The sequence below is a fragment of the Mytilus edulis genome, chromosome 1, assembly GCF_963676685.1.
Source record: "Mytilus edulis chromosome 1, xbMytEdul2.2, whole genome shotgun sequence".
NCBI classification, from domain to species: Eukaryota; Metazoa; Mollusca; class Bivalvia; order Mytilida; family Mytilidae; genus Mytilus; species Mytilus edulis.
The window spans coordinates 10,765,692-10,909,870 of NC_092344.1; the positions used below are offsets into that span (position 1 = coordinate 10,765,692).

Genomic DNA, 144,179 nt, shown 5'->3' on the forward strand with positions numbered 1-144,179 from the left:
ATAGTATCTATAAGTGTAAATTGGTTCTATCTTTTCAATCAATAGAAATGTAATATCTTCTTAGAACCAAATTTTAAAATGCATTCAAGTTGCTATACTGAAACTATACCACATTGTATGTGAATTGACCATAAAAATATGGCAACCTTTATGAGTTGGTTGTAAAGGATGCCAGCTTTCAACTGAATATGTTATAATTGCTTACAATTTTTGAATGAATGAACAAACACGAGAGCAACCTTTGAATGAATTGTCCATACTGGAAGCTGACCTTTGAACGAATTATCTTTATACTAAATAGTAACCTGTGAATTGATTGGCCATACTAGATACCACTTTTAAATAAATTGTCCATACTAGATAGCAACCTTTGCATGGTTTGTCCATACTAGATGGCAAACTTTGCATGAATTTTACATACTGGATAGCTACCTTTGAATGAATTGCCAATACTAGTCAGCAACCTTTGAATGCATTGAACATACTAGACAGCAACCTTTGAATGCATTGCCAATACTAGATAGCAACCTTTAAATGAATTGAACATACTAGATAGCAACCTTTGAATGGTTTGTCCATACTAGATGGCAAACTTTGCATGAATTTTACATACTGGATAGCTACCTTTGAATGAATTGCCAATACTAGTCAGCAACCTTTGAATGCATTGAACATACTAGACAGCAACCTTTGAATGGATTGTCCATACTAGATAGCAACATTTGAATAAGTTGTCCATACTAGATAGCAACATTTGAATGAATTGTACATACTAGAAAACAACCTTTGAATGAACTGCTCATGCTAGATAGCAAAATCTGCATGGTTTGTTCATGGTAGAAGGCAACCTTTGAGTGAATTGTCCATATTTGATTGCAACATTGAAATGAATTGTCCATATTGAATAGCAACCTTTGAATGGATTGTCCATACTTGATAGCAACCTTTGAATGAATTGCTCCTGCTAGATAGCAACCTTAGAATGAATTGTTCATGCTAGATAGCAACCTTTGAATGAATTGCTCATGCTAGATAGCAACCTTTGAATGAATTGCTCATGCTAGATAGCAACCTTTCGTGGATTTTCCATACTGGATAGTTACCTATGAATGGATTGTCGATACTAGTCAGCAACCTTTGGATGAATTGCCAATACTAGATAGCAACCTTTAAATAAATTGTCCATACTAGATAGCAACCTTTGCATGGTTTGTCCGTACTAGATGGCAACCTTTGCATGAATTTTACATACTGGATAGCTACCTATGAATGGATTGTGGATACTAGTCAACAACCTTTGAATAAATTGTCAATACTAGACAGCAACCTTTGAATGAATTGCCAATACTAGATGGCAACCTTTGCATGGTTTGCCCATACTAGATGGCAACCTTTGCATGATTTTTCCATACTGGATAGCTACCTATGAATGGATTGTCGATACTAGTCAGCAAACTTTGAATGAATTATCAATACTAGATGGCAACCTTTGCATGAATTTTCCATACTGGATAGCTACCTTTGAATGGATTGTCGATACTAGTCAGCAACCTTTGAATAAATTGAACATACTAGACAGCAACCTTTGAATGAATTGCCAATACTAGATAGCAACTTTTAAATGAATTGAACATACTAGATAGCAACCTTTGAATGGTTTGTCCATACTAGATGGCAAACTTTGCATGAATTTTACATACTGGATAGCTACCTTTGAATGAATTGCCAATACTAGTCAGCAACCTTTGAATGCATTGAACATACTAGACAGCAACCTTTGAATGGATTGTCCATACTAGATAGCAACATTTGAATAAGTTGTCCATACTTGATAGCAACATTTGAATGAATTGTACATACTAGAAAACAACCTTTGAATGAATTGCCAATACTAGTCAGCAACCTTTGAATGCATTGAACATACTAGACAGCAACCTTTGAATGGATTGTCCATACTAGATAGCAACATTTGAATAAGTTGTCCATACTAGATAGCAACATTTGAATGAATTGTACATACTAGAAAACAACCTTTGAATGAACTGCTCATGCTAGATAGCAAAATCTGCATGGATTGTTCATGGTAGAAGGCAACCTTTGAGTGAATTGTCCATATTTGATTGCAACATTGAAATGAATTGTCCATATTGAATAGCAACCTTTGAATGGATTGTCCATACTTGATAGCAACCTTTGAATGAATTGCTCCTGCTAGATAGCAACCTTAGAATGAATTGTTCATGCTAGATAGCAACCTTTGAATGAATTGCTCATGCTAGATAGCAACCTTTGAATGAATTGCTCATGCTAGATAGCAACCTTTCGTGGATTTTCCATACTGGATAGTTACCTATGAATGGATTGTCGATACTAGTCAGCAACCTTTGGATGAATTGCCAATACTAGATAGCAACCTTTAAATAAATTGTCCATACTAGATAGCAACCTTTGCATGGTTTGTCCGTACTAGATGGCAACCTTTGCATGAATTTCACATACTGGATAGCTACCTATGAATGGATTGTGGATACTAGTCAACAACCTTTGAATAAATTGTCCATACTAGACAGCAACCTTTGAATGAATTGCCAATACTAGATGGCAACCTTTGCATGGTTTGCCCATACTAGATGGCAACCTTTGCATGATTTTTCCATACTGGATAGCTACCTATGAATGGATTGTCGATACTAGTCAGCAACCTTTGAATAAATTGTCCATACTAGACAGCAACCTTTGAATGAGTTGTCCATACTGGACAGCAACCTTTGAATGAGTTGTCCATACTGGACAGGAACCTTTAAATGAATAACCATAACATACAGCAATTTTTTAAATGATTGGCCATAACAGATAACCTTTGAATGAATTGACCATAAAAGATGGCAACCTTTAAATAAATTTGCTGTCACTGCTGACAACCCTACAATGTTCCTTTGAAAAAACTGTCTGTAAAAGATACCAGCCTTTACATGGAGTTGTTGTAACAGATAGTTTAAATGATTCGGCTCTAACTGATGGCAACATTTAAAAAATAACAAATCTAATCATTTAATCATATAACAATCAATTAATATACACAATATTTGCCCAGAATATTAACAATAAAAAGCAACAAACAACCCAATAATATAAACAACTACTGGCAGAAATAACAGTAATGTACACAAATAACCTGGTATCTTCATAAACAATCATAATATATAAATCAGAAATAGAAAGAATATTGTTTACATGACTTAAAGTTAAATCACACCTTTGGTATATATAAAGTGAGGACTATAGGCTAGAGGGAAGATAAAATATATTCAAGTGGTTTAACAAAATAAAGCAAGCAATAACACTATTGAGAGTGAATACACAATGAATATGTTTGACAGTCAAATTTGCATACAATTCTGTAATTAAGTATGTGCTTACTAATTAGAACTGTCAAAATTTATCAATTCACAAATAGACAAATATGCATTCAATGTGCAGTAAATTTTAATGTACAAAAAAAAGCCAATTAAAAACCATAATGAAGCTTTTAACCAGCAACCAAAAAAAAAGAGTACATTTTGGGATTTATTTAGCCCTGTATATTTACTGAAATTTAAAAAATAAAAATGTATGACATCATCATAACTTCACAAAAGTCAATCCTGACATGTATACATTACAATGATTCTATATAGCAAATGAAGTTGTCCTTTTACAACAAATCATGTAATATTAAAATGAGGCCAAGGACAAGGTACAACCGACAGTTGGAAACTAAATAACATAAAGCATTTGAAATTAGATATTAAACACTCAGTTCTTACTTTTAAAATATAAAGCTTTATATTTATATAGTTTACATGACCCACTTTGATTAACATTCTTATATCGCTCATCCTCAACAATATATTTATGTTAGAAAGGCGTATGAATTTTCGAGTACAGGTAGCAGGATAATTGTAATAACATTAGAGTAAGAAGTTCCATTAGTATTTAAAGTTGTGCATGCACAACTAAATTTTTCAACAAGGATGGTTACCATCTAACGAGGAATATGTATTTGTGTATGGGAAGAGTTATAATGTCTGACCTGAACCCAGTAAGGAGACCGTTGAACCAGACAGAAATTCCGACGAAGAAGTAACTAATGCAGATTTGTTTTCCTTGTTCAAGACTTACATGAAAGGCAAGTTGGCTGGTATTGAGAGAAACTTTGACGACAAAAATCACAGTTGGGATAAGAAGGTGAAGAAAGTTGAGACACCATTTCTTCTCAAAGGTAACCAGATACAATTTGAATTGAATTCTGACTTAGTAGACAGTATTGAAAGAGCTGTGGAGTATATTGATAGTAAAAAGCCCACTGGAGCTAAGAAACTTCTTGAAGAGTTGATTCAATCACTCAAGAAGCATAATAAGCTGATCCGGATAGCTTATAATTCAGAGGGTGGCTGGAACACAGCTCAACAGTATCTTTCAGATGATGTCACCAGTAATTCAGAGGATGAAACATGTATCAAAGATGGTCACCACACCTTCTTTCCCTATATTGGTGTTAGTCTATTAACACAGAAATGATTTCATTGGAAATATTTGAGATAAACATATTATTTTTCTTGGTTGGTATTAGGATGTCGTCAGAAAATAAGTAGCCTAGAGTATATAAATGAGTTATTTTTGATTGAACAGAGTGAATCGAGAAAATAAAACATCTTATTGCTATTTGGGAAATCTGCACTGCTGGACCGAGATTCTGTGTCGCTCAACTATTGATGTCTTATAATAATCACTTTTCCATTGTCTAGTAATGGCGGACAAACATCCATAAAGTGTATGCATTACAGGTGAGACTAAAAATAACAGTTTTATTCTACATTTACACTCGTAACATTGTATTTTAAAACATCAAAACATAACACAACTAAAAATATATAAGGAACATTAAGATTGTCAAAAGAAATTGCTGTCTAATGACTAGCACCTGTGTCTATTGCAAAAATTCTGACACTTTTAATATAGAAGTCTGAGTGAAAATAAAAACTTTTTCATTTGATGACACCTTGGGTACACATCAATCAAAATACTGGATTTGGTGTTTGAGCACAAATTTTGTACACTGAGTTCTGAGTACAGCTTTTAAACAATTGAAAGCCCAAAATAAAACAATTATACTGGATTTCTATTCCTTTTTCAATTTCTTCGTAAAAACAGAAAAGGTAATTTTTCCATAGGCATCAGCTCCTAATCAGAGCAGGGTACAAGCAGAACAAAAAGTCTTTTGTTAAATTTTTAATTATATACTTAATTTGCAGATTGCACAGTTAAATAACAATCAATAATCTTTTCAATGTAAGCAAGAAAACATATCAAAATTTGAAAGTCATTGGTTAAACAGTAACATAGTTATGACATGGTAAACAGCTGGAGCTGCCTGCTCATACACTGTACAAAAACAACTCAAGAACTGGAATTTCATCAGAAAACACTGAAAATGTAATGATTGAAGCCTATAGATTTATTAGCCAGTCTTTTCACAAATAATTGTGTGAATGAAAAATGATGAGGTATTTAAATTTCAGTAAATCTTGGCCGTCGTCTATAACACAGACATTCCTAAAACAGTTCATATTCAGTACTAAACTTAAACATACCAACAGCATTGATACAATATCAAAAGACAAATAATGAAAGTAAATATATAAAAAGGATGAAACAAAACAAAAAAACATAGAAAAATAATATAAAATTTTATCCAAAGAAAAATAACGCATCTACAGTAACTAAAACAAATAGCATTTTTTTAAATAATGGTAGCACCTCACACTGGTCTCTCGAAAAACGGGAGCTTAAAATTATTTCACGTTCACAGTATAACATATTAAAGTAATTCCAATCAAAATGAAGTTTAAATTCTGAAGTAAGTAGTTTTGTCAGAAAATATTATGATATGAGAATGATACATTTTAAATTTAACTAAACATAAAAGAAACTGGCCATTACTATATTAAATGTGCTATTCTACAGTGATTGTCAACACTTCTCTAAACTGTATACTACATGTAAATGGTATGATTAACAAATCTGAGAAATACAAATTAAGACTGATTGTAGAGCAGTAAAAATCATAAATTGTGCATTAGTAAAATATACTTGATTGTTGTTGATATTTAACATCAGATTTTCCATGCATATTTAGTACATATATGAAGTAAAATAGTATAAAATATATCTGACAGAAAATTGTAGATGCATTTAGCAGCATTTCTAACAATAAATCTATATTTTAAAAAAGCCTTAACCAATCACAATTCTAAGATAGGCCTTAAAGCAGGTGTTAATTGTTTGTACATGTATTCCTTGCCCAGTTTTAATCAAATTGTTACAGACTCTTGTTTAGAAAAGAATATCCCTATATCTTGCTTGACATTAAGTCCACCATAACAATTCCATTTTCAACCAGATGCTCCCCAGGGTGTAGCTTTATACGACCGCAGAGGTTGAACCCTGAACGGTTGGGGAAAGTATGGACACAACATTCAAGCTGGATTCAGCTCTAAATTTGGATTGTGATTAAATAGTTGACACAGCATAGGTTTCTGACACAGAATGAATGTGTTCTAATGAACTTAAAATTTTTGTTTTCTCTTAGAGCAATTCACTATGCTGTTGAATATTAATCCTCTCAAAAAAATGTTTGAAGAAATTTTCTTTTTTATTTATGAAATTTCAAATGAGAAAAATTGAACCCAATTTTTTTAATCACATCCCCCTTTCCCTTATTCCAAAACTAATCTCAATTAAAATTTCTAATGGAGTTTGCAACAAACTACTCATTTAAATACATCATAAAATATTAAGATGTAAAAAAAACTGCTTGTTATCACTGAATGGTAAAGATTATTTTAATTTATCAGTTGGTAGTAAAAAGTGAATATACATTGTATATTGTATATAACAAAGATTTAAGTTGATTCTGGACAAAGAAAGATAACTCCAATTAAAAAAAAATCTTGCTATTGCACAATATTTTGCAATTAGATATTTCTTGCTTACTATTCTGGACAAAGAAAGATAACTCTAATTAAAAAATAATTTGCTATTTCACAATATGGTGCAATTAGATATTTCTTGCCATTGCGCAATACTGTGCAATTGAAAAGACTTGCTATTGCACAATACTTAATATAATAATTTTAGATCCTGATTTGGACCAACTTGAAAACTGGGCCCATAATAAAAAATCTAAGTACATTTTTGGATTCAGCATATCAAAGAACCCCAAGATTTCAATTTTTGTTAAAATCAGACTAAGTTTAATTTTGGACCCTTTGGACTTTAGTGTAGACCAATTTGAAAACAGGACCAAAAATGAAGAATCTACATACACAGTTAGATTTGGTATATCAAAGAACCCCATTTATTCAATTTTTGATGAAATCAAACAAAGTTTAATTTTGGACCCCGATTTGGACCAACTTGAAAACTGGGCCAATAATAAAGAATCTAAGTACATTTTTAGATTCAGCATATCAAAGAACCTAACTGATTCATTTTTGTCAAAATCAAACTAAGTTTAATTTTGGACTCTTTGGACCTTAATGTAGACCAATTTGAAAACGGGACCAAAAGTTAAGAATCTACATACACAGTCATGACAGTTAGATTCGGCATATCAAAGAACCCCAATTATTCAATTTTGATGAAATCAAACAAAGTTTAATTTTGGACCCTTTGGGCCCCTTATTCTGTTGGGACCAAAACTCCCAAAATCAATACCAACCTTCCTTTTATGGTCATAAACCTTGTGTTTAAATTTCATAGATTTCTATTTACTTATACTAACGTTATGGTGCGAAAACCAAGAAAAATGCTTATTTGGGTCCCTTTTTGGCCCCTAATTCCTAAACTGTTGGGACCTAAACTCCCAAAATCAATACCAACTTTCCTTTTGTAGTCATTAACATTGTGTTTAAATTTCATTGATTTCTATTTACTTAAACTAAAGTTATTGTGCGAAAACCAAGAATAATGCTTATTTGGGCCCTTTTTTGGCCCCTAATTCCTAAACTGTTGAAACCAAAACTCCCAAAATCAATCCCAACCGTTCTTTTGTGGTCATAAACCTTGTGTCAAAATTTCATAGATTTCTATTAACTTAAACTAAAGGTATAGTGCGAAAACCAAGAAAATGCTTATTTGGGCCCTTTTTGGCCCCTAATTCCTAAAATGATGGGACCAAAACTCCCAAAATCAATACCAACCTTCCTTTTGTGGTCATAAACCTTGTGTTAAAATTTCATAGATTTCCATTCACTTTTACTAAAGTTAGAGTGCGAAAACTAAAAGTATTCGGACGACGACGACGACGACGACGACGACGACGCCAACGTGATAGCAATATACGACGAACATTTTTTCAAATTTTGCGGTCGTATAAAAACCAAACTTTGGAACTTAAGTAAATTTAATGTGAAGTTAATTATAAAAGGTTTTTTCAATGGATAATGTGCATATTACAGTAATAAGTCAAATGCATACAAATAAATATAGATATGCTTAAAGAAATCCAAAGTCATGTTATAAATTTGCACTTAAACCCCAACCTGTAAGAGATCACAAGAATGTTTATGGCAGGTTGAGATACATTAAATATAACATAATAAAACATTTTGTAATGTACATTTGTACTACTACAATACTAACATACTACATGTAAATCAATTATGGATTTCTAAGTCTTCTGAACACAGGTCAACAAGTTCATCAAATCAATGTGACTGCCGTCATAAAAGGCTAAGTAAAGAGATTGGTTTTTATGCCAAGTGTATTTTATATATTAAGTTACACAACAATTGCTTAATGTACAAACATACTACAAATTTAAAGATTTGGTGGCATTGCAGTGGGTTATAATTATATATAGGCAAGACCATACAAACCATATGAATTAATTAATACTTGTTTGCCATAAAGGTAAACTTAAATTGTACAGTGTCCAGAAGATATTAAAGCTATTGGTCTAGATATTTTGATTTCAAACTAAGAAAGCTTTACTAGTATATAAAAATCAGTCATAAAATAAAGAGCTCATTCAGGAATATTTATGGAAAATAAAAAATAAGGTTTTATAATTTCTCTTGGTTAAAAAATTGAAAAATAGATCATATATGTTTGATGGTCTCATTTAAAAAAAACAACAACAAAAATTCCTTGAACAGTTTTCACTTTTCAATGGATTGTCATTCAAATTAAGAATTGCATTATTTGATAACAAATAATGCATTTGTCCTGTAATAAACTTTATGAAAAGTATTTGCGAAAAATAATGACACTATTTTGTTTATCAGTAAAAATATGCTTGAAATCTAAATAAAGAAAATTCAGAAGCTAGTTGATAGCGTGGATACATAATGAAAGAAAGATCTTAAAATATAAAAAAATCAATCTTCTTTTTTCATCTTCTTCTGTGGTAGTAGATTATCTAGTGGCAGTACTTCTGTGAAGATGAGTGTTCCTATAAATACTAACAAGGTACCACACCAATGTGTTGTTGTAAATGGATTCTGGAAATACCATATAGAAAATATAAGACTAACAAATTTCCTGAGTGTGACGACTAATGTCACAGTTAACGATGAACACTCTGTGGTTAGGATGAATACACTTCGTATACATATATATCTGGTCAATGATTTAAGGACAAATCAAATAATTCAATATGATTCTTGGAATAATATAAACCCTGTGTTAGTTCTTAAACATTAATCTTGAAGACAAGACCTTAGATTGATGTTTGTTGTTTGACATTCAATGGCAAATCTTGCATGCACGAGAACAAATGAACATTAATACAATAGGTAGGTGCTGTTAGAAGCCGTCCAGGATTAAGGTGAGGGAAATTTGGACTGCTACTGGATGATGGTATTATCAATATATAGATAACAATTACATAGTAGGGGTTGCCTAATTTTCTTTTAGGAACACCATTTTAATTGTTGTTTTTCCATTTTAATTTTTTTTTAGGCTTTCCTCAGCTTTAGTTTATGTGATAAAAAAGACCTCTAGAAATGGTATCAATCTATTTTCTATTCATTTCTCATCTGTTCAAACTTTAATAGACTTGTACAATACAACATGCATTCAGAACATTAGACATTCCGAAAGGGTGGCAACTCAAATAGTAAATTGTTTTCTCATTTTAGCAACTGAAGTTTTTTCATGAAGTACTAGTTAACTAACTATTCTTAAAAATACAATTTATAAATTAGTACTTTTCTTTCAAGAGAACTGAAGACCTAATTCTGAATCTAAAAAAAACCCAGGCATATTGAATTTGTTATATAGTGCAGACAACTTGGACAACACAGATTCTTTTTATTTCAAAATGGTCTTCATTTCAGTTAGTACATGGAAATCTTTCAAATCCACAATGACAGTGGATATACATGGTCTTTACACAGTTGTATCCCTTACCTTTTCTATTTCTTCTAAATGTTCAGTAATGATTCAAAATCTTTTAGATGTAATCTTTATTAGCAACTGTTTTTGAATGGTAGATGATTTCACAACCATCTTGTATTCGACTGGTTATTTGACAATTATTTTTTTTACTGAACAACATTTGTTTAATCTTCAACCATTTTAAAAGGATACTGTGTTATAACATTGAAAATCAGGAAAAACCACAATCTTGGTAAACTTATTCCAAAGGCTAAATCTAATGGTGCTAAAAAAGAATAAATCATTAAATTAAAATGATAATCGAAGTGTATGAAATGATCGATGACAATAGGTCAAATGAAGCAAAAATTGTGTAATACATTTTTGGATGATATAATACTTTCTAAATAAAAGTGATAAATGATGCTTATATTTACATGTTACAATTAACCTCAATTGTAAGTTAAGAAATGATTTTTAAATATCAAGTTACACACCATTCAAATTATCAACTTATGCACTCTAAATGAGCAGTTTATTAACATTATAATGTAAGAGATTAAAATAACTTACTTACACAACTTATCTATGACATAATGTCTTATAATAAAGCTGTCCTCCTAGTATTTCATGCATATCTAACCCATGACATAACATTTTTCAGACTAACATTAGAATAAGTTGTATATATGATCATACCTGAATTATTAAATTTCTGTATATGACTGTATATGTCTGTTGCTAATAGGAGAAAACCTGGCAGAGGTAGAGCATGCTGTAAAAAAAGTAAAATTATCATCCTTTATTTTATTGACAAACATGAATCAATTCTTAACTTTCAATCAAAACTTCTGAAATATGTTAATATAAAAATCAACCATCAAATGTTTTTGAAAGTCCCATGAGAAATCTTGTAACAATTATTACTTGAAAAAGTACAGTTTTATTTGGAATATATAGTACCATAATGTCTTTTTCAAATACTTTGGTCCTATGAGTTACTCATAGCTATGAAACCCTTATAAAACTCATAATTCCTACTCCAAGGCAAGAACTCCTCTGACATACTTCTAAATGCTGTGTGTATTGCAGAGAAGCATCAAACACAAATTTTGAGATCTTGATATGATTGAGTCAGGGAACACATCTACTGCACTGGATTCAAGCATGTCTCTAAATAAAAACTTTAAACCAATGGATAGACAGCTGTTAAATTTTACTGTATTCTGCTCTGCTCTCATATTTTTTAAGTATTTGAAAATGAGTATGAATAATAAACTGTTGACACAGAAATATGTCTCTCCTCTGTGTAATTTTATGCAGTGGTTGAAATTATCAAGTAATACATGCAAAATATTAAAATTCAATGACTGAAGGGCCAAATAAATTCTATGGACACAATACATGACAATGCTAATACAACTTTTAATACTAAACATAGTTGACTTATTAGTGGTTCCCCTTTAACTGATCTAATGACAAACTTTCTCAAACTATTGATGCCACCGACACCCTTAACACCATGGCTTAGTCTTTCTTTTGACTCAATCAAGGCGACACAATATATCCTTTCAGGCTTCAATAAATGAAAATGCCATATGAAGCCACTAAACATACAAAACGCATAAGAGTGTTTATTTATGCAATAGAAATTGTACCTGGGATTATGCAATATTTGCATAATTATATTGAATAAAAAAAGTAATAAACATGTATTGAAAAGACAAATCAGGTTTTTTTTACATCAAAAGCTTATCTTCCATATCTAACTGTTATGATGTAACTATTCCTATTGAAAAATGCTATAAAAGATTTGATCTGCTTACATTGAAGAAGAGACTTTCTTTTGGATGTTTACCATACTGTTTGTAGATACCTTCTTGGTAGATACCCATTCCAGCTGTCATAAACAAAGCAGCTGTCAATATGAATATACCTGAAATATACCATCACATGTTTACATAGATATATATAGATTCTACCACTGCATAAAATGTGATACAATATTTATCCACTCGAGACAGTTAAATTTTCAAATTTAAAACGTGAGGCTTGCCGAGCATTTTTTAAAAATATTCAAAATTTGACTGTTGAGAGTAGATACATATCGTAGTACATGAGATTTGGTGGTGGAATCTAATTCTCTGATGTTTTTCAAACAATACACAGGCAAACACTATTGTTTATACGCATCGCTCTCGGCGCCGCCATAGTGTCGTAACTGTATTATGACGTCGCCGTTTTCGATTCCGCCGTAAAGGTTGCTAATTTATGAAAAAGCGAAAGCTCGAAGGGATGTTCCACTAAAGCAGGAGAAATGATAATGGACATATCATATTTTTTACAACTGATATGTTGTACTAGCGAGTTTCTAGATTGTATTGGGGTTTACCTGCGGAATACAAAATAATGAGCAAATACTGCAGAATAAAAGGCAAAAAAAAAGATTGAATGATGAGGTGCTAAAATATAAAGAATAAAAAAATATTGGAAACACAAAATAAACATTAACAAATGAATGATCCACTATCCAGACCATTATGATAAAAAGGATCTACCAATACAAAACACATAATCATCTAAGAACATTGGAATTTCATCCTCTCCGACCATTTCCTCGATAACGAAGTCGTTGACATAAAAAAAATTTTAATTTTCTGATGTATATGTTCAATATCTAATTGAATTCTAAATTTCCAAAAATAGTATGGACTCATCTTGACCTTAAGTGCAAAAATGAAAATGCTACTCGAAATGGACAAAATGTATGGCAAAAAAATAGCCGAAAGTGGTCATGAAATGGCACAACTTTGGCAGCGTATCTCCGCGATGCGGTATGTAGGGTTCAGCGTATATTTTCGGGGGTGGGGGGGGGGGGGTACATATAGACCAAGAGTACCAGCATGTTAGCGTATAGCTATCGGAATCTGTAGTTTTCTGTTCAAAAGAGGGTTGTAAATAAGAACAATGAGTTTCAACTTTCAGTTTTCTCATATCACATGCATGCAATGTCTTAACTATTATAGTCTTCTATACTACATGTATAAATAATTCATCAAACATCTCATTTCATTAAGTATTTATCCGGCTCAGCCTGTCGGGTTTTTACAAAGTCATTATGAACAGATATATCATGTTAAGGAGGGGTATTTGCGAAAAATACCAGTCGAGAGAATGTTAAATTTCACGAGCCGTAAGGCGAGGGAAATTCATTCTCAAGACTGGTATTTTTCTCAAATACCCCTCAATAACATGATATATCTGTTTAATTACACCGAATGTTAATGTACTAAAACGCATTGATGAGGGCCCTCATGGGGTTTTTGATTATGTGATTACTTGGCCGTTTTTTTAATGATTATTTGATTATTAAGCCAAATATTTCATGATTATTTGATTACCTAGGACTGTATTTTTAGTTTATGATTATTTGATTACTAAAGATAAGCAAATATTTAATGATTATGTGATTATATTGGCAAAAAAATGGTGATTATGTGATTACTAGGACCCCCCATGAGGGGCCTCATTGATGATCGTGACGTTACAAGCGTCCAGTCGGATAGAGTATTTTTTGGCAAATACCACGGCAGAGAGGATAAAAAAGGCATATCCTTTTAGCAAATACCCCGGCGACGATAAAAATGAACGATATTCATTTGATAACAGTAAATTGGTGAAAAATACACTGGCTATTAACCAATCAAAACCCCGGATTCTTGCATAAGGTGTAATTATGAGTCAAATTCATATGTTCTAGTTCTGAATATACTGGACGTAAATGTGTGAAGTCCTATTTGAAATCGTTATATATTTCACGTGTCACGACAGAAATCATTTAAGTGTCGTCTATCTTTCCCAAATGTTCCTTTGATATCTAACGCCTCTGAACCCTGAACAGTTGGGGCAAGTTTGGCTACAATATTAAAGCTTGATACGGTCTAAATTTGGATTGTGATAAAAATTTTGACATAATATAGGTTTCTGACACAAAATAAATGTGGTCAAAGGTATTAAAAATCTATTGTGCAACCCCCCCCCCCCACCTTTTGGAGTAAGTACCACCAAACTCAATCCCAGCCTTCCCTGTGTGGTATGGAACCTTGTAGTACAATTTTAGATAGATCAACACAAGTTATTGTAAAATAGTAATTTTAGTAAAATGCTTGTTTGTGGCCCCTAATTCCTAAACGTTTTGAGCAATTACATGTACCCCTTAAATCAATTTCAGCCTTTCATTTGTGATATGGAACCTTGTGGTACAATTTCAGAAAGATTCAGTACTTCTCAATGTCATATTAGAAATTTATGAAAATCAAAAGGGTATTTACATCAACAGATATACACAATTTATCAAAGTTGTATGGAAATTGATGAAAGCGATATTGAGTTATAATTGTCCGAAAACTGGAAAATCCCCCTTTTTTAATGGATAACTCGGAAACGTAAAATCAAAATTTATTAAAAAAAAAAGAAAATGAAAGGGAGCTCACGTCAATAGATATAAACAATTTCTTTAAAGTTTTATGCCAATTGGTTAAAGCGTTTTTGAGTTAATGTCCGCCGTAACCGGGCGTATAATAATTCAATACGTACTATACATTTGGCTTTACCAGTCTCCAACAAGAGAAATATTTAACACACAAACACACACACACACACATGTATTTATGTAGAGATATACACATGTCTCACAGAGTACTGCTAAACTGTAACAAACACATTAATGGTCAGTCTAGTGAAAGAATATTCCACTCATATAGACAAATGTTTAGTGCTGATGTTCATGTAATATTTGCCACTGAAAGTTTTGCAAAACTCAAGAAAACAATGGTAAAAAAATTAATAAATAGTAATAAAAGTTCAGATGTAGGTTCGAGTTTAGATCACTCAATGTGATCACTGTCGACAGTGATAAAGGAATATTGTCGGAGACTATGACTGAAAAGGACATCCAGGTTTTTTACTTTTTATTCCTTGGTTCTTTAAACAAAAATAGCCAACATGATATATCAGAGAGTGCTTAAATATTGGTACACAAATTCAATAATAATTTTCAAATTAACTATCATTAATGAGGGGTGGGGAAGGGGGGGGGGGGGTCAGAGGGGTCCTGATCCCGAAATCCCGGGCTTCAAAACATGAAATCCCGAGGTCCAGATTCTAAATCTGCAAGCCGTAAATTAATTCTTTAATACGGCATGAGGCACACATTAGTTTTTCCTATACAACAAATGCAATTAAAAAATTTAGATGACTATAAGGGAGCTACCATTTGATTTTTATGGGGGGGCTAGGATGAAAAATTTTGCCCTGCTGTAATCTCTGTCCTGCCTTTTTATTTTTCACTCTGTTCGGTCCTGCCTTTTTCTTTTTAGTTTATCCTGACTTTTTTTTACCTAAATTGTCGTCCTGACTTTTTTTTTTGCAAGTGTCTTATCCTGCCTTTTTTTTTTACTCAAAACTCCTGTCCTGCCTATTTTTTTCAAATTTCATCCTAGCCCCCCCCATAAAAATCAAATGGTAGCTCCCTAACTTTGACAATTACTTTTTACTAAACTGTTACTGTATGTCTAAGAATGAATAATCAAAATACCTTAACAAAAAAAAAATTATCATATAAAAAAAATATATATATATAATTTTAACCCAATAGTTCCAAGCATTGCAAGAAATGCTGATATGCTAACAACGTCGTTCTATAACGTTAAGAGAAAAAGATATAATTCCCGCCAAAATTGATAATAAGATTATTTCCACTGTAGCGGATTTAAAACATCGGCGACCCCCCTTTTTTATTTATTCTTTTAAAATCTCCACTGAAGCTGCAATTAATGCAGAAGTTTGAAGGAAAAAACATTAGTAGATTTTTTTTATTTCAAGAAAAATCTATAATAAACGGCAATTAAAAATGGCGGGAAATGTAAAAAGGCCTTAAAAAATAAGGAAACTGAGAAAAATAAATGTGTATAAGATAAAAGTTACAATTGACTGTTTTAGTTAAACCAGTTAAACATCGTTTTTCAATAATTTTGCCTTCTTTTAGCATTTTTGAGCGCTATTTCTACATTACGGTATAACTCAATTCTTTACTTTTTGATGACGTCATATCTCGAAAACAACATCGGTGACCCCAATTTTTTTTTCGCCTAAAATATTGAAATAAGTATGATCTGTCTAAATGCAAAATTTTAATGAATTATTATTAGTAGTTTAAATAGTGTGATTTCCCTTTATTCCTTCTTTGCAACTGATCTGCAAAAAGATGTGTTTTTTCTGTGACGTCATCAGGCATGGTCGCCTTTTTTCATGATGTCACAATAGGGAATTCAAAGGAAAACAAGAAAATTCGACGTCATAATCAGATTTTAACGAATGATGAACTGAGATCCAACTAACCACACGTTGATTAATTTTTTTTATACAATGGGTGCAGAAAGGGATAAAATGACGAAGAATTAGAGAAAATATTGTACTAGATTACCTTGGAGAAAGAAAGGTGTTAGAAGGAATCAAGGTGTTCCATGTTTAGGAGTTCATGTGGAAGAAGATTATCTGATTGATATCTAAGACTGGGTAATAATTCAGGTTTTTTTCTGTAATTCTTATCAAACACATTTGTTGTCTATTCTCATCATATGCATTGTGATGTTCTTTTAATCAGCATACATAACATCAGGTCATGCATAAAAACATTACCACAATACAGCTGCAGGTTCAATCTGGGAGGATTTTACAACTGTGAAAAGTGTCCTTTATTTCTAAAACTGATTCTTAAAGTGTATAAAAAATCTCTCATAAAGGTTGTAGAATACATAATATATATGACATTAAGGGAAACAGTACTTCCACTTACCTGTAAACCATATTGCCAAATCATATAATAGGTCTCCTGTTGATGTTGCTTTGTTGTCTTCCTGGAAAAAAGTAAAATGTAACATCTACTAACATGTACAATCAATAGTTTATCAGTTAAAACATGAAAACAATGAAAATTAGAGACATAGTGGCTATGTTTACAACTACAAGACACACAAACAGATAATAAAGTAAGTAAATTACAATTCTCTCCCCTTTAACATATTGGACTGAGATTAAATTTCTTTATGCATCTCAATTGGTATGTGTGCAATTGAACTGTGTGAATGTTCTTTAATAACTGTAAAGCTGTTAATGAAGAGTTTAGTTGACAAGGCAATGAACAGACATGGTAATTTGTGATATATATACAAAACAATAATAATATACAATACTGTACCAAAGAAAGATCCATATATCTAAAAGTACTTAACATGATGATATTGAAATCATGCATTCTACATTCCAAAGCTAGTAAACTGTTATAGTAGTACATTTTACATTGAGACACATAAGAAAAAGATTGATCATAGGATGAACAGACATATAAATATTTCTTTTTGCCAAAAATTAACTGATCTTTTTACGGTGTTCATAAAATGCATTCCAAAGATTGTTGAAACATATACTTACTACTTGTTGAGCTGATGCTATAGTACATAGAATTATCCCAGCTGTAATCAACACTACAGATATATACTTCCCAGTAGTATATCTAGGTAATAGAAATACATATATAAATTATAATCAACTTTATTAGATTTTGACCAGGTTCATACATTAAAATTCAATAGACCATCTACTGTAGATAAGTTAAGCTTCAATGGAAAATTTATAATAAAGTTCATTTCAAAAACTTTCAACATGTGAACCTCATCTTTCTTTCTAAACTGACCAGTCTTTGCTCTAAAGCCCAGAAAACAATATTTGTTTTAAAAATCTTTGTTTTGACCCAGCCTGCAATCCAAAAACCATTACTTCCTGCACTCAAGGGAGTAGGCTACAATAGAACATCTATAGGAAGTCAAATATAATAAAAGATTTTTATTTAAAAAATGTAATGAAAAAAAAAAAAAAAGATTCACATGTATAAATTTTATGCTACCTGCAGTGTCATTTCCTGAAATTTATAATTTGTTGTTTTTCCAGATGTAAGTAAACCGATTGTGCAAGGGCTGTTTAGGCAGTCAAGGTCGTTAAAACTCCCATTTGTTGATGTAAGTAAGTAAGCAACCAACATTTAAACATTTTTTAAAACATAAGCTTGTGCAATACTAAAAGTGGCAGATTTCTAACCAATAAGTTCTACTTAAATAACAAAATCAAATCAATAAAGGTATGTTAACATACACAGAAAGAATCTTTTAATGTTATGTTTGCAATATTTTCTATCGCTAGTGTAAAACTGTTCTATAATTATTAAAATGTTACAATATTGAAATTGAGATTACACATTCAAAAGAAATAGATATTGTTTATCACTCATCCATATTAAGAACTTATCCATGAGTCATAATAGTGCCATGACCAGGAGCGGTAAGATCAAAATCAATTAAAGAACATCAACACTATATTATCATTAACTTATATAAATGAATCTATGTATATCAACACAAACCAAAGAAATCAACACAAACAGACTAAACAGATGTAGTGTGAGTTACTATTCACTATTATAAACCCTGTTTTGGGGTGAAATCAAATACATATATACTTAACAATATGGAAGCAAACATTATAGAGGATGTTAGCACACCGTTTAGCTTTCAAATATCAAACTGTGTACAAAATATCAATAAGTTATGATTTGTATTTTCTTAAATATCCATCCCTGTCTAGAACATCCAGATCAAAAGCGACAGATCTGTAAATGTGTATCCAAATATCAAGAAGAACTGATTTACAGTGGTTGAGAAAAATCTTATTCAAACCTGTAACAGACAAATAAACAGAGGTAAACCAGTAAATCTTTTGGAGCAGGCGTCAATAATGAATTAAAAATTGTATATTCACATGTAAATCTAGGTACATTAAGTCAATCGATGAATTTATATTCACCTTAAAGAAAGCATTCCTTCAAAGCATGTTAACATTAAAAGAAGCAAGGAATTCAGATCCACATTAACTGACACAAACTAATACATTGTTGACTACCCTGCTGCCAAAAACAGACTAAAGGCAGTCTAGCTTTTTAACTTCCATGAACAAATGATGAGAAAAAGCAACAGTCAACCAGGCTTCATCAACCAAAGCAGCAGAAATTAACCAATGTTATCGACATACACAGTAATAATCTATCAACCAGGTATATATAGGGTGTATTAACACAAACAAAAACAAATTCATTATTAGAAGCTAGTCCTAATCACTAGTATTTATGTAAAGCATTCTAGTTGTCCCAAAATATTAATCACAACTCTTACCTTTTCTTCATGATAATCATTCCTAATGTCAAATTAGCTATCAAGGATCCCTGTAAAATTTAACATTAAATATTCAAAACACAGGATGATTTATTTTTTAATTAAACTAAAACTTATAAAACAAAACAAAAAAAAAACCAAATTCTCTCAAATCACTTATTTTATTTTCACTGATATTGACAATTGCCAATGAGAAGGCAAGATGGATTTATCTGTAAAAGAATACCAACAAACAAAACTGGCACTTGCAGTGAAAATAGGATGATAAAAAATCATGTATACACTTTTGTTTCATTTTTTTTATGCATGGCTGTTTGATCCATTTAGTCTTAAACTAAAATGGATCAAGTCATAGTTTCTGTTACTGCAGGACATTACCCTAAATTAAGACACCTACAACTGTTAAGTGGAATATGCTTATCTGCAAGAACTTATCAACTTTAGACAGAAATAAAACATCTAAATGTGTATTAATTATTCTTCAGAAAATAATCTATTTTCCACAAAGATAACCTTTGCACTCATACCACATTTTCTTATATCTGTTAACATGCTGTTACAATGCTATATGGATGTCTTGAGTAATATAATATTATATATTGTAAATTTCTTTATTCCTTTCAATGAAATTGAGAGATCTATAAGCTTAAGCGAATACAATAGACAACTTTCGAGTTCGATGCATTTCCGTCAAAAACTCTGGTTTTAGTGAACGTCATTTGTGCATTTAGGGGCGTCGTCACTTCCGTTCCAACGTTGAGCGAGTGGTTGGAAAACTATAATTCTATATTGTACGAATTATTCGGCAAATTGAATTCTCAAAATTGACAATCAGCATTACTGTCATAAGGGAATTGTCATTAAGTACCTACAGAACAACCATTATTTCTTGTTTATCCTGCACAATGACGATCACTAAGACGCTTGATGAACGTAAATAGTGCAGGGATACAGGCGACCCCCTTTATCTGGTAAATGACGTCATAAAGGCGCGTATAATTGACCAGTTTTTTCCGGTGACGGATGAACTCGAAAGTGGTCTATTCTGTTTTACTGGCTTGATTACAAGAGAGAACTGGTAGAGCCACACATGATGCAATATAGCCATCTTAAGTTCTTAAAATCTATAAAAAATATCCTTTATCACATATAGATTTCATGTTTAGTTAGAATCTTATCTTTAATTTTAATCTATGTATCTGGTACTAGCAGATTTTTGATGATCTCTAAAAATCCATTACATTTCATTTTCAAACTATTTTTTTTTTAAATTATAGAACTAAACAGAGAAGCTTTTACAGTACTGACTAGCTGTACACTGAAATGACATAAATAAAGATATTTCTAACTAGCCACTCTGTGGATTCATTTGTTTTTATGAGTGCAGGAAAATTGTATTTTGTGGATTTTTCTTTTCATACTTTTCAAGTATATTGGAAATTCATATTTCTTAAAGCATTCAAAATTCTGGTTCACAATTATCAACAAAATCCACAAAAAACAAGTACTCCACAAATAAAAATAAATCCACTGTTAAATGTATACTTAGAGAAAAGACTGCTACATGCCATTCAAATGTCTCAATGATGCAGTCAATAAAGTATCCCAATATGTGTTCAAGGAGAGGTCTGTGCAAATATTATTTTCACATAAAATCTTTCATACATGATGCTCCCTACCTAAATGTAGCAGTATATTGCAGAAAGCCACATTTTTACCGATAAAATTTTTATCAGAGTGGATGTCACTAATACACATCTTTTTGTAAAAACTTTTCTTAGACAATAGTACCATATTTCTTACTTATGTTTGTACATTTTTTAAACATTGAATTCAAGATCATAAAAAGATCAATCCTATTGTGCTGAAAGATTGATATACAATTATTTTCAGTAGGTCTATATTCAATACCATAGTTAAATATTTATTTTTGTTATAATCATGAAGTTTATTTTCCTTGCAATTGCAATTTAATAAAAAAAAAAAAAATCCCTTGACTTTTGACTAAAAATATATATACTGTAAATATGTTTAGAAAAAAACACCAACCTATATTCTCATATTGAATGTTACCCCAAAGGAAATCCACTCAATAAAAGTTATTTGCCTCTTTAAACAATTTTCAGACCCAAACTTATACCATTGTTAACTGAAATTCTTGCAACTGGCCATGGTTAGTACAATTAAAATTTTACATATTGCTATTCAAATAAAAATGTTAGGTATTGAAATCAATGTTGCTCTGGTCAAACAGCTTTCATCTCTGACAAACAGCAGTTCCACCAGTGATTTTGTTTTCAACATCTGATATATTCTTTAAACAGCTTTTAATAAAATTAATAATGAATTGATCTCTTCTGAGAAATAAGTATAAGTTTGGGTTTGATTGATAAAGATGATTAAGATTTAAAAATTGATGTACCAATAGATAAAACATTTGACCACTAAATTGAATACTTACTGCTCTAAATAGATAAAACATTTGACCACTTAATTGAATACTTACTGCTCTAAATATCATCTGTAAAGGCAGAGAGACATTGAATGACAAGGAATAATTATTGGCAACTTGTACAACAAAGAAGAATGCCACCATTACTGTGTAGATGCTGAAAAATAGGAATGTTAGCATGACATTCTATACTTACTGCCCTGAATACCATCTGGAGTGGCATAGATATATTGAATGAATATGCCGCATTATTGGCCACTTGCACAAGAAAGAAAAGTGACACCATCAATCCATATATACTGAAAAATATAAATACTGAATTTTCTAATTTTCCATTAAATAAAGTTAAATCCTCTTTGTATATATGCATGCACACATTTATTCTGCTATTCTTCAATAATCTATGAAAATGGTTTAATTTTACAATAATCATACATAAATTTACATTGTAAGTGCATCAAATTTAAAGGAAAAGGTACGATAAGGCTCTTTCTACCATATATATTTTTGAAAGTATGAATCTGTTCTCTTTATATATAGTGTATGGTGTTATAAGGTCAGCACAACCAAGTAATATGTTGAATTTTGTGGTAAAGGCATACATTAAAAACATTGGGTGGAAGCTTAAGTGATGGATTGTGATATCATTATTTTAAGTCATAACATTACACATGTACATTATTTTTTCTTTTCTTCTAAAGTTGTGTAATCTAATAAAAGATTCATGGTATTCAATTAATCCAGATTTTGTAAAATTTGAAAAATCTCATCTAAAGAAATCTTAGTTTTCTTATCATACCTTTTCCTTTCTAAAGTGCATTTTACTCTACAAACTATGCTATTTTTTTTAGACACACCAGCATGATAGATAGAACATACTTAAATTCTATAAATGAGTTGTTACTTTCATGATATTAAAAAGCACCACACTATAATTTTAAGCAACCTCAGTAAAGTCTACATACAGGAGGAACTAATACCAGATTTAATAAAGCAACATGTATTTTTTTTTATTGTATTGTTCTGTGCTAGTACAGCTGCAGTCTCATTGACTCTCATCCATATTATTATAACATGCAATTTTTTGCAAAGTATGGTAAAAACTAGGATTTGTGAGTACATTTGTTTTTACCATACAAAGCCTAGGAAAAAGCAGGAAGTATAAAGAAACTATAAATTAAAAGTTGAAACTTAGAAGTAGACATCCTTAATACATGTACATGTAATTAAAACATTTTTTTATAGTATCAAATACATGTAAAATGATGTAAGTACTTTAATATCATATTATCATTTGATTAACCTCACTAATGGAGTTATCATGTTTACTTTAAACAGTTTTTCTAGTCTTTCATTGTTAGGAAAAAAAGGAATATTCAAATATATCCTAATTCTAGTAACTTATATGTGTATTTGCTGAAGATGAGTTAACAATGATAAGTTTACAATAAAACTCTGTAGTATATATTATAGCTGAAGTGTTAGCCTTAAGCATCGAAGTCAACCAATTGCTTAAATCTATAGCTACATAGTGTCAAATAAAATTATTATTGAATTTTAACTTGTGATTCATACCGAATAGGAATTTTTGGTTTTATCATTCCAAATTTTGCTGTAAATATTAAACCTTCTACTGCAATGAAGGCAAACTGCATAAATGTTATCAGGTTTCCACAGGTAGGAAGATCACTGAAAATATAAAAGTAATTTTTATACAAAACTAATATATTTTTCATACAGTGTCAATATATGTTAAAATATCTGGACCGATAGTATGTATGTTCTTTGCCAACATGGTTTGGTAGTGGGATTTTCATTTACATTTATTTCTATTTTTTGTGCTTTGAGTCTATCTGATGAGTCAAGCCTTTTTCAACTGTTTTATACAGTTTGTTATTATGTTGTTCTGCCACTCCTCTGTCCAGGTTAGGTTAAGCAGTTGCAAACAGGTTTCGATATACATGTACAGTATTCCTTTCAAGGAGCATGTTATTCATTAGTTGCAGTTTACCATATTTATTTTTTGTTTATTGTTCAGTTCATAAATAAGGCTGTTGGTTTTCTCTTTGAATTGTTTGATATTTTTTGTTTCACTTCTAATAGTATAATATAAAAGTTTGCTCATTGTTAAAAGTCATACAGTGACTTGTACATCCCTGTGCTGGATTTTCTCGCTGTGTGCCCTTCGGCTGTTTTCTGCTCTTTGAATGGGTTGTTGTCTCTTTGACACATTCCCAAATTCCATTTTCAATTTTATCATTTGGTGGATACACTGGATATTTCTCTCATTAGCAATCATTCTACATTGACTTTTATTGACATTTAGTCAAGTTTATAAATGAAAACTGTATGTTAACCTTTACATACTTTTTGTTTTGCAACATTTTTCATCTGAACTTATTTTACTTTAGACAAAAATTATATGTTAATGTAGGACATTATGTTGCTTTTAGCTTAGTGCTTATGCATGTGTATAATATAAATTTATTAAATTAGTGCAGCCTAAGTGTGCATGAAATGTATGTTCTATGTCTTTTATGTTTTAATATTAGTATTGTGTACATGTATGATTAATATGGTAATGTATGTATTTGTCGGTTATAAAAGCTTAGAGATCTTATATTTATTTGTTATGATACATGTCGACTGTAAATAAAGCTTTGAATGAATTGAATTGAATAAAGGACATTCGTCCTGAGCATGCATGAAATATTTGCCACTGGATGTTAAGCAACCAACATTGGCAACAATCAATCACTATACAGGATTTAGTCTTGGTATAAAACTGGCATTCAAGGTAGCACCTTCCTCATATAACAATAAGTGTGATCAAGGTAAATAGACCGTATTGGTGAATGAACCCAGGGCGAACCTAGCTCATGCCTCACAATTTTTACATACAAATTTTTTATTATGCACTGTATTCTGTATTTAAAATAACATAAGGACCTAAGAGCTACGGTTCCGCAGCTATTCTGTATTATGCACCCCCCTCCCTTTTCTATTTTCTAATCGTTTTTCGAATACAGAATACAGAATTTCGAAGTGATGTACCTTATTAAATATTCTAGGAATACAACATTACTGCAACAACCAAGGAATACAAGTGAGATTGGGATTGCAGGATGCATAGTTGTTTTTCTAGAATAAAATGAAGTTGGGAAATTATTGGAAAATTTCAGACGTCAACGCCGGCACCGGAAGTAATTGTAGAGCCGCTTATAACAACAAAAAGGAAAACATTATTATTTAACTTTTTTCTCTTATACCTCAAGAGACATTTTATATAAATTAAAGAAATTCGAAAAAAATGATGTTGAACGATTTTCATATCTAATAAGGGTATTTAAGAAAAAACCTTTAAGCTATAATTACATTTTCATTGATGTAAGGGACTCCAGATTTACATCTTTCCATGACTGTCTGTCACCTAAAAATGTAAAATTTGACGAAGGTAAACATATAGAATATTTTCAAAATGCTACTTCGTACATCTAATTTTATCTTTAAACGATAAAAAATTATCTCCGAATAATATCTGATGTCAGAAAACGACATTCCTTTCTGTTTTAGTATCAATATTGCCCACACAAAAACCTTTGTCTGTGTAATGTCTTTTAATGTAACTTTATACTGATAATTTGGGCTCTGAAAAAAACCTAACCAGAAAAATTCTGTTGACCCTACTCACCCTGCGTTACATGTACATTTATTTCCACCACTTGTATTTTGACTTTCTGTAATTTATTCATCTCAAGACTCTTTAGCCTCTTACTTTAATTTTATATTGTCTTATTAGTGTATTTGACCCTTCCATGTAAAAGATAAATGATTGTAAACCAGTAGCGGGCCAAGCTAACATATATGACACACCACATTCAGATGGTGCCTTATATTTTTGGTTTAATTTTAATTTCAACCACATTTTTTTTACATCCTGTCTCTGCAAGTTTATCTGTAATCCGTTGATATGACCACAGTGCTGTAAGCAGTGTAAGGTTGTTCAAAACTAGGATAACTGTTGATCCATCTGCATGTACACATGTAAATCATAAAACTTTAGTTCTGAGATAACTAGTTTTTTTGTATCAAATTTATTTTTACACTAAAAGTCGAGTTTTTATACAAATTAGTCTAGTTTTTTTAACATGCCTCACAAGTTTTGGTTAAAAGTTTAGATATGCCTTTGTGAAAAACTAGGCCAATTGCATGTGAAAATGTCACATGATATGAATTGTTCATCCACCACACCAAAACAACAATTCTATTACGTCATACGTCATGTACATGTAAAATTGACAGTTATGACTTGGAGTTTGGAAAGGAAAGTACATTTGGCCACTAATCTGATGGAAATACAGATCCCATGTCCACTTTTTGCTTACTAGGATCTGAAAACTCTGTCTTCTACTTATATTTCACATTTCTATTGAGGTAAGTTGGCCCTGCACCTTTCGTTATGGTTGATTGACTTTGAATCGTTTACACTTAGTTTACATGTTTAACATTGAAACCTCTAGGTTTGTTAAATTGATACACACCTTCAAAACTTTGAAGGTTGAAATTTTATTGGCCAAGGTTTAATACCAGTTCAGATAATTAATAGAAAGTGGTGTGGTTTTTCCTTGCACACAGCAATAATGCCTACTCGCACTTGGATATTGGCTATATTAATTTGTAACTGTTACATTTCTAAAAGTAACACAATAAAAAAAAAAGTAAAATCACAATAATACTGAACTACATGTAAGAGGAAAATCGCATCGAAAAGTCCCTATTAATCACATGGCAAAATCAAATGACAAAACACATCAAAAATGAATGGACAAGAACTGTCATATTCCTGACTTGATGGACAGTTGTCTCATTGGCAATCATATCACATCTTCTTTTTTTTTATATTGGTACATGTGCAAGCATTTTCAAATGTAGAAAATGGTGGATTAAACCTGGTTTTATAGCGCTAAACCTCGCACTTTGTAAGACAGTCTCATCAAATTTCGTTATATTTACAATGATGCATGAACTAAACAGACATAATACATGTAATAAATATATAATAGTCAAAATATGGGTACAGCAGTCATCATCGTGTTACAATTTTAAAAGGAAATAAATACATTGCTTCGCGTGTCTGACGTCAGAAAATTTTATACCTCACATATTTTTGTCGTTCAGTGTTTATACAAACAGTTTTAAAATTTCACATGGGCAATGTTAGCATACAGGGTTGACAAATCAAAAGTATGTAAGAATTAATTACAGAGATAGAACAGTGTGCAAAAATGCATTACCCTCATACAAATGCACAAATGGTAAAGAAAACTTGTACACAGATATCTAATAGAGGAGACAAAAACTAAACAAATTATGCCCAATGAATGAACTCTGGTCTATGGACGTATGTGAGCATAGAACCAAGCAAAACAACAACAACACTGCTTGCAAAATTGCAGTTTTCTGAGCAAAACATCACTGTTAAGATTTAACAACAATGTATCTGATTTAGAAATCCATAGGAACGATAATAAGTGGATTGATTCTACATGTACATCATGTTTACATTAACTGTTTTAAAACGAATAAGATGGGTATGATTTTGACTTCACTTAAACTTTAGAAGGAATTGACAGGCCCAAATTTTGTGGCAGGGTTAATATAAGAATAAAGAGGATGTGGTTTGATAGCCAATAAGATAATGATCCACCAAAGTTCAAATAAAGTGGATTTAATCAATTATAGGCAATTATGCAAACTTTAACCATGAGATAAACAAATACAGAATAGTCTGCTATAAAACTAAAAGGATCCCACATGAAAAAAATAAAATATGTTATGTGAGATCTTAACCCTCCCTTTAAAGCCTTAGCCAATGTGAAACATTTTTTTAAACTAAATTTTATAACTGTTATAAGTTATAACCCACAGCAATACACACAGTAAAACTCAGTTTAAATGATGGTCAAGTCCAATGTTAGATCAAGTACAAGAACAATGTAACAAATGAAACTTAGCAAAATGACAATGACTAACATACATTAACAAAAGACTACTAGTAGCAGGTACTAGCAGCTCTACATCTAGGCCCCTATTAAACTGAACGAAAGATTAAGTCTTCATCATATGAAAATCAACCAGAATTCAGGTTTACAGATCTTGTCAATGACTGGTTTTAAAATAAATGTGTTTATTTCTAATGCAGAAATCTAATTAGTGAATAAAAAAAAAAACATTCCTTCTTTTATGACTTGCAATTGCATTGACAATGTTCAGTATAATTACTGCATCCCTTGTAAATCAGTATGTTTAAAGGTTTGGTTAGTCTTTGAGGTGAATGATGACTTTTTTGTGCTTTGTATAGAATATTACCATCAATGATCATGATGGGATGTTAAATACCTGAACATTTAATATGTCTGCACTTTGATTAAAATCATTGATATTTACAAATTATATTTGTGTACAGATGATAAAACTGAGTAAAAGTTTTGACAAGTTTCTGTTATCGAAAAACCTGTTTTAATAATTTTTGTGGAACACAGAGATTTCTTTCCTTATAATTTAATGCATATGTACACAGGCCGATCTAACAAGTTGGGATATAAACACAATAATTGTTGATCAACATGTATTGTCCATGACAATCAAAACAACTCCCTTTTATTATTGTATAACAGGGTAAATATATACTAAATTTATTTTTGTACCCCCACAAAAAAAAAAGGACTCTTACAATTCATTAAAGTTTATAAAGTTCAAGAACATAAAATGCCTTTAAAATATAATTTTCTAGTTCCTGCTAAATATGGCTTTAAACTTTTCCTGGAATACAGGTTTGTCTTTACTCAGAGTTATTTATGTTGTGTAAACACAGCCATATTTGTCAATTCTTTTTGATAAACCTTAAAAGTGATATACATTGTACTTTTATAACAGTGGTCTCGCTAGCCCAAAATAGAAGGGCGCCACGCCCTGGGTGCCCAGGGGCGGATGCAGGAATTTTCGAAAGGGGGGGTGCTAACCCAGGGCACTCAGGGCAAAGGGGGGGTGCAAAACATGTCCCGATACAAATGCATTGATCGGCAAAAATAAAGGGGGGTGCGCACCCCCGGAACCCCCAAGCCCCCCCCCCCCCGCCACTGGTGCCCTCAGCCGCGCCCTGGGTGCCTTCATCCATGCCCTTCTGCCCTGACGTCTTTTTCCAAAATCATCTTGTGCCGTTTTGGTAAAATTTTGTTTCATCGATTTCTGATCTCCAAGTTAATTACATATATATGACACCTGTGTGATTGCCCCCAGGTTGATCATGTCATTACAATCAATTACAATGATAAAGACTTCAAAGGTGTTAATAACTAGGTAATTTAATTAGGACAATGTATCTTTTTGTCATACTTTTGATGAATGTGTCAGCGAGTGTGTTTAGCTTGGGTGGGCATTTTTATTCTCCAAGACGAAGTCACAATGGAAGAGCGTATATAAATGAAGACTTTCATGACTTTAGAATTGAATTTAAGTCATCAAAATAAAACTATGCCTTTACAGAAATGCCTTCCATCTCAACTTGTTAGCGACAATGCAAGCACAGTTTTTAATTAACCCAAACGTAGTGGAAATTGATTTTGGAGTTACTTCCCCTGTTTTAGCTTATTACAAATTTGTGCTCTAAAAATATTATCTAGTATCAAAAAAAGGAATAAATGACCAATTGAATATATAATAACATAATAATATTACCTTAAAGATATTAACTGTTTTTGAGCATATTAAAAAATATATATTGCAATTTCTACTTGATAATTATACTTTTAGCAATCCATGTTCTAAACATTGATAAATTTGTAATGCTCTCAAGTTCAGTATGATGTATTGAATTAAAAGAGCACTGTATAAGCTTACTAATCCCTCTTAGGTCATGGGTTCAAATGAATATGCAAATTTAAATGGGTCTTTTCAATATTGATGATATGCTATTGGAAATTTGACATTAGGCCCACCAAAGATTGAACTCTCAGTCTTGAAAGAAACAAATTGGTAAAACAGTCAGACTTTTGTTTGAAATTACCAGCAATATCATGATGAGTTTTATGAACATGATGAACAATATGAGATTTTACATGAAGGTAGACATCAACACGATCAATGAGACAGCAGCCCAACCATAGAAAAAAGATATATGTCTAGAAATATTGTGGAACAAATATATTGATATGGTACGATGACATGTCTGATGGACATTACATTGTACTACACAATGATATGGCAATTTCTCTTTATAAACATTGTACCTGCCAGTGGCGGATCCAGAATTTTTAATAAGTGGGGGCCCACGTTAAGTACATCAACCTAAGGTATAACGTACAATGTATATATGGCAATATACATTCAGTTTGCTAGTCCTCACGAACTAAATGTATATTGCCATATAATTACGTTATACCTTAAGTTGATGTACATCAACTTAAGGTATAACGTATATATGGCAATATACATTCAGTTTGTACACTTTAACTTGAGGTGACTTATTATTGTAATGTATCATTATGATATCTGATGACGGTAAACTATAAACATTGATAAATGGACTTTCAGGTAAAGAGTTGGTGTGAGTAAATATATAAATATCTGTATATGCATTTGTAATTAATTAATATTTCCAATTGCAAATAATATACATTGAAAGGAAAAGTCAATAATGTAGGAAACTATAGCCTTTTGGTAATTAATCTGTCAAAAATAATTTAGCTTTGTCAGCATTCACATTTTACAGGAATATCAGTTCAGTAATACTTTGCTATATAAAGTCATATCATGCATCAGCAGGCAGAGTTCTTGAAAAGTGGTGGTCCACATGAATGTTTTGACATTTTAAACTTTTAAAGAACAGACACACATTGGTATTTTCAATAGAGGTAAAAAGTGAGGACTAGCAAATATTCTTCAGAGGACCATGCACCAGGAAAAAATTATGTCAAGGACCATGTAAGCAGGCATCATAATTTATGTGCATGATGTAATAATTAACTATTTCTTTTCAGATAGTTCTCTATGAAGTCAATGAATTTTATAAGAAATCACCAAACACTGAATTGGTGTAAACCAACCCACCGGTGACAACACAATGATCAAAAGAATCAAGCGACGTTTATCACATAGCTTCAGTAAAGACCAGAATGTGGATGACAGTTTGTCAGATTTGACTATTGAGGACCATGGAGCAAAGGAAAATGGATCAAGTAAGAATGGTCAAATTTCACATTTCTCAATAGGGCTCTTCATGGTTAGTTTGGCAGATTTTCATAATGTAGGTAAAAATGGTATGAAAAATACGGGAAAATATCATTAAAACAGAGCAGTTGCTTAGAAACATGCATACTTTCATACAATTTCCACCTCTTTCAAAAAAATCTGCACCTTATCAAATATGGCAGAACTAACCGTGAAGAGCCTATTGTGTAATACATTTTGTACATGTACATTTTTAGCTTCACATGTTCATTTGTATATATGCAAACATAACCATTTTTTGCATGTTTGAATGAAATGAAAATATAGATAATGGTGATTATAAGTGTCAATGCAGAGACAGCAACCCAATGAAATGTGTATGTTCTTACATAGGAAATCGGATTGTAGAAAGTGTCACAAATTTCTTTTGACCACTGTCATTTCATGTTATGTACATGTGAAGATCCTCCTAGAGCTGAGGTTTTGTTTGTCAGACTTTGTTGTTCTATCTATATACATGATATACATGCAGCTTCTCTTGTTAAAAGAAATGAACTGTATGTTCATTGATCAATTGTCATTGATTTATATATATTTATAAGAAATCAAAATAAGAACTATTTGAATCCTCAAATATATGTTTTACAATGTACACAAGATCTTTTCAAATATAACATTAATTTTTGTATTTAAAGATCATTGGTTATACATTTTTTTTGTACATCTAAACATAAAACTTGCAGTCCTTCCAATCATATACTTATATTTTGTCCTGGAATTATACATTTAATTGTGTTAAATTATGCTTCTGTCAGAGAATTTTAATTATGTATGACAATGTGCATGAACATTCTCCCAGTGCAGGATTTTCTCTGTGCTGTTCACCCATTGGTGGTCTTGTGCTGTTGTCTGCTCTTTGGTCAGGTTGTTGTCTCTTTGACACATTCCCCTTTCCATTCTCAGCTTTTCAGTTGTAGAAATATTTTCCAAAAGCTTTCTTATTCTTTCATGACATGGTTAAGGCTTTTTTAATTGTTTAAATATTGTCATGATATACATTGGTCAGGTTTAGTTTTGTGGATGTGATATAAAAAGATGTCATGAATTTGATCCATCTGGATGGCTGGATGCTCATTTTGTCATAATTAAGTATGTTTATTTTTTTCAGTAGCTGAATTTATATGTAAGAAGTATTTTTTTTTATCTGACTGTCACATAATCTTGATGTTCAATACATAGACATAGATTACAAACATGGTGGTTGTTACATCTTTTCAAAAACTTTGTTTGGTTATCAAAATTTCATAGTATTAAATTTGAAAGAAAAGGTTTTGACATGGATTAAAGTTTGGTAACATATTAAGGAAATAGTATACAGCAATGTTTAATGTATGTACTTTTAAGAATAATAGCGTGTTCAGGTTGTTGATAGGAATATTGAAAGAACTGTTATGTACCCCACACCCAACATTCTTGATCTTTGTAAGATTATAGAAAGGATCCCATTTACTATGTATAGCAGTGACATAACTATTTTCTAATCATTCAGATAAATATATGTTCAAATACAGTACAGATGTATTTACAAAAATATTTTGATGACAACATTAATTTGTCTCACTCCTCTCACCTCATATGACCTCAGGTTATAAGAGAATGTAGGTAAAAAACATATCAGAAGAAGAATTATGTCACAATGCAGGTGACATAATATTTTCGCGTAACACACCTGGTACAGTAGGTTTGTACTTATCTGAACCTAATTCTTAAGATCATAACAAAATTCTTGAGGGAAACAGTTGACCTTTATGCTACCATATTGAATACCTACCATGAATACTTATGACTGCTGCTGCTGACTGAATTAGCTGTTATATTTCACAGTGAATTCTTGTAAAAGGCTCCATGTTGAAGGCCTATTATGGTTTACTTTTATAAATTGTTATTTGGCTGGAGAGTTGTCTCATTGGCACTCATACCGCATCTTCCTACATCTATTGATTGAGGGTGATTCACTTGAAATATATGTTATGTACAGTATGTTCAGAAGGTATTATTTGAAAGGAACATAAAGAGAGTGATCTCCCCCTAAATCAACAGTAATCACCTTGTTTCAGAAGTTTGCTGGTCACCAGCAACATGCAGTTAAAACATTAAAGATAAGCAATGTCAGTTTCTTGGTCAAAGGACAGAGTGTGATGAGGAGCTTACTTGGTCTAACTTTTCCTTTATTTGAACTTTTTATTTAAAGTTTTAATTAATGTATTTGTTTTTAAAAGTTGTTTTGACTTTCCCTAAAATGCAGTTTTGACATCACAAAAAAAGGTCCTCCTAAATATCCTTTGTGTTTTTTCATAAAAAATACAAAGATTTTGATATTTTTTGTAGTTTTTCATTTGGACTTATAAATAAAGAGAGCATACATGCTCCAATTGAATATTTACTACAATGTTTGCCTACATGGACAATAACTTTCATGACTGTAACTACTTTTGTAAATTTTTGATCCACAAAAGGCATAAACTCAGTCCACATTAAGGTTTGGCATATGATGTGCACACTTCTAGAATTCTATAATTAGTATCATTGTGTTGTTTGGTTGGTTGCTGTCTCATTGACATGAACTCAGATTTCTGTTAATTTGTATTGTGTTAAATTAAAAATCTCTCAATATATATTCTAATCCTGGAAGCTTTGTTGAAAGGTATTTCGAGTTCTTTCAGGACAGCTATACTGTTGTGTGATACAGGTTATCTATTCTCCTTAGAAACTATTTCAGACATGAGGAGGTTAGGATAAAACACTTGTTGTTTTGACATATCATAATGACTTTGTAGTAAAGATGATGTTTAGAGCCATAGAATGATAGATAAACAAGTTATTCCAATACAATTTGGCTGTAATTGTAGAAGGATATTTTGGTTTGTAGAATGTAGGTCTATAGGTTTTAGGTTATCTTGAAAGTTTCTATCTATCAATAGGTGATAAGTTTTGATCAACTTTACAATTTTTTATCAGATTGTATTTGCCCTCTTGGGATACCATTTAAAAAGGTTTTCATCTGCTTTGATAGAGAATAGTTAATTGAAGTGTCCAGAAATTGGTCTTTTAAAATTCTCTGTTGTATTTCTATGAGATCAAGTATTGTCAGCAATTTCTCAGAAAATAATTCTGTTTCAGCCTTAACAAAAATTTTGAAGAGCCTTTGATTACAGTTTTTAATTGAATTATTTATTTGATTGAATGCCTACCCATTTATTTCTAAATGATCCTAGCCTCGAATTATTTGTATAGGTTGGATCTTTGCAGAGTATTGTTATGCCCTGTATAAAGATAGTAGCAACCATTATGTATTTCCATCTGTGGTCCCTCGTGATCGTGTTTCTGGTTTAAGTTTTTGTTTATTTAGTAACCATTATGTTGTAGTCACCATATTTCAACTTGAAGCTAATTAAACATTATCATGATTATGTGAACCTTTTAAAATATATACCAAATAAGGCTTTTTTTACCCAAATTTTGTTCTTCATTGAACATGGAAACGTTAAAATGAGTGTCAGTGGTGCATTGTGACCTATCTACACTTTCAATGTTTTTACTTTAATCTGTGGATAATCTGTACTTTAACAAAATAAAAATAAAATGTTAAGAATCAAACAGTAAGTATTAATTTATATGACTATCCCTTTGTTATAGTACTGTACCTTCAAGGTAAAATTATATAGGAAGTTGGAACCGTCACATGTGTTAAATATAATACCAGATTACTTGATTGATCGTTGCTCCCTTAATCATGCCTTAATGCCCCATTGTATATAACATTAAAATGTGTATTCTATTTCCATATTTTAACCACTGTTATCTCATTATGATATTATATATTGTTGATTAACTTTATGTCTTTTAATTAGAAGGGGAGGTTTGATCAAATCTATTCTAGTCATGGGTTACGATTCAGTCCCCTTCTCTCCACCCTTGGCAGATCTTTAATTTACTCTGAACCTCCTTATTATAGAATTTCAGGTTTATGGTCTTTATACAAGATTTGCTTGTGCCAGATAAATTGGCTATAAATGACAATGCCCTAGATCAAACCCAAGCAAAGATTTTGCCTGCTTACCATCCTGATAAAGGAGTAGGTCCGGTAAGGGCCGATTTTGGCCCCAAATTTCAGTTTCATCTAACGAGATATTACGAACACTTTTTAAACACTTAAGTGTCTATTTCAATTGATTCGATTAGTTTATGTAAAAGATTTTAACTAATTCAGTCATTAAAAACGCTCCGATTGAAGCTTGAATATGAAAAATCTATCAAATATGCCAAAAAACGTCACTTTTCAGATGGTTTTCGTCAAAAATGAAAGTGGCCGCATCTGTGTTCATCCTCAACCTTTATATATGTTATGTATTATCATCAAATACAACTTACATTTCAATATTATGAATGAACACGAATGCGGCCACTGTCATTTAAGACGGAAACCGTCTAAAATTTAACTAAAATGCTAAAATTGTGAAGATTTCAGTAATTTAGCATGACTTTATGATGCTAGTACACGATATATGTGCATTGTATTGTCAAAAGCAGTATATATTTATGTAGCAGAAGCATTCTACTTTCCAAAAAATAGCTAAAAGATTACGTTTTCACAATTTTGCAAAACTGCTTAATTTTGGGGCCAAAAAGGGGTCTTACTGAACCTACTCCTTTTGTTCATGGCAAACACTAAATTTCCTACCGAAGGTCAGTGGTTCTCTTAGGGCACTGATGGACCAACTTCCTCCACCAATAAAAGCTGACCACCATGAAATAGCACAATAGTGTTGAAAATGGCGTTAAACATCATTTAATCAATCAAACACTAAATCACTGGTTATCAGTAATAATTTGTAATATAAACTAATCTAATTTTTGTGTTTGTTTTGTGTTTGTGCTTGTGTTTTATTCAAACTTCCTGTTGATTTATCTTGTTTATGCTTACTGCTTAGATACATGTTTTGTTTACATTCGGGTAAACAACAAATATATTTACACATACTAAACTAATACTTATGTTTATATTTTATAAAGCATTATTTCTTTGACCCACAGCTTGCCTCAGATTTTGTATTTAATCATGTTAAATTGTTGTTTATGTTGTATTTCCTGCCATTGTCAGTCTGATTGGAATCTGTGCTGTTTTTATGCCAACACCAATAATTATAGAGAAACTGACAGGAAACACTAAGCTTAATGTTGGAAATCATCCATTTATTGAACTTATCATTGGTTTAAAGTAAGGATGGACACGGGTTTTCACAGAATATTTTATGTTTTAATTATGGGGTATTTTCTCATAATGTTGTCAGCAATAGAACTCTTTCAACCATTAAAAAATCTTTCATTCAACCATAAGAAATTGAAATTTAATATTGAAAATTTCCATTCAACCATTGGAACCTTTCATTCAGTCAGGTAATTCTTCCATGCCGCTATTGAGCATATTTATTTAACCATTCAAGTAATTTTATTCATCCATTGAAAATACTGGAGAAGTCATCCATTCAACCATTGAAGCAATTCATTTACCTATTGAGGAAGCTATTAGTTGTACCATTGAAGATGCCTTTCATTCAACCATTGAAGGCTTCATCTGGCCAATGAAGATTCCTTTAACCAATGGAGCTTTTAATTCAACTAATGGAACCCTTCAATTGTGTATAGATTTAGATATTTAATGCTATTTTTAGCTCACCTGGCCCAAAGGTGATCCATCTTGTAACAACACTTGGTCCATCATCCGATCCATCATCCAAGATGGCCGCCAGCGGGGGACTTAGTTTAACATAGGACCCTATGGGAAATACATACAAATGTCTTCTTTTAGAGAACCACTGAATGGAATGAAACCAAACATAGCATGAATGTTCCTTATGAGATGCTGACCAAATGTTGTTACTTTGTAGCCCATCCATCATCCAAGATGGCCGCCAGCTGGGGACTTAGTTTAACATAGGACTCTATTGGAAATACATACAAATGTCTTCTTTTAGAGAACCACTGAATGGAATGAAACCAAAAATAGCATGAATGTTCCTTATGAAGTGCTGACCAAGTGTTGTTACTTTGTAACCTATCCATCATCCAAGATTGCCGCCAGCGGGGGACTTAGTTTAACATAGGGAAATACATACAAATGTCTTCTTTTAGAGAACCACAGAATGGAATGCAATATTAAACCAAATTTGGCCTCAATCATTATTTAAGTACCTGTTATGATTTTTATCTTTTTTCAAAAACCCAAGTAGAGTCAGGTGAGCGACACAGGCTCTTGAGAGCCTCTAGTTCTACAATTTACTCCTTTTCAAAACTATGGTTTTATGATATAAATGCCTGAAAGAACATGATGGAAAATTGGTTTAATGAAGCTAAATTGCACTTGCAGATATAAATATTTTTTTTATCAGTTGCATCAAATCAGAAAGTTTTCCTCATGCCATGATCATGCTTGTTTTCTACTGTAGCTATCTTAAGAGTTTGGGGTTGATCAGCATGCATCAGATTGTCTTAATTGATTAGTATGTAATCCATTTGTGATGTAACACATAAATGATGTATGACCTATATATATATAACATCTATTTTGAGAGGTATTTTATTTCCTTGCATTTGAGGCAGGATTATTTATGTTCAACTTTAGAGGAAGATATATATTTTTAGGTTTGTTGCTGCTGTTAAAAGGTTTCAGAGTCCTCCAAGGTGTGTGTATCTGCCTCATGCACAGCTATGAGTCCTAATGTCCAATTTTCACTTTACTTTTGATAAAACTTGCCTTCATATCCTAAATATTCTTGAAATCTTGTGTAAATCTTTTCAACATGTTAAAATGTCTCTTTATCAAGCCATGTTACTTCCCCTGTTTCCTATTGTAGAAATTTAGAAAACAATTTTAGCTGCTGTTGCTTTAAAAGCATTGAACTTGAATTTAATAAACATTACACAATGAAATAAAAGATTCAAAATATTGAATTCATTTATTCTATAGAAATGTTCTTATCCAATGTACTATATGATATAACAGCAAAGGCTGGATTTGAAATTATGAGAATCTGTCATTTAAAGATCAGAAGTCATTTTGAATAAAGACAAATAGATAAGAGTCTTATACAACTTTATTATATTGCTCACTTCAAAGTCTTAATTGAAAAGCTAAGAAAATGTTCAGATTGTATTTCAAAGATGCTCTGGGGTGGAAATTGACAAGTCTATAGACTAAGGCAGCCTGGCTATGATAACTGTAATTGAATCGAAAATTAATAATTGCTGTTCCATTAGGGATTATTTCTATAGCTGTAGAAGTCATACTTAACATCGTTTTATTTGGACTTAAATTGGTATGAATGGCATTAGAAAAGTTATAGATCTTTAAAATATTGACAAATTGTGACTCATTCAAACACTGAGTAACTAGTCTGTTTCATGCAATTGTCTAATCCAAGATCCACAATTATTTCTTCTTTTTTAATGTTATTTCCAATTTTTTTTAAAGAAAGATGAGAATTTTTCCAGCAATTCGTAAATGTTATTTTGTCACCTAAGAAAGTGAGAGGAGTAAATTCTGTTAAGGGATTGTGATTATGTTTTGTCACATGTTGATGATGACACTATATCTTTACAGAAACCATAATCATGATAATCGTGTAACAAAATGACGTGTTTTGAAGTAATATTTCAAGATAAGTATTGGATAACAAAACAATGTAATTATGAGAATAAATAAGTTTTCTTACAAAACATGTTTAGTCAATAGTTCCTACTTAAGTTATTGTCAGGAAGTTTTCGTCTAGACTGAACAGTTGGTCAGCATTAGTACCATATGTTTATATTATTGTTTACTGAATGCATAATTTCTGTTTGCACTCATGCATTTGGATGTGTGTTTCTTATGATATAAGTTTAACACAACAGCAGCTGGTTGGTTGTAAAAGACATGTAATAACAGAAGTAGCACAGTGAACTTTGTAAACATTGCTGTTGTTAGGATTGTCTACTATCCCTTCATATTGTCTATTTTGACAGATGAACTCCTGTTCTAGAAGTAACTTAGTATGAGTATCTTATTATCTTAGTCTACAGAATTGAACGTGTTATAAAGCTTGTTTTAAAGAAAATTGATTAGGCTTCTGGTCAATGGCCATATACTGACAAGTTTGCAGGTACTATTTTGCCCTGTTGTCTGTAACAATATATTATATAATTTATTGAAGTGGTTTTTTTTACATACAGGTATTTTTGTCCAAAAAAATATTTCTTGTTCTAATCTGGCCTTCAACTTTGTAAATATTTCATCAAGAATATAGTCTCAGCAATGATTTCATTATAAATACAATGAACAAAATGAATGATGAGGAATTCTGGAGAAAATGGTTTTATTGATTTAAGAGAGTAAATCCTAATTTAATTATCAAAATCTTGAAAGTTTCATTTCTCACTGAGCCTTCATAAAATACTTGTGTTGAACTTACTTTTGACTTTATTAAATTCTTATGTAATATTATCCAATATAAATACATTCAACTTTAAAAATGATATTAAAATTGATTTTAATCTAATAGTATATCTAGTGGAATTGACTAATAGTTTTAGATTTTCTGGTTGTATTGATTTGAAGGACATCAGCTGTTTATCTGATATTGTAAGGATTCTATTGGATTATACTTGTCACAAAACTTCAAGTCCTTTATAATTGTTCAATGTTTTGAAAAGACAATTAGGGAGTAGGAAGAATACATAAAGTTTATATTATATTGTATGTAGGACAAGTCAAAAATGGCTAATTTCATTTACACAAATTGGGAAGTCTAATACACCCGTAATTGAAAAACCAAATAATGGGGATTTATAGATTATCAATGGTTTTACAATCAACTTAACAAGAGAGTGTTTCTCAGATACAATCACATCGCAGGGTAACAACCCTGAAATGAGATGTGGCAGAGAAACATTCTTGTATTTGAAACACTGTTTTATAACTATTTTGCCAATGATGTCATTATTGTTTACATTGACAATGTCACATGTGCTCTTAGATTTTGATGATAATTTTCTATCTTAAACATTAGTACATAATAATGAATTATCACCAAAAAAAGATAAAATAAAATATTCTCCAAATAGTGATAATCATTGAAATTCATGGAATACCAACTTTCACAAAAATAAGGTGGCTAATTTGACCTTAACTCACCTTCATTTAATGAATTGATATTGAAAAGTTACCATTAAGATTTTTGCTAAAGGTAGATCATAAACAGATCTGAATGAATAACAGAAAAGGGAGGAGGGTATAAGCTTTCCATTTTTTTTTTATCTGAGTATTACAGTATTAAATCATGTTACTTATAATTCGTTTTTACTGAAATTTCAGTATATTTGCACAGCCTTTTGGTATCACCAGAAATCATGTTTAATAGCAGATGAATAAAGCTTTTATTCAAATAAACATTCTGTTTGAAAATGAGCATTATAATGCAACAGTTGATGCCGTTGGTTGTGGATCAGAAGCCTACTAGACTTATATGTCAAACTCAAGTATCATAACAATACATCAGCTGGTATTATACAGATTGAGGGATTACTATTTGCCTTGGCCTTAATAAAGGGGTTATATTTCCTTTAATAACACAGAAGTAGGATGATTAGATGAATAACGAACTCAATAATTATTAATAGAAGGCTCAATCAAATATGTATGGGTATTAAGACTGCAGGATGTTCAAGTTATATACAGTAATAATGCAAATTACTCTGTATTGTGTAAGAGACATTAAAACAGAAAATTAAGTTATGATTTGGAAAGGATGGCATTGTCGTCTAGACTTTGTAAGTAATGAAGTCAGAAATGTTCCCTCATAACCAGTAATTGGTCATTTTGTTCAAAAGGTCAACCCACCATAGATTGTTATACATTTCTATTATCAGATGTTAATGGCAGAAAGTATGTCATAATAATAGTGTAGTTGACAGCAACTATGTCTTTATTCTTTTATAATATGGTAGACTGTTCAATAACATCTTTAAAAGCCATTTTGGCCTTCAGATTGAACAGTTTAAACTGTTAGTTATAAGTACCTAGTATAAAACTGGTATAGTTTTGGCATTTGTACTTTTTGAGCTACTGGAATTGAATTTATATAAGATAAGTATTCATCATACCATATGCATTGTTTTTGTAGAATACACTAGTGTTAAATATAGTATTATTAAGATATATTTATCATTATAAAACTTCTATGTATTAAAGATGAGAGTCATCTGGATTACTCTGCCAGTGATACTTAATAAGTCAATAGGCCTGTGTTACCAAATCAAAGGCAAGAATTGTCACATGCAATTTAGCAGCAAAATTGCTTTTTGGGCAATGGTCCTAGTTTATTTTACAGACTCTTGTATAGGACCACAATAATGTAAGGCTCTAATAATGCCTTCACTTTGAAGGAATCTGATTAAATCTAAATGAGATATCTCTATATTTTATAAATTTCCAATATTATGCCCTTCAGTATTTTTACAGGTTTGAAATAAGAAAATGGCTTAAGTAACTTGATTGTCAAGAATAATTATGCATGCTTAGCTCTCCTGGTCCAATTGTCCAAGTAAATTGTAAATTGACCACTCTTTAAAAAGTTTCTTTTATCATTTAGAAGACATGGTTGTACAGTATAAGTATATTGTATAAGATTTGCATTGATCTAAGTCAAGAAGCCAATTCACAGTGAAGTTGGACATATGCAAACATTTCACTGCCCACTTCTAAAAATGTGTTGTGCCTATCATTGAAACCCAATAGTGAACACAATGAATATTTAACTGGCCTTTCAGAGGCCAAACCCTAATTACAATATTTGGGGTTTTGGTTGATGTAAACAAAAAGCAATTAAGTTGCCATTCAATGTCTCATTAAAAACCTAATGATGCAGGATGGAGGATCTTTAGCTTATTGATTTAATGAGTTTTAACTAGCTTTACATTAATTGATTCTTGTCAGCATATCATAAGGACATTATAGATTAACCTATATGACATCATGTCACATACTTAACTTAGTGCATAAAGATGACTTTGTAAGAGAGCGAGTGTAATATTGCTTTTGATGTGGTCAGAAAAAACAATTTTTCTGAAATTGTCCTCCTTTTGTATTGATTACAGTTATTAGATTAAAGGCTCTTACAGTCAATAAGTTGAGTACAAAAATCATGATGAACATGCAGTTATTAGTTATAATCTGGCTATAGGTCAGTCAGTGTAGTAAGAATTAGGCCAAGTCAATGTAATAAGTTGTTTTAATCCACACTTACAAAACAATATTAGATAAATTCAGGTCCTTAAAGGGTAGACAGATTTAACCTTCGAAAATTCGTTGCTGCTCTATTTTGGCTCTTATTGTATTTAAGCTCTCCAATGTTGTTTTGCAAGCTGTTGATCATGAGCGTATCTGATGAAGATTTGAAATATAGAAATTAGGAAATGTGGTATGATTGGCAATGCCGGCAATGAGACATTTACTTATCCATCAGAGACCTTGCATGTTTGGCAATGGGAATAAATGTATCCTCAAAAGTCCTTGAAAATAAGACAACTATCCTCTATAGTCCAAATGATGTGAGACAACTATCCTCTATAGTCCAAATGATGTGCATGTAAGCAACAAAGGCCATACCATATAGTCAGCTATAAATGATGAGACAACTATCCTCTATAGTCCAAATGAGACAACTATCCTCTATAGTCCAAATGATGTAGACAACTATCCTCTATAGTCCAAATGATGTAGACAACTATCCTCTATAGTCCAAATGAGACAACTAGCCTCTATAGTCCAAATGATGTAGACAACTATCCTCTATAGTCCAAATGAGACAACTATCCTCTACAGTCCAAATGATGTGCATGTAAGCAACAAAGGCCATACCATATAGTCAGCTATAAATGATGAGACAACTATCCTCTATAGTCCAAATGAGACAACTAGCCTCTATAGTCCAAATGATGTAGACAACTATCCTCTATAGTCCAAATGATGTAGACAACTATCCTCTATAGTCCAAATGATGTGCATGTAAGCAACAAAGGCCATACCATATAGTCAGCTATAAATGATGAGACAACTATCCTCTATAGTCCAAATGAGACAACTATCCTCTATAGTCCAAATGATGTAGACAACTATCCTCTATAGTCCAAATGATGTAGACAACTATCCTCTATAGTCCAAATGAGACAACTAGCCTCTATAGTCCAAATGATGTAGACAACTATCCTCTATAGTCCAAATGAGACAACTATCCTCTACAGTCCAAATGATGTGCATGTAAGCAACAAAGGCCATACCATATAGTCAGCTATAAATGATGAGACAACTATCCTCTATAGTCCAAATGAGACAACTATCCTCTATAGTCCAAATGATGTAGACAACTATCCTCTATAGTCCAAATGATGTAGACAACTATCCTCTATAGTCCAAATGATGTGAGACAACTATCCTCTATAGCCCAAATGATGTAAGTAACAAAGGCCATATCATATAGTTAGCTATAAATGAAAACCAACAGTCTAATTTGTGACAAAACAGATATTAAATTGAAGCAGCCTGGTTCACTTACAGTCTTTTTGTAAGGTTGGTTTGTAACCATCAATTAGCCTAAGAAAACGTCATAGCATATTATTTTATGTTGAGTGGCATGCAATTCCATGAAGCAAAAAGAATCAAGAAAAATATGCTCTGCTGAAAAAATTAAAGAAGGCCATAGTTTATATGTAATACAAGTATTAAATATCAATATAGGAATTAAATGAACTTTTTCTATAAGCATGTACATACAATGTATAAGAATCTATTGGGTTTTTTTTTGGTGTTCAACTTAGATGTGGCCACAGTAACAAGCTCAAAGCATATTTTCAAAAAAAGAGATGAAAAAAATACCAAATAGTAATTTTTCTGCTTTTATACCTGCCTATAGGCCTAGGATATTCCAAGCAAAAATTATGAAAATTGTGTTATACTGATAAAAATACTGTCTACACATGTTTATATATACATCCTATAATAATACTGCCTACACATGCATATATATACATCCTATAAGCTTACGTCTTTAAGTTAAGTAGAAATGACAATGACATATTTCCATTGATAAATAAAGGGGCGTAAAAAATGGCATTATGTAATCTTATGCTAAGCATGCTTAAAAAGATTATTTTTTTTATTTTTACTACAGTTATTATTAGCAGTCAGAGTTTGATGAACTCCAGAAATCCACAAAATACTAATTTTGATTGAATAAACCTAAATAAAAGACAAAAATTTGATTTGCTGGTGCATATGTAAACACTCTGTTATCTGTTATGTTTACATGGTGAATTCTATCAATAAGGTATTTGTGAATGGCTGTGGTACAATCAGGAATCAATGCTATGGGATTGGCTGTGAAGTATCTGTTATTCTCATGAGGCAGGTTTTTATGAATGAAAATGTATTTTCCAAGACAAACAATATAAGTGAGGTGGTAAATTTGATCAAAACAATTCTTCCTGAAGACAAACTAAATGGTACCTAGTGCATAATTGATTGCTTTCTGTGGCTGACTTTCATCTAATCCATAGTTCAATATTCAAAGGCTTTAAGGTAACACATTCTGTTTGTTATATAACAGTAATGTTTGCCCTTATATTCTGTAACCTTGTACATATAAGGAGATTGGTTGTAAACTTTAAGAACATATAAAATGGTTATTTTATAATATTAAAAAATCATATATCATATTTAAAGATCAGGTTGTAAACTTTAAGGCCACATAAAATGGTTATTTTATAATATTAAAAAATCCTATATCATATTTGGAGATCATATGTGTTATTGTATTGAACAGGCTATTTTAGATATTACAAAAGAATTATTGCAATATAAAATGCAAAAATGGAAATTAGAGTATAAATATATCAATTACACTTCATTTGCCAGGAAGAAAAGATCATTTGTACATGTGTTTCAAACAAATTAAAGATGAAACAATGGAAGTGAAAAATGATAGCAGATAATGCCAAAGTTCATTTAAAATCTCCAGAAACAAGAATTTTATACTTGTTCTTTGTGAGTAGAGAGAATGTTGACTTAAATTTGGTGTATCGAATGATTGGAAGGTGAAAATGTCTGCCAGGCATGGTTCATCTTACCTTGACATCATTTTCATGGTTCATTAGTCAATGTTAAGTTTTCATGGTTCTTTAGTCAATGTGAAGTTTTTCATGGTCGACATTAGTCAATGTTAAGTTTTTCATGGTCAACATTAGTCAATGTGAAGTTTTCATGGTCGACATTAGTCAATGTTAAGTTTTTCATGGTCGACATTAGTCAATGTGAAGTTTTTCATGGTCGACATTAGTCAATGTTAAGTTTTTCATGGTCGACATTAGTCAATGTTAAGTTTTTCATGGTTATATCTGTTTCTCAGATACTATAAGTAATAGATCAACTATATTTGGAGTGAAATGATTGCATGGTAAACATGTTGTCTGTCATGGTTCATCTGACCTTGACCACATTTTCATGGTTCATTGGTCAATTTCTAATCTTTGTAATTTTGTATGTTTCTAAAATACAAGTAGCAAAAGGCCTACTTTATTCAGAGTACTGATTGCATGGTGTATATGTAAGTCTGGCAGTGTCCATCTGAATTTGACCTTATTTACATGTCATCATTGATAATAAAATGGTTATATTCAGCATGTGTACCTTAAATGTTTGTTGTTGATGTTTTGAATTCTGTTTCAGTTTGTTTGATTTGATTTGTTCATTTCATATTTCTCACTTTATTTCTATGAATTTCTTTTGTTATGTCAAACTATATGCTTGGTAATAATGACCAAAGATATGTTTCACATTCCCTGTAGTTTGTGTAACATGAAGTTGAGTGAAACTTAGTAAAACTTCCAAGTTCCAACATCCATAGGTTAGTTCTTTCAATCTTAAAATATATACATCAGTATAACATTTTATTGTTCGCCTGGTTGAAATTTACCTTAAATATTATTATTTAATGGTTTAATCATGGCAAAGAAAAGTAGTAACCAGGTGTCCTAATTATAAGCAAAGTTAAAACACCAGTTTCTAACAATATACTCTAAAACACAAGTTCTGAAATAATTATTTTTGCCACAAAATTGGTTTTCATTTTCTAACTTTAGTTTACCTTAACTAAATGTTATGAACCTTATTCACAATGCTTATTACTACAAAACACAGATTACTTTTGACTTTTGATGGCGTCACTGTTAGTGTTACAGTTCTAGAGTTTATAATACTCCTTTAAAAATGGAAAAATTGCTGAATTTTTCGTTTCTATTCTCCAACTGAGAACTCAACCAAATATTATGAAACTTATACACAATGCTTAATTTTACCACAAAATTCAGATCAAGCACGAATTTGGCTTGGGTCACGTTTAATGTTTGAGTTATGTCCCTTTATAATGTTTAATACAAGTTATGACGTCATCTGTGTTCCATGGACACATTCATTATTTATTTGAATGAACCTTTAGTTCCCTGTTTTAAGTGCAACTTACACATTCTATACATGTGGTTAACCTTTGTGATGGTTTTAAGATATAGTAAACTTGTCTTAAATCTTGCAAAACATTTTCTACATTTCTGTTAACTCCTGTAGGAGTTATTTATCTCATGACTTCTAAATTCATGTCTGTTTTTAATGTGGTAAATACAAATTATCATAATATGATAATCAGGCATTCAGAAATCTCATTTACCTTCAAAAGATCAAATTTAAAGAGCAGTGCAGGAAAGTCATATTGCACATGGATGAAAAAGAGTTAAAACAGCGGATTTATTTTAAATGAAGTTAATGTTAAAACAGATTTTCATGGCAGAATGTTCTGTACAAGATAAGACAAGATTAAACATATAAAACAACCTGATACTCTATCTGCTTCCTATCTTTACAATTATCATCTGAAGCATCTAGGCCATGGCAGAAGTTACCACAGGTCTTTGAAGAAAGGCTTGGATTACATTCTATCTAAAATCAAAATGCAATACTTGATTACTGGTTCGTTTTACATTTATTTGTGTACGAACTTCAATATAAATGGAGGCAGATTTTCTGGGAAGGCCACTTATATTCCTCAAGCCGTGTGATGGATAAATTGTAAAAATGTTTTAGATTTTCTGAACATGCTTTTGATCAAATTATTTTTGAATCGTGAAGCTGTAATACTGGATAATTGTGAATGAAAATACCAGGATTTACAGGGAAAAACAGGATGATTTTACTAAACAGTAGATGAATATCCTGTCTTCAGTATTCAATTAAAATATAACAATTATTATATAAACGTAAATGAAAGTGAAGAGAATTTTATACAAAAGACAAAGTTAAGTGATAAAAAAGTGAAAACTTAATTTGAAAAAACTAGTGTTTGGAGATATGTTTTAGAATTTCATTTCCCAATATAATTATTGGAAGGTAGTTGCAGGAAAACTGTTCAGCAATATTTGGTATACATCACCATTTGATGACAATTTTTATTGAAACAGAAGCGTAATAATTGTGTGATAATTATTAGATACAAACCTTAAGGGAGTTATAATCAATATAAAGTATTGTCATTAGGATATTGTAAATAATAGGAGGTAATTTAAACTATTGACATGTTATATGGTCCTTAATATGCATCCTACTGTGATTAGAATGGAGAGTGACCAATCCTTGGAAATTACTGGTCATTTATTCTAACATCTGCTATTTACATCTATATGTTTGCTTCATGAATGGTGATACAATATTGTTTCCTTGCAAATTGGTCACTTCCTCCCAGGAAATTGACAAGACTAATTTTACACATTAAGTCCTGGTGTTTAGATGAAATTGTTTTTTACATGAGTCAAAAGAGTTTGTTGATTGGAAAATAGTTTTGAAAGATAAACTAGATAAAGTGATTATGAACCTTCAGCTTATGTTATGATATTACTAGAAATGGACGTTACATAAGTGAAAAACAAATATTATTGTGAAAGGATATACATATAAAGAATCAGGAAGTGTTTGTGTAAAATGAATGTGTGTTTTATTTAATTGAATAATAAAAATAAAGGACTCAAAATTCACATGGATAAAATGCATCAATTTGAAAGTCGTAGTTTTCGCCAAAGGAAAGTGCTCACGTTACAAAAGTTAGAGAAAAAGAAACCGTTTAGTCGGTCTTTATCTTTGATAAGTCGGATTAGAAATCTTTGGTCCCGGTCAGATAGTTCTTCACAGAGATCACCTGTTCCCACAACAAACATTGCTGTTACTCCGCCAAAGTTAAAGGAAGAACACGACAAAAATCATACATTGCCTAGAAATGCCAGATTAGGTAATTTTGTTTATAAATTATAATTGTTTTCTTTTTGAAATTTATCAACAATATCATAGTATTTAAAGAATTACTTAATTTTATGGATAGGCCATCATCCGTCAGCTTTTACAGCAATTCTGTAATTTATCATTTGAACATTATAAAGATGTTCAGAAAGAACACCTTGGAGGTACAGAAAGTTTTATTTTAAACTAAGTGTAAACAATGGTAAAGGGAAATATACTTTATATATTTCGCAAATATATTGTCATCTTTAGATATTACCGTATAGCAGGTTATTTTCGGGGTTGTAAAATTTCGCGATTTTCACTGAATAAGGTATACAATTTTTTTTTTCAATACCTTTGCATGTACACTTTTAAATTGGCTGTATTTATTTTGGCGATTGTGTTCTAGCTGTGAAAATAAGTGAAAATTAAATGAAACCCTGCTATTTTTTATAGAACACTTTAACAAAAGTTATAAGGTGTAAATTTCAATTACATTCACTCAGAGTCATAATACCACTGGTGGTGGACTTATTAAGGATTATGTACCCTTCTGTTGATTCAATGCTAAACATATGGAAATTTTATAGAAAATTGATGACTGATAGATATAGGATTATTGCATGCTGAGTGCTAGCATTGATTTCCTTAAAACAAGTTTATTAATGTAGTTATTGGTTAAAACAAATAAAAATATGGACCAAATCAAGTACACCATTTAGGGTGCGCTCGACTTTAGTGACTCTGCACGAGGTATTTGGGAATTTACAGGTTGGTAAGAACTTCTTGTAAAAAATAAACACTAGCACATCATAGAAAAGCAAGTGAGTAATCTATGTTTCAAATTTTATGACAAAAATCTCTATTAAAGGCTGTGGATTTTCTATAAAAATCTTGGTTTATTTGCCACAAAGTACTCTTTTTCTATTAAATGCAATGAAACAGTAAATATTAATGCTTTGCATCAAGTTTCCCCCTAGTATATGTACAAAATGGCCTGTCTCAATTATTCATTATATCTGTAGTTTTGATACAATTGATGTTTGAAAAATTCGTACAAAAATGGCTACAGAAGGGTTCATAAACCTTAAGTCTCTTGAGGGTATCAGCTGCTTATAAGCCAGTGCATTAGAACTAAAATGATTTATAACATAATTTTCTGAAATACTTAAAATGTTTGGGTTCATGTGTTCTTGATGAAGGTAAATCATTTCATGGTATGACTATTGTATCATCTTAATAAGACTGCAGTTACCTCAGCTTGGGGTGAGTTGTCTTCAAGCATGTCAAGAAAATATTAATTTACAAGGAAATGTTTATTTTAATGAATAATACAGATAAATAATATCCCAATTCTTGAATATTAAATTGGGCTCTATATTTTTAATTTTGAGTGATTACCTGAGTTCTCACGGCCGACACTCGGCTAACCGAGAGATTGGTCGGTTAATCTATATTGAGTATGCGGCTATATCGGCAGTGGGTCTGTTAATCGGGTTGGCTATACGTCTGTTAAGAGTAAAACGCACAATTTAATGTTAAACTCGATCAAATATACAGATTTTTGGTATATTATAAGAATTAAATCAAAAAAAGAAAAGTGTCTAACAAAATGATATCTATCAAAGAACATTTTCCACCTTTAAAAACATTTCATAGTCTGCGCAGTTTTCAGTAAAAGTAAAAGGCGTCGCGCAAGTATGTAGAATTTATGATTACACGCATAGCAATTTTTTAATAAAAGGCGAAACAAACAATTTTAGATATCATTTAAAAGACACAAAATACTACTTTGGTTCTTAAATATAAATTGACATTAGTAAATATTTCATAATTGTAATATAACGTGAGTAATACCACGTTTTAGTGAAAATTATGTGAATAAAGTCTGTTAATGGGTTGGACAATTGAAATTGTGTCAGTTACGAGTTATTTAGCCACGAAAATAGTTGTGCTACCTTTATATTTTCCCATTGAAAATATTAAAAATGAGATGTTCTTGAGTAAAAAAAAATATTGTAAGGGTTCCGCGGAACCCAGTGTCTCGCCTACTTTTGCTGTAAATCGCAGGCTCAACAAAAATGAGGAAAAAAATCAATAAAAATATTCCTCTTGATACTATTTTATGATTGTAAGAAGCTTCTGTCCAAGTTTAGTAAAAAAATTAGGATAGTGAATGAATCTAATAAATGTTTTGAAAACTTTAACTGCAGACTGTATGTAATGTTAACTGGAAGAAAATCTAAGTCCATTTAAAAGTAAAATACAGAATAAATGGAGTTATCTTTTTACAATATTTACTTCTGGATACTATCTTATGATCATAAATAAGCTTCTGTCCAAGTTTGGTACAAACCCAGGATAGTTTAAGAAAGTTATTAAATTTTTAAAAACTTTAACCACAGAGTGAATGTTATGTTTCCCCGCAGAAAAACTAAGTCCATTCAAAAGTAAAATACGGAAAAAAATGGATTTACTTAATCTCGATACTATCTTATGATCATAAACAAACTTCTGTCCATGTTTGGTACAAACTAAGGATAGTTTAAGAAAGTTATTAAAACTTTAACCACAGAGTGAATGTAATGTTTCCCCGCAGAACAAACTAAGTCCATGATTTATAAGTAAAATACGGAAAAAATTGAATTTTATTTTTACAAAATTTACTTCTGGATACTATCTTAATATGATCATAAACAAGCTTCTGTCCAAGGTTGTTAGAAATTCAGTATAGTTCAAGAAAATTATTAAAATTTCAAAAACTTTAACCACAGAGTGAATATTTGTGGACGCCGCCGACGACGACGACACCGACGACGACGGAATGTAGGATCGCTTAAAGTCTCGCTTTTTCAACTAAAGTTTTTATTATTAACGATTTCAATCAGCCTTAATTTTTGTGTCTGCTCAAAGTAACATGTTCTCAAATCCGATTGAACGTGTCTTTCTAATACAACACAGGGTACATATATAACGTGTTGTCATTTTCATATGCACATGACATTTGTCACTGGACGTTTAGGTGGTACCCAACACTACAGGGAGATAACTCTGTAAAGTCAGTGATACGTTTTAATTACGTTGTGTTGTAAAGGGAATAATAAGCTTCTCGAAGATCAAAATTGGTGTTTGTCAAACTGCTATATAACCAGTTAATTTTTCTGACAAAACGGTTGGTTCAAATTTTTTGAAATTTTTATATTTCTGTTAAAGGTTCAAATTAAATACTTTGTCAAAATTTTATCCAAATTAAACGAACCACATTGATTTTAGTGAAAGTGTTCGGTACCACCTTAATCCTAATTCCTCAGCATCATCCAATTGTTTTTTTCTTGTATTACTTAATCATCTGTTGTTTACAAATCATTCTAAAGAAGTAAATGGAAAGGAGCGAATGCAGCTATATTTGGTTGTATTAAAATTTAATTCATTTTATTCCGTTTAGTTCCTTTTCTACATATGTGCAGAGGAGAACTGCAGGTGTCCACATGTAAACGTCAAGCATTTGTCACCAATATGAGTACATCGCAATCCGTTACTGTTTCAACACCCAGGGGTGTTTCATGTCTTTATTCTTAAACAATTTGTTTTCTTGTCTTTTTTAGCAATGCATCACTCTCTACTGTCCTTATCTTTTATTTTGTATTCTGTATCTCCATCCAGATTCTCGTGTATACCATGAGGGTACGGATTGGGGGGGTGTTGTTTATTTCTGTATTCTTTAAATGGTTATGTTACTTTTCTCTACATTTTATTTATCTTACCCATTATTCTTTCTCTATTCTTTATATTTAGGCATCCCAATATACTGATGTTTAGTTACATTACGACGTTAATCTCTGATCCCAATATACTGATGTTTAGTTACATTACGACGTTAATCTCTGATTTATATACTGGTTACCAATGTAGATGACAAATTGGTGTCATTCATGACAATTAAACAGAATCCACATGATATATGCGACCATTCTCGGATAAAATCAATTTTACTTTAATTTAACACTTTTTGAAACCATTTTTATCAATTTTCAATATCCATTGCCTACATTGTTATTGTTCATGTGTTTTGTTCCGTATATTTTATATTCCATTGCTCATGTTTTGTTTCCGTATATATTTTATGTTCCATTGCTCAAGTGTTGTTTCCGTATATTTTAGCCGCTCGTCTTGAGCCTACCAAATGAACACACCATAAAGTAATAAAATTATACTTTTATTGTCATTCGTAACTCTTAACAGACTAATTAACAGACCAGGTTTTATACATCCGACCCATTAACAGACCAGGTTTTTAATAAAGATTGATTTATGTCACCAAAATACAGATTTTCGTGTAGATTTTTCACAAAATGATATCAATTTGGTTAACACTCATAATGCCTGTCTTTTTTCGATGTTCAAAATAGTGCATGCAAGTAAATTCAACCCAAGTGTCATTTTGTGTACATTTTGTGTGTGTAAAATGTGTATAAATTTCCTGATGAGTAATTTGCCTTTTCATTTTATAGATCGTACATAGAAGCTAGAAAAATAATAATTACACCACTGGATTCAGTACATTGAATAGTTTTGTCAGACATAAATATTTTTTATGATAAACATATATTTAAAAGGTTATACAATGAAACATTCTGAGTTTTCAATGATATTCTCGATAACACCTGATTAACAGACTTTAGCCAACCCGATTAACAGACCCACTGCCGATATAGCCGCATACTCAATATAGATTAACCGACCAATCTCTCGGTTAGCCGAGTGTCGGCCGTGGTTCTATAAGAGAGTGAATTTTGACTGAATTTATATAATAAAGATATCTATTTTTCATTGATTGTAAACAATGCATGGATAAAAAGAAAATTATAAGGAAGTAAAATAGAAACTAGCAGTCTCTGTGCTCTTATGAGCAGGATGAATCACTTATGAGCATGATGAATTGAGTGGTTTTTGTTATTCTAGCTCTTATGAGCATGATGAATTGAGTGGTTTTTGTTATTCAAGCTCTTATGAGCATGATGAATCAAGTGGTTTTTGTTATTCAAGCTCTTATGAGCATGATGAATTGAGTGGTTTTTGTTATTCAAGCTCTTATGAGCATGATGAATCAAGTGTTTGTTGTTATTCAAGCTCTTATGAGCATGATGAATTGAGTGGTTTTTGTTATTCAAGCTCTTATGAGCATGATGAATTGAGTGGTTTTTGTTATTCTAGCTCTTATGAGCATGATGAATCAAGTGTTTTTTGTTATTCAAGCTCTTATGAGCATGATGAATTGAGTGATTTTTGTTATTCAAGCTCTTATGAGCATGATGAATTGAGTGGTTTTTGTTATTCTAGCTCTTATGAGCATGATGAATTGAGTGGTTTTTGTTATTCAAGCTCTTATGAGCATGATGAATTGAGTGGTTTTTGTTATTCAAGCTCTTATGAGCATGATGAATTGAGTGGTTTTTGTTATTCAAGTAATTCAATAGACAAAGCACTGGGAAAGGGTTATTGGGCAGCTGTTCATGCAGCAACATTCGACTGTCCTAGGTAAAGGGAGGGTTCAGCCCTCAGAAACATGTTTCACCCTGTCACATTCCTTATGTGTTGTTGCTGATTGCTATCTGCCGTATTTATTTTGTTTGTTAGTTTTAAGCATTATGTAGGTTGTTGGTTTTCTCTTTTGAATTGTTTCACATTTTGTTGAGCTAGCCTACTCTGGCCTTTATAGCTTTCTATATAGTATGGGTTTGCTCATTGATGAAGATGTGAAATGGCATATTTTGAAATTGCCCATATATCAAAGGAAAACTGTGTGTAATGTACTCCTTCTAGAAAGTGTTCATAATAATATCAGACAAAGAAAGAAATGAGATTACTATAACTGATGAATAAAGAATGTTTCGATCATATTTTAAAAAAAAACGCTTTCTTAAACTTAGTTATCAATAAAATAGATTAAATTTGTTGACTTGATGAAAACTGTAGATGATTAAAAGTTTTATAAAGATTCAAATCTTTCTCCTGAAAATCAATTTGAAATATGATTTAAACAGTAACTTTTTATGTACAACATAGTAACTTAGTTACTGCAGGTTTTATACCTTTTGATAATGCTGGATTCAGCAATGTTAAGTGCAATATTTATTTCACCTTGACCCTAAAATATGTTTTATATCAGTTTTAGTTGATTAATTGATATTGAATGTAAACTAAGTGCTGTGTATCATATAAAGATAAGACACCAACTTAGAATCATGCTGAATATGATCTAGACATTTCCTATAGAGATAATTCATGTGGGGCCTTATCATGTTGACCTATTCCTATGGAATCTTCTAAGGTTTCATCTTTGACCTATTTGTTGAACATCTCAACTTAACTGTCAAGAAAAAATTCTGAGGAGCAGTGCTAATCTTTCAAGATCAATGCAAGTTTGCTGTCAGCTAGTGTTATTTTTAGATAATAATCAGAACTAAAAAATAAATTAGGCAGCAGTTATGACAAAATTCTTTTCTATGTATTTATCTGTTTAAAGTTCAATATCCTTTAACATTATTCCTTGAAGTTTCTTTAAAATCAGGAGAAAATCCTTCTTTATAATATATATAATGATAGAACTCTTACCCTTCACATGCTTAATGATTTCATTTGCCCCCTTTTTGTGGCACAATAATTAAAATTGATATTTGTTTCTAGGCAATCATACCTATAATATCTCCATATTTTGTATTGTCCAACAATTGCTGAATATATGTTATATTGTATGACCTCTGATTCTTATGTTTGTTTGTAATATGGGCATGAAATTCTTAGATGCCTCGTGAAGGGGAGATGCTATACTCTCTGCCCAACAAGAACCCTTTCATTAACATGAACAATGAAGGGCTCAAATGAATGAAAAATGCATCACATAATAATCTCGCCCCGTTTTAGTTGTTAGCATATTGGCTGACATTTAAAGAACGTTTTTGAATAACATCCTGATTTATCATTCAAATAAAGTGCAACACAAATGCTTGTTTGCACATGGTTGCATGATAGTTTGAAAGATTATATCTTCTATAAAAAATAACTACACACTGCACCTGGCTTTGATTGCATTATTCAGTTCACATAGGTAGTTTATTTATAGGCTTGAAAATTTAATGTTGAAGAGTTATTTCCTTTCGATTAATACTTATGTTTTATATCCAGTGGCAAATATTACATGGATATCAGAATGAGGACATGTTTAATGGCTGGTATGAATATGAACCCTGCTATGAACTTATTTTTAGAATGCTAGTTCACAAACTAACAGTCAGTTAAGGAAAACGATGTCATCCTACTTTGACACTGCCATAATCTAGTGGCAGATCCAGGAGGGTGGGAGGGTTTTGGGATTGAAAACCCTCTCTTTTAAAAATGCCACATATAGGCCACTAGCAATGTATATATCTTTACCATTGACTTATCTTTAAATGACACATTTTTGTTGTCTATAAACCATTTGAACAGTTTTCAAAAACAAAATGTGTGTGGTTTTTGAAGCGTAGATAATCCCATTTCATCTTGACATTAAAAAACTAATGAAAGAGCAATATAATTATGTCATCTTTTTAAAGTAAATAAACCTTGAAACAGCTGATTTCCTGTTTGTAATAGAAATATTAGCCATAACATCAGATACTTGAGGTACTTTCTGTGTCAAGGTTAATTTTTATGGATTTTTACCTGCTACAACTAAGTAGCACATGCATGGCTCAAAATATAAGGAAATATTGAACTTTACTACAATTTTTTAATTTACCACATCAATTTAATATCACTGATAACAGTGAAACAGTCTTTGAAAAAATATGATTAGAAAGATCATAAACAGTTGAAAAATAATGTGGTTGATTTTAGCACTTTATACACACATTGGCAATTTTTATTTTTAAAAAGAATCAGAACAAAAAAATGATTTGAAAAATTGAAGACTAAGGCTGTCAAGCATTTATGTATGAAAGAGATGCAAAATGTTGCTCTAATCATTTATACCCCACATTCACATTAACCAGGAATTACTAAAGAGATACAAATTTGAGTTTGATCTGCATTGTTTTTGTTTGATTTTATCTTTGTCATTCCTCCCTTGGGGACCTTAAATGGAATAATACAATTGATTGATCTATTTTTGTGGAGGGTTTTTTACAGTTTTATAAGAAATTTGTTGCATGATACTATTTAGTTCACAGACCCATTGGGGACATTGCAAATGTTTGTCATTGTCTAGATGGCTTTCAGCATGTTAGATAGCAGAATTAGCAATAAACAATTAAAGTGTAAAAACGTTCCCTTGCTGATTGAAATATGCTTCCCTCAAATGCTTCCAATAGTCTCTATTGTTGATTATGTGCATTTCAAGGTTCAGTTTTATATCAATATAAAAGGAACTAAGTAGCAGGACATTGTTTTTGAGATGTTTACAACCTGGTTTATAGTCAATGTTAGTGCAGACTGTCTGTCTAAAAAAAAAAACCGACTCAAGGTCAATGGTTCTTTCTGGGTAGGCAGGCTACCTCCACCAATAAATAGACTGTCCCCTGATATAATAACCTGATATAAAGAGCACTGAATGTGGCAGTAAACAACAAAAATATTTCAACCATTTAATCAGTCTTATTACTGTCAGAGCAATCTTAGGTTAATTTTCCTAAAAATGCCCTAAACCATTGTGAAAACTATTAACATGCTGATGCACTATTATGCCTTTGGAAGATTTTGATGATGATAAATCTGACTTCAGAATTAATGAAATGGGTTACTCTACTTGATGTATTACAGTTTAGCTAGAATTTGTGATTTGAATATAAATATTCCATCAAGGATGCTGATGTTTGTAAACATGAAACCCCACATAACTACTGATATGGGTCATTGTTTTATGTTCAGGTATCCTGTAGAGTCCATTGATAGGTTCTATGTTGCTACTGAGATAAAACCTTTGATTTCTTGTAAGTTTCTACAAACTTTATGACAGGAGTTATAAAAGTGGAACATTAAGATAATGTTTAACCTCTAGGTCAAGGATTATATTAGAATGTTAATTTCAGCTCTTTGATGTCCAGCATGTGTCAGAATGTATACAGATATCAAACTAAATATGGATATCTCTGCAACTGTTTTGAAATAAAATTCCTTTTTTCTCATAAAATAGCATTGATTTGGTAATTACATTATCATCAGGGTTCATCAGTTGAGCAAATGATTATTAATGGTATCGAAAAAAATAAATGAATATAAAACAGAAGTTAAGCAGTGATTTTGAATAAAAAGAGATATGGGGAATACATTACATCAATTAGACAGCTATCATTGGACACAAACAAACCAAAAGGACCACATATAAGTCATTAACAAGAGATTAATGTCAAAACAATTTGTCAAGGTTTCTTCTGTTCAGAGTCTTAGAAAAGTAAGCAACTATCAATCTTCTGACATTGCAACTTAACATACTGGGTATGCATTATTATTTGTTGAAGACCCAACTTTTGAAGATTTCATAAGCAAAGGAAAACCACAAATTTTAAATGGTCTGTGAAGTTCAAGTGTTCTTTAGTTGGCTTGTGCAGGCTTTTGCAAACACAATGCAATCACCTATCCATAAACATATAATTTGTCCTCATTTCACCAAAATTAATTTCAATGTTTACAGTATCTTTTAAAATCTTTTGCTGATGGCCATTTTATAAATGGCTAAATGTTATTTTTTTTATCATAAACTTTTGTCTTAAAACAACATTTCTGTTTTGGAGGGAGTTTCAATGATGTAAACCTTCCTCAATTATCAGCTATATATCGAATCTAAGATTGAGAAAAAAAAAAACTGATAAATACATTGAATAGTTACGTGCATGTCAACATGCTAAAATCTATATGTATACGATTTGTCTTTTAACTGGAACAATTTTGCATGATTGTCTTGCACTTTTTAGAATCTTGTAGAACTGGGAGTGAAGCCATTACATAACATATAGTATCAATATCAGGATAAACATATCATCAATTTTATCATCCTGATTATTTCTGTAAAATTATTACTCTCCTTTTTGATAAGCTTGTCATCTATATTATGAAATTGTGAAGCACAAAATTTGAAGTCTGTCAGGAACTGGTACCACAATGATAAAATATGTGTGGAAGGTCTCCAGTGTTAAACTATAAATGATTGGGTAGAAATTGTCAGAGGGTGTTTAATCATCTTTCTTGGCAGGAAGGAAATTATATCTGATGCCTCTCTATTATTGCTGCATCTATTTTAACAGCTGTCAAGTGTGGTTTACTTAGTTTTTGTTTCAGTGTTAATGTCCTACCCCATACATGCCATATTACAATAAAGTCAGTAGATTTAAAACAGTCAGAAATTGAACTGAAATATGAGAAGAGGCTGAAATAGCACTTTCATTATAAACTCTAAAAGTCATTATCATAAGCTCAACTATGTACATGTATGATAAACTTACAAAAAATGTGCTTATATATGTGTTGAAAGTGAAGAGCTAAATGTTTAGGGTCAAATATGAATGGCTTAATGTCTTAGAGTAGAATATGAATGGCTGAATGTGTAGGGTCAAAGTTGAATGGCTGAATATTTTGGGTCAGATTGGAATGGCTGAATGTTGGGTCAAATATGAATGTCCAAATATTTAGATATGAAATATAAAAGAAAGTCAATGTGTTATAAGCAGTCAGTGAGACAACTCTCTGCAAGAGACCTAATGACATAGAGGTTACAACTATGGGTCACTCACTCACTCACTGTACAGACTCGTCAATGAGCTTAAAAGTCAACCAATGAATAACAGGCTTTTTGACTTTTTTTTATAAGGACAGACACTGTGAGTTTTGTATGTTAATTGGAAAGAAAATAAAACTGTTTCAGAAGCACAAAATGTTTATATACAGTGCTTCTAATATTATTTCTATTCTAATTTAATACTATAATAAAATGATTAGAAATGAAATATACATCCTCAAAATGTGAATCTGATTGCACAATCTTTGATAACAATCACTCTTGTATTGAACCTTGGAATTGAGGGCAGATGTCACACGATTGAAAGTCATGTGCTACAGGACATAATACATTAGAATCATGGTAAAAGACAGTGTGCTTTTCTTTCTAGGTATATAGGTTAAAAAATTCTACGAATACTTGAAGAACATTTTGATTTGCCTTGTAGGAATTGACTAATCACTCCGTTTTATGTCTGTCTCAAATAAATCTAATAATTTTAGAATTTACATTGGATAATGTAATGGAATTTGTGATTTGATATTTCCCTGAAATGTTACATCTGACATTTCACTTTCCTGATGAATGTACTTTTACAAAAATCAAAGGATATGATTTGCCTTATGTAAAAGGACATGCAATCATGACATTAACCTCTCAAACGGACTTTCTGCTTCAAAATTGATTTTACTAACTTTTCTTTTAACTTTATATGTGTAAATGTCCTCATTAAATATGAAGCAATACAAAGGCCTTGTTTAAGCTGAAGCGCAGGTTAAATTGCAGCATAATTAAGGGTTGTCATGCTACATTGCATGAGTTTGGTAGAAGAGTTACATCATTGTCTGTAGGCTGGTATTGTTTGTTCACTTTATTATAGGCGATCAGGTTTTTCTGGTCATAAATTGTTTGAATGGTAATTAACCAATTTCCATTCTATAGTTTTGTGACCATAAATGTCTCCTATGATCATGATGATTATTCAGTTATTCCATGGTGAGATATTATTAAGTCCATTGTGAGGTATTATAAAGACAAACACAGCAGCTGTAAATGTATCAAATAGCATTATTGGTATATAACTGAATATGAAACATAATATTATGGTTAAACATTTAAAACTATTTACTGTTCTTCATTGACACCTGGGACTAAATAAATGGTCTTAGTCTTGCAATATTTGGTATTTAACTAACTCATTGTGTCCTTCCTGTACTATTTAAAGAAAAGTACAGCCACCGATACAATAGCAAAGTATGGTAGGATTTCATATCAATAGGTTTATTATTATAAAAAAAAAGTGTTATGATTGCCATTGTGACAACTATCCATCATAAACCATCTAATGAATTTGTTGGCAAATTAAGCTTGCTTAAAGTATCTTAGAGCTTGCGTTCAGTAACTGTGAGCATAGGCTTAAAGTATCTTAGAGCTTGCGTTCAGTAACTGTGAGCATAGGCTTAAAGTATCTTAGAGCTTGCGTTCAGTAACTGTGAGCATAGGCTTAAAGTATCTTAGAGCTTGCGTTCAGTAACTGTGAGCATAGGCTTAAAGTATCTTAGAGCTTGCGTTCAGTAACTGTGAGCATAGGCTTAAAGTATCTTAGAGCTTGCGTTCAGTAACTGTGAGCATAGGCTTAAAGTATCTTAGAGCTTGCGTTCAGTAACTGTGAGCATAGGCTTAAAGTATCTTAGAGCTTGCATTCAGTAACTGTGAGCATAGGCTTAAAGTATCTTAGAGCTTGCGTTCAGTAACTGTGAGCATAGGCTTAAAGTATCTTAGAGCTTGCGTTCAGTAACTGTGAGCATAGGCTTAAAGTATCTTAGAGCTTGCATTCAGTAACTGTGAGCATAGGTTTAAAGTATCTTAGAGCTTGCATTCAGTAACTGTGAGCATAGGCATAAAGTGTTTAGTAAGTCTTATGGTTCATCGGTCTGTACATATGTGTCAAAATTGGAATCCATTCTTTTACATTGCTTTAATGAAATGTTATGAAACTAATACACAATGCCTATTGTAATATAAGACAGATCAGTTTTGATGAATTACAAGCTGTTTAAACAATGCATTTTCATTATGCACAAGGGATTCGATCAAATTTATAGTCAGTGATAGATATTATGTTGAAAGTTTCTTTAAGGTAAACAGTCAATAGGGAAGTACTTATGCTTTTAAACTCTTTTTTTTTCAGCACAAATTAAAATATTCAATACCAGAAATTACATCAGTCATATGCTGTTTTTCATTAAATGATTTTTTTTTCTATTTTTGGAGCAATGTTATATAGTTAAAATAAATTTTATAAAATATAACTGGTGTGGTATGTCTTTATATTCTATCATTTATTGTGCATTAAAAGACCTATTTATAACAGTTACATACAAACAGACAATTTGAGGGCATCATGCATTCTATCAACCTTCCATAATCCTTTCAATATTGTTTTCTGTTGTATTCTCAGGGACAGATCATTATTGGAGGTGGTATCCTTGGTTAAGATGACTGTTATTATTTGTCCATATTAAAATGTTTATCCATGAGTGTACAATATTCGTTCGTTATTGGTTCACGATATTGAAAAAACTATTATTTATGTTGTAGGTATAGTACATGAAAATCCCAGAATATTATCTGATGGAGAAAGTGAAGAAATCTCAATCACATCCACTCCTGGCAGCAGGGAGGACGTTGTCTCAGCAGTTAGAATGAGGAACCGACAAAGAAGATATAGCCAGGTAGGAGCACCTATGGGTACAGTACACACTGCGGCCCTTTATTGTATGTCCTAAATACACATATAAGCCAGGTAGGAGGACCTATGGGTACACACAGCAGCCCTTTATTGTACAAATTTATGTCCTAAATACACACATTAGCCAGGAAGAGGACCTATGGGTACACACTGCAGCCCTTTATTGTATGTCTTAAATACACCATTAGCCAGGTAGAAGGACCTATGAGTACACACTGCAGCCCTTTATTGTATGTCCTATATACACACATTAGCCAGGAGGAGGACCTATGGGTACACACTGCAGCCCTTTATTGTATGTCCTAAATACACCATTAGCCAGGTAAAAGGACCTATGGGTACACACTGCAGCCCTTTATTGTATGTCCTAAATACACCATTAGCCAGGTAGAAGGACCTATGGGTACACACTGTAGCCCTTTATTGTATGTCCTAAATACACCATTAGCCAGGTAGAAGGACCTATGGGTACACACTACAGCCCTCTATTGGATTTCCTTAATATACACAATAAGTGGATTTTTTTTCGAAAATTTTAAACTTACAACATGCACAAAGCAAATATTTTCAAGTCATAATGTCCATTGACTCAATTTTTCTCAAATGACCCCTGGTCAACTAGGGCAGTTCATTCATAAAATGGAAATTTGAAACTCAATTGAAAACACATTAACTACAAATACAAGTGTAGAGTAATAATAAACAAAATCAAGTGTATAAGTGAACACTGCATCAGTTGTGTACAAACATACTTTAATACATGATATGGTTGAACTTTAATTTCAATTCTAGTCTTGGATGATTAGAATTGATTACTGATCCCCAGTATGAACCAACAAGTTGTATTTTCCTTAATTTATTGTGAATTTTGATGTGGTTTGTGTTGAAAACACATGGCTAGATATTCAGTAGACCATTTCCATTGTTTATGGAGTAAAACTAATTGTTTATAATGATATTGTAATTAGTTCTGTCAGGGTTAGGGTCATTTCCTTGGTTAGATCTCTATCAGCATGATCAGTACTAGGAAAACCTCATAATGGGTTATGATGATACACGTATAATATGTTAGGCATATTGTAAAACACAGGCCAATCTTGATTGGATAGACTTATGACAGGCTTATAAAATGGAATAGAATGAAAATCCCACTCTAGAATAATCTGATGAATGGCCCAGTTAGGCACCCATATTGCACATACTGCTGTAATATTATAATGGAGTAAACCTGGTGTTACAAAACACCTACCCATATTTTACAGTATGCCATTGAATCAATAGTTAACAAGAGTAGAACGCAGGAGATTAATGAGGAGTTAACCTTACTTTACCCTCCTACACATTAATTAACAATTCTTTGCATTTTTGTCAATACACAAAATGCCTCGTTTTGTTTTTTCTTGTCAGCTGATTACTGATAATGATAAATTGTTTGTAGTACGATGATATAGATGGTCAGGAAGTACAATGATATAGGTGGTCAAGGATTGATGGTCAATGAATTAGAACTGGTTTGATATTCAGTGTGTAATAATGAAGCAATTCAATTCTTTCCTCTCCGGAAATAGCTTTAGAATCCATCAATGTCCATTAAGACCTTGAAATAATATGTAGATATAAAAAAGAAGATGTGGTATTATTGCCAATGAGACAACTCTCCACAAGAGACAAATGACACAGAAATTATAGCTATAGGTCACCTTACGGTACAGATGTCTTCTAAAGAAAGTAAAAAAAAATAAGTAAAGGATGAAATGAAGTTGTGTTAAGAGATGTGGCGTGATAGCAAATAAAATAACTATTCATAAAGAGCAATTGGCTGGATTGTAAAAAAATACAGGTCACTGGTTAGCCTTCAACATTGAGCAAAGTCAATACCATATAGAAAGCTGTAAAAGGCTCTTGCAACACAAAATATAATAAAGAAACAATTCAACAGAGAAAACCCTGACTAACATTAATATGTTAGTACCATGCAGGTTTATAGTTTTAAATTTTTTCATACTTTTTTGTTTAAGGTCTTAAAAATTATTTTAGAAATGTGAAAACTACTAAAATGGACTCATTTTGTGGACCTTTCCTTGGCATTTTACATTATTTGCTACAAAGACAATAAGACATGTTTATTTTGACAGTTTTCTTTGCACTTTCAAGTTTAATATTTTCTGTTTCAATGCATATAAAATGGTACTACCTGATGTACCCCGGTATGTATAAATTTGTGCTTTTTTTTACTTTTGCCTTGATGAAAGCACATACTGTTCCTGAATTAAAAGTTCAGGAATTTTCATAAAAATTAAAACAGAGGTAAAACAATCTGATCTAATATCATATTGCAGATTGAAACAACACATTGTCTATAGAGTTAGGAGTATTACCCGCTGTATTTTGAAGCAATAGGACATTTTTTCAATATAAATCAGTAATGTGACTGCCCTGTTGTTGTGACGTTTGCACTGCAGCTTTTGTTTAAAACAAACAGAAAGTGCAGCATACGATTTATTTGAGATTCAATGAAAAACAATGTTATTTTTTGCCATATTTGGAAACTGTTGATTGGATGTTTCCTTTTGCTTCCTTGTTCAGATGGAATTCCCGTTTCCAGCTGACTTCACTAATTCCTGGAGAAATATTTCAAAAGTAATTTCCTCAACGAACTCTTCTTCTATCTAATAAATTAGGTTAATAAGAATAGTTTTCTGCAGCAAGATTCCACAGTGCTTTCCTAGAATAAAAGTTAAGTTCATATTCCAATTAACTGAAAAACAAACAACTGTCTTATCCTTCAACTTGCAAATTACTTAAGGATTATGTCCAATTCATGATGAGAATTATATAATGTACACAATAAAATGCAATGTTTTGAAATTTCTCCAAATTTAACTGTAATAAAAGAGGGACGAAAGATACCAAAGGGACAGTCAAACTCATAAATCTAAAACAAACTGACAACGCCATGGCTAAAAATCAAAAAGACAAACAAACAACAGCACACACGACAAAACATAGAAAACTAAAGAATAAACAACACGAACCCCACCAAAAAACTAGGGGTGATCTCAGGTGCTCCGGAAGGGTAAGCAGATTCTGCTCCACATGCGGCACCCGTCGTGTTGCTTATGTGATAACAAATCCGGTAAATAGTCTAATTCGGTAGGTCACATTCAGGAAAGGAAAGGGGATTGTAGTTACGACGTAAGAAACATATCCGATATCATTTGTGATACGGTTATTCCATAACGGTCAACCAACTCGTGATGGCGTCCGTAAAATTTACGAAGGGATGATTTCAACTTCACCATTTGGAACTCTTGGTTTAATAGCTTCCTTGTGAGCAGCAACCCTCTATCAAGAAAATCATGATAGGAAATGCAAGCACGGGAATATCGTATCAATTGGGAGATATATACCCTGTATGCAGGTACTGCTGGAATATTGCTACTTAGAAATGGAAAGTTCACAATTGGAAAGCTGAAATCATCTCTTTTGTCGTAAAGTTTTGTTTTCAACCGACCCTCATTGTCAATTTCTAGATGTATTAAGTCAAGATATGAGGCTGACTTAACTGTATCTGTAGTATCCTTTAATAAATTATTGCCAAATAAATTGTTGTTGGTTTGATTTTTTTTTAGGGGACTGCTTCTTGAAGGATCAGTTGTTTATAGTCATTTAAATTTTATAATAAATTTTCTGACAATAAAAAAAAAAACTTAGTACTTTGCTGTATAAGAGCAACCCTGTATTGACGAAAACATAAGGTTTTTTGAATCAATTAAAATTTTCATTTATCCATGGTCAAATATTGGCCGTATGAACATGATGAAAGGCAATATGAAAAGTATGAATTTCACAATCTGCAGTACAGTCTATTACCAGCAAGTCAATTTTCTTTCTTGATCAGGTATTGGAGGAATTATTCTCCACTTCATGATATACACCAATAAGTAAAATATCAAATTTATAAATGCTTAGCTATTTTTAAGGTGAATCACTATTTTCATAAATTGTACAATTGGTTTACGGAAGGCTACTTAATTACTGTGAACATTTTGTAAAATACATGAGAGGTGCCAGGATTTAAAATATTTTCATCTATATGAAAAGTATGGATGTTTTCATGCCAAAGAACTAGTTAATCATTCATTATTTTTAGATGCAAGATTGCAGAATCTCTGCTCTATATTGATGTTATATCTTTATAAATCCTCCATACAAACATTGTATAACACAAATCAGCCGAATCCCTTTTCTTGCATAAATAATTAGATCAACATATCTGACTATCTTTTTATCTAAAGTTATTAAATGAAGAACAATTTTCAAAGTTGTGTTACATCACAGTTGTCATAGAAACCTCGATGGGGATTGATTGGACTTTGTTTCAAAGTTGTAAAATTAGTGAAAATGTGAGAAGTTAAGCGATAGTTAATGTAAGGGACTTGTCCATTATAGATTCTATCCATCTAACTTGATTGATAACAAGAGGTAGAGGTGATTAATTTATACATGAAAAATAGAAACTGTTGGGTTTTTTTTAGAGTAATTTCTATCATGTGGGCTAAAAAATATTTCTTTATGTAAGTCTTGTTGGGTTATTATAACCTTAGCTAGTTATTGTCATTGTCCAAAGTACACATTTGAGGGGGCAGGACCTTTTTCAGGACGTGAGGATCAGGTGTTTTTAAGCGTGGGATTCCAGGATTTCTGTTTCGAATTTCGGGAAGTCAGGATTTAATTTTTTCTAAATGCAACCCTCTGGATTTTATGTTTTTAAGCCCAGGGATCAGGACCCTGACTTTTACACAGCCCAGATTTTTGTGTACATTTTTATTACAATGTATTGTGCAATTATAAAATTATAAAGTTCAGTTTGATTTTTATAATTTTTTTACTGAATTCATATGAAAAACTGTTCATAAAAAGTCATTTCCTTAGATTATTCATATTTAATTGTGACAAATTTTGAAGACTGTAAGAATATGAAGAATGACCTTCACAAATTATAATGATTTATTTTACATACGCGGTGACGGTCCAACTACTAATTTTTTCAATAGAAAACCTTTTTTGTGTTGATAAAGATCTCAAAAGCCTGGGTAAAGAAATATGAAACCAATTCTGTCATAATAACTCATTTTTTCTATGAAATGATTGTTAATATAATTCCAATTTCCTGGATATTGACACACTTAGGGGTTAGATTGAAATTCAATTCATAGAAGTCTTTGACAAAATAACTGTCAATAACTTAATGGTGGTTGTGCTTGTCGTGGTAAATTGTTACTGTGACTGATTTAGAGCCTTTCTTGTTGATGTCTTGTTTACAGTTTACTTTTGGTACATGTAATACTTTTCAAAATAACACACAGTGTTCTCCCCAAGGCCTTTACATCCATTATACATGTAGTATATATATTTGCATTTAGACATTCAATAAAGAACAATCAATCAATCCATTGGTGGTGGGGAACACATGGGTCTTTAATTTTGTCCCAACTTTGTCCCAATTATTGATACCTTGATTTTTATGCCCCACCTACGATAGTAGAGAGGCATTATGTTTTCTGGTCTGTGCCTCCATTCGTCCGTCCGTCCGTCCGTCTGTGCCTCCGTTCGTCCGTACGCTTCAGGTTAAAGTTTTTGGTCATGATAGTTTTTGAAGAAGTTGAAGTCCAATCAACTTGAAACTTAGTACACTTGTTCCCCATGATATGATCTTTCTAATTTTAATGCCAAATTATAGTTTTGACCCAAATTTCATGGTCCACTGAACATAGAAAATGATAGTGCGAAATTCAGGTTAAAGTTTTTGGTCAAGGTAGTTTTTGATGAAGTTAAATTTACATCAACTTGAAACTTAGTACACATGTTCCCTATGATCATGATGATATGATCTTTCTAATTTTAATTCCAAATTAAAGTTTTGACCCCAATTTCATGGTCCACTGAACATAGAAAATGATAGTGCGGGCATTCATGTACTATGGACACATTCTTGTTACCTTATTAATGATTATAAGGGTCATTAAGTACGCTGAATACATATTTGTTGGAAGTGAATATTGCTGTAAACTCAATAAACCTATCTTCCTATGCTGTTTAACTATTCTCAAAATAAAGGAAGAGATTTTATTGAATTTTAAGTAGATTGTTTACAAATTTGACTTTAGTTATTTGGTATATCATCTGCAGTAACTGTTTATAGTTTGAACCTTGGCAAAATATTCTTGCAAATAATTGTAAATTGGTTTGGCATCAGAATAAAAGTTAATTTGTATCTCTGGCCTTCTTCAAATGTTGCTTTTAAATTGAAAGTATTTACAGCTGTAACTTTACTGTAAAAATGTAACGTAGATAAATTTAACACAGATGCTTTAATTGTTATTGTTACATAAAGAAGAGATTCATATTTATTAATACCACAAAATATAAAATTTGTCTAGGATTAAAGTTCGTTAGTTAGATTGTGAGTTACCAAAATTTGGAACATTTTAAAGTGATACAATGGGAGTTTCCAATGTTAGACAAATTAAAATGAGTTCTCCTAGGGACCTTAGTATTCCAGAAGACAAAAGATATTTACTTGTTTACAAGGTATGAGCTTTTTAAATTAAACTTTTTCATCGTTTCTCTGTTTGAACTGAAGTCATAACATGATGTAGTTATAAATGTGGAAATGTACTTTTAACGCTGTTTGTCTCAACTTCAGATTGCGGATATTGCTTCTTGGAAAATCATATAAAATTCTACTTGATGATGAATTCAAACAGAGGAGAGAACTTTTGTTAGAATTTACAATTAAGGGTCAACTGGTAGGGATTCAATCAATTATTGGGCCATAGTTTCTAGGACAGTTAAACGTTGAACAACAAGCAAATGGAAATAAAAAAACCAGCATTTCTAAAATGAGAAATTCATTTAGTAACAGGGAAATATTTTTTCCTCCAGCTTAACACCATGAACATTGAAAAAAAAAAATCATATTTCACATAATTTTTTTCTCAGAAGTGGATGTAATTGGTTAATTATCTTCAAATTCGTAAAAAAAAAGTTGTTTTGATTGTGTCTTTTAAATTTCTATAACACTTATTTTTGCCTTTGTGCCTAAGGAAGAATCCATATTGAACAGAAAATATCGATAAAATAAAAACATGTCTATATCAGAGAGCAATCTAATCCTATTGAAAGGCAATTAATGGACATGTTATGGACTGTTGTATATTGAAAGGCAATTAATGGACATGTTATGGACTGTTGTATATTGAAAGGCAATTAATGGACATGTTATGGACTGTTGTATATTGAAAGGCAATTAACGGACATGTTATGGACTGTTGTATATTGAAAGGCAATTAACGGACATGTTATGGACTGTTGTATATTGAAAGGCAATTAATGGACATGTTATGGACTGTTGTATATTGAAAGGCAATTAACGGACATGTTATGGACTGTTGTATATTGAAAGGCAATTAATGGACATGTTATGGACTGTTGTATATTGAAAGGCAATTAACGGACATGTTATGGACTGTTGTATATTGAAAGGCAATTAATGGACATGTTATGGACTGTTGTATATTGAAAGGCAATTAACGGACATGTTATGGACTGTTGTATATTGAAAGGCAATTAACGGACATGTTATGGACTGTTGTATATTGAAAGGCAATTAACGGACATGTTATGGACTGTTGTATATTGAAAGGCAATTAACGGACATGTTATGGACTGTTGTATATTGAAAGGCAATTAACGGACATGTTATGGACTGTTGTATATTGAAAGGCAATTAACGGACATGTTATGGACTGTTGTATATTGAAAGGCAATTAACGGACATGTTATGGACTGTTGTATATTGAAAGGCAATTAACGGACATGTTATGGACTGTTGTATATTGAAAGGCAATTAACGGACATGTTATGGACTGTTGTATATTGAAAGGCAATTAACGGACATGTTATGGACTGTTGTATATTGAAAGGCAATTAACGGACATGTTATGGACTGTTGTATATTGAAAGGCAATTAACGGACATGTTATGGACTGTTGTATATTGAAAGGCAATTAACGGACATGTTATGGACTGTTGTATATTGAAAGGCAATTAACGGACATGTTATGGACTGTTGTATATTGAAAGGCAATTAACGGACATGTTATGGACTGTTGTATATTGAAAGGCAATTAACGGACATGTTATGGACTGTTGTATATTGAAAGGCAATTAACGGACATGTTATGGACTGTTGTATATTGAAAGGCAATTAACGGACATGTTATGGACTGTTGTATATTGAAAGGCAATTAACGGACATGTTATGGACTGTTGTATATTGAAAGGCAATTAACGGACATGTTATGGACTGTTGTATATTGAAAGGCAATTAACGGACATGTTATGGACTGTTGTATATTGAAAGGCAATTAACGGACATGTTATGGACTGTTGTATATTGAAAGGCAATTAACGGACATGTTATGGACTGTTGTATATTGAAAGGCAATTAACGGACATGTTATGGACTGTTCTATATTGAAGAAGGTCTGTGGTATATACAAAAGTGCAACACTTTGGTCAAGTACAAATTCAGACTTTTGAACGACATATTCACTCACTTCAGTTGTAAGTTTGATATTATAAGCAGGTGTGCCCAGGTAATTGATATTTTGTACATGTTGTATATGCAAATTTGATTTAATTTAAATCTATAAATCCAGAATTTATTGATGGTACAGTGGTTTTTGTGAGGAGATGATAAAGCAGTTTTACTGTTATTTAAAGATGATAGTATTCAGAACTTTTTTGTGTAGGTTTTCATATCTTTAAATGTCAAAATATCTAATATACTGTGCCATATTAAGGCCTTGGTTTTAAAACCATCCAATCTCATAAATATCACAGTTACTTTTGCTATATAGCCCATCAACTGAAGTCTGTCAGAAATCTGTCTACTTAAGAATGAAAGGGGATCATATTAAAAAGCTGTATTCTTACATATAAAATGCATACTAAAAGCATACAAGTGATTTTATGTTGCTGTTTCTTTGGTGGTTAAGAGCTGCCATGACAGAGTGGTCGTTCCTCTACCTCTAAGGTAGTGGTTCTCTTGATACCCCCATTTTCTCAACCAAAAAAAGAGGAAAACTATGATATAGCCAAGGTTGCTAAAGCAATGTTTAGCACTAACAGACAAACAATAGTTTAGAAATGTTTAATTTTTTTTCGTTTGATATAATTTATTAATAATTTAAGATTGTAAAATATATTTCTACTTCAGTAACTAGCTCATTACTTTGACATATGCTGTACAGTAGGGCAAATATTTGGCCAGCCCTTCCTGAACAAATGGGTACTGAAGGTGTTGAGATATATTTTTTCTTAGATAGTTAATTAGATATAGCTCTAAAGTGGTTTAGTTATGATATATGGTATCAGTATTATTTTTTTTTGGAGATAAATGCAAATATAATTTTAAGAACTGCAGAAAAGGTAGTTAAAATATAATAGGATTGGAAAATATAACCAGATTTAGCAGTAATGTGGGGCCTTGGTGGCCAAGTGGTCTAAGTAGTTCTACTACTGTAAACACTAGTCAGTCAACACTGTGATTGCGAGTTCAAAACCTGATCCTGCGGATACCCAGTTTTCCTATTGGAGGTCAGAGGTTTTTCTTTAGGCACTCCAGCCTCTTCCACCTATGAAAAAATGACTGCCATGAAAAAGCTCAAAAGTGGCGTTCAAACACATACAATCAATCAATCAACAGTATGCAGGGATTAATTCAAAACTTGAGGTTATGGTCTTGAGGAAACAATGATAGTCTGTCGGAAGGGGACAATAAATGGCTGACCCGTGTTAAGAGAGAGCCATATCTCTTGCACGTTAAAGACACCCTTGTAAATTTCGTAAAAGAGTAGGCTAATGCCGCTACAAGGCAGCACTTGCACAAAGTGGAAAGGGATTAATATAAGTTGCAAAACTTGTTTCCCTATCCATTATAAATAAATATGTTTAAACTAATTCAAAACTTTTTTTATTTTGTTTCAGGAGGCAAACAAACGCCTGTCTCTTCCAGCTGATATGCGACTACCAAGCCATAGGTCTAGAACAAACCTAAGTAGTCCTGAAGGTCAGCTGAGTCGACGGTCAAGGAGGAAGTCTCTTGTAAGCATTACTATTTAGTCTTTTAACTAGTTTGAAAACCTAAAACTATTAGTTGTAGGCCCAATAAATTGGTGTTGTCCTTTTTGACATTTTGATTTGTAAGTGCAATGAAACTTATCTGTTGTTTGGCTATTTATAAGTTCAGTATTTTATTATCATTTTAACACATTCTCCATATATTTTGATTGTCCTTGAAGAAGAATGTCCTTCATTCTGTCTGTCTGTTTCTCATTTCTGTAGCATTTCTCCCAGAAACTATAAATGATAGTTACTTGATATTTGGTACCAAATTTCATATGTGCGACTGAAAGGTCTGTCACATAACAACTTCCTGTTGGCCACATACATATAAAGTTACTAAGCTTTAAGGTTCTTCATGTTGATTTACTTGTGAGAAATTTTTGTTATATTCTTTTTAACAGCTACATGAAAGGTTGATTTTTTTTGGTAACAGGCTTGGTATTGGCAAACTGTAAAGTGTGGCACATACGTATCACTTTAATCTTCTGAATACACACATTTTAATTCCAATGGCAGTTTTTCCTTAAAGCTAACCATATTTTATTTTTTTTATATTTTGTCAAGATGATTTTAGTGTAATTGCACTCATGAAGGTCTCTGAATCATAAGAATAAAATTATGAAGACCATGATCCTACTTTTTTCAAGGCCATCCCATCAAGGCATGACTTAAAGATGCTTTATTTACATTCAGAAAGGTAAAGGATGCTTATGAGTGCATGCAGGAAGATGCTGCACATGTTATCATTTATATAAACAATTTATTTAAATTTAGATTATGTAATTCTTGAATTGTTATTTATTTTTAAACTGTTGGGAAGTAATCAGGTAATCAAAAATGTTAAAATTACAATTATATAAAATATTTCCAAAGAGGATGTTTACATGCAACAACAATTTCATGGACCACTAGTTTATAAGCGATATGTACTTTTACTTCCTCATTATTTCATTTACTAAGCATCCATTCATTCAATAACATTAGTATTGACTTCTTCTCCGCAAAGCAACCATTCATTCAATAACATTAGTATTGGCTTCTTCTCCACAAAGCAACCATTCATTCAATAACATTAGTATTGACTTCTTCTCTGCAAAGCAACCATTCATTCAATAACATTAGTATTGACTTCTTCTCCACAAAGCAACCATTCATTCAATAACATTAGTATTGACTTCTTCTCCACAAAGCAACCATTCATTCAATAACATTAGTATTGACTTCTTCTCCGCAAAGCAACCATTCATTCAATAACATTAGTATTGACTTCTTCTCCACAAAGCAACCATTCATTCAATAACATTAGTATTGACTTCTTCTCCACAAAGCAACCATTCATTCAATAACATTAGCATTGACTTCTTCTCCACAAAGCAACAATTCATTCAATAACATTAGTATTGACTTCTTCTCCGCAAAGCAACCATTCATTTAATAACATTAGTATTGACTTCCTCTCTGCAAAGCAACCATTCATTCAATAACATTAGTATTGACTTCTTCTCTGCAAAGCAACCATTCATTCAATAACATTAGTATTGACTTCTTCTCCACAAAGCAACCATTCATTCAATAACATTAGTATTGACTTCTTCTCTGCAAAGCAACCATTCATTCAATAACATTAGTATTGACTTCTTCTCCACAAAGCAACCATTCATTCAATAACATTAGTATTGACTTCTTCTCCACAAAGCAACCATTCATTCAATAACATTAGTATTGACTTCTTCTCCACAAAGCAACCATTCATTCAATAACATTAGTATTGACTTCTTCTCTGCAAAGCAACCATTCATTCAATAACATTAGTATTGACTTCTTCTCTACTAAGCAACCATTCATTCAATAACATTAGTATTGACTTCTTCTCTGCAAAGCAACCATTCATTCAATAACATTAGTATTGACTTCTTCTCTGCAAAGCAACCATTCATTCAATAACATTGGTATTGACTTCTTCTCTACTAAGCAACCATTCATTCAATAACATTGGTATTGACTTCTTCTCTGCAAAGCAACCATTCATTCAATAACATTGGTATTGACTTCTTCTCCACAAAGCAACCATTCATTCAATAACATTAGTATTGACTTCTTCTCCACAAAGCAACCATTCATTCAATAACATTAGTATTGACTTCTTCTCCACAAAGCAACCATTCATTCAATAACATTAGTATTGACTTCTTCTCCACAAAGCAACCATTCATTCAATAACATTAGTATTGACTTCTTCTCTGCAAAGCAACCATTCATTCAATAACATTAGAATTGACTTCTTCTCCACAAAGCAACCATTCATTCAATAACATTAGTATTGACTTCTTCTCCACAAAGCAACCATTCATTCAATAACATTAGTATTGACTTCTTCTCCACAAAGCAACCATTCATTCAATAACATTAGTATTGACTTCTTCTCCACAAAGCAACCATTCATTCAATAACATTAGTATTGACTTCTTCTCCACAAAGCAGCCATTCATTCAATAACATTAGTATTGACTTCTTCTCCACAAAGCAACCATTCATTCAATAACATTAGTATTGACTTCTTCTCCACAAAGCAACCATTCATTCAATAACATTAGTATTGACTTCTTCTCCACAAAGCAACCATTCATTCAATAACATTAGTATTGACTTCTTCTCCACAAAGCAACCATCTTTCAATAACATTAGTATTGACTTCTTCTCCACAAAGCAACCATTCATTCAATAACATTAGTATTGACTTCTTCTCTGCAAAGCAACCATCTTTCAATAACATTAGTATTGGCTTCTTCTCCACAAAGCAACCATTCATTCAATAACATTAGTATTGACTTCTTCTCCACAAAGCAACCATTCATTCAATAACATTAGTATTGACTTCTTCTCCACAAAGCAACCATTCATTCAATAACATTAGTATTGACTTCTTCTCCACAAAGCAACCATTCATTCAATAACATTAGCATTGACTTCTTCTCCACAAAGCAACCATTCATTCAATAACATTAGTATTGACTTCTTCTCCACAAAGCAACCATTCATTCAATAACATTAGTATTGACTTCTTCTCTGCAAAGCAACCATTCATTCAATAACATTAGTATTGACTTCTTCTCCACAAAGCAACCATTCATTCAATAACATTAGTATTGACTTCTTCTCCACAAAGCAACCATTCATTCAATAACATTAGTATTGACTTCTTCTCCACAAAGCAACCATTCATTCAATAACATTAGTATTGACTTCTTCTCCACAAAGCAACAATTCATTCAATAACATTAGTATTGACTTCTTCTCTGCAAAGCAACCATTCATTCAATAACATTAGTATTGACTTCTTCTCCACAAAGCAACCATTCATTCAATAACATTAGTATTGACTTCTTCTCCACAAAGCAACCATTCATTCAATAACATTAGTATTGACTTCCTCTCTGCAAAGCAACCTCTCATTCAATAACATTAGTAATATTGGCTTCTTCTCCACTAAACAACCAGCACTTATAGGATTAAGAGTAAAAACTGGTTGGCTCAGACTCAGATGAATGTGTCCAGTTGGTTACATACAAAAAAGAAGATGTGGTATGATTACCAATGAGACAACTCTCCACAAGAGACCAAAATGACACAGAAATTAGGTTACTGTATGGCCTTCAACAATGAGCAAGCCCATACTGCATGACCATCATGACACAGAAATTAGGTCACTGTATGGCCTTCAACAATGAGCAAGCCCATACTGCATGACCAAAATGACACAGAAATTAGGTCACTGTATGGCCTTCAACAATGAGCAAGCCCATACTGCATGACCAAAATGACACAGAAATTAGGTCACTGTATGGCCTTCAACAATGAGCAAGCCCATACTGCATGACCAAAATGACACAGAAATTAGGTCACTGTATGGCCTTCAACAATGAGCAAGCCCATACTGCATGACCAAAATGACACAGAAATTAGGTCACTGTATGGCCTTCAACAATGAGCAAGCCCATATTGCATGACCAACATGACACAGAAATTAGGCACTGTATGGCCTTCAACAATGAGCAAGCCCATACTGCATGACCAAAATGACACAGAAATTAGGTCACTGTATGGCCTTCAACAATGAGCAAGCCCATACTGCATGACCAACATGACACAGAAATTAGGTCACTGTATGGCCTTCAACAATGAGCAAGCCCATACTGCATGACCAAAATGACACAGAAATTAGGTCACTTTATGGCTTTCAACAATGAGCAAGCCCATACTGCATGACCAAAATGACACAGAAATTAGGTCACTGTATGGCCTTCAACAATAAGCAAGCCCATACTGCATAGTAAGCTATAAAAGGCCCTGAAATGTCTTCTTGCTGACCTCGTGAATTAGCACTGTAAAAATATGTCTAAAAATGTTGATCTAGTATAAAACAGGTTGTATATTCATAGTACATTAGCATTTCATCATCCTGAATATACATTTAATTTACTGCTTGACATCTAATAGCCAATAAAATAGTCCTATTAAATCAAACATGATTTCTCGCTGTGTTGAAGAGCTATTGGTACCTTCTGCTGTTTTCTGCTCTTTAGTCGGTTATTGACTCAGATACATTCCCCATTTCTATTCTCAATGGTAGGGACTACTGGTAATACCCATAATATATTGAAGGTAAACTTTAAGGTTTACCTATTTGGTAAAATGAAAATAAGTAATTTTTTATTTTATTTTCTTCTTGAAGTACAAAGTGAAATATATTCAAATTGTATAAGTATGTTGTTTGGTTGGCATGCATTAGAATCAAATAACTTTTTCATCTCTGAAATTCTTGGCCAATATTGATTGAACTTGGCAGAGGCAACTGTAAAAAGTTTTATATCAGGCACTCATTTAGTTAAGTTCAATCAAAAATGTGACCACCTAAGAATGCAAAATTTCCCCAAAGATTTATTTTTATATTCATTTCCAATGTCATGAATGTTATGTCTTTTCATTAAAGCTGTGGTTAAATAAACTCTCCCAGTCAATCCTGTGTTCAGTTCATTGATAGGTGTCTATAAATGATTACCATCATCAAAATTGATTGAAATAACCGCATTTTATGTAGAAGATGGGAGAAAATTGGGACAGGCTAAATTAAAATCTATAGGAAAGATTGCCAAATAATAAAATGTGTGGTGTTGTTATATAATTGAGAACAGACTTGTAGAAAGGCAGAACCAAAGCAAACAGGAAGTCAAGTAATTTAACTCCATTCAGAGGTTATCTTTTAAAGTGGTTAGTTTGAGAGATAAACTCTGTTGATGGCTTGATGGTGTTTTTAAAATAAGACAAGATTAACAAATTTATTATGTTTTGATGCTAAACGAAAAACAGATTGAAGTTTTTATCTGTATAGCTTAAGGGTTTCAGATATTAAAATGATTCAAGTTAAAGACAGGCGGTAGAAAATGCTTTTAGTGAATGTATCAAATATTTATCATGGCAATAGTTGTATAAAATGTGCAAGTCAGTCGTAATAGTCTTATAGAAAAGCACTAAATATTTAACAGTGCACTGTTGTCAGTATCAGATGTGGATTTAGGTGGTGGCTTAGGGTGACTCCCCTCCCCTTTTGTGGGGAAAATTTGATTGATTATATAGGGAATCATAGGAGCATGACTGGAGTGGGCCACCTCTTAAGCAGTCAGTGGGCCCCCCTTATGAAAATTTCTGGATCCACCACTGATTTCAGTCTCTTAGAAAAAGTAGTTTCCTTTTCCAATTGTCATTTATTTTGGTCACATGATTTTAGATATTTATTTTCTTGACTTTACTGTGAAATTTTTGTCATGAACACTGATGATTGTGGACTTAAATATATCCTTTTTATACAAACCTGTTTACACAATGTAAACGTGGTGGATCCAAAAAAATAATTGAGAATTCAAGATCAACCTTGCTTGTACTAATGTTAACAACAACTGATTTTTTTTTTAAATCAGTTCACTTTTGTACAAGTACAAACAGTGTTTAACATTACTGACTTGCAAAAGTATTACAAGAAACAGAAAATATTGGCCTTAGGTGTCAAATATCCTGCTCTTGCACTCTTTCCTGTGTTATATACTAAATGCAATCCTTAGCGATAATTGATAACACTTCTATGTTTTTTTTTTTAATTTTCATTTTTTTATTGAAATCTGTACATTTGTTAGTAATGAAAACATCGAATACCGGTACCTTATCCCGGCCTCGTTAATGTTAGCAATAGATCATATAAACATATATGTGTTAGTATTTGTTAGTTCATTTTACAAAAAAATATATCAGCTGTAGTTACAATATAATACAACATTTTTCATTTGCAATAAAAAATAACATAATAAAAGTTCAAAAATAAGGACCACAAATACATGAATTCATCATATTAGAATAATCATTTTAACAAACATACAGATATTCAAGATTTTTTCGTTTTTTTAAGAATGGAAAATTTGAGGTTAAATTAATCAATTTAAATTAATCAAAATTTAAAATAAAGAAAAAAAAAAGAAAAAATTAATACAGAAAAAAAAATAAAATAAAAATAAATATAATTTTCTGATGAATATTTGATGTAGCTTTTTTGATAGTTCAAAAATTAACATTCTATCATTTTTTTCACATATGAATTATAATAGGACTTTAATTACAATTGAAACAAATGAGTAAATAGAATCCACAATTTATTAAAACTCTCAAGTTTATTGTTTCTTACTGCTATACACTTCTCTAGATTATATAGATCTTTTAGTACTTTCTTCACAGCATGAATTGATAAAACTTTCTGGAAATATCTTGTATTATAAATATATTGTTTAAGACACAGAAAAATCAGGTTTGAAATTTCACCCTTGTATACATGTGAGACATCACCAAATAAAAAATTCTTTTTGGTGAATGAAATACTTATACCATTAGATAAAAACCATATATCTATTTCTTCTAATAAATTCTGGACATTTTCACAATTCCATAGTACATGTTCTATAGTTTCTATTTCTTCCTTACAAAAATTACATAGCTGGCTATTTATGACATTAATTTTACACAAAAATTTGTTTGTAGCTAATATTCTATGATTTATTCTAAACTGTAACCATTGTAATTTTGTGTTATTAGTAACTGCAAAAGGAAGTTTGAAAATTTCTCTCCATTCCAATTCATTAAGTTCCAAAATTTGATTCCACTTTTTCTCCCCATTAGGAACCACTTTAGGTATTAACATCCAATATATATCTTTAGTTCCCTTTTTCCTTTTTAAAATGGTTTGAACAAAAGAGGGAATAAAAGGTTCTGTGAGCTTATTATCTCCCCTTGAATACAGCTTCTTTGTCTTATTTAATGCTGAAATGATACTATTATACATCATTATATTCCCAGAAATATCAAATTTGTCTTTTATTTCCCCATATGAGAGAAACTTTCCACTATTACTAATCACATCATTTACAATAACACTTCTATGTTAGGAAGATAACAGAAACAACTTATGACATTTAGGATAACACAACCTAAAAAAAGACAAATAATGGTATAAAATTAGACCTATACACATGTGCAAATATAGAACCAAAAACAATTGTAAAACTTCATCGTAAACAATCCAAACTCTCATACAAACCAGAAGTGATGATATTAATTAGAAAAACAAATAAACAAAATACAGTGTTAATGATTAAAGATACAAAACAAAAATCTAATTACAAAGAAATATCTCAAAATTATTTTCATGCATTAGAGAAATGAAGGTAATTTTTTGCTTCATTAGTTTAGTAAATCACCAATTAACATTGATCATTGCTCCCATGCATAATTGCCTTTTATCAAACACTATCTGCATTACATAACAAACCTATTGTATAATTTATTTTATTTATTTGAAATAGAGCATAATTATTAACTTCCTTTAATTTCTCATTTTCCACAATTTATTTTTTGGTGCATCTTTTTCACTAAAAAAGCAATTATAGGAATCACATGTAAAAAACGGTTGTTATTTCTTGTGAAGAAAATGAACATGACCATATAACTGTTTTCTATTTGCAGTCTGAAATTGGATTTGGAAAGATAGAATCCTACACGAAATTAGACAAATTAGGAGAGGTATGGTTACTGTAAATTAATACATGTTTATGATACAGAAATCTCATTTGTTATCACCAAGTTCTTGGTAATCACTTGCTGACTGGTAACAATAGTAATCCTGTAGATTTAACTGAGAAAATACAGAGGTTACAGAAGATTCTTAATTGTTTTCAGTTAGAGACATGATTGAAATACATTCAAATAAAATAAAATTTTGATTACATTTCCCTACATTTAAAAAAGAAGATGTGGTAAGATTTCCAATGAGACAACTTTTCACGAGAGCCCAAAATGACACATAAATTAACAACTACAGGTCACTGTATGGCCTTCAGCAATGAGCAAAGCACATACTGTACAGTCAGCTATAACATGCCCTGAAATGACAAATGTAAAATAATTCAAACTAAAAACAAATGGCCTTATTTGTGTACAAAACAATGTACAAAAAAACAAATTATTCAAAACAGAAACAAACAACAACCACTGAATTACAGGCTGCTAGACTATTTGTACCTATAAGAAAAATACCTTGTCCCATATGGACCATAATTTGCTATTGGGCTCGTTTCCTATAACGATAGAAAAGTGATAAAAATGTGTATTACTGTAAGAAAAGTTGTAACTACATCTAAAGATGCCTTTATTTTTATCAACATACAAGTGTATGCTACTCTTCCCTAGAAAAAAATTGAAATTAACAAATTTCAAAGATTATACGACAGTATTTTTGTGTCATTTCTCGCGTTACTTTTCGCTTCCAAAGTGCATAACGCTGACTGATTTATAGATAATTGTCACCAGCAAATTCGTAACTTTTGCTTTCAAATAATAAAGAACATCGACCAATAAGAATAGTCAGAAGAAAATGCCGAGAACTATAAGTATTTCTGTAGCAGGTGTAAGAACACTAGCGTTACTTTGGTTTCCAATTTCGTAACGCAAATTTTAGATGATGTAATCTGCTTTGTTATAATAGAATTCTTTATAACAATATGCAAATATGAACTGTCGCGAGATGTTCAAACAGGTAAATCAGAGATGATTTACATTCTAGTTTTGTTCTTCGTAATAATTAAGTTAGAAAATGACGTTATCGTTATGCGTTACATTTCAAACGAAACAGAAGTCCAGTTATTTCCTTTTTTTATTAAAATTGTTTTTGTCGTTAAGTTCTAATCATTTCCGGTCATACGTGAAACATGTGACTAACGTGATCACGCCCTTACGGCCGGATGTATGAAATACTAGGTCTAAACATTGTTTTTGTTTCCAACGGGATGTTAGCAAACATAATCTGTAGACTTGTTTCGTCTTGTTTAAAAAAGGAAAATACAATTTTCAAAGAGATTGCACCGGGGGTCTATTGTGATCCTATGTGCATAATGTTACATAAGATCTTGTGTGAAAATAAATGCCCAATGACTTGACAAAATCGATTTCAGATTTGACAGACGTTATGACACACTTTGTTTCCTGATAACTATGTAAAGGGTCCTTGGAAAATTCAATCGACATTACGTCTCTTATCATTGTGCCGATGCTCGTTGGATTGATTTTGCTTCAGCAGTAAATATTACTGGATATTTTAGGTGAATAAAGATAACTTAATAAAAAATACATGTTAATATACCATTACACTTGGAGTGTAGAAAGTTGGTATCTTTGTCACAATTTTTAATTATTTTTTTTTATTCATGTTCTGCAAACACTTTTCAGAAACGCAATAAACTTGTCAAAGGAGAAGTAAACTTTTCCATGCATGACTTGAAAGGAAGTACTTTATTGATTTTAGCCCACTAAAGTAGGTTAAAATGTGGAAACCATGTAGATGGTGTACAGGTCACAAATATCACATGGTGCCTATTTTAAAGATTTTAATTCCAAGTTAAAAGTTTTTTTCTTTACTGGATTTAAAGAATTTTACATTGCCAATGATTTGGAATAAATTGTATATAACTGGAATTTCAAAACCAAATATAAATACATTTTTTTGGCTAAAACATCAAGATACAATGATTATGGTATCCTGTATCAATGAAGAAAATATGGAAATTTCTGAATAAATTGTACTAATTGTTTTCAAAACAAGCACATATTTAGGAGTTTTATAATACTGTTACATTTAAGATGGATTTTAAGAAAAAGTATACTGTTCAGACTATTTTAAGCAGATTTTGCAATAAAATAAAACTAAAAAAATGCTTTCGGTTTCTTATGGTTTCCTGTCGCGTTTAAAAAAAACTTTAATTAAACATTGAAAATTAATTTTAAATATTAACATGAAGCAAGTAACACTAGTAATGGTGTTCATTTATGTCTTTTGAAATATATTGTACAAAATAAAGAAAATAAAGATTGGTTTCCTGTTTGGTTTCCTGTCATGTAAACGGTGAATCAAAATGTATTATTTTTTTCTTGAAAAACTCAATTGTTTCATTAATACTATTCTAACACCAACACAACCCACAGAATAAAAGTTAAAGTTTTAGAACTTATAAAAAAGGATACAAAAAGAAACCAAAGGCTGAATACCAAATTATGGTCCATATATAAAAAAAAAACGCTGTTACAAATTTGTTTGCTGTTGGGTACTGTAGAGTTTCGGTGATAATTATTCAACACTAATGTGAAGCTAGGAATTGTTTAAGATTATGTTCTAAATATTCTAAATATAAATAAGAAAATGTGGTATAAGTGCCTTTGAGACAACCCTACATCCAAGTCACTATGTATAAAATTTTTACAATTTATAGAGGTAAATGTATGGCCTTCAATGTGGAACCCTAGCTTTTGTTGATGTCCCTTTAAAAATAATGGCCATTGGATAAGGAAAATTTCTGCTCAGTTTCAACAGGGAAATATAGGGTCTATTGAGGAGCCTTGAGTTTTGGTTTACAGGAAATAAACAAGAAATGACAAGATCAAAATCTATTTTTGAATCAGCATGTTTAACTATTAAGCTGTTATATAGATATTTCATGTTCAGAAAAATAATTGTTTTTAAAATTTTGTGTAAATTAAATTGTTTGTTTCTTGTATGTGATAAATCTCTCGCTGTTGGACAGATGTTATAACTGGGGAAATAAATAAGAACTAAAGCTAGTCAGAGTTGTAAAGATTAGTTAAGGATTGATGATGATTATACAATGATAATAACTATGGCTGTAACTGATACAGGAGAACACTATAATCATGGCCTTCTAAGTATAAACTGTTTTAGAGGCTTGCTTTTAATAATTAATTGTTTTGTAAACTGGTAAACAAATAAATCATTTATGTCACTCCTTTGTAGTGGTTAACCTTTATGCATATAATTATAAACAAAAATAGTTAGCCTTTTTATAATCTATAGGACTATGGGTAATTTAATTGTTTGTACTTCAAAGGGACAATAATGTCAAGCCATTGGTTGAATTTCCATTGTTGAGGACTTTGTTAGCCAATCAGACTATTTTGGTGTATGCTTTTGAAAACATTACCCAGAATGCTTAAAGCCTAAATTAGAGTCGAGACCTTAGGGTTAGATCAGTTGAAATGATACATCATGGAATGAAACTGGTACCTTTGCTAACTCTCTAAGTCAATGTATGAGATAATAAAAAAGAATAAAGAATAGAAATCAAAATCTATAAATTGTGAATTTAATACAGGTTAATTTGTTTTCACTTATTTCTGTTACAAACTGAATTAAGCAGTTATATATATTACATGGTAACACCCGTACATCAATAGATGTAAAATATGAAAGTGCAGAAAGTTAAAACAATTGTTAATGTCTTTATATTAGAGTAGATAACATATCCTCTCTATAGAACTGTTCAAATCAAGTTCCTTTGATAAAAGAAAACGGTTATAAAAATCAAATGATAAAACTAAGAAATTTTATTTCCAGGGAACATATGCTACAGTGTTCAAGGGTAAAAGTCGACTAACAGACAATCTTGTAGCTCTGAAAGAAATACGACTAGAACATGAAGAAGGAGCACCATGTACAGCCATTAGAGAAGGTAAAATATTGATCTCAGTTTAAAAGTAATATCTTGGTACGGCAAGGTATCTTGGCATTAAAAAACCAATAGTAAAATGCAGATATAAGGGAGATGAAACTCAAGTTTCCTAGATTTCGTGGGTACGAATACCAAATTTCCTATAGACTTGTATGCAGACTTTGGCAAAACCATGCAATTAAATATCCATGAATATGCAAGTTATCCTTAATCCCTGAAAATTGGTACCCATGAAAATAAATGAATCCACTGTAGACAGTTTTCATTGACTAATTTGTAACCAAATCTTTCTTTTTATGGGGAGCTGTTTTTGTATTAATTTGTAATACATAAAGGGTCCAACGTTTATTCAGGTAACCAGTAACCAAGAGCAATTGTTTAAGATGATAAAAGGTTAATGTTGATTGGTTGTTATTCAATAGATACTACTTTTCATGGATTTCAGGGTTACAGGTGAACCACAAAATTTTGTTTTCAAGAATTTTAAAAAGGTAGTATGCAGATTTTGGCAAAACCACAAAATCTAATATCCACGAACATGTAAATTTTCATCAATCCACATAATTTGATTTTGATCTTATAAAAGGGATTTGCTTATTGTAGCCATTCTTGTTATTTTGTCCTCCTAGAATAGCATTCTGTATAATAAGTTACTATGAAGTAATTGGGTACCTGATGGGTTTTTTTTCCAATCAGTTTATCAGTGACATCTTGGTGTCTCTATAATTAGTCAAACACTTTATATATCAGATTGCAACCTTACTAGGAAATTTGGTCACATATATTATATAGAATGAGGAAGATCTCAATTGAACTTGAGATTACTACATCCAAGGTAAAGGTCATGCACTTCTTTTTTTGCTACGGCCCGTTGAAAATGTCCAATTTTGATGATTTTCCCATTTTTCATCGATTTTTAACTATTTTTGGGCTATTATCATAAAAAAAAATCACAGTTCCACAATTAAACTTTTTCTCATACTTTCAATAAAGATGCAGTGGACCAATTTGAATAAATTTTACTTACAAAAACTATAGGTAGGTGTTAAAATAAGAAAGTTTTATCATATTTTGACGCTTTTTTGTGTAAAATTTACCATGTTGTCAATTTTGTATTTTTGTGATTTTTCTCAGTTTTAAGAACAAAATGCATATTATTTCAACTTTTTTGTTATAAATGAATGAAAAAAAGACATATCTAAGAAATTTGAAAAGACCAAAAATGATATGGGATGTACATGATTCTTGTAAAATCATTTTTTGTATCCCTCACCCATTTTCTCAAAATTTGGCTAAAAATACTGACTTGATTGGTTGTAAAATTTGAAAACTGGATTACGCAAAAACCATTCATTGTAAAAACACAATTTTTTCACAGACTCATGTTTGCTTATAATATTTTTAAAATTCATTGATATTTTCCACTTCTATCACATGTTTTGGAAATAATTCAAGAACGAGATTTCAACGAGACTGAAGAGACTGAAAAGTCAGAAGAATACATCCTTAAGTGGGTCATTAAAAAGAGAGTTTTGTTAATTTATTACAAATTTTGTGTATCATTTATTTGTTGTCTTTTTCAGTCTCATTACTCAGGGATCTGAAGCATGCAAATATAGTCACCCTCCATGACATCATTCATACAGAAAAGTCTCTCACTCTAGTCTTTGAATATTTGGTAAGTTCAATTGATGTTGAAGTTCGCATTTCTTTTTTTGTGAACATACCAAAAAAGAAGTTCATACGAACTTCAGCTAAATTGATTTATTCATGGTGATTTTTTACATCAGATGTCAACCTAAACCAACACGAAATGTGACTTTCTATTCAAAGTGGTCTTATGATATCAGCTGTGTTATGAAACAATACTTAAGAATTTTTTGTGATCACTACTTTCAAACTCTTTTTGTCAAATATTCTGAATATATTTCAAATTCAAATAGTATTTTCAAAGAACTGAATTTATATGTTTTAGGTAAGAATCCTAACAGGGTACTAAATAAATATGGAAAGTATGTAATGGTGTTACCTATTATTTCTTAACATTTTGACCTCTATTCCATATCTATTGTATTTGTAGGATCGTGATCTCAAACAGTATATGGATGACTGCGGTAATATAATGAGTATGAATAATGTTAAGGTAAGAAAGTAGAAAGAACACATTAAGTAAATAAATGCTACAAAACAAAACAAAACAAAATAGCATCATCTTTACTATGAAAAATATAACATTTTAAACATAATTTTTGTTGTTGGTTCCTCTGGTATCTTTTAGATACATGTTTTGATAAGATCAGAAGGAACCAGACAGTATGACATATGAAACATGCAAACACTTTTATTAATGAAGAGCCTTGGTCAAAACAAAACTATATCTACTCTATTTACCATATGCAGTAAAACAGAATGCAGTTATATGTATTGAAAAATTCATGGAAAAGATACTCTGGTTTTGAAAAATGTATAGAAAAGATGCTTTTTTTTCCTTCAATGTTACATGTAGTATATATACTAAAAATGTTTGTTTTATATTGATTATTTATTCCTCTTTATTTCAGTTGTTTTTATTCCAATTACTACGAGGCCTTGCCTATTGCCATAAAAAACAAGTGCTACATAGAGATCTTAAACCACAAAATCTTCTAATTAATGAAAGAGGAGAACTTAAATTAGCAGATTTTGGTAAGTATTATTGTAACACCAAATATTTTGTTACGTTTCCAGTGTGTGAAGGTTAACGTTAAAATGTTGTTATCTATTGCAGTAGACACTGCAGTTGACATGTGGGTTCCTTTACACTGCAGGTTGTTATAGTCCTTGTGGTAGCTTTATATCAATAAGACACATACATTTATTTGACTTCAGTCATTCTGAAATATAGCGTGCATTCATTTATGTGACTTCAGTCATTCTGAAATATAGCGTGCATTCATTTATTTGACTTCAGTCATTCTGAAATATAGCGTGCATTCATTTATTTGACTTCAGTCATTCTGAAATATAGCGTGCATTCATTTATTTGACTTCAGTCATTCTGAAATATAGCGTGCATTCATTTATTTGACTTCAGTCATTCTGAAATATAGCGTGCATTCATTTATTTGACTTCAGTCATTCTGAAATATAGCGTGCATTCATTTATTTGACTTCAGTCATTCTGAAATATAGCGTGCATTCATTTATTTTTATGGATTGAGGAAAACATGTTTCTTTTTGTTGTAATTAAATTAACAAGCTTAAAGAAAATTGGTACTTTACTTTACATGTAGTTTTTATGGTTTGTGTTTACCCACAAAATCCATAAAAAAAATACCTAAAAAATATAAAGGAATCCACAGTAAATTTGAATGTAAGCACAGGTTATATTTAGAATTGTGCAATCAACATACCTTAATAGAGGAATATGGTAAACATACCTTAATAGAGGAATAGGGTAAATCAGAGTAAAGTCATCGCAACACACACAACCCTTCAGCAGAAATAAAATGTAAATGTCTTAGGGGGTAATAGTATAAAAAGAAAATTATTTGTAGCATACATTCATAATAATTTATCAAACATTTGGAACTACTGATGACCATTTTGGATTGGAATACAAAAGTCTTTACCGAAGAGTACTCAGTACATGAATTAAGGTCTTATAGAAGTCAAAATGATAAATATGTTTTACTCCACAATAACTTATTATTTGCCTCTAATGAATGACAACCAGTTACACTATTGGAATATTTGTAAGAAAACAATATACAAATGTATATACCGGTATATTCATAATTTCATATTTTGTAAACAATGTAAAAACTTGTGTTGGACTAAAAAATTATAACACATTCAAGATTTGTTTAAATAGAAATAGGAAGTTTTGACATAAGTAAATCAGATCCAATTTTAGTATATATTAAGTATGTATTGAGCAGTATATGTTGTTAAATTGATTTTGAATATTTTATCTATTTATATTTCAGGATTAGCCCGTGCCAAGTCAATACCTACTAAAACATATTCCAATGAAGTGGTCACATTATGGTGAGTTGTAACGATTATTTAAACATATCTATGAAATTAAGAGATGTGGTGTTATTGCCAATTAGACAATCATATCTGCCTTGTAACCATCATAGTAAAAAAACACCATACAGTTATCACCAACATGAAAAACTTACTGAAAAAAAAAGGAAGAAGTAAAGAATTCTCTTCAACTATAGCTAGATTTTTCAATCAACTTTCAATTAGGTGTGAGCTTTTTGTATGTTTAAGGCCTTTTAAAATGTGCTTTGAAATGAAGAACAGCAATTAAAGCATTATTCCTTTTTCTGTGAGATTTGTCAAATGCATATATAGATTTTGCATTATAAATCTCTTCTTTTGATCTATATTAAGTTATCAACATTATTTTTTGCTAAAATCTCATTCAATTCACACTAAAAAGGCACAACTATTTCTGCTACTTCATGTTTCAAAGTTATTCTTATAACAAAGACATGTATATCAATGATAAGAGATACAGATATAAATGTGGTTAAATTATAAATTCTACAAAAACAACCAGAAATGATTTTGTCTGTAAAAAGCAGAAAGTCTATAAATAGGAGGGAAAAAATATAAGTTTGAGGCATTTCAAACAAATTGTATTACTAAATTATACATATGGCATATCTTCATACTAAAAATCAATACCTTTCGTCAGAGTACCAAATTAGCTTCCCTGGAAAAAAACAGGAAAAAACATATTCAACATGAATAAAGGGAGATAATTTACTGCCAGGGTATGAACAATGTTTATAATGAAGTTGTTATTTTAGGTACCGACCACCAGATGTATTACTAGGTTCCACAGAGTATTCTACTCCTATAGATATGTGGTAAGTTTTATATATCTAGCCTAATTAAGTTGAAATTTTTTTCAGATAAAAACTCCTTCAAAAATAAAGACTTAGTTTAGATAAGGAAGGTGCTGAGAGTGTACAGATTGAATTACTGTAGAATATATACTATATCTATACAAAGGATTATTTCAGGCAATGTCAATACCATGTCACATCACTTTTCTTCACAATTTGGTGATACACCTTATGGCTATTTGTCTGCCATTACTGGACATCACAAAAGTTCCCCTAAAATGTCATTATAGAAAATATCTGATGCCATAATGGAAAAGTGATTGCTGTATGATGTCAAAAGTTCAAGGGGGACAGATTCTCGGATCAAGCAGGACAGATTTCCAAATAGGGATAAAGTGTATTCTTTTAAGGATGGGGAAAAGTTTTTAATTTTGTGTCAACATTTTAATATCTATAACTGATTTTGTTTTTAGTTGCAGTATAAAAACAATAGAAGGTCAATGTCAGAAAAAATTCTGACTTTTTTTTGTATTTGGCAGGAAACTGTTGAATAGCTCAATAAACTTTGCCTTTCCTGAGATTGAAAAAAAGTTGATATTTTTCGACATTGACCTTTAATTGTATTTATTATGTATATTTATGAAAGTATGTCATTAGCCAGCTGTTATAAAAAAGTCAAACTTTATCTATATACTTTTACAGGGGAGTTGGTTGTATATTTTATGAGATGGCATGTGGTCGTCCATTGTTCCCAGGGTCAACAGTAGAAGATGAACTTCATTACATATTTAAAATTCTAGGAACACCAAATGAAACTCAGTTCCCAGGACTTAGTAAAAATGAGGACTATTTGTCTTATAACTTTCCTTTCTATAAGCCAGAACCACTTATTAACGTAGCACCAAGGTAAGTTTAGATCTTCTCACTATAGAATCAGGCTTAATTCATTTTCATAGCAAGTTTTAGTAACTTAGCTTTAAAAAGTCTAGCATGTCATTTTAGTCTACATAATTATGACATATAAAACAGGTACATTTCATAATAACATTGAATCTAATACATCATTTCATATTGTATTTCATAACTTTATAACTATAAAAAAAAAATACTCATGTTGATGATATTTTAAAAATGTTATTTCAAAGAATTAGCGATGATATTCATATTTTTAAAATATAAATGAAGAACTACTGATGGTATTCAAATTTCAGAAACAATGATATAAAGATATAAAGAGTAATACATGTAATGACAGACCTCAAAAGTTTATTGATTTTATTGCATGAAATTATATATTTACCATTTTATGTTACATTAAATTAGTTCAGTTTAACTTATATGCTGCCTGCCTCTCAGAAGCAGGGATACATAGTGTCTTTTTTGTTCATGACTTAATGAAATATTTAATTGATACTTAAAACCTATGATATGTTATATTATAAGTATTTGCTGTTTTATATTACAGATTAGATGGAGATGGTTTAGATTTGTTATCCAAACATTTACTGGTAAGTTGTTTACATAGAAGAGGAGGCAAGGAAGCTTTAACTATTTTATTTAAATGCAAAGTTCTAAGGAATCAACCTGGATATCATATTTATGTGTAAACGTATATTGCATTTCTGAAGAATTCACTGTTGTACCAGTAACTATTTCCATTATGACCATATAATTAACATTATTCATATATGTTTTTATGCCCCACCTACGATAGTAGAGGGGCATTATGTTTTCTGGTCTGTGTGTCTGTTCGTCCGTTCGTTCGTCCATCTGTTCGTTTGTCCGTCTGTCCCGCTTCAGGTTAAAGTTTTTGGTCAAGGTAGTTTTTGATGAAGTTAAAGTCCAATCAACTTCAAACTTAGTATACATGTTCCCCATGATATGATCTTTCTAATTTTAATGCCAAAATTAGAGATTTTACCCCAATTTCACGGTCCACTGAACATAGAAAATGATAGTGCGAGGGGCATTCGTGTACTGAGGACACATTCTTGTTATTCATAAGTAGTGTTGTCATTGCCCTTCTTTCATTTAAACATTAAGCTAAAATCCCAAGCTTAATAGAGCTTTCAGTCTCTATAGAGAAAAAAAACTGGAACACTCAAAATGTTGTCAACCAAACAATACACTCAAGATTTAGCAACTCTAAAGCTACCCAAAACTGGAGTTGAACTCAGGTACTCTGAAAGTATATGCAGTTCCTAGTTTGCTAGTAGTACCCTTTATGTTGTGTATGGTACAGTAAAAATAATTGATAGGTCATACTCATTATTGTCCCACTTTTGGTTAGGTAGATTGGATTGAGGCTTTGACAAGTAGAACATATCCATGGTCATCTGTGACAAAAATCTTCAACAGCCATCAACCAAATAATTATGCCATCTTTGAAATAAAGTTAATATTCCAAGATTATAAAATGATAATAAAGGAATGACAGAATCTCTGATATACAATGAAGATGAAGGGTATACATTAATATGACTGCAATCAGATGTAAAAATAAAAAAAACTGATTTCAGTTCTGAAATAATGGTTCACCAAGTTGTGTCCATATAACAAGTCTAGCTCTGAATGGTGTCTTATTTAGAGATGTTGTTAATAGATTTAACAGAAACTATAAAAGACCTTCCACAAACACCAAAGTCTCAAAGTAAAAAATTATCATTGAAAAATAAAGAAAACTAGTAACGAGGTTCCTAACTTGGAATATACACATGAATGCGTTTATCTTTTAAAAGTTATTTTTGTGACAACTTAAAACTTTTCTATTTTACAGTATACAGCTAACAAAAGGTGCTCAGCTGCAGAGGCTATGAAATATCCTTTCTTCAACAGTTTGGGACCAAGTGTACATAGGTTACCAGACAGTAAGTTCATGTTAACACTTATAAATATCTCATGATAGGTTTACTGAGAAATTTTCTGTTTGAGAATGGTATTGAGTCTTGCTGGCAAATATCCAAATACATGTAGGTAATATACATTTAACAATGAATTGATCTATGTGTATATTGTGAAAAAAATCTGTTTTAGTTATAAGTAATATAGAAACCTTTTGTCATTACTCGTACAAATATAGCAAATCAAATATGTACTTCAGATGTGTCCCAAAAAGGGCAGATGACCTTGGAGTGGTTTAACTTTTGGGTGGGAAAAAAATATTGTAAAAAAGAGAAAAAGCATTCAAATTTGAAAATAACTTAAATATAACTGATTTTATAGTATCAAAGTGATTGTTGCACTCATTTCTCAGTAGAAATATGTGTAAATTATGTAAAAAGAGTGAAAAAGGTCATTTGTAAAATTGTTGTTGAAAATTGAAGGGATATATAATGATACTCTTGAAAACATTTAAAAAGATATTTGAATTACTTTAAATATACAGCTAAGGGAGGATTTCCTCAATCTGATGAAAAAGGAAGTTTTAAACTTATTCAATTGAGTGAAGTAGGCCATTTATAAAAAAATAGTTGAAATCTTGGAGGATGCATGACCATACACTTGAAACATTTAAAAAGATAAATGAATTACTTTGAATAAACAATTGAGGGAGGATGTTCTCATTTTGACAAAAAAGGGAAGTATTCAACTTATTCAATATGTAAACACCAAATATTATAATATTTTATTTTAAAGGAAACTCAGTAACCATATTTTGAAATTTCAATTTCTCTGCTAGAAAAATGCTTGAAATGGGATAATATTCTATAAGATACAAAGTAAATGATGTAATGATATGGGGTATTTACTATAATGATATTTATTTCAGCTGTATCTATATTTACACTACCTGGTATAATATTACACAAAGATCCTGGAATGAGATCCTCATCATTATCATCTACAGGTAGGGTTAATGTAAAGTCATGGTTTTCATATCAAGATTTACCAAAAGTACATATGGATAATTGAAATGGCTACTGAAACTGGTACCATGAATTGGGTAACTTGATAAAAAAAACTGTTTATTAGCTGTGCTACATGTTTTAAGTAAAATAACAAAAACACTGAACTCTAAGGAAAATTCAAAAGAGAAAGTACCTTATCAAATGGCAAAAGTACAGCTGGATAATTGGAATGGCTACTTAACTGGTACAATCAACTAGGTTACATTATATTGTTGAAGGCTGTATGGTGACTTAGAGTTGTTGATGGGATTGTTATTTGGTATCTTGTGGAGAATTGTGTCATTGGCAGTCAAACCACATCTTATTTTTTTTAAATTCAAAGCAGAAGTCCCTTTCCAAATAGAAAATCAGGAGCTCAAACACATCAAACAAATGGAAAACAACTGTCATATTTCTGACTTGATACAAGCATTTCCTTCTGTTGAGAAACGAAGATTAAACCTGGTTTTAAAGCTAGCTAAACCTCTCACTTATATAACAGTCACATAAAACACATAATCACTTTCTTATCTGAAAAATTATATTTGACTCGGAAAATGATGGTGCTGTTGTCAACAACCAATCACAATCAATAAATTGTTTGTACTGATGTTACTAAGGCAGTCATTGATGACAAACAATACTTCAACATTTCATTTGAATTATTCTCTGGCAAATCAAATGTGATTTCATGCCACACCTACATTTATAGGAGGTCATTAAAAAAGTATATTCTTTGACAATGCAGATATATATTGATGAAGTTTGCTACAGCTGGTATTGGTCAAAGTTTTCAAAGTTTGTGTAAATGACTTTGGTATTGATAAGTGCAGTTGTACACAGCTAATTTGTGGTAGAAAATGAATAAGGATTTGATAAACTATGAGTTCAAGATGAAAGTGATATATGAAGCTTTTGCATAGAGTGATAGATATCATAGATATAAGAAGATGTGGTATGAGTGCCAATTCAAGTCACAATTTCTGAAATTTAACCATTATAGGTTAAAATGGGGTCTTCAGTACAGAGCTTTGGTTCACACCGAACAGCAAACTATAAAGGGCCCCAAATTGATGAGTGTGAAACCATTCAAAAATGAAATCCAATGGTTTAATCTATATGACATTCATATAGAACCACTAAGGTAAAATGATTATTTTGCAATACAGTCAGGGGCAGATCCCGCTCAGTTATGGAAAATCCTGGATCTTCCACTGGCTTTTACAGGTTTACAGCTTTTCAAGAAAACTTATTTAGAATAAATTAATTCTATTATTAATTTCTTATCTTTTTAGGTAAAATAAGAAGACAGAGTATGCTGTTTTGATCTATGTGACATGATTAGATTATGTAGCTTGGTGTTTTAATCCATGTCATGTGATTAAATCATGTGACTGACATGTGATACATTTCATGTGATAATCAAAGCAAAAATTTCTTATGTGCAAAACAGTGCTTTTGAATGACAAACTATACATGATAATTGCTGTTAATTGATTTTGTAGTATAAAACTAGTGTGTGCATGCTATAATTACAATTTTAACCTTATTATCACAGGAAAAATCGGTTATTTACTAGTTACCTCTCATTTTTTAGTTAACCATATTTTCAAAGGAAATATCTGTTATTTACAAGTTACCTCCCATTTTTAAGTTGACTTAAAAATGAAAATTTAAATAACACAAGGTCTTGTATTTATATTTTAAATTTTTACTTGTCAAACCAAATGTGAAACTATATGAATGTCATAGATATTCAGAATAGAAATGTTAGTAGAGTAGCCAAGTTGACATTAGTTTAATAAAAATACCATTTTGACAGTTTTCAGTACCATGTATAAGAAAGTAATTATATGTTGATTGCTATGCTGGTTTTCAAAGATAAAATATTTTAAAGTTTAACAGTAGATATATTTTGTATATTATGAAATAACATATCATGCTTGGTGCTTTTCATATCATTGCAATTTTTTTTATGACAGAACTTTTTTTTGCTTTAAGTGCTTAAGGATAATACTACTTTTTTTAAATAATGCACAAAATCAGTCGTTTTATAGATAAGATTGTGGACAAGCTCTAACATCATAAATTTGGAGTTCTTAAATTTTATTTGCTCACTACATTAGTGAAAAGATTTATTAATATTCTAGAAAAAATTATATCATATAAAGTCATAGTATACATAATATTTTGAAAGTGCTAAAAAAGAGAAAAGTGTCCCATGAAGATAAATTTTGTAATGAAATTTGTCATGAGTGCTTATCTTCTTAAAAAGTTTACATAATTAATGAAAATTTACAGAAATAATTTGTTTAAAAGCAAGTATTGAATTAGAAAGGCTTTATTTATTAGGATAGTTAAGTCTCCAACTTCTAATTTGACAGGCTTATCATTTTCAATAGAAAAAATTCTGATACATGTAGCTGCCATCTTGAACCTCATCTTCATTCAACTATTTAACAAGTTTGTTTAACTCAGGCAAACATTTTAAAGGGTGTTATTAATTATTATAATTCTTCTTGATGTGTATATTGAAAAGAAACCACCGATTTTTCATCATTGGTCATATTAACTGTTCCATGTGATGTATTTGTTCATTGTATTGTTATGTAAGATTGTAACATAAATTGTAACAGTTGATGACATAGAACACTACAAATTATGACATAGTACACTACAAATTATGACATAGTACACATATTATGACATTGAAGACACTGAACGTGGCCTGGTGTTGCATGGAATAGTTAACAAAACAAGACAATGTTTGTATAGTCTTTTTTGAAATATGTTATATTAAACTTTTGATTACACCAATGATCATAATTGTTTACAATGGAGAACAATGGGAACAATTTATACATTGCTTTCAGGACTTATTCTAATTTTTGAATTTTCCTCAGAAATCAGTTTTTTTGTGCTTTTACTTTTTTACAGAAGTTTCATAGCATTGTTCAGTAGTATTTGAGATGTTCAAGGAAACTTTCAATTTAAATTTACAGAAAAATACCCTTTTTTGGTTGATTTTGTAATGATAAAAAAAAAAAATTTTGGTAAACTGAAAAACATTGGGCAATGGATATTGCTTTCACTTTTTGTTTGTGTAATTCCATCTGAGAGTGGACGATTTTAATGGGTGATTAAAATACACAGCTTACAGAAGAGAATATTGTAATAACAATAAACTTTACTCCTGAAAAACACTTAAAATTTCAATAGCTGTATTCAGGACAATTCTGACATAAATGAAAAGTTTAGCATCATATAGGTAACATCAAGTCACAGATATTACAGGAAAATTATAATTAATAATGAAATTCTGTATAAACACAACTTTGTAGTAATAAATAACATTCACAATTTAATGTAGATCTCACTTAATACAAATAGAGTTATATTATAGTAAGAATTAAATGGCTGTTTCTAAACAAGAAAACTTGTGTACATATATTTAACCAGCTAGCTATAAGAAATATTTAAGATATCTATACAATATAACAGCTACTAGATATCTGTCTAATATGGTCAGTGTTGTACATATGTGGTCATCTCACTGTTACTTATAGAATGAACATATTGCTATAAAAAGCCAATATAAAGCGGCAGTTTGTACTTTTTTTCTTTTCCTTTTACCTTGTTTTGGAAATAAAAATTTGTTACACCATTTCAGTTGGTTGACACTACCGCAGTACAACCTTCCTCTTTTTTTAAAGTTTACCTCATTTTGTGTATAAACTATATGGGAAATTAAAATTTGTTAAACCGTCTCAGAGGATTGACGCTTACCCATTCAAGATAGCTTAGGTATACTCACATCAAGTGATCTTGGTTTAGTTTATTGATAACTGTCTTCCAGAAAAAATGAAAACATAATGTTTATGGCATTTTTAGTGCCAAAGGGACACTTGAAAGTTTTTAGAAATAATTGTTCTACAAATTTCAGATTCACCAATAGCATTTCATTATGATTAAATTACTGATGTTAGAAAATGCCAAGTCTCTTTCACATGATTTGAGGTTGCAATTAACTTTTTTTCTATATATTTTATGCTTGCATAAATGGTATATTAATAATTCAATAGTTCAATGGTTACACAATATTTCAAGAAAACAAGTGAAGAAATATATAATGTTGCATTTTGAAAAAATTTAAAACGTCTACAAAATATATGCTATCTAGTAATGTGCCAGTTATATCTTTTGGATTTGCTTAATATATAATGAAAAGGATTTTTTTGTACATTTTCTGATGAGTATTTGATTTACTTAATAATTGAAAAGAGTTTCTAACATTTTTAAGAAAGAACTATTTTAGACAGAAATAAGAATTTAATATTGTAGCCCAGAAATTTTGTACCACAACTTTGTATAATTTTGTAAAGAATATGTATAAACGTACTACTAATTTATTTTTTCAGTATTTTGTAAATGTGACCTTTTATAGGCAATTTGAAATAAGTTGATGTTATTTTCAATTTTATATTGTCTAAAAAAATATATACATATTCAGGTTTAAGTTAAATTTTTCAATCAGGACTTGATTCTGCTTGTAATAAAAAAAATGCATGTTTTTGAGAGATATATTTGAATTTTTATCTGAATTGCTACATATTTATAAATTTTTACCAGATTTTATCTATCTTCTTATACCTATCAAGTTGAATTTTTGCAGATTTTATAATAATTTTCAAAATATAAAATCAAAAATTGGTATGTCTAAAAAAAGACATTTCTCTTAGAATTAAACATGTCTGTTCAGTGAACTTTGTGTTGAAATTTTAATCACATTTATGAACAAAATTATTTTTCATTATAAAACTGGTACAGAGTTTTATTAAATATCTGATTCAGTATTAATTGTGTCATTATTAATAGTTATTTTTTAAGCTAATAATGATTTTGTTTTTCTAATTATATATTTCAAGAGATTGAATGTTGTGATTACCGATTTATTTATAGTGCACACTCTCTGGTAGAGTCTGAAACACGTAACCTTGTTTTTATTTATTTAATTGTATACAAAAGGAGAAAGGATATACAGTATCATCCTAGAGCAACTAAGTTGCAAATTAATTTTTGTATAAAGATAATGATGTAGATTTGAGGCACATCAATTGTATAATATGACCGTCAAAGTTTACAGTTTGTTATAATTAACACCATCATACAATATTAATGCAAATATTTGATGTAATTGATTGACTAATTTCAATAATTAGTTATTGTACTTATTGAGATGTGTTTTATATTTACACCTCAGACAATATAGAAGATTTCTAAATTATTTATTGATTTTAGTTTATATTAAAAATATGGTGGCTACACACAATTTAAAAAATCATTTATTTCACATCTACTATATTTTATTTTGAAACAAAACAAGGAGTATGCACAAAAATGCACTTTAAACTTCAAAAGTTTATTATTACAATTGATTATCCCCCTTCACCCCATTTGTGTTAATTATAACATTTTGTAGATTCTGACATGCATGCAAGCCATATCATCGTCACATTTGTATTCACATAACATATAAATCACATCATAATCTGTTGATACCAAATAGTTCAGCTTTTTATGATAATTCTAGCATGTAGGATAAAAAAAAAGAATTTGTCAAATTTTTACAACTATTAGTATATTTATATAGTAAGACATCTTGTAAAATAAATCTGGCTGAATAAAGTGTGCATGCATGAGTCCATTACACTTAAAACAAGGCAAACCAATTTTCAGAGTTGTTTTAATTTAAAAATAGGAATATTTTTTATTGGGCAATGCTTTTATTTCAGAAACCAATATCAATGATATTTCAAAATTAGAAAAAGTGTTTTGGAAATAAAATTACTGGTATGCATAACAAAAGTTTCTTAATATATTTCATTATATTCTTATCCTGTTATGTGGTAAAATGCCAGATCAATTTTCTTTCTAATATCAGTTTAGTATCCCTAAGATGTTCTGTGACAAGAAAGCTGTCCTTATCTGTTTATTTTAATGATACAACTTTGATATTCTATCTGTCTATCTGTTGTATGTATATGTGTATTTGTCCTTTGATGTGATGCACATATAGCAGTAACATGTATAAATACCATAACATGCCTACATTTTGTAACAAAGTAACACGTTTTCATTAATGATACCATCATGTCATTTTTACAATAAATGCTAAACTGCATATTTGTTACATTTATTTATTATTCTCGTATATTTCAAGGTCTAAATGATATGTCTTAAATACCATAAACCCAATGCATAGAAACTTCAAAGTTGTCCTGTGCCAAAATTTCATACATACTTGTTGGTGACCTTCTGCTGTTGTTTTTTCTATGGTTGGGTTGTTATCTTATTGACTCATTCCCAATTTCTATTATACAAAACATTATGGATCCAGCTTTCATGACATTATCCATGATGAGTCAGAGAAACACTTTTGTTTCTTAAAATGTCCTGTTCCAAGTCAGGAATATGGCTGTTATTATTAAGAAGTCCTGTTACAAGTCAGGAATATGGCTGTTATTATCAAAAAGGCCTGTTCCAAGTCAGGAATATGGCTATTATTATCAAAAATTCCTGTTCCAAGTCAGGAATATGGCTGTTATTATCAAAAAGTCTTGTTCCAAGTCAGAAATATGACTGTTATTATCAATAAGTCCTGGTCAGGAATATGTCTGTTATTATCAAAAAGTCCTGTTCCAAGTCTGGAATATAGCTGTTATTATCAAAAAGTCCTGTTCCAAGTCAGGAATATGGCTGTTATTATCAAAAAGTCCTGTTCCAAGTTAGGAATATGGCTGTTATTATCAAAAATTCCTGTTCCAAGTCTGGAATATGGCTGTTATTATCAAAAAGTCCTGTTCCAAGTCAGGAATATGACTGTTATTATCAAAAAGTCCTGGTCAGGAATATATCTGTTATTATCAAAAAGTCCTATTCCAAGTCAGGAATATGGCTGTTATTATCAAAAAGTCCTGTTCCAAGTCAGGAATATGACTGTTATCAAAAACTCCTGCTCAGGAATATGTCTGTTATTATCAAAAAGTCCTTTTCCAAGTCAGAAATATGGCTGTTATTATCAAAAAGTCCTGTTCCAAGTCAGGAATATGGCTGTTATTATCAAAAAGTCCTGTTCCAAGTTAGGAATATGGCTGTTATTATCAAACATTCCTGTTCCAAGTCAGGAATATGGCTGTTATTATCAAAAAATCCTGTTCCAAGTCAGGAATATGACTGTTATTATCAAAAAGTCCTGTTCCAAGTCAGGAATATGACTGTTATTATCAAAAGTCCTATTCCAAGTCAGGAATATGACTTTTATTATCAAAAAGTCCTGTTCCAAGTCAGGAATATGACTGCTATTATCAAAAAGTCCTGGTCAGGAATATGTCAGTTATTATCAAACATTCCTGTTCCAAGTCAGGAATATGGCTGTTTTTATCAAAAAGTCCTGTTCCAAGTCAGGAATATGGCTGTTATTATTAAAAAGGCCTGTTCCAAGTCAGGAATATAGCTGTTATTATCAAAAAGGCCTGTTCCAAGTCAGGAATATGGCTGTTATTATAAAAAAGTCCTGTTCCAAGTCAGGAATATGACTGTTATCAAAAAGTCCTGGTCAGGAATATGTCTTTTATTATCAAAAAGTCCTGTTCCAAGTCAGGAATATGGCTCTTATTATCTAAAAGTCCTGTTCCAAGTCAGGAATATGGCTGTTATTATCAAAAAGTCCTGTTCAAAATCAGGAATATGGCTGTTATTATCAAAAAGTCTTGTTCCAAGTCAGGAATATTGCTGTTATTATCAAAAAAGTCCTGTTCTTAGTCAGGAATATGGCTGTTATTATCAAAAATTCCTGTTCCAAGTCAGGAATATGACTGTTATTATCAAAAAGTCCTGGTCAGGAATATGTCAGTTATTATCAAACATTCCTGTTCCAAGTCAGGAATATGGCTGTTTTTATCAAAAAGTCCTGTTCCAAGTCAGGAATATGGCTGTTATTATTAAAAAGGCCTGTTCCAAGTCAGGAATATGACTGTTATTATCAAAAAGGCCTGTTCCAAGTCAGGAATATGGCTGTTATTATAAAAAAAGTCCTGTTCCAAGTCAGGAATATGACTGTTATCAAAAAGTCCTGGTCAGGAATATGTCTTTTATTATCAAAAAGTCCTGTTCCAAGTCAGGAATATGGCTCTTATTATCAAAAAGTCCTGTTCCAAGTCAGGAATATGGCTGTTATTATCAAAAAGTCTTGTTCCAAGTCAGGAATATTGCTGTTATTATCAAAAAAGTCCTGTTCTTAGTCAGGAATATGGCTGTTATTATCAAAAAGTCCTGTTCAAAATCAGGAATATGGCTGTTATTATCATAAAGTCTTGTTCCAAGTCAGGAATATTGCTGTTATTATCAAAAAAGTCCTGTTCTTAGTCAGGAATATGGCTGTTATTATCAAAAAGTCCTGTGTCTACGTTTGTTGTTCCATTGTTTTCGTCTTAATGTTAATGTGTTTCATCAGTTTTAGTAAGCATTGTATTCCGGATTTGTTTTTTACTCGATCGATTTTTGTCGAGCATTCAACTTTAGTCGAAAAAGTGAGACATAGCCATGGTACATTCTGTCGTCAGCATCGTCCACAAATATTCACTCTGTGGTTAAAGTTTTTGAAATTTTAATAATTTAATTAAACTATCCTGGATTTCTACCAAACTTGGACAGAAGCTTATTTATGATCATATGATAGTATTTATAAGTGAATTTTGTAAAAAAAAAAATATTTTTCTGTAATTTATTGATAAAATAGACTTAGTTTTTCTGCCAGGAAACATTACATTCACTCTGTGGTTAAAGTTTATTCCAAAATATCCTGGATTTGTACCAAACATGGACAGAAGCTTTTCTGTGATCATAAGATAGTATCTAGAAGTATTTTTTTAAAGCAATTGGTTTTATTATCGTTGATGGCCATCTTTGTGAACCAGATTAGAGACCCCCCCCCCCCCCCCCCCCCCCCCCAGATTAAGCCGCAATATTTTGTTAAACAGGCTCCTGGGATGTCATTCTTAAACACCTATGTATGTTTTCTATTGCAATATATACCTTGAAACTTTTAAAAAATGTTAGTGGATATAAGAATTTTCAGCATATGTTCTTGTAGATGTATTTTTGTATTTAGGGGGACAACCGTTTGACTATCAAAAAACATAGAAGTTCGAGTGAATTTTTATACCTGTGATTCCGTTCTCCACCGTTCGTTCGATGTTTCAACAAAATATGGAATCATTTCAGTTGTTGATTTAGTTCCTGATTTAGTATTGAAAATTTGACTGAATTATCTCTTATTAAATACGGTTTTATATGTTTAATTGGTGTTTGTTTAAGAGGTCAGGTGCTCTTGTTCATTCATAAAATTATCGTTCATTCATAAATTTATCGTAAAATCAAAATCACTACACAGGTTATACGCAGTGACAAGTGATTACATGTAATCTAAAAGGCACTGGCTAGAGACTAATTGCCGGAATGCAAAGTTGGGTAAGGATCGATTAATTACCAATGTAACAATAATTATTGAGGCTACGGTTACATTGCGTTATTTTTACACGAAAAACAATAAACTTAAATCTTCTATAGTTGTGTTGCTTTATTTTTCATATGTACTAAATAATACTTGTAATAATGATAAATAATAAATATTGTTATTCAACACATGTTGTTTAAATACTTTTACGTATTAATGGTTTGATGTTCTTAAAGATACTACTTCATATTAGTAAGGCAAAAGGCGAACAATATAGTTCAATGGTTTGTTGTTGAGAATTCGTGCTGAGAAAAGTGTTCACTTTTAAGTATTTAATTGTACACCTACTCTTATTCCTGTCATTATATTTTGGACAAGGGGTGAAGAGATTCCTATTACCAATTTTGTTTTGGGTGAAAATTTAAAACTTTGGATGCGTTTGAAACGAAACTGAAACAATATCAAGACACAAATTCCAGACAACTATACAAACGCAGTTCTAAAAAAAACAATGATACATCAAAAGCAAAGTTTGCTAACAGTGAACTTCTGTATACATGTATCCATAAAAGACATACTTTCGTTTTAAAATCAGATGGAGCTCGCCCAAACCAAAGGTAAGTTTATTTTAACCTATATACGAATATCAATGGGTAATCATCTTCTATGCTATCATACTTCTGTCAAAAAGTATCAAACAAAACAGAAAGAAAGAACCACCAGAAAAATGTCACAGGCGCTTCAGGAATTGACCTCCTTTTTGCGCTTTCAATTTTTTGTCTGTTAACATTTTGTAATATTTTAACTTATTTTCATTCTTTTAATGTGTTCCAGCACTGTTTCCATACGATATTACAATACCATTAGTTTATCATTTGTGGTCCTCTATTATTTATTTTCCCCCTTTAATAAAATATTTACTAAATGAGGAAACATAAAAATAGAAAAAGGGGGATCCGTTCGTCAAATGATATGCCTTATTACAGAATGGTTAATGTAGTATTTAAAGTTGACTAAAATTAATTTGTATGAAGTCAGGTTTCTTTTTAAATACATTTTGATATCGATCCTTAACTTCTAAATATCTTTTATTTACCACCACCATATAAAATACACAATGCACTGCATCCTTGTAATATATTAGTTAAAATTCCATTTATAAAAAATAGAAAGGTAAATGCATTTTAAAGCGTATTCCATTATAAAAAGCAAACAAAATTAATAGAAATCACCCAAATACATAACGTTAGGATCTTACAAATAATAGCATAGTGTCAACAGTCAAATATGCCAAAGATTCAAATTGTTTGTTTTGATCTAATATAACTATCGAAAACAACCTGATAGAAAAAACGACGTTTATATCAAACTCTTACGACTACACTTAGCCTTGTTTCGTAGTAAGTTTATTTTACTTATGGTCAGATTCGCAATACCAAGTTATCGAAAAGTAAAATCACAAAAATACGGAACTCCGAGGAAAATTCAAAACGAAAAGTCCCTATTCCAATGGCAAAATCAAATGATAAAACACATGAAACGAATGGACAACACTTGTCATATTCCTGACTTGGTACAGGCATTTTCAAATGTAGATATTTATGATACCAAATCAGTATATATTGAAAACATTATGAAAGGATAAATTGTTGTATTGCAGTTATCTATTTGACTGTGTTTCATCCAGTTTGTATGTGTATTAGCCAGCATTCCGATGGCACAAATAATTCAAGGTGATGTTAACATACTGTTTTCAACAATTATCTAATGTTTGTCTATATATAGAATTTTTTGTCAAATACAATATAGTCTAGATCTAATAGTGATACAATTTAGACGAGACTTTTCAAAGATATTCAAGAAAACCAAATTCCCCATCGAACACAATTGCATTGAAATAAATACAACCTTTGGCTACGTCCCTGACTTGGGACAGTCGCGTGTAAATGAGCACTCAACCACACTGACAAGGTTCTTGGCTTTTAGGACAGACGCAGAACATGAGCATTTAACCAACCTGGTGATGTTCTTGATTTGGGACAATCGCACTGACTCATTTATTTTTTTTTTAATATTGATTTGTATTATAAACAAAAATACACAGAAACAAGTATAAAAATCAGCATATCACACTCAAACAGTGGAATTATTGATAACACTTATTTGTTACCTTCTTTTCTATTGTTGCTTTATTTCATATTCAGTGTTTTTAGAATATATCAGACAGTTGGTATTCTCTTTTAAATTAATTTACATGTTTTTGCCAGTGCCTTATATCACATGTATGCGTTATTGTTTTTGTTCATTGTTTGTGGCTGTACGTGGCGGCATTAAACATGTTAGCGGGATCCAAACCCTCCCCTAACATGGGACAGTGGTGTAACAGTACAACATAAGAACGAACTATAAAAATCAGTTGAAAAAGGCTCATCAGATGAATACAAACAGAAATTGACAGAAAACATGTGACAAAACACAGAGTGGACGTGGCAAGAATATGTACTTGGACATTAGACCTTATATCATTTTCTAATAAACTGAATCAATTGCGGTTAAAACAAGTCCTCGGTTTTTCAGTAATGAGGAAAACGATAGTGGTGTGGTTTAATGGCTGTTTGATGTCCAGTGGCAAGATAAAATAATATATACACCTAGCTTTGTACTAGATTAACACTTGGATTTATAAGTAAAATAACAGAAATACAAAAAAAAACCAAGGTAAATTCAAAACAAGAAGTGCCTTACAAAATGGCAAAAGCTCAAACACAACACATGAATGGAAAAAAACTGTCATATTCATGACTTGGTACAGACGTTTACTTATGTAGAAAATAGGGGGCCGAAAATAGTGGATTAATACTGGTTTATATAAAATATCTAGCTAAACCTCTCATAAAACTATAAGATAGATCTAATATATGACAACAATATGTGAGCAAAACAAACAGACATGGGTAAAATGTCAATCGTCAATAGATATAGTATCTGACCTTTTTTAACATTCAGTAATGGAATTGCTCTGAGCACGCAACAAGAGTAAATATGTGTGATGTGGACAAATTAGATCAAAACCTAGAATTTATGACTTAGATGCCAAACTGAAAAATTTTAAGTTCAATGTTTTTTTACTTTTATATCTTTATTGTAATTTACTGATATGTATCGGGTGTTGAAATTCGGTGTTTCTAAGTTTCTGAGTCACCAAGGACAAATATTTGAATTGTTGTTGGACGGGATAATAAATCGGAGACATTTCAGCAAAGAGAATTGAAGGACACGTTTGGGGAAATGAAATTGGAAATGATTAAAAAAGAGGGACGAAAGATACCAAAGGGACAGTCAAACTCATAAATCTAAAACAAACTGACAACGCCATGGCTAAAAATGAAAAAGACAAACAAACAACAGCACACACGACACAACATAGAAAACTAAAGAATAAACAACACGAACCCCACCAAAAAACTAGGGATGATCTCAGGTGCTCCGGAAGGATAAGCAGATCCTGCTCCACATGCGGCACCCGTCGTGTTGCTTATGTGATAACAAATCCGGTAAATAGTCTAATTCGGTAGGTCACATTCAGGAAAGGGAAGGGGATTGTAGTTACGACGTAAGAAACATATCCGATATCATTTGTGATACGGTTATTCCATAACGGTCAACCAACTCGTGATGGCGTCCGTAAAATTTACGAAGGGATGATTTTAACTTCACCATTTGGAACTCTTGGTTTGATAGCTTCCTTGTGAGTAGCAACCCTCTATCAAGAAAATCATGATAGGAAATGCAAGCACGGGAATATCGAATCAATTGGGAGATATATACCCCGTATGCAGGTGCTGCTGGAATGTTGCTACTTAGAAATGGAAAGTTCACAATTGGAAAGCTGAAATCATCTCTTTTGTCGTAAAGTTTTGTTTTCAACCGACCCTCATTGTCAATTTCTAGATGTAAGTCAAGATATGAGGCCGACTTAACTGTATCTGTAGTATCCTTTATCTCTAGCTCGATTGGATAGATGCGTTCCACATAGTCATCAAATTTTGAATTATTTAGTGAAAGAACATCATCTATATAGCGAAATGTAGAGTTAAAGGATAGTGCTAACTTCTTATCTTTCTTCCTAAGAAGTTCCTGCATGAAGTCAGCCTCATAATAATAAAGAAACAAGTCGGCAAGTAGAGGGGCACAGTTTGTTCCCATTGGAATGCCGACAGTCTGTTGAAAAACACGTCCTCCGAACGTAACAAATATGTTGTCAATCAAGAAATCAAGCATCTTGATAATAAATATTAAACTCGATGTTATTTTTGGACACGCATAGATCGATATATTGTCACCCTGTGTGTGAAACATGTGAAAGAGGTCTATGTCTTGCTTTTGAGTGATGTATGTGATAACCTCGCGTAAAGAATTAAAAAAAAACCTATCAAAAATAACTAGTTGACCACTAAAGAACAATATCCGTTATATATATATTTATTAAACTTGACATAAATACTTTTTAATTTTTAAAAACTGTCTCAAATGTCTACCTTCATCACAGAAAAAAATATTTGTTGATGTTACTTCCCATTTCTGGTTGTTAAATGTCATTCCAATGCTGCACAGTTTCAAAAGATGGATAAAAAGGAATTTGTTTAAAAACCAGGATAAACAAAAAATCACATTTGTTTCTAATTAGAAGTACTGCATTACCTAGCCTGGCATCTTGATCCAATCTATTGCTTCGTCTAGCAGTTAGCCAGGATCTCATGCTATGTACAACGTTGTTCCTAATTAGCCAAAGTCAACTACTCCCTCATACGATTGATTCTGATTCCATTTTCCCCCCTGTTTGTTACGACCTACCCAATGTACGTTATTTAATCGTCATTAGGTCATTTCAGTACGTCTGAACTTCAGTGATTGTGTAAGCGACATTCTTTCATCATGTGGCCAGCTTCCAGGCAACTTAAAAATTTGAGCATTAAAATTGAATTCAAGGTTTCTTATAACTGTTCAAAACGGAGGTCATCAGATAAGGACTCTGCGCATTACGAAAGAAATTAAATTATATATAATAAATAAGACTTTGTTTGTAGGCTAGTATTAACTTAGCAGCTTGGTGGTATGAGAATGCGGAAAAAGTAAGACAATCTTTAAACAAACGTTTGTGTATACAGTATTTCATTAACGTTAGCTGCATTTTATAGTACAATTTCACGAGTATCGGCAATTGATTGGTATTTTTTGTCGTTATTTTTTTACTTACAAAAGTCTCCTTTGAATGGAGAATGATCATTTATTTCATTTAAACAGAAACATGTGAATGAAAAGCTTTGTGATATTTTTATTAAGTTGATGTCCTAAACCAGGCGGACACCCAGTTAACATTAAAAAAAAAGAAACGCAACTCTTTGTTACAGAAGGTAAGTCAATTAAGTTGTTTACATCTGTTTTTATTTCTTTGAAAGTTTCATGGATGTGCTTAAGTTAGGATTGTATGCATCTTATGTATGTGTTTTACTTAAATTATTGAATTGAGCTTCGATTGTAAACTTTTAAATTAAAAGACAAATTTTCAACAAACAGTCGATTGTGGTAAGTACTTAAACAGAAATTCTGCCGAAAAAATCCAAAGAAAGATAATAGAATTATCTTCTTAAAGCATTAATTTGAAGCTCTGTCCCCAGTGACAGTTTTTGTGGGATTTTTTTTTTTGAGGGTGAGGGATACCCACAATATGCAATAATTTCATCGAAAAGAGAAAGTAGAGTTCACCTTTTTAGGTTCAGGCGTGTTTCAGTTGACTATTCTGTCTTGAAAACCTATAAAAGAAAAAAATCTTTGATTCATCATCTGGCATCAGATTCTATTATTTTTATATATTTAGGCTGTAGGTTGATACTAAAACATAATAAAATGTACATTCCTTAGGATGAAATAAATGGGACAGGGTCGAGTGAACGTCATAACTGCAGAGTAGTCGTTTTTCCGAATAACAATTTATTTACTTTTATTTGTCTTTATTGATATTCCTTTTACTGTTTAGTCTGTTTTTGATGATATTCATTTGGCATGGCTCTATGATATTTTGTTTTCTTGTCTTTTATATTTGCTTATGTGCTTTGTCTATATGCCTATTTGTGTTTCATTGATACATATGACGTGGCTCTGTACTTTTACATCCCGTCATTGCGTTATTGTGCTATTGTAAATTTTGTTTTCTTGTCTTTTATATTGCTAATGTGCTTTGTCTATCAGCCTTTTTGTGCTTCTTTGTTACATATTTGTTTGTTTTACTATTGATTAAGATTGTAACACAATGTTAACTGCTGCACACCTATTTGTGACATTTTAACCCATTATATCTGGGGTTTTTTTGTTCACACATCGTTGTCAATATAATGGAATTTGATGCGACTGTCATACAAGAGAGAGATTTAGCTAGCTATAAAACCAGGTTTAATCCATCATTTTCTACATAAGAAAATGCCTGTACCAAGTCAGGAATATGGCAGTTGTTACCCATTCGTTTGATGTGTTTGAGCTTTTTATTTTGACACTTGATTAGGGACTTTCCGTTTTGAATTTTCCTCGAAGTTCAGTATTTTAGTGATTTTCAATTTTACTAAAAATACTTGACAACAAACTTTTGGTGGATTTTATAAATAAAGTCACTGTTAGTAATGATATAAGTTATGTGGATTACCCTATTTTTCAAGTAAGAGCTAGTGACTTCATTCCTTGCCTTTATTGGAGTATCTTTATAAACTTACGATGGTTGGACATCATAAATTTAATAAAAACAAACTGTGCACAAAACATTATGTATAACGCAAGTTTTTTTTTCCTAATTAAGTACAGTCTTATTAGGAATATTAATTAGAAAATGATAGAACCCCTGTCATTTCCTAAAATTTTAACTCCATTCCTAATTCAAATATTTTTATACTCTCAATCTATAAGTAATATATGTATAATAAATTCAAGAATAGATTATTCAGTATCATTTAGATTATTGGCAGAAAAACAGAGGGCACATATAACAGAACATCAATAAATATAAAGATCGTCCATCTATGATTTCCCATTCATAATTTCTATCCTTCGTAATTTTGATTTTTCAGATTCGACATTATGAAGCTATTGTTATTTCTCCTCTTTGTTACATCAACTACTGCATTTGAATGTGATCCTCATGCGAAGATATGTGAAACATCCCTCGACATACATTACGAACTAGCAATGATGTCAGAAGACGGTCCAGTCTATGCGCACAACGGCAAACTATTCCTCTATAACGTCACCGACACAGCAAACGCCTCTCCTTACAATATGGATGAAATAATGACAGCAGATGGATGGGAGGGATCCTCTGGTAGACTGATAGTTTCTGCCAACAAAAGCCTCCCTGGTCCCCCAATCATAGTCTATGAAGGACAAACAGTCATTATCAATGTACATAACAACCAGTTGACTGAAGCAACATCGATTCATTGGCACGGCGTAGACATGAAAGATACTCCTTGGATGGATGGTCCACCTTATATTACACAATGCCCGATAGGACCAGGACAAACCTTTAAATACAAATTCACAGCTAATCCACCAGGAACATTCTGGTACCATTCACACATGGGCCATCAAAGATTGAATGGTTTATTTGGTGCATTTATAATAAGGCCAAAAATATCAAATAAAATTCAGCTTGAAGAACATATAATGCAAGTTTTTGAATGGAACCATGAATATGGTTCAGATGCTGATGATTTGTTTGAAGAGGCAGGAGGTACGTACATCAACCGAACGAAATTACTTCCATCAATGCAACTTGGCATGTCTAGATATACACCCTATAGAACTCATGCTGGACTTATCAATGGGCGTGGACGATTCTGGAGTGGTACGTCTAATAACGGTGCGCCACTTGAAACATTTAAAGTTACAAAAGGTAAACAATACTTATTTCGGGTTATCGGACCTGGTGCTCTCTATCCATGGAGAGTATCAGTTGATCAACATAACTTAACAATTGTCGGGGCTGATGGTTACGATACTGTACCTGTAGTAGCAGAGTCATTTGTCATAGCTCCTGGTGAACGATTCAATTTTATCTTGAACGCGGACCAGCCAATAGGAACTTATATGGTACGCGCTGAAACTTTAGATAGGCGATATACAACCAAGGCTGAGGCTATATTACAGTATGAGGGAGCCATGTTATCAGAACCTACGTCCTCAAAGTCCAAATGTACGTCTTCAAACAAATGTATTGTTGTAAACTGTCCGTTTCCTTTTTACCCTGAAAATGAAAATGTAAACTGTACTCGATTGACCGAGCTTCGTACTGTGCTTAATATTCCAACTCCCCTCCCGGTTCAAGGAAAATTTAAAGAGTATTTTCTCAATTTTGCCTTTCCTGGCTATAACGGAGAAGAAGGACCAGCTTCCGTAAATGGACGACAGTTCAAGCTACCAGATGTTTCTGCACTCACACAACCCGACGAACTACCACATCAATGTACAGACCAGGAATGTGGGGAAGAAAAACTATGCCAATGCATGAACTCTTTGACAATAAATTCGCGCGACACAATTCAGATGACATTCCTAAATATGGGTCAAGGACGAGTTGATGACCATCCGGTACATATGCACGGACATGCTTTTATGGTAATTAAGGTTGGATATGGAGTATTTAATAAAAGTACAGGCGCATTAATTGAAGATAATAATGATGTTGACTGTAGGGGAAATACCAAACCAGGCATGAGTATGTGTAACAGCGCCACATGGAGCAATTCGTCATGGTTGAATGGAAATGTCCCAGGTATTGTACAACAAGGAGCAGTACTAAAAGACACAGTAATTGTACCAAGTGGAGGATACGTTGTTGTAAGATTTCCGGCTACAATTCCTGGAATCTGGTTTCTACATTGCCACATTGATATGCATTCTAACGATGGAATGGCGATTGTCTTGAACGAGTCCTTCGCAAGTATCCCTAAACCACCACCTGGTTTACCAAAGTGTGGAAGTTACCTCGGTAACGACGTTGTATCGGACGTGAGTGATACAAACGAGCCTATAGAAGACTTCAATGATCATGTTGTCAAAGATGAACACAGTGAATCGGATAAAGGTGAATATGAACAAAGTCTAACATTGTTTATAGTTCAATTATTTGAAACGATGTGAAATATTAGCCACTGGAACTTGTTTGGGATGTCGATAATCTATACCTCACAATGAACCTGTGATAATGTTAAGCCTGTACTAATTTGTACTGATTCGTTTACATGGGAATATATCAATAAATTGTCATTACTTTCTGAATTCACACTACAAATCTATTTATGATTTTATTTCATAAATTTAATAAACGCTACATTGCAATGTACTTTATTGGGGTTTGAATCAAAATATTACACATTACACGGACTTTTTCTAACGGTCACTGGGATAACCTTATTTAATTATGGGAACATTTCAGTTATATGTAACAATTTATAAAGATCATCTATTATATTATATATCATCCATTTTTCTGGTTTTCTTGCCTCAGCGCTACCGACGACCCACTCGTCCTAACCCAACGTAAAAACAACACGAAGACAAACAAATTTTTGACATAGGTATTGTAATCTTTTACAAATATAAAATAAACATTGTTTTGGCTGATAGTCATTAAATTATACGAATTAAGCCCTGTTTGTTTATAATTGTTGCAGATGACATGATTCAATTGTCTTGTTTCTCGCTATGTTTTTACTTTATTCATCATATACAAACATGTATAGCTGGTAAAGAAAAACTTTCCAATTTGAGTTTTTATAAAATAATTGTTCTTTTCTTTTTTAGATGAAAATACAACGTTGCTGTTTGGTGGTATGTTTTCTGTTCTATTCGTCCTGAATATTGTCCAGTTCATCGTATTACTGGTTACCTGTCGACGCCAAAACCAGAACAGACAACACGATAAAGCGTTTGCATCTTAAGTTGGTGTATATAAATACTTCACCAAAGACAGTTCCATAACAGGCATAATGAGATGTGATATTGTACATAACAAATTTACAAAAAATAACGATTGAATCCGTGATAATTAATTTTAAAAATGTGTGAAAGCGTTTTCTCAAATTCACACGAACTTAATCCGTGATCACAAATAAGAAAACTCTGTATGAATAACGTATTTTATTGAGAACTTATTCCGTGATAACGATTTTCATTCCAATTCAAAAATTAAAAATTATACGGGCATTCATAGATTTTGATGCGAAATTGCATATTTTTCATTATAAAGCATATTTTTTTTTACAAATAGTCGTCGCTTAACAAAATTAAAAGAAATATGTATCCTTCTGTTGATATGAAATCGATAAAATATTATTGACAAATGACAAATTCAGTGTATTTGTATATAATTTGCGTTATTCTATGAAAAAACTCATATCCTATTTCAGCATTCGAAAAAAAACCAGATACTTATGATTAGGGTTATATCTTTTGTTTAAAAAACATTTATAATGCTTATATTTTTTTAGTGAGGGTTATGCAAGTGATTTTTTTTATATTGATTTTTAAAGAATTTTGATGTTGATGTATATATGTTTCTATTGTTTTCTATAAATACTGACAAAAGTAAAACACATCTAAACTTAGATTTATTGAGAATACTAGTAAACACCCTATGGATAGTACATAATCACGGTATTTTAAGGTGTTCTTGGGATTGTATTGACACTAAGAATGTGGGAATGAACTGTTATACAACACATATTAGATCAGTTAGGCTGGAGCGATCGACCATACTATTCTATGCAAGAGTTTTTGCATGGAACTGTAATCAGAAAACCATACGGACATACAGTAAAACCAGTTGAAAATGCTTGACATCGACAAACAGCATCCTCCAAAAAACTTACAAAGTACCGATCTTACAGTAATCTGAAGGCTAGTCCAAAGCTAATTGAAAATGTTTTCTCAGGCTAAAATATCAATCAGTACACATCCCATGGCTTTTAAATCTTTATCAACGGATTTAGAAAAAACATGAAGTTGTGCATTGCCAAAACAACTTTTTCAAATGAAATTTTGGTATCCATTTCTGTAGATGCAATATTAAAGTCCTCCCTTTTGATATTTATTTCGAAGGAGAAAAAAGATGTTAGAATTTTTTTCGAAGTGAGTGATATATGTGTATATTTTCTATTTCAGTTGGGCATTACTAGTGCTTCTTGCATTTCCTTTAATAGCTGTCTATGCGGTATAGGCTTTGCTCATTGTTGAAGGTCTTACGGTTAACCTATAGTTGTTAATTTCTGTGTCATTTGGTCTCTTGTTGAGATTCGTCTCATTGGCAATCATACTCAATCTTCTTTTTTAAAACTGTTTTTGGATAATCAACATCTCAGATTTTTTCTGTCAACATATATTGTGTTCCTGATGCTCAAATAACAGCACCTAATTCAATAGTACAGGTTATTCTTTTTTTACGTTTTCATGTATGTTGTGTTTCTACACTATCTGGGTAACTTTAGTTTTCTTCTTGGTCATGTATACCGCTAACCTTTTATTGTCGCAGCATTTGTACGTACGATTACTTTCATCGATTTTCGATATTTAAAATTACAAACTTATTAGGTTTTTTTTCAATTAGTTTTGTTCATAAAAATAATGATGGTTTGTCCAAGTCCTGTGATGATTGGTAGTCCAACATTGTATAGTATATATCCTAATAACTTTTAGGCTTATACGGAAAACTCCACACTAAAATTTACGACAAAAGGGACGTTTTCGTTCCCTATTGTTAATTTGCAATTTTTAGATGGTGATGTTACTTTGGCACTATCTTATGGTGTTTATATCTCACAGCTCGTTGGCTATGCCCGTGTCTGTTGTGATGTTTTTGATTTTAACGAACGTAATCTATATGTATTACTGGTACTGAAATTATGAAACCAGGGATTTCGTTACCATAAATTATTTAAAACCTTTACTAAATTTTTCCATAGATATATAGATTTGGTTTTGAAGTTTACTTGTACCTGAAGAAAATTTATTTCTAACGGGATAGCTTAATATCCTCATTTTAACGGAAATGTTGTTAACCTTGCCCGAAAATTTAGAAACGATCCTGGTAAACTTGTCGATCCGTTAAATAAACTTTTTCTAAAAGTTACCAATTCAACACTGTAATAAGATCATTGAATATTATTTTTATTTGTATAAGTATTGACTTTGTTATCAGTAAATTAAAAGCAAACTAAATATTTCTTGTATGCTATATAGAGATTAATACATGGCCTTTTCCATATCAGCCTGGGTATCATCCCGAGACCCCCATATCAGCCCGAGACGGAGTCGAGGTGCTGATATGGGTCGAGGGATGATACCCAGGCTGATATGGAAAAGGCCATGTATTAATCGCTTTATCATATACTTCCGACAATAGTTTTATGTAAGGCAAATGAATAAATGCAATAACTAAAACAGTCAAAAACTTTATAAAGAAGTTAAATTATGAATGAAATATACTATAATTGTTCAACAACAGCAGCACTACCTCCTTATATAATAATAGTAACATTTCCTATAGAGGCATTTTGAAACATTGAAATTTTGGAAGAGTTTTATGATCATTACTACTCGGAGTCTCCATGTTTGTTGTACTATAAAATGATTCATAATTGTCATTGGCATTTTTTAGCAAGTACTAAACTACCCACAAAAGTTCCCGTAAATTTTGACGTCGTCATAAAAAATATCTGACGTCACAATGGAAAAGTAAACAACCGATACCGGAAACACCGGAAGTAACTTGCACGAGAGGCACTGATATGGGTTTTGTGCACGAGATGCACCTGATATGGGTTATCAGCCTGGGTGGGAAGATATGGCTTGTGCACTTCCGCTCATTACACATATGCAAAAGCTATCATATCAATGCTAAGTATATGATAAAAACATATACACATGCATGGATCTACAATCTGTCGATACCTGTATCATGGCATTGCACAAGGCATGGTTTTCTCTGACTGTTTATAACGTCTTTACACGAAAACATTGGATGTTGGATGTGTACGGGTTGATAATTAAGTCTTAGATGCATGATTTTTGTATTTGATGTTAGAGGCTTTGAAGCTGTCAGTTAACTGCGAGATTCTCCGATCTGTACCTAGTGTCTTTTTGTTGTTGGGATGCACAAGTACCCGTTCTTTTGATGTGTGTTTTAAAACTGATTTTTATAGTTAGTTCTTATGTTGTACTGTTATACCACTGTTTCAGGCTAGGGGCAGGGTTGGGATCCCGCTAACACGTTTAACCCCGCAACATTCTGTTTGTATGTGCCCGTCCCATGTCAGGGGCCTGATAATGGTTGTCGTCTGTTTTTGTGTAACATATTTGTTTTTCGTTCAATTTTTAAACATAAATTAGGCCGTTAGTTTTCTCATTTAAATTGTTTTGCATTGTCATTTCGGAGCCTTTTAAAGCTGACTATGTGATATGGGTTTTGATCATTGTTGAATGCCGTACGGTGTAATAGTTGTTAATTCATAAAAGAATTGTAACAAGAAAAATATTTCAAGTGTATTGTGCAATCTTGAAATTTTAATACCTTATGTTTCACAGTTTTAATACCATTTATTATAGATATAAGAAGATGTGGTTTGAATACCAATGATACAACTCTCCATCCAAGTAACATTTAGTAAAAGTAAACCATAATTGGTCAAAGTACGGTCTTCAACACGAATCTTGGCCCACTGTACAGCAAGCTATAAAGGGCCCACAATAATGACCAGTTTTAAACCATTCAAACAAGAAAATCAACGGTCTAATCTATATAAAACCGAGAAACGAGAAACAGATGATACTGTTTAAACTATCGCTGTTGGATAACGACAAAAACTAACCAAATGTAACCAACCATCCTCCCATTGTTTACCAGTGTATTTGTTATAATATACTTAGGGGACATTTATTCTTTTTTACATTTGTGGTAAAATGTGAACCAGAATATATGTTACCCAAGTTAATGTTATTTTATGGTATTGTCTTCTACGACAATTTGGATCTCTGGTGGAGAATTGTCTTATTGGCAATCATATCACATTTTTTCTACGGTAACTTCCTAATAAATACAATGTTTTCTGCACGTTGTTAGGGTTGCTGTCTCTGGCAAATCCCCCCGTTTCCATTCTCAATTTTATTGATACGGTATGGAGTGAGAAAAGTTTCAGACAAGAAAATGTAAAGGAATACAAAAAATATAAAGAAAATACGTCGAATAATTTAATAAATATCTACCTCTATCTCTACACATATATATATAACACACATTTATAAAAATCGCGGGAAATAAATTATTTTTGATTTGAAAATATACATACAACTATAGGTTTCATGAGAATATTTACATTTCTTTTACCATTTCTTTATTTTAAAACATAGTTCAGAGATGAAAGGTCATAATTTACCTCACACCAAAGAGAAAATCAACTACTAGTATATTTTTAAAATCTGTTAATATCCATTTTAAAAATAATTATCCATTAGATACTTTGAATAGTTAACAATTGCTAAGTTGCACCAAATGGTATTCTATAAACTAATTCTTTAATTAAAGCTACCAATAAAGTATTTCACAGCATGCAAGAAATACATAATTGTTCTAACAAGTTAAAAAGACATACAACATAATTTTTCCACTCAAGAAAAAACAGCTTATGGTTTACAAGTTTTTCTGTAGCTAAATGACATCGTCATGACAAAAATACTAAGCAATTGATACAAGGTTATAATAAGACTATTTGAATTAGACGTTCAAATGTTCTTCCGAATGTATTTCAGCAAAATACTAAATTATTGGTACAAAGTTAAGATTTCAAAAAAGTTTAATTTGGACGTTCCAACGCACTTCCGAATTGGTAAACCTTTCAGCAGCTGTTGTCGAGACTAAATTAGGCGTCAGGAAGATTCCCGCGTAAAAACATCTGAAAGACTTTAGAACGGAGTTTGTTCTTGAAGAAGTAGTTGTTTGAATTGTTAATGAAATCAATGCAAGATGTATCCCAGAAATCGTCGCTTATATTGTACTTATCAATTGTAGCTCTCTTAACAGCTGACATTATTTCTCTGAAACTATATTTACCATGGTGAAGCTGGTAAACATCTTTTAAAGTAAGAACACGCCAAACTAAATCACGTGCGAAAAATGTAGCTGAGCTGTTATTTTGTGAAACTTCTGACAAAACTTCTTGCCAAACCCTGTTTGAAGTAACGTCGTAGGCTGGTTTCTCTGTGCCGCAGTAGAGGGAATACATGTGTAACGTGTAGAGGTTCAGTCTTCTCTTTAGATAAAATGGTTTGATATTCCACAGGTTTACCATATTCTGACGGCTTTTGTAACTTGGCCAATCGTCTGTCACCTTGAACGAGCTATGTCCTACTATCATACCAGCTAGTAATGATGGGTAATCGGTAAGACTTTGAACTGGTTCCACGGTTGATGAATGTGTACGCTTTTCAACCTTGATTTTCTCTACATCGTCACTATCGACTTCTATAAATAGACGTTTTCTACTGATTACTGGTGATATTGGTGCTGCGTTAAGTTGAAATTGTGTAGAATCTTGTAGGATGCTGTAGGCGTTGGAAATTTCACTTTTGGGGAAGCGGTTCATGTGCTCTTTAAGAGTTGACTTTAGTAGCTTAGAGTAGTTACAAGTTGATGGTGTGGCATCTCGAAGATCAAAAGTAGACTCTGTACAAACTTGTGGAGTGAGAACTGGAGGTGATACTGAGATAGATACTGGAGTATCTGGAGTTAACTGAACAGGTAGCTGTGGAGATAGAATTGGAGGTGACAGTGAGATAGACGCTGGGGTATCTATAGTAATCTGAACAGGAAGTTGTAGTGTTAGTTTTGGCGGCTTATTTAGTGTGTCCCTTTTTGATGGAGTTACGGTGGTTTTTTCTCTACTGGTTGACGGTTGAGTGTTCGTAAAATTCAGTTGTTCTGGAAATTTGTTGTACAAATCCCTTGTTTTTGTCAAGTCATGATGTGGGTTAATGGATGAAGTGAATAAAGGCAAATTGAATGCAGGTATCAATGGTGTCGACGTCCTATTGGTTAATGACGGTTGGGTATGTTGTTGAGTGAAAACGGATGAGCAAGCATAAATACCATCTAACCCGGATGTCATCAGTTGAGAAACCTGTCTTTCGATACTGATCTGGTTGTCACATTGGTAACCTAGATGTTGAATCAGTTTGCTTTTCTGTACAATAGATGTATTCAGCATGTCTAGTATAGTATTACAAGTCTCATTCAGTTTAGCAAGTTTGTTGTTAATTAACATATTGGTTAATTTAAGAGCATCTATACAGTCTTGACAGCAGGAACAACTCGTGGTAACGTCTGATGAATACGGACAATTGATTGGCCCTGACATCACAGGTGTTCTGGAAGTAGCATCAATTCCGGTCACGTCAGTGGTGCTAGAGGGCGTAGCAGATTGTGGAATGTTTGTTGGTACGGTAAATGATGACCTGCTAGTTGATATACAGTGAGATAAAGATGTTGCTATTGTCAGTTGGCTCTGGATAGTTGAAACTGACCAGTTCTGCATGCGAACCTTCCACCCAATGTTCTGGAGTGAAGTTACAAGGGAGGGAATACATGTTTTATGATGATGACGACCAAGTTTAAGTAGAGAAGCAGCTACTTGTTGTTGTAATGGTTCCTTTAGATCAAATCCAAATGGATTAGACATGATGGTTTCAGCTGATGGCTTTGCTGAAGGGAAAAAGGCTTTCACTTGGTTTTGTAGGTGTAGGACTTGCTCGGATGTGTTGTTGACAGTTCGTTGTAAGGTATTGAGTAAGTTGCCATGGAGATGACAATTTTCTTGGTGTGGTGGGTCCATCTTTAATCTGCAAGAAAACATAAATTGAATATTAAAACAGTTTACATCATAAAATTGAGAAAGGAAATGGTGAATATGTCAAAGCGACAACCACCCGACCATAGAGCAAACAACAGCCGAAGGCAACCAATGGGTCTTCAATGTAGCGAGAATTCCCGCACCCGTAGGTGTCCTTCAGCTGGCCCCTAAAATATGCATAATAGTACAGTGATAATGGACGTCATACTAAACTCCGAATTATACACAAGAAACTAAAATTTAAAATCATACAAGACTAACAAAGGCCAGAGGCTCCTGACTTGGGACAGGCGCAAAATTGCGGCGGGGTTAAACATGTTTATGAGATCTCAACCCTCCCCCTATACCTCTAGCCAATGTAGAAAAGTAAAAGAATAACAATACGCACATTAAAATTCAGTTCAAGAGAAGTCCGAGTCTGATGTCAAAAGATGTAACAAAAGAAAATAAATAAAATGACAATAATACATAAATAACAACAGACTACTAGCAGTTAACTGACATGCCAGCTCCAGACCTCAATTAAACTGATTGAAAGATTATGTCTTCATCATATGAATATCAGGTACAATCCCTCCCGTTAGGGGTTTAGTATCATACTATCATAAAATATATGAGAAGAACATAACCCGTGTCATGCCAACAACTGTTTTTTTAGAAATAAATGTGTTTAGTTCCGATGCAAAGACCCTATCAGTGAATTAATGTTAAAGCCAAAATATGCAATCTTTAATGACCTGACCACAGTATCGTAACTATATCCCCTTTTAATAAGTCTATTTAAAGGTTTTGTTAGTTTCTGAGGAGAATACTGACATTTTTGTGCTTTATAAAGAATACATCATAATTTGTTTTAAGTTGCGTTAATTTGTAGAGGCGCAAATTTGTCACAGACAATTAATTACAATATACTTAATTTAAAGAGTTTAACGTTCAACTTACAAGTTTAATATTTATCAATGAATATATAGCAACAACCAATCATGATCTATTAACTTTTTTATGTAACATTTACACAAAGTGCACAATACTACCATGATGATAAAAGTAAAAGTATGTACTGTACAAAGTCGTCCTGGCATTCACATGAAATACTTTTCACTGAACGTTGCACAAAAATCTCAATCAATCAATTATATTGAAATATTTTGAAACCCTACGACTTAATTTTTCAGTCTTACTTCCAGGATTATAACAATTTTACACCTTTATGAATTACTCAAGAGTTATATTATAAAACCTTTTTTCTAATTCTTATATTATCAAAGTGTGAATTTAAATAGTATTTTTTCAATCTTTTTTTAATTTTAATTATAAAACGTGGTGCAAATTTTATGGTAAAAGTTGAATTGGCTTAGATGGATGGTACACGTTCTTTTGACGGTTAGAAGATATGTTGTTTCCTACTCTGTACATAACACTACTTCATAATAATTTGTTTTTATATACATCAGATCAAATGGTTTTATTCCATAATTAGATATAAGAAGTTGTTGTTTGTGTGCCAATGAGACAACTCCCCATCCAAGTCACAAAAAGTAAACCATTATAGGTCAAACTACGACCTTCTACAAGGAGTCTCGTCTCACACCGAAGAGTAAGCTATAAAAAGCCACAATAATAAATAGTGTAATTCAAACCATTCAAACAGGAAAACCAAAAGTATCATCTTCAGAAAAACCGAGACAAGAAACACATAGTACTATTAACCACATCAACAAACGACAACAACTGAACAACAGGTTTAAGACTAAGGACAGGTACAAACAAATGCAATGGGTTTAAACGTATTACCAAGCGCCAACCTGCATCCTAACAGTTCATATTATTCAATATTTAATGAAGCTGAAACTGTATAAATTGAAAAGAAAAAGAAGAAAATGAATGTCACATCACAACATAGAAAGACTTATATCAATTGAAATGACTTAACTCAATTAAGACATAATAACAAAAAAAAAAAATTTAAACTGAATGAATTTTGATCCATGACACAATTTAAATACAATAGTAATTAAAAAAAAGTTGGGCAATGTAAAACAATACCAGAAGACAACAGTCACAAACATAAGTTATTAATTAACCTTGGACAAAATGCCGCTTTATAAAAACGTTCACAAGTATAGATATAATAATTTTGTAGTAATTAGGAGTACATAGAGTACGGAAACAGTTTTTTACAAAATAAGTAAATGTTTTATTCATATTAGGAGATCTGGGGTTGAAGTCATAAAACTTTGCTCAGTGCTCGGAGCACAAAAATCATGCTCGAAACATGAAATCCAGCATTTTGATTGGTTGATTTTCGAGTACGAGTACAAAAAACAGACTCGAAAGTTTTATGACCGCAAGACCAGAAGTGAAAATTCGTCACTTAATATCAAACGGGTGATATCTTTTGAAAATAGTGAAAAGAGATAGTATAACACAAAACTAGCAAAACATTGAGTAACAAGAATGTATTACAAACTGTATCAACGGGTCAATTTAACAAGAAAATTGGATTTGAGAGTACTCCCAGTTACTGAAAGCTAGTTAAAAGCCAAAAACAATTAATACTAATGAAAAAAAGCATGCATCAAAGACTCAAATCAACTAAAACACATCCCAGGGATTTGGTATTTTGAAATAACGTCATGGACAGTCAAAGAAGACATGCCTTGTGCAATGCAAAAAGTATCGACAGAAGTTATGCGCTTTAAGTACAATATTACCGTTCGTGAAAATCTTTGACACCACTACACACACAGTCATAACGAATTAGGATACATATAAACACTGAATGATGGATCAAAAGTAACATCGCCGTCTAAACAAGAGGCTCATAAGAGCCTGATATATCGCTCACTTGTAGATCTTACTTTGCTGAACTATTTTGTTATTTATACTTTCTCTCCTTCTTTAATAATATTATAGTTAAAACATAACCCAAAACTGCAAAATTTCCCAAAAATTAATCATTTTTGGACAGTAGCCCAACAATCAGTTGTCTTATCAGTCTGAATATCAAGTGCCAAGTCGATCTAAACCCGTTAAACGCTTTCACCTATGTCAGTTTTGCTCTTACTTCTTTAGTTTTTAAAAACTGCCACCATGTTTTGAATGGATCACATCCCCTAATATAATCTAATAGCTAGATACCATAAGGAACATTCCTTTACATGTTTGAGTACTTGGCGAAGTAGTTTCAGAAGAGAAGATTTTTGAAAAGTAATTGGACTCAAGCAAATAATGTAAAAAGGGACAATAACTCCTCAAGGGGTCAATTGACTATTTTGCTCATGTTGACTTATTTGTAGATCATACTTTACTGAACAAGTAAGAGAACACGGTGTTATAGCAATTTAGTTCAAGGCCAATAACAACTAACAAATAAATCATGTAACCGCAGACTAAAGTATCAATCATAATGCATCCAACGGATTTAGTGTTAAGACATTCTGAGAAATGCATCACATTGTGCAATTTGACAATATAATTAAACAGTATAGACTGTGCATATAACAAAATATCGAGTTATTCTTCCAAAACAAAATCAATTTAAGTACCAATAGCATGTCCCTTACAAAAAGCCTTATGTGCCAATTAACAATTAAAAATCAGAAAAGTCACATCGATACATTGTGATAATTCAATACAGATAAGTTGAAAATAGTGGCCATATTTAGGAACCTATAGGCGTTCTTTAGTTTTATATTTCATGTCTAACTGACCTAAAAATGTTTACTTGTATGTTCCATATGATAAGTTGAAAATAGTGGCCATATTTAGGAACCTATATGCATTCTTTAGTTTTATATTTCATGTCTAACTGACCTAAAAATGTTTACTTGTATGTTCCATATGTCAATTTCATATTTAGCTTTAATACGTAACTTACCAATGAGTCAGCTTAAAAGCCTTTTATCATCTTTATGTGTGAATTTTTCATAAATCAATGACCCATAATAAAAGTTTGTTTTTCCCGCTCTTGTGACAAAAGCTGAACCAATTTGAAATACATATTTACTCATTTCTACTTGTAAAAGAAACAATAGTCAAATTGCGAAATATTTTTTTAAAGCACCTGAATTAAGTTTTGGTTTAGTTTTGGTTTGAAAGGTACTCCAAAAATCAGAAAAACAAAATATTTACCCCCTTAATTGTTAACTTTAATTCCCGTATAAATTGTGCTTATATATGGCTAAGAAGACGCCTACTACCTTTAGAAAAAAAGTTATTTGTATTCTAAGTAAAAAATATTTTATATAATTTAAGCCGTGTTGGTTTTTATGTATAATTTGCAAACTTGAAAAAAATCCCAGCATGGAGATTTATAAATTTTTCATATATTTAACCGATTTAGTATATTTTCATAGGTTCAGTTGTTGCAGAGTCAATTATTATTATTATTATTTTCCGACTTGACATTGTAGGAATATAAAGCAAATAAAGAGTCAATTAATACAATGCTTAATCTGTCAAAAACTCGCACTGGGTTGATATCACTACTGGTGGACTCTATGATATCATCAACTCAATAGTCAGTACTGAAAATGACTGGAAATAGGGAATGAGTGAAAACAACAACCCGACCAAAGAGCAGTAAACAGCTGAAGGTTCACAGAAAATTCGGTCTTAAGGATGTACTTAGGTGAGGTTTTAGTTTAAAGTGTCAAATGTTCGGACTCCTCAGTGTTTTTCCATACGATACAAGGTTAAATATTTTGCCCAATAACACCTATTTATCTTTTGACATAAGACTTAATAGCTCATAAATGGTAAAATTTACGCAGATTCTTGATTTTCTTTCTTTTGATTTGAGACCCAAATAATACCAATGCAAATATAAGGTAAAAGTCTGAGTAAGCCTTTTACCGCCATATTTTATAATTCGTATCTCGAAAAGGGGCTCCATGACCTATCAATATTTTTAGATTAGTTTGATCCTTTACTAATTCTCTTCCAGCTTAAAGTATCAATTTTGAATTCTTAATTTATTCAAATTTAGCATAGATCACCTAAGTACATCCTTAAGGTTTGATTCAGGCATTAAACAACTGTTGAAATATATATATATATTTTTTTAAATCGTTTTATTTGTTTGGAATACAAAAGGACATATGGACGCACATACAATGTAACTATTATGTAAAAAAAGAATATATGTAGTTTGATTGTCAATGAGATAATTATCTACCGAGACAAAAATGGCAAAGATGTTAGCTCATGATATGTCTTCAACAATGAACAAAATTCATACCTTTCATCATGATATCATCTTCGAAATTGTGATCATTATATATTTAAATTCGGAACCTTGTGATTATTTTTTTAGTTTAATTTCACTAATAGTTTATAAAACAAATAATATTTAGCCGTTGTCCATGTGACATTGTCACGCGTTAAAATGTTTTTTCGTAAATGGTTGAAGAGTAGACTTATGATGTCCATGTTTGTTTAGTTGTTTTGTTTGGTTACTATATCATGGGTGTATAACCCCCACATCTACTTTTATTCATCATGGCTGATTCAAAATAAAACAACAGATGTTTATTTTGCTAGAAAAAAACGTTAAACAAAAATTGGTCTTTGACTAGCTGTTATGTTTTTGCATCATGGACATACGGAGAAAATATTCTATGTGAAACAGAAGCAGCGATTTCTGTTTTTATTATTAGTATATCGAAAGCTAATTTAAAAGAGAAGAGACTATCTTTATTATATCGCAGAAAAAAAGTAAAACAATAAAAATATCGAACTCCAAGGAAAATTCTAAACGGAGAGTCCCTATAAGAAAATGGCAAAATCACAAGCTCAAAGGCATTAAAAACGAATGGATAACTACTGTCATATTCCTGAATTGGTAAATCCATTTTCTTATGTAAAAAATGGTGAATTAAACCGTTTTATAGCCAGCTAAACATCTGACTTGTATAACAGTCGCATAAAATTCCATTATAGTCTTATAACAATTTGTGAACGTAAGATAACTAAAGGTACAGCAGACAGACACAATTGTGCTATAATAATCTTAATCACTTAAAAATAAACATATTTCAATAAAGAAAAACAAAAAGTCATATAGAAAAGGCACGAAATAGTAAGCAAAAAAAAAAAAGAAAGACAGGAATGCAAAAAATGTCCCGATAGCGCAATAACACAATGACGGGATGTATAAGTACCGAGCCACGTCAAATGGATATTGCAAAAAATAGACTTAGCAGTTTTAAAAGTAATAAAGACAATTTAAAGAATACTATAACATGCCAGTACCTAGAATCTATACCTCAAGACCATTGTATATTAATTGTGAAGTTGATTCGGAATATTTATCAACAAGGTCTTGGTATCTTCTTTAATTCAAATTCTGGGGAATATTTTAATGGAACACAATACTGATAATCATTTGCTGGTAACTTATTACCAATTTTCAAGATGGTATGCAAAAAATCTTAGAATGGTTCAAGATCCTCTTTGTTACAGTAACATTTACATGAGCATGATGTGGACAATCAAATTGAAATTATTTCAGATCATGTATAACTGTATAATAGTTGATCACTTTTTTGTTGTTTTTTTTTTGGGGACAAAAGTCTAACTTTTATTGTTTTCAAGTTACTCAAATCTCAATTTATGGTCAATTACTGGCATGTAAGTAAACTATTGGTTTTTTTTTTATTCAAGCCATTTCAGAAGATAAATTTGGTTGTTCGGTCAAATTTATGAATTAATTATCATGATTAAGACATCTTAAAGATAAATTACTCTATTTAAATTGGACCAGTAATTTCTGAGAAAAAGTCAACAGGGGACAGATGGCAAAATCATACGGGTCTTTTGAAAATGATGACTTTATTTTTTTGTTTTTTGCTGAAATATTTTTATTGATTCTGTCTGTACTTTAGAATAGTGCGATATACGATGAACAGAAGATCCTTGATAAATAAACTCATCATGCCAGAATTGAAATTTTATATAAACGCCAGACGCGCGTTTCGTCTACAATAGACTCATTAGTGACTCTCGAATCAAAAAAAGTTAAAAAGGACAAATAAAGTACGAAGTTGAAGAGCATTGAGGACCAAAAATTCCTAAAAGTTTTGCCAAATACAGCTAAGGTAATCTATTCATGAGGAAGAAAAGCCTTAGTATTTCAAAAATTCAAAGTTTTGTTAACAGTTTATTTATTATTATGAAAATATCAATAATAACTCAAGTCAACACAGAAGTGCTGACTACTGATATGTCAGTGTACCTCCGTGATTTTATTTCTCCGTAAGAAATTCCGTTTCTCTGTTTTAGACTATTGAAATATAAACTGCATACCGGGTTGTTGCAATAAATGTAGCGAATTAGCGTCCATGAGACAACAACCTAACGACAAAAATTACCAAAAGACATAAATATATAGGAGTCCAGGTCTCAACTGTTCAGAGTCAACATAATTTTCGAATTCAGTACAGGAGCACACGAGAAATAGAAAAACTACTTTGGTTAAGTTTTTTCATTATAAGCAAAGAAAAATTCTTGTGAATTATTCACTTGCATGTTATTAATTCGACGTCATTAAATCCGTATTCTTGTGTACTTTAAAAATTGAACCGCTTAGCTTGAATTGTTACGCATGCCGGAACAAGGCGTGATCAGCTAGTAACAGGACCAAAATGTCAACATTGAAAGTGAAACAAGGTTAAGTATTTGATTTGAATAATTCAATCTACAAAAAAATTCTTATGTAGGTAACAACAATTATTTACATATTGTTTTGACCTTTAATATGAACTCAAACAGACCTAGAAAAATCCATTTGCACGAGTTCACTATATGTTATATATATGTTTATGTTAAGGGGGCTCGCGGGTATAAATCGGTTTTTTTTTCTAATATAGTATTTCGCTATTTTTTTCTATAAATATACTTTTTCCTATATCTAATAGAAAAATAAAATAAAAATATGGGGTCACCGTTAAGCTCGCAATCTGCCTCTGAAAGAAGCATACATTTTTGTTAATGTCATTTTTTTCTGTTGAACTAAGAGGAGAAATTGAGGTAATATCGAAATAAAAAAAGAACTAAATTACAGAAATCGCTTAAATTTTACAATTATTTAGTTCATGTACAGCTTATTTGAAAACAATAATAAAAAATATATGTCACAGATGAGTAAAACAAGATATTTCAATTTTAGTACAAAAAAAATGGCATGTTTGCACCAAAGGGAGATAATTTGTAGCTTTTTCAATGATATAAACCAGAACCTCTGTATAAAAATTTTAAAAATCATCTGGGGCCAAACCGAATAGATTTTTGGGGTTGATTTTTGTACCATATCATAAAGTTATAACTAATAGTGTATAAATAAAATTTGTAGAAAAATCTACTGTTTACTTTTTCGGTGATTTTTTTTTTACCCGCGAGCCTCCTTAACAACGAGTTATATAACCATTATTCTGAAGGCCACATCGATAGGTAATTAGATGGCGTTTAGACTAAAATAAACACGAAATGGAACTGATACATAATTTCGAGTTTATGACTATACATCGTAAATTTGTTATTGTAGACTTTTTTATGTTTGGATATACGTTTTAGTATGTTAAATTTGAGTGAACATGCTATTGTCCCTTTTATGTCTGTCCTCATAACTAAAATAATTGAAATAACAAAACATAAAGAAATGTCTTATGCCAATCACTGATATATTCTTTACTGGAGACAGGCAAGTGAATATTCATCGGGATTTAGATAAGTCGTTTGATCCATCTCTTTTTAATCTCGACCAGTGAACATACAATTAAAGCAGTACAGTTAATCTAATTTAAAAAAATAAGCAGATTTGATATTATTTCCAATAAAAAAACTCTCAAAAAGAGAAAATGAGACATTTTAAAACGACTATAGGTCACAGTTCGGCCTTCAACAATGAGCAAAGCACATTCCGCATAGTCAGCAATAAATGACCCCCAATTGTCAAATGCATGTATATCACTATTCACACGAGAAAAATAACGGCAAAATAATGAACGAAAAACAAATATTATATGCAGCACCAAGCGACAACCACAAAATTACAGGCTCCTATCATGGGTCATTTCCCGGTCAAGCACATGAAGAATCTAGCAGGGTTAAACATGTCAGAGGACGCGAAACCTCTCATAACATGGGATAGTGTCGTAACAGTACAACATGTGAAAACTATAAAAATCAGTTGAAAAGTGTTTAACTCATCAGGTAGATACAAAGTAATAACAAGTAGCATTACACCGAGTGGACGTGGCAGATAACTTATACACACCAACACCAAAAACACACTTAGTACATATTGGAGTAGCTAGAAGTTACTGGCAGTTATTTCAAAGCCAAAACTAATAAAAATAAATGTATCTAAGACTGAAAAATCTATTAGTACACATCCAGTATCTAATTTAGTGTATTTTAAGACGTCTTGAACAGTCAGAGAAAAAACATGAACTTACGCAATGCCAAGATACAGTGATCGACAGATTGTAGAGTCACGAATATACCCCCCAAAAAAACGTTGCATCACAACAAATAACTTTGACGGACAAATATAGTAAATAAAATGATTTAGATACAATAATTATTAGTTTAACAATATAATAACAATTAATGACAGCAGTTTGTCTGTGAATTTCCAAAAATATCAGATTTAAGAAAAAATATTTGAATAGTTACAAATGAAGATGTATAATTTACACAACTTATGATAATATCACAAAAGGTTGAACGTAATTTTTAGTGTAGGATTTCCGGTGTAAAACTTAAATATATTAAAGGGGAACAATAAGTTCACATAGGAATACCTACAACTTGTCGATAAACTTTGTTGCCCAAACATACAATAATAGTACCCAGGAGAGAAAATTAACAGCTTCAATCATCTTATCATATCTCCTGTAAGTTTATTTAGCATATTTGCTTTTCTATTTAGAGAAGAAGGCTATATTTAACAAACGATCATTTAATTACATAGGCAAATTTTTGTTAGATGAAATTTTGTGGAAATTTAGTGTTAAATGTTGAATAGTCAATGTCAACAGAATCAAAAGCATGTAATTTGTCTAATATCGACAGATTTGTTTACATTCCAAAAATAGTTTATTCCGCTATTTTTAAATATTTTATTACAAAAGTAAATGATAAGTTCTTTGATAGCACTTACTAGTTAAAAGCAATGAAAGATAAGTTTTAGAACCTGTACAAGAGACCTAGATCAGACAAAAATTTAACCGGTCTTTTTTGTGATTAAAGTAACCAAATACCTAGTAGGTTCACAACTTACACTTTTTTTGTGTTTAACTTCTGTTTTAAAGGTCAGACACAAGTCTGTTTTTGAAAACAGTTCCTCATTTCATGAATAATGCATGCTGTCTGTTTGACCTGGATTATTGAATATATAATATACGCTAACAAATAATGATGAGTTCTGTGCATCAGCATAAAAAGGAACGAAATATAAACATTCGAGAAAACTATTCGTCAAGTTTGTAATATAGGACTCGAAAATATTACTTCCATGCTTATACTTTGTTCATCAATCATAATTGAGAAGAAGGTGCGCATACGTTCTTATGTGGACAAACAATTGCAAGTTTTATTTAAAGTCTGAGCCATAAAAATTCATTTCCATTTTTTTAAAATTTCATTTTCTTGAGTTGTTTTACAAAAATGTAAATTACAATATGATATTGTGTTTTCGGGCCTAATTTTGATTGCTGTTTTTAAACGACAAAATGCTGTTTTGTAACTTGTTTGTAAACGGCAAATATCAAGAAAATATGAGATCCAACTCTTGGTAAGATTAATTATTCACGTAGGCAAACATGAAACGGACAATGTGTTGATTGGTGTTTGCGTGAACTCTACGGTACGGGTCATAAAATCATTTGAAAATTTACGCATATCATAGTCAGATTTCTTTTTCAGGTTAAAGCTACATTTATCATCATGTATGAGTTTACCACTGGGGCAATGGTATAAATTTAAAAAGGAAGAAGTTATTATTTTTTTAAATATAAAAATATGTAACATTCTTTTTCTGTTTTTCCAACTTTGAAATGAAAGGTTAGGGGGCTATTTTTAATTAAACAGACTCATATTCACAGAAAATAATCAAAAAGGATGCTAAACTGTTTTTAATCATTGTGTATATCGGAGGACATTTTATCGCATTGATAGGACATTTAAACGAGAGAAAAAATCGGACGTTTGAGCGCCAAAGTATAAGTCATTTTAGCGCAAGAATTTTAACCCATTTTAACGAAAATTAAAATTGTCAATGCCCGTTTTAGCTTAATATTTGTAAACCATTTTATAATGAATTATAAAAAAGAGTATGTCCATTAAAATACAGCTCTAAAAATCTAAAAGGTTAACTCTAATATATAAAATCCATTCTAGCCTGGAATTTATATCCTAGTGAATGTACGTAATGGTCTCTGGATTTACCCCCTGTGCATTACTGTTTATAAAATTGCAGAAGGACTGTTCTTTCTCTTTAGTTAATCTTTGATTGTGGTGCACATTTGTTTCTTTTGGCGTAAATGATACTTTTTGGTTTTTTTAATTAGTGGCGCAAATGAGTTTTGGAGCAAAAGGTGTTACTTTTTATGCAGACGAGTTTTATGCTGTCTGAAAGTAGCCCAAAAGCTTGTGAATATTTTTACCAAAGATCTGTCATAAACGACTAATTCCTTAGGCCATCATATGCGTATATAGAAAGATAAGGAATTATACTTATAGATATATGACAACCTAATGTTTTATAATGTCGGAAAACTGAATGCTATACAGTCGTATCAAAATAAGAAGATGTGGTATGATTACTGATGAAACAACTATCCACTAGTGTATAAAAGCAATTATAGTTCACATACGACCTTGAATTATGTGAATGAGAGAAAAGGTCGCTATAAAAGGCACCGACATGAAAAATATGAAACAATGCATACTCATTTCTATATTCGGGTTTCACATCGAATACATTCCCTTCATTAAAATAACCTCTTATCTTGGACTTTTATACTATCATATTATGTCCCAGTTTTATTGCAGACCAACAGAAAAATATAACATTTACATTACAATAAACAACAATTTTACAAGTGTTACAATTGAGAAATAGATAAAACAAAGGAGCTACGGAGTCTTGATAAAACATTAAACATTTTTCATAAATTTTATTATGTGTGTTTAATACCATGCAACAAGGGGCACTTCATTTGCAGATTCATTGGAACCTTCTAATGGGATCCCGAATCCGATCTAACTTTATGTCTAAATCCATGCTTACCGAACTATGTCCGAGGGGAATAAGTTTTAGAACTAATGCATAGCTGTTTAAGTTCCAAAAGAGTTCTGTTTCTGATTTTCCCTTGTGCTTATCAGTTTAAGTGAAACCTAAAACCCTATCCCTCAAAGTACGAATTTAAGTTTTTTTTAAAACAAGAATTTTGGATGCATTCTAAAAATACGATCAAATGATGTTTGTACTTAAAATACACGCATGCAGCTTAAAAGTTATCAAAAGTACCAGGATTATAATTTAGTACGCCAGAAGCGCGTTTCGTCTACATAAGACTCATCAGTTACGCTCATATCAAAATAGTTATAAAGCCAAATAAGTACAAAGTTAAACTATATGATGATTATGTCAAAATTTAAAAGACTTCTTAGAAAACTCTTTGTTCAGATGTGGAAAAATTGAACCAACTGGAGAATTGGCGTCCACTTAGTGTTGAGAAGTAAAAAAAAAAACAACATTAATCACCAACCATATGGGGGCGATGGGATTTTTTTTAGGGACGTCCCGGATTTTTTTTTTTCAATCATTCAATATTTTTAGAGTTGGATTTAATTTGTTCTCCTTTGAAACAATATTTTTTTCTCACAAATTAGAATTTACAAATTATTAGAAAAAAAAGAAAAACTGCATAACTTTTTCGAGAAAAATACACCGTGACGCATATACACAACGCATAATTTGACATGTAGGATGCATTTGACTTTTCCCGCTAGAAATTACGGTTTGAATTTCAAAATATGTATCATTTCAATGTTGTTCTTATTCATAAATCGTCAATTCATGGAAAGTAGCAACAGGGACTTTATATACTAGAAAGTCCCTGGTAGCAATTATTTGTATTTATCTTCAATAATCTTATATCTTCTATACTTGGCGGTAGCATTTGGTTAACCAAGCGGACAGAAACTAATTTGTTGATAATTGCTTGAATATATAAGAGAAAGATCTTTGAAAAAAAATTATTACAAATATTCCTTTTCAGTTTAGCAAGTCGTTCATAAGCCTTAATAAATAAAAAAAATAAAAACAAATAATGCATTTTGCATATTTTGATTGGCACAATGAAACCATTTATGAAGTACCAAACCACTTTGACATATTTTTTTTTAACAATTGATTTGTCGATTAATTTTAATATAGTTTCTTTTAATTTATAATAGTTCACTGAAAGAAAAAATACAAAAATGTTAGGTTTTTTTCAAAAATATGTAAAAATTCTCAAAAATGAATTGTGACTTTTTGTCCTGTCCTACATTATTGCAATACTGGAATATAATTTGGTTCCAGTCTTGTAAAAAAAAATAATATTCATAGATATTACAATACTGATAAGATAGTATACTCGGCTGGACAATACTCTCAGAAATCGTTTATACTGGACAATATTATTTAAAAGCTTTTTTTTTTACATAGAATAGTTTTATTATAGTTTCATAGAATTATAATTGCCAAATACATACATATTATTGAGAATTTTTTCGGGGGGGGGGGATTTATTGAAATACTTCTATATGGAGTAAAAGGTTACACATTTTGGGATTTCCTAGCTTTACATTGAGTCAATCAATAGTTTAAAAAAAAATTGTTTTAGTTCGGACTAAACCATCAGTGAAAACAGTTTCTAGTTTAAATTGAATAAATATTTCATGTTAATAATTCGTGACGAAAACAATAACTCACCAAATAGCTTTTCCTTCTGAACTTGTAGATATCAATTATGAATCTGATGAAGAAATTAATTTTGAAGGTTTTAAGTACTTATTTTGTTCTTTCAAAATTATGTTATGGCATTACACTTCCTACGTGCATTCGACACCTTTTGTTTTTGTTTATTGCAATAACAATAGGTGTCAATTATGATTGTTTATTGAAGTCTTTTACCTATCTCTATCTATGGTAACAGTATAGGACTACCATTAATTAGTTGAAGCCATAGATGTGCCCTATGTAATGATTTCACTTTGTGTCAAATCAGGATGCAAGTAGCCCGTAAGCCCCACCCTTGTTTACACAAAAAGAAATATTTAGTCAGTTCCCTAAACAAATTAATCGAAAAATCCTTAAAATGACAAATATGATTTTTTTTCCTAATTGGAAACCGAGTTTAGATTAGCCCAGAACAAGGATATTCCCATTTGTTTACAAATTTCAAACATTAGATATGAAAATCTTGTAAATTTGAAAGCCGATACAAAATCTATTTATCAAAAGTTATCTAGTTCTACCAACATTTAGAACACTCGAAATTCAAGTATAAACTCTCAGTAATAGATAAAAAAAAAAAAAAAAAAAAAAAAGAGCCATTCTGTACAGAATTATAAAAGACTGTAACATATATAACAAGAATGTGTCCAAAGTACACAGACGCCCCACTCGCATAATCATTTTCCATTTTCAATGGACCGTGAAATTGGGTGAAAAATATAATTTGGCCTTAAAAGTAAAAAGATCAACCAATAGGGAACATGTGTACTAAGTTTCAAGTTGATTGGACTTTATCTTCATCAAAAACTACCTTGTCCAAAAAATTAACCTGAAACTCACACTTTGAATTTCTATGTTCAGTGGACCGTGAAAATGGGGTCAAAAGTCTAATTTGGTTTTAAAATAAGAAAGATCATATCATAAGGAACATGTGTACTAAGTTTCAAGTTGATTGGACATCAGCTTCATCAAAAACTACCTTGACCAAAAACTTTAACCTGAAACTCACACTTTGAATTTCTATGTTCAGTGGACCATGAAAATGGGGTCAAAAGTCTAATTTTGTTTTAAAATAAAAAAGATCATATCATAAGGAACATGTGTACTAAGTTTCAAGTTGATTGGACTTCAGCTTCATCAAAAACTACCTTGACCAAAAAATTTAACCTGAAACTCACACTTTGAATTTCTATGTTCAGTGGACTATGAAAATGGGTTCAAAAGTCTAATTTTGTTTTAAAATAAGAAAGAACATATCATAAGGAACATGTGTACTAAGTTTCAAGTTGATTGGACTTCAGCTTCATCAAAAACTACCTTGACCAAAAACTTTAACCTGAAACGAACGGACGCACAGACGAACGAACGGACGGACGGACGAACGAAGGAGGCACAGACCAGAAAACATAATGCCCCTACTACTATCGTAGGCGGGGCATAAAAACATTATAGAGAATTCGTTTATTATAAAACATATTTATAAGAACATTATTTAAGGTATACCACATTTCTGCGTCTATTTAAAAAAAAAGATAACATTCTTTGGCTTAGCTATACGAATCATAATTATCAATATCTGAAAATTATCATCAAAATACATAAAATCACTATTATAATGTGTTGCTTCAGCATTTTTTTTTAATCGTCATATGAAGGACAAGCTAAAATAACATGGGCTTCATCTTCTAAAAAATCCTTACAATTATCACAGACTTGATCCTTTAAAAGTTATTTTTCAATCTCCCCGTTTCGATTCTTAGTGGTACTACACCATATCGAAAATGGCATTGGAATTGTACAATAAGTTTCGAAACTTCTAAGATAAAAAAAAAATAAAAAAAAATATGTTCGAAGTTTGTTACCACCTGGTTTACCCGAAAAAGTTCATTCTGACTGAAAATTGAATTGTCACTATTCGAATATAGGACAGAAAGTCACAGACAAAAAGTCACGGACCAAAAAATCACAGACAAAAATTCACAATTCGGTTTTTAGATTTTTTTCTTTTAATAAGAAAAACACTAATTTTAGAAATATTTTTTTTAATAAAGTTTTCTTGAACTATTATCATGATTGATAAAGGAACTTTGCAATTAAAATAAATTTAATAAATATCAATAATGATCAAATTATTGTATGAAAACAAAATGTCAAAGTGGGGTGGTACTTAAATGGCTTTATGGTGCCAAGAAATATATCATTTTCATTAGAATTAAAAAATATATATATATTTATCATGGCTTATGAACAATTCCAAAACTAAGAAATAAATATATTTAATAAAAAGATATTTCAAGATATTTAATATATCTCTAATATATTCAAATAGTTGTCAACAAATTATTTGTGACTTTTTGTCATGCGACTTTTTGTCCTATCAAATTTGTGACTTTATGTCCTGTGACTTTATGTCCTGTAACTTTTTGTCCTATCAAATTTGTGACTTTTTGTCCTGTGATTTTCTGTCCGCTTACCTCACTATTTAGTTGGGTGCCCAATCAACGAATTTGATCGATTTGCCTTAACGGAATAACACACGGCTATATTTTATATCGTTGGAAAGAGGAGGACAAGCCTCATCGAAATACCATTGTCGTCGTTGTCTGCCGTAGTCAGGATTTTTAAAATCAGGGTCAAAGCAAAAATTCAAGAAAAATGCACAGTCACATTTATATAGCTTGTTTCTCCTACATATATGCGTTTGTAGCAAAATAAAAACAACTAGTTTATTGAAAAATGTTTTTTGTTTCTACATTTAGAACTTATTTTGTATTTTTATCGCCAAAAATGACTTTAGATTGACTTTTTGCATATGGGGGTCCAAATTTGAAATTTTCAAACAGCTGTTAAATAACAGTGACCTTGACCTATTTCAATTTCTAAATTTGAAATTTTTGTATTCAATTCATTACTAGTAAAATCTAAAGATGTTTTTTAGATCTTAACTTTAATAATCTGTCGAAAATAAAATGTGTTTTTCACGTCTTTTGCTAGTAAGGTGTTCGTCAATTTTTAGTTAAATATCACAGTTCTGTTATTGGGTGTAAATGAGTATAAATAAACGATTTGTTTCAAAATTTGTGAAACATTAATGTCGAACTTGGTCGAATATAAAGCTATGTGTATAGCTTTGCTTTACTGAAGTAAAAAATACTACAAACGGAGAAAAAGGGGGGGGGGGTAAAATTTTAAAACAAAACGTCTATTAAAAACAGGTAGATTTAAAGAGCAATGGTATATTGATTTAATGTCAAACGAGCGTAGTAAACTACGTACTTACAGACTGTTCAAAAATGAATTTGGTGAAGAAAATTATTTATTAAATATTATACCTGGTAAATATAGGAGTGCCTATGCCAAATTTAGAAGTGGTACGGCTCCTTTGAAAATTGAGACCGGAAGGTATGAAGGTCTTTTAGTTGAAAATAGAATTTGTTATAACAGTATTTGTAATGAAAATCTTTTAATTGAAGATGAAAAACATGTTTTAATGAATTGTCCTGTGTATGAAGATTTGCGTTGTTATTTATTTTATCAAGCATCTCTATTTAATGTTAATTTTATGCAATTGTCTGATGACGATAAATTTATATTTTTATTCACAAATGAAAATATGTACTTTTATACTGCCAAAATCTGCAATGACATTTTATTGAAAAGAAAATGTATTTTATATAGCTAATTTTAGTGTAAATATTGTATATACATTTTAGATAGTCTCTCATAACTCTTTTTAGAGTGGCTCTTGTATGTTTTATGATGTTGTTTTATCAACTGTTTGTATGTTTTATATAATGAAGAGGTGAGACTTAAATAAAATATTGTCTTGTCTTGTCTTGTCTTGTCTTGGTAAAACACCCCATCCTACATGTACAGATGAGCAACAATTGGCTATAATGTTTACAAGTATTCAAAAAATATAATAAGGGAGAGGGTTATGTACAGCACCAATGTATTTTACAAACAATTCCAAACAAAAAGGCGTGAGAAACCAAAGGGACATTAAAATCTTATAAAATGAAGACAAGCTGACAACAGCATGGCACAAACACGAAAAAAAGAACAAATGCAAATAGAAAATTATGATCGAAGCTAGTACTACATGTTTAACCCCGCAACATTATGTATGTGTGTGCCTGTACCAAGTCAGGAGTCTGTAATTGAGTGGTTGTCGTTTGTTTATGTGTTACATATTTGTTTTTCGTTCATTTTTTATGCCCCACCTACGACAGTAGAGGGGCATTATGTTTTCTGGTTTGTGCGTCTGTTCGCCCGTCCGTCCCGCTTCAGGTTAAAGTTTTTGGTCAAGGTAGTTTTTGATGAAGCTGAAGTCCAATCAACTTGAAACTTAGTACACATGCTCCTTATGATATGATCTTTCTAATTTTAAAGCCAAATTAAACTTTTGACCCCAATTTCACGGTCCACTAAACATAGAAAATAAAAGTGCGAGTTTCAGGTTAAAGTTTTTGGTCAAGGTAGTTTTTGATGAAGTTGAAGTCCAATCAACTTGAAACTTAGTACACATGTTCCCTATGATATTATCTTTCTAATTTTAATGCCTAATTATATTTTTTACCCATTTTCACGGTCCATTGAACATGGAAAATGATAGTGCGAGTGGGGCATCCGTGTACTTTGGACACATTCTTGTTGTACATAAATAAGGCCGTTAGTTTTCTCGTTTGAATTGTTTTACATTGTCATTTCGATGCCTGACTATGCGGTATGGGCTTTGCTCATTGTTCAAGGCCGCACGGTGACCTATAGTTGTTAATTTCTGTGTCGTTTTGGTCTCTTGTGGTCTCATTGGCAATCATACCGCATCTTCTTTTTTAATATACCTAGAAAGATTATTACTGTATTTCCCACGATTTCCAAATTGAGTAGTTGTTTTATTTATTGTTTCGAAAATATTATGGACTGCTTTAAAGTTTCATTCGATAGCTAACAATTATTCATAAGGTACAAACAGAAAAATGAAATCTTATACATCGTCATCTTCGTCGTCATCAATGTTTCTAACTGCAACCAGACGAGTATTTACATTTTGACATATGTCATTTGCCTGACATGGGCATACATCTGTACATGATAGATTTTGTTCGAAGCAAATGTAACCCTTTGAAAACACAGATTTCCACTTACAAGTAAAAACTAAAGCTTGCAGAAATTCACCTGAACTTCGAGATAGACAGGAACAAGTTATTCTTCTTGTCCCATCCGAACTGAACATGAGAATGTTAGGGTAGTTTTTCTATATTGGAAGACATCAAAATTATGTCTGGAGTGAAGCTCTTATTACATATTGTTTAGAAGTAGACGAGGGAGACATTTTAAATAGCAGCCAATTTTTCGCTCATTTCTTTTTCAGGTCACAATGATCTATCTTGAGTTTTGATTTGAGATTATTCAACCTAACAACAAGATCTCGAGCTGCATTTATAGATTCATTCATGTCACAACCAGAAAGGTTTGACAAATCGGTGAAATCATCTGGGTTTTCCTTCACGACTAAAAAAAAGTGCGCTTACCGATACTAAACAGGGATGACGTTGTATCGCATCATGTTACAGCATGTGCGGCTGGTAGAATGATACATATGGCAAACCCGAGACTTTTACAGATTTCGTGGACAGGTATATAGCGGCGCAAATCTTGTGTGCAAGTTACAGTGCCTGTTTGAAACCATAGCTCATGCGTATGCTGCATGGAGGGGAAGTAATAAACGCATAAGATCAAAACAGCTGTATCTTTTGACTTTATTTTTATCCTACCCTTGTTTCCTTTCACACCGAACTCTTTGTCTACCTGAATAGCATGTTAAATCATGCGAGTATCTATACTTCATCGGGCGTACAAAATAATTCTTTAAACCTGAGCAGATTTAAGGTCATTTGAAGTGCTAGCTAGAAAAATGACTTCTTCCTCATGTATCATAGTAACTGTTGATCTACCATGATGCTGAACAATCGATTCGCCAAGAAATCTGATTAAGGCCTGCTGGTTTTCACAGACTCAAAGAAACTTTTTCCAGTCAGGAATTTGACGACTTTCTATATATGACCTGAAACACTTTTAAAGACGAACAAGAACTTGATTCAGCTTTAAAATAACTGCAGTTGTGTCTGCTAGTGTAAGATTTAAAGCAAGAATGGTGGAACACTATTTTGTAATCATCAGTAAGAAGATGGTCTATGTCTGAAGCATGACGCAATATAATAAAATATACATCTGTCCGTGCTCCCATAGCCTCGATAAACCTTTTGCTTGTGCTAATTCCTTATACATTAATAAGCAATTCAGTAGAAGAACCTTGACATATAACACACTTATCCCATTGAATTTCATTCCTACTTCGTTTAGGGCTTGATGGACATAGTTTAACAGGACTGTGAATGTGTGCCATATTCCGGGTCTGAAACGTGACCGAAGGATTTGTATATTACAATAAAAAAATTATTTTGCATAACCTTTTGAATACTATTACTTTTTAGATATTTAGACATATTAAGACTACTTAAGTAGCTGTTGATAATATCCACTTGACATACTTGAAATTCTATCAGATTACTTTTGGAGCAGTTATACATTGTAAGTCATTGAAGCATGCTCACAAAGGCTCTTTTGGTGAAATCATTGTCATATTGGTCAAAATGTTTCTTTGCTTCGACCAGATTTAGAGGAGATATTATCAAAGAATTGATAAAAATCAGCACAAAGGTTTACTTCCTAGATCATCTAGCCCCAAGCATTATGTCAGGCATTGTCATTACTAAAAATTAAACCAATAAATGTATTCTTATCTGGGGAACAATTTAACAAAAAAATTTACTAATGATACTGATGATCCACCACAAAATGATATAAATAGAACCATACAAATAGTAAGAAAATACATATAAAAAAGATGTGGTATGATTGCCTATGAGACAATTCTCCACAAGAGACCAAAATGACACAGAAATTAACAACTACAGGTCACCATATGGCCATCAACAATGAGCAAAGCCAATAACCCTATTATCAGCTATAAAAGGCCCCGAATTGACAATGTAAAACAATTCAAACGAGAAAACTAACGGCCTTATTTATGTACAAAAAATAAACGAAAAGCGAATATGTAACACACAAACAAACGACAACAACTGAATTACAGGTGTAACACAACACATGGTTATTTGGAATAGTAGTTTATTAAAGCCGGTCTGGACCTGTGTCCATAACGGACGGTCTCTTCTATACGGTAAAATACACAAGTATATATACAGAATATAAACAGTGTCAAGGTTTCTATTAATTTGACCATTATAGTCTTAAATCAAAAGATACAGGGATGAATATCTATTAAGTTGACTTTAATTGACATGTTTTGACCAACCTGGAGATTAATGGTCAAAGAATACACAAATTTCCCGTGTTTTAACTAATTGCTACATGTCACCACCTGTAAATATGCAACGTAACGGTCAATTGAACAACCTTTTACAAGGTCATGTTTTCCTTAATAGATATTCCCCTGTATTTATTTTATTCAATTTAATAAACATTTTGAGAATGTATAATCATAAATATAAATATAAATATAAATATATATATAATATATATTATTTTAAGCCCATCATATTGTCACATTGGCTACTTATATCATGTTATCAAATCTATATATCATCTCCCATTTAGAAAAAAAAAAACACATGAAAAAATGAACCTATTATGTGTTGCTCTCCTGGTTACAAAATGTATCCAAAATCAAAGATGTGGAACATATTCTATCATAATCATTTGGTAACTAATGTAATTACTGTCTCTTTCATGCCCGTCTTGAACATAGAAAATAAATATTAAATAAACAATACTCCTAATGCTCAGGTTGGTTGTCATCGTGCAACACAGTTAATAACACCATATAGGAAAACATAGAACTCCCATTTGTCATAAGACACTGTCAAACATCCAAACATACTATCCACACTCATCTGTGTCCACACTTGTATATTACAATTATAACAAAACTGTCTAACAATATGAAAGTTATAAAACCCAACAAAAAAATATTTCCTAAAACAAAACAGCGACCTTCAAACTATCTAGGCTATTCAAAACATACAAATGATCGACCATACAACAAGCAAAAAAGAGAAATAAGTTAGTGACAATTGTCCTAGTTAATGACCTAATAGTGTAAGCTACAAAACGATTAACGGCACGAGAAAAGGCGTGTTTGAATCAAGGCAGAATTATCACTAAATTTGTGTTTTAAATTGCTATTTTCTTCGCACAGATTAACATTACACGAAAGATATTTGGCACACATATGAACCATGTTTTCTTTATGCAATCAGAGTAAAAATCCCGTGAAAGTAACACGCACTAAGTTTTCTTTCGTTCAACATGATAAATTTCAGATAAAAAAAATAGTCTTACTAAAATCATGAAATACTTATACTAAAATTATATAAATCTTTTCAGCTTTCGTTATCTGATAAATTTAATTTTTAAGCTAAATGATTAGTATCATTTGAATAAATAACACAGAAAGCAATAATTTTATTTTTCGTTTTGAAGATGGCCTGTATGATGAAGTATCTTTGGGTACCCTAAGAAACCACAAATTTTTGAAAAACGTGACCACGGGAGCTTACTACGACATTCATGATTGGAAAATATAATGATTTTCCAATAGTTTGCATATAAATATAGCCGTGTGTTATTCATTAACTTAAACTCGCTAACTAGACGATTTGATCGATACTGGGCACCCTACTAATTTAACATATCTATTAAACATTTTAGACATAATAGTATTGACAACTGAGGTACTATCAATAATTTTTGTAATGTCAGATACACTAATTTTCTTCATTATATGTTTTCTTTACATAAAAATTTCAAATTTTTACCCATAATGTCTGCCCATATGAAAACTTTTCTATTAAACCGATTGAAACTCATATTGTTCAAACCGCACCATAGTCGAATTAAGCATTGCCATTGTTTTTGAAAAAAAGGTATCCACCCCATATCCCCTGCAACTGCAGCATTTGGGCATTAAGAAAAATCTGCAAGCTCTATTATGTATGGCATTTATAAGAGAAAAGTTTTTGCAACCCCAAATACCAGCACCATATTCAACAGTTGGAAGCAGCAAACTCTCATATAATTTTGAAAAGACATTATGAGTAACACCACCTAAGATTTTGCACTGAGCTATAACAAGGCAGAGTGCTCTATTTGCAGAAGCTGCAACAGCTTAGCAGTTACATTATGATCTAAAGATTCACTTAAAACGAAATCTGAATATGTATAAGTAGTAGAATATTCAATACGTCACTTGAATATAAAGAAATAATAACAATATGGAGAGAAACATAATTTTTCATTTGATTGAAAAATTCGTGGAATATAAAGTAACACGATTCTAAAAGTCAAAGGACAGAACGTCACAAAACGTATGGGTCAAAAGGTGATCATCCTTTAATTAACATCTTACATACATAAACCAGAGAAATTAAGCTGAATAAAATACAGACCATGACAGTAGTGTGTCAAAAGTTTGCTGAAAACGTTCCGTTTTACTTTCTGGTTTAAAGGGCTTCAAAAGCTTAGCCACGTAATCAGTATTTTGATCAGTTTGGGTTTAACACTTTGTCATATGACATAGGGACATAGGAAACTACCTGATAGCATTATAATTTGAACATCAGTAGACTCTTTCAATTCTTCAATTTCAAAGCATCAATATTAACTCAACTATTACATCAAGCTTATTATACATACATATCATTTTCATTTTTCCTTAATTTTTTAATTTGTAAATACATTTGTATATATCAATCTATGTATTTTTGTAAGTTTCCTCCCGTGACATAATCTACAATTTGTCAGTGAACGCGGTCACTCTACAGTAGAAGTAAAAGTAGAAGATATTAAAACCAACCCGAGTTAAAATTCGTTTAAAACAGAGTTGATATTTTGAAATTCTACATGCTGATTTTTTATAATTTTATTTCAGGTATCAAATAGTTGTGCTAATCATAGCTATAGAGATTTCTTTTTAAGTCAACCCATTATCTCTCATCCGGATTAATTGCTTATTCCTGTTACTCATACTCAAATTGTGTATATTATTTGTAAAAATAAAATCTTTGCACTATTGATCTGAAAAAGAATGTTGGAATCTTGATAAAGTTCTTCTTCTTCCCAGCTGCTTTACCCTACCACAAAAGAAAACAAGTGTTTTGCTATAAATTGGGCCGTTAGTTTTCTCTTTTGAATAGGTTCGAATTATTCTTTTATAACCAACAACACCATAGGACTTTTCTCATTGTTGGACTGATGTTAATAGTTCTCTAGTAATAGTAATTCGTACAGCTTACATATA

The 144,179-nt window shown here is 31.5% G+C and overlaps 3 protein-coding genes across 6 annotated transcripts; 2 read left to right on the top strand and 1 right to left on the bottom strand.

Moving 5' to 3' along the window:
• Positions 1-3,038: 3,038 nt before the first annotated feature.
• Positions 3,039-25,372, bottom strand: LOC139523787 (UDP-xylose and UDP-N-acetylglucosamine transporter-like). Of its 2 annotated transcripts, none has more exons than XM_071318069.1 (10): positions 25,210-25,372; positions 23,731-23,844; positions 22,210-22,312; positions 19,704-19,753; positions 17,914-17,995; positions 17,279-17,339; positions 12,249-12,358; positions 11,122-11,197; positions 10,636-10,708; positions 3,039-9,663 (listed from the first exon to the last, which is right to left on the bottom strand). In XM_071318069.1, exons 1-10 carry the CDS (start codon positions 25,284-25,286, stop codon positions 9,423-9,425), a joined length of 987 nt encoding a protein of 328 aa, XP_071174170.1. In that variant the 5' UTR covers positions 25,287-25,372; the 3' UTR covers positions 3,039-9,422. The 2 variants fall into 2 exon arrangements, with proteins under 2 accessions (XP_071174170.1, XP_071174178.1); XM_071318077.1 differs by lacking the exon at positions 22,210-22,312 and adding an exon at positions 22,352-22,454 and having other exon boundaries at positions 5,259-9,663.
• A 156-nt stretch (positions 25,373-25,528) lies between these two features.
• LOC139523800 (cyclin-dependent kinase 17-like) lies at positions 25,529-99,508 on the top strand. 2 transcript variants are annotated; one of them, XM_071318094.1, is made up of 16 exons: positions 25,529-25,609; positions 31,194-31,391; positions 62,142-62,275; positions 72,349-72,465; positions 80,548-80,604; positions 84,482-84,596; positions 86,180-86,274; positions 86,677-86,739; positions 87,158-87,281; positions 88,565-88,625; positions 89,402-89,461; positions 90,143-90,346; positions 90,906-90,948; positions 92,217-92,307; positions 93,210-93,287; positions 94,623-99,508. In XM_071318094.1, exons 2-16 carry the CDS (start codon positions 31,277-31,279, stop codon positions 94,652-94,654), a joined length of 1,389 nt encoding a protein of 462 aa, XP_071174195.1. In that variant the 5' UTR covers positions 25,529-25,609; positions 31,194-31,276; the 3' UTR covers positions 94,655-99,508. The 2 variants fall into 2 exon arrangements, with proteins under 2 accessions (XP_071174195.1, XP_071174186.1); XM_071318085.1 differs by lacking the exons at positions 25,529-25,609; positions 31,194-31,391 and adding an exon at positions 47,139-48,800.
• An 8,355-nt stretch (positions 99,509-107,863) lies between these two features.
• On the top strand, positions 107,864-115,105 carry LOC139523815 (uncharacterized). 2 transcript variants are annotated; one of them, XM_071318105.1, is made up of 3 exons: positions 107,864-107,973; positions 109,957-111,971; positions 112,691-115,105. In XM_071318105.1, the coding sequence occupies exons 1-3, from the start codon at positions 107,957-107,959 to the stop codon at positions 112,825-112,827; spliced, it is 2,169 nt and encodes a 722-aa protein (XP_071174206.1). In that variant the 5' UTR covers positions 107,864-107,956; the 3' UTR covers positions 112,828-115,105. The 2 variants fall into 2 exon arrangements, with proteins under 2 accessions (XP_071174206.1, XP_071174216.1); XM_071318115.1 differs by lacking the exon at positions 107,864-107,973 and adding an exon at positions 108,110-108,255.
• The last annotated feature ends 29,074 nt before the right edge of the window (positions 115,106-144,179 follow it).

Bases quoted from the DNA above. Each gene is read 5' to 3' on its own strand.
- LOC139523787 (XM_071318069.1), bottom strand. From the start codon at position 25,286: ATGCATCCTGCAATCCCAATCTCACTTGTATTCCTTGGTTGTTGCAGT. The intron at 17,996-19,703 runs GTAAGAGTTGTG...TCTATTACCTAG, and splicing joins ATGATTATCATGAAGAAAAG to ATATACTACTGGGAAGTATA. The intron at 12,359-17,278 runs GTAAGTGGAAGT...GGTATATTTCAG, and splicing joins TTTGGCAATATGGTTTACAG to GTATATTCATATTGACAGCT.
- LOC139523800 (XM_071318085.1), top strand. From the start codon at position 48,551: ATGGATAAAATGCATCAATTTGAAAGTCGTAGTTTTCGCCAAAGGAAA. The intron at 80,605-84,481 runs GTATGGTTACTG...TTTTATTTCCAG, and splicing joins AATTAGACAAATTAGGAGAG to GGAACATATGCTACAGTGTT. The intron at 93,288-94,622 runs GTAGGGTTAATG...TTATCTTTTTAG, and splicing joins CTCATCATTATCATCTACAG to GTAAAATAAGAAGACAGAGT.
- LOC139523815 (XM_071318105.1), top strand. The intron at 111,972-112,690 runs GTGAATATGAAC...TTTCTTTTTTAG, and splicing joins ACACAGTGAATCGGATAAAG to ATGAAAATACAACGTTGCTG.